Genomic DNA, 134,312 nt, shown 5'->3' with positions numbered 1-134,312 from the left:
CTTGACCAAACCTCTGTGAAGCCAGGATGGGCCTTGCCCTTTCCTGAGTCTCTCCAGAACAAGGTTCTCAGCAGGCGGAGCCACAGCCCTGCAGTGCAGCTCCTGCCCCAAGGTGCTTGTAGTCTAAGAGACGCAATGAGGAAACTGGAAGGAGTTTGTGGTCTTCTTGAGTGTGCTGGAAGGGAAAGGGCTTGGGCAGAACACAGAAGCCTGCTTCAACACTGACTGGAAGCAGCAACCTCAGGGATGTTTCCAGCCCCACCTGGGCCCTTCTGCCTGCAAGATCTAAGCTCTGCCACTGAGCTGCTCCACCTCTTCTGGGCTCAGTCTTGACATCTGCTCAGAAAGGGTTTTGAGGCCAAAAGCCCCGCCAGGGACCCATGGGAAGGACTCTCTGAGGAGACGGTCCTGGGCTGAATGGACAGTGGTCTGGGGTGGTCCGTGGGCTCTTCTGCATCTGGGGGTGATGGGCATGCCAAAGGCCATGGGGGCTTTGATGAGGGGCTTGCTCTGGAGCAGAGGAAGAAAGCAGCATTTTGGGGTCAGTGCCAGGCTGTCCCATCAGCAGCTGGGCATGGCTGTGTTGAGGCCATGGTGGCTCTGCTTTGTCCCTTGCCAGCTGCAGAGGGAGCAGGAGCCTGCTGCCTTTGCATGCAGGTGAATGTGGCTTCTGGCTCTGCCTGCCTGTGCTGCTCCCGCTCTCAGCAGCACAGCCGCCACAAGGAAGAGGAGCCTGCCCCAGGCCTCTCCGTAGCTCCTTCAAGAGTCCCACCACAGCTTGTCCCCAGATGACCCCCAGCAGCATCTGAGCTGAGCCTGGGGAGGGCGGGGGGGTCCAAAGACACCCCCAGTGCTGAGTGGGTTCCAGGCCTTCCATGGGGCAGCACCAGGTGCTGGTAGGGAGCCCCGCTGGCAACCCCAGGGCGCTTCTGCTGTGCTGGCTGGGCAGGCTGCCACGAACCAGCACGCTGCAGAGCGAGCGATGACAATTCGGGGACTGGACGGGCGGGCAGCATCTCTCGGCTGCAGCCTGCCTGCCCCCCCCCCCCTTGCTGGCGAACACAAAGCCGGCAGAAGTGGGTGCCAGCGCTTCCTCCAAGTTCCTGGATCGCGCCAGGGCCCCTCCGAACAGCAGCCCCTGGAGAGCTCCCTGGGTGTGCTGCGCGATGCTGTTTCTCGACTCCAGGAATAGCTGTGCAGCCTGTGCGTTGGGGGTGGGCGGTGGGGGTCTCCGAGGAGGAGAAGCAGCGGCTCAGAACCTGTCATTGTCCTTGCAGGGGGAGTGCCAGGTGGCCGCAGGTTCCCCTCCCCGGGGGAGGCGGGGGTCCCTCGGATTCCCTGGCGGGGGGCCGCTCCCTCCTCCCTTTGGGGGGTACTTTCCTGCCCTGCGATGATTTTGCCGGGCTCTGCCTCTTCCTCCTCCTCCTCCTCCCCACACTCGCTCCAGCCAAAGGTTATTGAATGAAAAGTCTCTTTTCTTGTTGGCTGCGATTCCGCCTCTGCAAACAAGGCGATTTCTGTGCGGGGGGGTGGGGTGGGGGTGGGATCTGGTCCCACCTTGAACAAGGCGTGTGTTTTTTCCCCTTCCCTTCCCATTTTCCAGAGAAAGGCGGAACACCCAGAAGGGAAGCCGTGACGGGGAGCTGCCTTCGCATCGAAAGGTAAGGGGGGCGATGTTCGGGGTTCACAATGGCAGAGCCGGGAAGGCAAGCAGCACCTCTGGAACGCTTCAGGCACAGAGGGCAAGCTGGGGGGGCTCTGCCCATAGTCCCTGAGTGGCACTCTGGGCTCCTCTCTGGCTCCAGGGAGGCACCTGTGGTGGTCCTCCCAGAGCAGCTGCTGCTGGTGCCTTTGGGGGTCCAGCACAGAGGAAGAGACTTTGGACTTGGGGTCCTTTCCCAGCTGACTCTTCAGGGCGGAGAATGCTACTCCATTGTCTTTGAGATTCTGAACCCCAGCAAAAAATGGGGGGAGGGGTGTGTCATGCAGCTCTGACACTCGGAAGGGGACTCTGCTGCTCAGCCCTGACCACAGGACAGCAGCCTTTTGGGGCCCCCAGAGGGCGCCTTGGCGCTGTGCTGCTCCTGGCAGCTCTGTGGGTCTTGGGCTGCCCCCCCCTTCCTCTGAAGGGTGCTTATCTGACTGGATCCTGGAGGGGTGCATACAATTCCACGCTCCAAAGGGTTGACTTTGGCCTTGGAGGGTGGCCTTGGACCATTTGAAGCACAGCCTTGCTAACCAAAGTCACTCCTGCAGTCCTTGCCAGCACCTGGAGGACGGGGAAGGGGACGTTGACGAGAAGCAGCCCTGGGTGCCAGGCTCTTCAACTGACTCACGGTGTGTCTTTGGGCAAACTACTACCTCCGATTCATTTCTTTCTTGTCTGTAAAATGGACACTCCTGCAGCGTGTCCTGGGACACACCTACAGCGAAGCAACATACAACTTATTGTTCAAATTACTACAGTAAGCAATTGGATAACTGGCTCTGGCCTCTGGTCATGGGACACCTGTGGGCCAAGCAGCTGAGTTTCTTCTGGGCGCAGGGGAGGAAGAGTGACCAAACTCTGTGCCTCTATGTCCTGAAAAGCAGCATTGCCTTGTAACTCTTGCAACCGGAAGGCAATCTTGAGATGTTCTTTGAAATCTAGTGGCTTGTAGTTTGGCAGGCTCACTGCAACAGGAGGGAGCAGGAGAAGCTAGGAGCAGCTGGGGGAGGAGGAGGCAGGGAAGGAAGACCTAGTAGGAAAAGTTCAGGCAGTGCCTGGGAACACGCCTGGAGATTTTTTCTGGGCCTCCAAAAATCTCCAACAGTATTTATTGGGGGGGGGGGGAATGTCCAGGGATAGTTTCAATCAGAGTTGGTGACCCTGGGTGCCAAAGATTCCCCAATGCATGCACACATCTTTAAAAGCCTTCTGACTGTGGGTGGTGTTGATAAGAGCTGGTGTAGTGTAGCAGGTGAGCTGTGAATTGGGACCTCTCTGGTTTGAATCCTGCCCCAATGAATTTGCAAAGGAGCCTTAGGCAAGCCTTCCCACTCAGTCTCAGTCTTTCTCATTTGCAGTAAGGCCACAGATAAAGTGTGCTTAGTTACAGGGTTTTTGTTAGAACGTGCAGCACTTTGCACACTCAAAAAGCACTAGACAAATGCCAAATCTAGTACTGGGAAGTGAGGGCAGGAGAAGGCAAGGCAGAGGAGGAGGAGGAGGAAGGGTCAGACATGCACCTATGTTTCAAATGTCAAACCAGCTTCCAGACTCTGTCACTGTATGGTTCCAGTGTAGACATGGCTGTCCTCCTAGCATATGTAGCACTGCAAAGAGACTTCCAGCCTTCCTAAGGCCCTCACAAAATGACAAGCCTCAGGATTCCTTGGAGGAAGGGAGGTTGTGTTTAAGTTGGGGCAAAGCTGTGGAGTCCAAGGTGGTGGTGGTGGGGCAGTCTGCAAAGGAAGGCACAGTTCTGGGTCCTGACCTGAAGAGCAGGAGATCTGCCAGACCTTCCTGAGGCCAGTTCCTTTCCTCCACAGTCACCCCCACTGGAAGCTCTATCAGGAGCCCCCCTTTCCCAGGCATGAGTTCTTTATGTGAAAATGGAAATGAGTGTACCTGAACTTGAAAGCAAGTTGCAGGAGGCATGGAGGTTTTGTTTTCATCTGCCAGCATGGTCACATTCTAGAATCCCCCCCACCCCGGAGCAGTTTGTGGGACAAAAATGGCAGAGGGGCCACACAGCACCACCTCCCATAGGTTCAGGCCCCCTTCTGATGCCTCAGTTGTGGCCCACTGGGTATACACAGGAAATGAGGGGTGTGGATTTGCCTCCTGCACAGGAACATGGAGGCCTCCCACTTTCAATGACCACAAGCAGGCTAATGGGTGGGGTGTGGGGGCTTGGCTAATGGTGCTTCCTTTTGAGGACACGGTGGCTGAGTTTTTGCTCCTGCATAAGGTTTCCGGGATCGATGAATCTGGGGCCAGGAGCCTCTTGTCTCAGCCCAGGTTGTCCTGTGACCCTGGGCTGGGGAGTGAGACACTTTCCCTTGAAGAGTGCGGCTTGGCTTGCTTCTTGAGACAACTGGACACTAGCGAGGTCTGCTTCCTGCCGTGCATGTGCATGTTGATGAAAAATGTGTGTAGTAAGCTGGGGGAACTCATGACAGGTTCTTTCCTTGGAGCAGTTTAATGTTCTTCTGTACATTTCTAGCTGTTATGGTTTTAGGAGGGGGCTAGGGGGGTCCCTTGAGCAAGACCTGTAACCTTGAGCCCACAGGTCACAAGGTTCACTCAAGGCTCCAAATTCCAGCAGCTTGGAAGCTCAGAATCCAGGGGTCACAAGCTTGAATGGATTGTGGGTGGGTGGGTGGGCCAAGTAAGGCAGGTCCAAAGCTTCATTTCCTTGATGATGCTTAACAGGGTCCTTCCCATCTTATGTGGGAAGCCAAGGTGTGCTATTAACACTACTGTTATTGTGATACTTGGCCTCTGGGAACGAATAAATCCCTTCTGGAAATCAGCACATGCAACATCTTCCACATTTCTCAGTGTTCTGACTGACACTTTGGAAATAACCTCTCCCCGACATTCCTTTAGTCCAACTAAGGTGCCCAAAACAAAAACCCTTTTCGGGTCTGGCCAGAACATCAAGGAATTCAAGGATCAGGTCATCCAGGCAGGTGCTGCTGGCCTAGCGTGAGCTGGATCTGAGGATGAAGGCCTGTTCCGCCTGCCTCCATTGCCTGTCTTGGTCAGTCCTCGTGTCAGGCAGCCAAATCACAGATTCCGCCTGCGTGGGCTAGAGCTCTAGGTCTGCTCTTGGGGTGTAAGGTGCTAAATCTTGGTGTTTGCTTCTGAATCTGTGGCAGTCCCTCTTCTCTGCAACTCCCTGGATTGTTGGCTTGCAAGCAGGGCTCTCTCTCTCATCCCTCCCTCTCTCCAGATGTGACCAGTAAGGCCAAGCATGTGACTAGAGTGACCAGCACAATAGGACATCCGAAAAAAACAGGCAGTTCTTGGTGTGAACGGTGTGTATACTGTGAATGTAAAAATAGCAGAGAAGTTATTAGCCTAGGCAAATATTTTATAGACCACCTTCCTACCCGAACCTATGATAGCCACTTGTGGCATGGCAGTGGCCTGGCTCTCTTCTGGCTGACAAAAGTTTCCTTGTCTGGAGGCAACTCCCTGGCCAAATGGAACCAAGGAGGTGGCTTTTATAAGCCTGAGCAAAGCCACACCGATATCAGGTCAGCAAATCATTTGCGCCCCAATATTGTGAAGCAAAGAGGACAAGGTCTGAGAAGCAAAGAATACCCATGTCTGTGCCTGATAAGGAGGTGCTGAAGCCATCTGACTTGGAACCCCCTGGGTGGGGCAATGCGGGAGCAGCCCTGCCATGGCAAAGAGAGCCTTTCTTTATTTTGTGATGGTTGTGCAGCCGAAGTTGGACTGTGCAGAGGAGGAGGGCTGGTATCATAGTGTTTCACAGCATGGGTCCCAAGGGCTGTGGGGGATTTGCATGGTGCATGTAGGTGACAGGCAAGTGAGGACTTGGCTGCTAAGACAGGGGTTTGCGTGCAGCTCCTGTGTCCAGATCTGTGTTCCTGCTTATCTATAACCACAAACCAGTCTGTCTTGTGCAATGGATTCCTCTTTTCTAAAACCCTTTTGTTCTGAACAGAGGGCGAGCCCCTCTCCAGTGGAGGCCTGTTCCAGCAACAGCGACAGTGACTGACTGCCCCCCAAACTTGTCAGCTCCTGTCAGGTGCACCTGCACAACTAGGGAGCCCCAAGAAAAGATCAATCCATCACATGCCTGTAGCTTTCAGAGTGACTGTGTACACCAGTGATTCCCATACTGTGAGCTGCGGCTCCCCATGGAATCCTTGCAAGAAACCTGCCACCCTATAAAATGAATAGGATTGTACCCCTATTGGGGAGCTGTGGCTAGTGGCCCAGTATGTCAAGGGAACCACCAGATGAAAAAGTTTGGGAACCACTGATGTTCACTGTTGTCTCTCACCCCCCCCCCCCCCCCACAAAGAACAAACTGTAGGAATCAACCCCAGCTCAAAAGTTCTCTTTTGGCCTGGGGGAGACACAGCCCAGCAGCATCTCAGCCACAAAGGGAGATGTGGGCCACCTTCAGGTTGTTCTTGGGGCTGGAGGACGCCTCCAAGAAGGGGGCTCCTAGCAGCCTGTGGAGGACAGGCGTGTGCAGCATTCAGGTGTGCAGTCCCGGAGAGCCTGCTGGTTGGCGCAGCGCCTCCTGCGCGCTCCTCTCTCCGCGAGCGCGGCCCTCGCCTGGCTGGCTGCAAGGCTCATCTTTAATTCAGCGGCTGCTGTCCGCATGGAAACTCCGCGACCCGGAGAGTTCCCTCGGCTGCGGGGCCCCGAGCCTCCGCGCGGGCCTCCTTGAACTCCGTCGGTGGCCCTCCTTTGCCCGAGGGAGGGGCGGCGCGCCTTGGATCAGGTTGCCGCTTCCCAAGCGAGCCCGCGGGGGGGTGCCACCTTCTGTCCTGGGGGGCTTCCGCGTTGGCACCCCTCCTACTCTTCCCTTTTCTTTGGCGAAGTTTCTTCTCGGCAGCGTCCAGGCCAGCGGGAGCCCCGTCGAGGTTGGGGGGGGGGCGTAGGTGGCACCTGCCCGGGAGGGGAAGAGGCAGGCCGCTCTCTGCTCCTCCCCCATCGGGCAGAGGGGCGCCTTTCCCCCTCCCGTTTCCTCCCCATCGGGGCTGGGATTGGGTCGACGGCTGCCTCCGTGCGCCGTAAAAGCACCGCGCCGGGCCGAGCGGGCGGGAACCGCAGCACGGTGAGTCTCTCCAGCAGGGCCGGGGTGGGTGCGTGGCTGGCTGGCTGGCTGGCTCGGTAAGGGATTCTTAAGCGAGCCCCTCGCAAGAACTGGTGAGCCTGAGACGCGTCCCCCCCCCCTTCCCGGAGGGGAGGGCATTCTGTACATGCCCCGAGGTGGCCTCGTCTGCACAACGGCGCCGAGCATAGAAGGGGCGGCTGGCGCTCTAAGTGGGGCTGGGGGAGGCTGGCTTGCCCAACTGCTGCCGTCCCCGCATTTCAGATTCGCTCGGGGAGGGAAGGGGGGGCCAGATAGCAGCTCCAGCCCCCCCCCCGTCGGGTTTGCCATGTGTGTGTGGCCGAAGATCAAGGTTCCGGGCGGAGGTCCCCCCTTCATCCCCGCAAGCCCTGAGCCGCCACTGTGTGGTGGCGAGTTCCAGAGTCCATACAGCCCAATCTTCTTGCAAGGAAGGAAGTCCCACTGAGTTCCACAGACTTATTTCCAAGCTGAGGGTGGTGCGATTCCCATCCAGGGTGGTGCGAAGGGCCCAGTTGGGTGTGCCCTTTTTGAGGGGGGCACCACTAGTCCAATTAGTCTATCTGGACCCCCAGCATCTGGGAGGGTGTTCAGCCAGTTTGACAGTGGCGAGAGGTTCCAGTGGAAACCTCTGGAACCAGTGGAAAAGGGTCCTGGCCAGGATCTGACCCCCTTGGCTCCCTGCTGCTTGGAGAGGGGGGGCTTTGCCTATAGGTGACCCCTCCTCTCACCAGAAGACCTCCCTGGACTTGGGCTGCAGTGAGCAGCCTTCAGGAGCACAGCCCCCCTCAAAGAGTTCTGCTTAGCTGGGTGAAGCAGCTCCTTCTGGGACCAGGCCGCTCCCCCCTCGCCCCACAGGAGCCCCAACTCCGACCGGAAAGCATGGTTGCTTGGCACACGCCACACAGGCTTCAGGGGCTCACTGCATGTTCCCAAGTCCGGGTGCCAGCCTCTCGTGCCAGAGGCCGACTGGGCAGGTCTGCACACAGAGTTCCTCCTTGAGGTAATTGTGCAAATGGGCTGCAGAGCAGGCTGTGACAGGCTCTGGCCCCAGGGGGCTCTTGTGTGCCATGAAGGAGAGGAGGATGTGGGGGCGAACCTGCAGCTCTGTGGCAGAGCCCTGGTGCCAGGCGCCACATCCGGCATCATCATGGCCAGATGACAGGCTGCCAGGGAGCTGGGCTGGAACACCCTCGCCCTGCCCGAGGCCTTGGAGAACGGCTACCAGTCAGAGCAGGCAGTGTGGGCTCAGTTGAGCAAGGGTCTGCCCAGCATGTGGCAGCGCCATTGCTCCTCACAGGGCAGAATGATGCAGCTGTCAGCATGGCAGGCTAGAGACTGGGGCAGCCTAGACTCCAGTCCTAACTTGCTCCTAGAGTGACATGGGGCCAGTTGCTCTCTTCCTCCCTCCACTCTAGTCTGCCTCACAGGACAGTTGTGAGCATGACATTGGTGGAGGGGGGCAGAACTACATGGGGTGCCTTGAGCACCTTAGAGCAGCCATTTTCAACCACTGTGCCGTGGTACACTGATGTGCTGCGAATGGTCTACAGGTGTGCCACAGGAGTTGGGGGGGTCATTTATTAGTAGGGCCATTGGGGGATGTGAGTCCTGCACCAACAGCATGGTGTGCCTTGTCAATTGACAAAAAACTGATGGTGTGCCTTGACAATTTTAGTACCTTGTCAGTGTGCCATAAGATGAGAAAGGTTGAAAATCAGGATGGAATGTAAATGCTTACAAAGGTGCCGGCTTGGGGGGCTGTCCCAGCTGGACCTTTTGCATATGTCCTAGAAACCCCCTAACCAAGCCTCTCCCCCCTCCTTCCTGCAGATGCCAGTGAGTCTCTCCACAGCCCTGCGTGTTTGTGGGACCAGCCTCTTTGCGGTGGTGGTGCTGGGGGGCATCCTTGCTGCCTACGTAACAGGCTACCAGTTCATCCACACAGAGAAGCACTACCTCTCCTTCGGCCTCTATGGTGCCATCCTGGGTCTCCACCTCTTCACTCAGAGCCTCTTTGCCTTCATGGAGCACCGGCACATGCGCCTGGAGGGCCGCCCTATGAAGCTGCAGTCTTCTGTGGCCCTCTGCATCGCTGCCTACCAGGAGGACCCCGACTACCTGCGCAAGTGCCTGCGATCTGTCCAGCGCATCTCCTTCCCGGGCCTCAAGGTGGTGATGGTGGTGGATGGAAGCGGGGAGGATGACCGGTACATGTTGGACATCTTCCACGAGGTCATGGGCTCTGACCAGACAGGCTGCTACATCTGGAAGAGCAACTTCCACTCCCGTGGCCAGGGTGAGACGGAGAGCAGCCAGCGTAGGGCTATGCGCCACATCCAGGACCTGGTCCGTCACAACACCTATTCCTGCATCATGCAAAAGTGGGGCGGGAAGCGGGAGGTGATGTACACAGCCTTCCGCGCCCTGGGAGACTCCGTGGATTATGTGCAGGTGGGTACGTGGGGGAGCAGGGCAGGGTCCTTCTCCTCAATGCTTGCACCATCACAAGCTCACCCTCCTTGCCTCTTGACCCCCCCATGCCTTTGCTTCCGAAGCTCTCGCCAACAAGGGTCAAGAAGGAGCACTTCATTGTGGTCTCGGCCCCCTGAGTGAGGGAGGGTAACTCAGTGCATGCCCATGTGGTTCTTGTGGTGGACTTGGGGCGCAGCTTCCCTTTGCTCCTTGCACCAGAAGTACAGGGTTTTCAGCTAGTACGCCTGCTTGTGCCCCAGTCTCCTTTCTGCCCCATGTGATTTGCCACCTACTTTTGACATGGTAATCTAGAGTACAAGCACACAGTAGAGGCATCCCGTTTTCTCCACAAAGAGCTCTTGTGTTCAGGAAGTTATGATAATTGTCTTCTTGGACGCTGTGCTCTCCAGAGAGGAAATGGCACATTTTCTCTATGGCACATAAACTCCACATGAGAAAGTGCGGCATAATGTCCCGTTTCAGGGATATCCATGTAAACAGAAGAGTTCAGGAGCAAGGGCACTCCTACTCCCTTTGCCTCCTCTCCTCCCAAGAACAACTCAGTGTTGACCAAAAGGACTTTCTGGTTTGTGTGACTGCACCCCATGGGAATGCAGAGACCCTGGCTGAGCTGCTCTCTTCCCCTGGCAGGTGTGTGACTCGGACACCGTCCTGGATCCAGCCTGCACGGTGGAGATGCTGCGCATCTTGGAGGAGGACCCTCGTGTTGGTGGAGTGGGAGGAGATGTCCAGGTGCGTCAAGGCCAGAAGTGGGTGGGCAGGGGAAGGGGAGACAGCTCCCTGGGGTGGCCTTTTCCAGGTTTGGCCCCTAGCTTTCCTCCAGCCTGGGGGGGGGGGCCCTGTGCCTGCTGACACCTTCCTGGTGGAACGTGTGTTGGGGGGGAGAGAAGGGGATGGTGGAGGAGATGTGATGTACCCACCAGCCCATTGCTCAAGCAGTCGTGCCTTCTTTCCCTCTAGATCCTGAACAAATACGACTCTTGGATCTCTTTCCTGAGCAGTGTGCGCTACTGGATGGCATTCAATGTGGAGCGGGCCTGCCAGTCCTACTTTGGCTGCGTCCAGTGCATCAGTGGACCGCTGGGTATGTACCGCAACACTCTGCTGCAGCAGTTCCTGGAGGCCTGGTACAACCAGACGTTCCTGGGGAGCAGGTGCAGCTTTGGGGATGACCGACACCTCACTAACCGCATCCTGAGCCTGGGCTACCGGACGAAGTACACGGCGCGCTCCAAGTGCCTGACAGAGACGCCCACCCGGTACCTGCGCTGGCTCAACCAGCAGACACGCTGGAGCAAGTCTTACTTCCGGGAGTGGCTCTACAACGCCCTCTGGTTCCACAAGCACCACCTCTGGATGACCTATGAGTCGGTGGTGACCGGCTTCTTCCCCTTCTTCCTGATCGCCACAGTCATCCAACTCTTCTACCGGGGCCGTGTCTGGAACATCCTCCTCTTCCTGCTGACAGTGCAGCTGGTGGGCATCATCAAGGCCACCTACGCCTGCTTCCTGCGTGGCAATGCTGAGATGATCTTCATGTCACTGTATGCCCTGCTCTACATGTCCAGCCTCCTGCCAGCCAAGATGTTTGCCATTGCCACCATCACCAAGTCAGGCTGGGGCACTTCCGGGCGCAAGACCATTGTGGTCAACTTCATCGGTCTCCTCCCTGTGTCTGTCTGGGTGGCTGTGCTGCTGGGTGGGCTGGCCTACACCGCCTACTGCCAGGACCTCTTCACGGACACGGAGCTGGTCTTCCTCATCTCAGGCGCCATTCTCTATGCCTGCTACTGGGTGGCGCTGCTCACCCTCTACCTAGCCATCGTGGCCCGGCGCTGCAGCAAGCCTCAGGAGCAGTACAGCTTGGCCTTCGGGGAGGTGTGAAGCTGGCTGGGCAGCAGCCAAGGCTGGAGCAGAGGGGCAGTGCAATCAGAGCTGAGGACTGGGAGCCGTTTGGCCCACATGGTTGTTGTGGAGCTTGGGGGAGGGGCTGGCCCCACCCTTTTTCTTGGGATGTGATCATGTTGTGAAGTCTCCATCTAAGAAGTCAGCTGGAGTGCGGGGAGCTCTGGACAACACCAGGGGGAGTGGGCAGGAGACAGAATTCCCATCCCATAACTTTGTGCAATGGACCCACCTACCCCATGTATTTGCTACACCAGAAGACAGTACAGAAACCACCCCACCTCCTGAGAAAGTTGCCCTGGTTGCTGGGAAAGTTGCCAAGCAGCCCCTTCAGTCTATGCAAGCAATGCTGCCTCTTGAAGAATGGCGCCAACACAGCAGGAACAGGCCGTGGCCATCTTCCCAGCACATGACATCAGAGGGGCGTGCCCTGCCTGGAGCAATAACCTATCTCAGGAGACGGACTGAAGAAAGAGCCTGTCTGTGCCTGGCTTAGATGCAACCTCAAGGAACATGCAAGGTTTTCTTCATCCCTCAAGGGACAAGGCAACGGGACTTGAGCTACAGCCATCCAAAGTCCAAGAGGTTGGTTGGAAGGGCAGGTCTTTTAGCTCCACAAGCAGGGTAGAGTGCGTGTGCTTCTGGCCAAGTGCTCTTCCTTGCTTTGGACCACTGCAGCTGGAGGGAGACTTCCTGAGACATGCACGGCATTTAATGGCTGCCAGGTCCAGAGCACAAATGCTCCATTGGCCAAAGGTCACAGACCAGGCTGCCCAGTAAGTCTTGAACATACCAAGCGTGTGGATGTTCTCCAAACCATACCTACAACTGCCCAGTGCAGCCATGTTCAAGGCTGGCTGGTGGCACAGAGTTCGATGAAGAGCTGCAGACCTGGAGTGGTCAAGTACTGCCACTTTGGAGCTCTGAAGAGGGGCCACCTTTTCTTGTCCTCCTCCCACGCCTGTGTTACGTACCACCAAAGAGACCCTGCATTGTGCGGGTCACGCTAGACCTTTGTGTATGTGTATGGGGGTACTGGCCTGCTTTACTGCTGCCAGTCTGCAGGGTTCAAAGGATATTCAGGCCAAGGACAAGGGTTTAATGCTGTGAACTTGGCTGGTGATCTTCCTCTTTCAACCTGTGTCTTGGGCCTGGTAACCCTCTGGTGCTTCTCTTACAGATCCTCTTTCCCCTGGTGCTACATCAACACAGCCACACTACGTCTCCAACTCTGAGGAAGGGGAAAGGTGCAAGGGTCAGTGGTGCTGATTTGGAAGGGCCAAATCTCAAAACCACATCTTTAGCTCTCCAGCTGCATCTTGATCAGGTTCTATGTGCTCAGCCCCAAGTCCCTAAAATGCCTTCTGGTCTTTCCTCTACCAGGGAGTTGGGTGTTTGCTAATGGGGTTTCTGGCTGCAGCTGGCACAATGCTCTGGGTCTGGGGGCAGCCCTACCCTGCTGTGATGGGCCTACTCTCCTGTTCTTTTTTGCTTGCTGCTAAGCTGATTGGGCAATCTGTGGACAGGTTGTTCAGACACTGGAGCAAATCTGTCTGTCCACTCTCTGAGTGCAAGTAGGGGGCCTGCAACTTTGCAGCTCCAGCTGTGCAATATGGGATCTGATGCAGAATTTGGATCCCTGAAAGTCACAGCTTCTGCCATTTTGGGTAGGCAATTGGGGGGGGGGGAGAGAAGCAAGCCTCTAAAATTAATATTTTAGCATGATGCATACATTTTGAAAATGTACAAGTGCAATATTAGCAAACGTTCCAGGGGTGTTTAGGGGGTGGTTTTCTGAGCAGTTAGTTGACTCACTCCTGTCTGCTGGCATTCTACCTTCGGCCTCCATGCTGCTCCTTGCAGGTAAGAGAATACAACATTCCACCCAGACTGAAGTAACAGGCCCTGAATAAGGTGTCCAAACACCATGTGGCACAATCAAGCACATCTGCATGGATTTTTGGTCAACCTGGCTTCGCTAGACTACAGAGTTGAGTGGACACCCCTGACTGAATCACAAAAGTTCACTGGAGTTCCCACACAATACCTGATACCACATAACCCCCCCCCCCCAAACCCTAACACTTCCAGTTGCCTTTGCTTGCATTGCATGTGTGGGGGAGCCTTTGGGGTGTGCGCATACCCCTTAAGTGAAGTCCTATGACAGGAAGCTATCCCAGGGCTTGGCCTCAAGGCTTTCCCTCTTGTCTACAGTGGGGTCTAAATCACCCTCGCTTGAGTCAATGTCTTGGTGGGCAGAGGCTGAAGATTTTCTGTCCAGCCCACTTAGACCAAAGATCATTTTTGTCAGCCTTCCTCTCCAAACCAAAGAGGGTGATATATACATTTGCATCTGTTAGACATGCCCCCTTCCTTATCAAGAAAGGGAGCCAAAATAATCCCGATGAAAGAACCCAAAATTATGCAACCAGAGAATTCCAGTGCTGCACCCAACACTCTTTTTTGCAAAACTGGCTTCATTGCATGTTTTGCTTCAGATATGCAATGTGGGTTTTTGGGGTGGGGGGAGCCATTTTTTCTGAACTGGAATGTTGACTCCAAATGCACAGGAGGCCCAGGTGGCTGCTTTGTGCAAAAGAAAACAAAGCCACTTCTCAGGATTCCGCAAGAGGCACAAACCAGACTTCTGCTCTGCAATGGTATTCTGGGCTGCACCCCCGTTGTCTCCCAGGGTGAGGGAACACCTGTGCCGGGGGGGCGCTCTGGCCCCCTTTCCTTCCACAACCAGCAGCTGAGGTCCACCTTGCCCTGGTGCTCGCAGTTCCTGAGGGTCAGGCTTGCTAATGCCTTTGCTTCCAAGCTATCCCTTCAGGTGACTGTCACTCCTCCTTGTTAACTCAAATCACAACACCCTCTCCCTACCTCATATGAACAATGCCTGCCTTTGTACCTGCAAATCCCTACCTCTCCTGGGGTGGCAGGTACTGGAAAACCAGCCTGTGATGTAGGATCAGAAGGCAATAGGGGTTGGAGAGTCCGCAGGCTGACCCTGCCGAATACTAAGCCCTAGAGCTGCAGTATGCACCCTTCTTGAATGGAAGCAAGCAATAAGGGCTGGTCCCCTCAAGCTCTGGGGTCAGTGTACCCTCCAGGCAAATGATCTAACAGCTGGTTTCCCAGGCTCTTGCTAGGTGGGAGGCAGGCAAGGTTCCAAATGATGCCTTTTGGTAGTCAGGAAGGGCACTCGCTGGCCCTAGAAGGCAAATTGGGCTTGAAGGGATTGCAGCCCAGATGAGAAGCCTGTTTGGCTTCCCTGCTTGGGGGGAGGCAGCAGAAACAGCAGGGCTCACTGGCACCTGCACATCTGCTGGTTGCTCTCCTGACCCACTTGTAAGGCAGGCTCTAGAGACAGGACCAGTCAGAGCCCAGGCACTGCACCTCTTGACAGCCCTTCAAGCCCACCCCCAACACTATGATGGAAGGTGCGGAGCCCCCTCCATCCCCCGCTTCCAGCTGCGCTTCCTCCCATTTGGCGACTATCTGGAAATGCTGCTTTGGCTGGTGTAGCCTGCGCTGGTCCCAGGCCCTGGACCCCACTGCCTCCCCTTTTTCTACATTGATCCCTTTGGGTTTCTCTTATTTAAGATAAGGTTTGTAGAATTTTTTGTACTCTTTTGGTAATGATACTAGTCAACTGCTTAAGGTTATTTGTAAACTTATTTATTTTTTACCTGCTTTTTCATATTTTTTAAGGACTCAAGTTTTTTTTTTTTACTATAAGTTTGTTACAATAAAAAAAACACCTTATGAATAAGGTTGCCAAAGCTGTGTGGTTGGGGACTTCTTAAATGCTGCCTCCCTCTCTTATCCACTCACGTAGGGTACTCACTGGGATGTGTTACCAGGAAAAGGGCCAAGGGACACAGAGAGAAAAATGAAAGACACCCATAGCTAGGCTCCAGGAGTGTCTCCCCCCCGCATGTTCTTTACTGAAGAAGCAGAAAGACAGGTTAAAAAGTCATTGTCCCAGGGGTGAAAAAAGCTCTGCCTGCTTAAGAGGCTAACCTGAGCCTGGGCCTCCTGGTTTCTGCTTGGCAGCTGGCAAGGCAATGGCATGCAATGGGGGGTCCAGGACTGAACACGGAACTCCTTGGAGGATGGCAGCAGGAAGCCATGGGGAGGGCTGAACACCAGCACTGTTCCGAAAACTGCCAGATGAATTATTTCAGTTCTGGTTTTGCTGAAACGGTTAGTGAGAGCAAAGACAGAGTGGGGCTCACCAGCTCCAGAAGCCCTGGGCCCACTTATCCTTTTATTCTCACTGGTCCCTCCTACAGAGACAGGAGTTTGGGCCCTATAGCAACATGTTAATATCCAGTCGAGTCCCTCTCCTGGGCAAAAGGACACACTTCCATTCTTAGTTCTTGGGAAGGATGCTGGGCTCTCTCTGGAAGGCCCTGGTCTTTTGACCCACAAACACAGCCTCCCAGAGAGGGTCCTGACCTCCTTCCCAAAAACACTGACATCTCCACCATGGGTCACATAGCCCAGATTAAGGCTCTGGGTTCTACACAGTCTAGCTGAGGCTGCTGAGTGATGCAACAGGTGCTGCTAGGTGGGGTAGAGTCCTCTCCTGGGCTCCCAGTGGGCCCCAATGCTGGTGAGGGCTGAGGCTGCCTCAAGCTTTCTTGGCCACGTTGGTGATGATGGGCTTTGGGCGGGTCTTGAAGAGCAACTTCTGCTTGATGAGAGCAGTCACCAAGTAGCCAGGGGCAGAACTCGGCTCTGCAGCCACTTGCTTGGTGAGGACAGCAAAGGGCTTCTCCAGCCGGACAACCTTCCCATAGAGGATGTGGTGGCCAACGATGAGCACTGGGACTCCCTGGGGAGAGAAAGCAACAGCTCAGGCTGCCGAGAGGAGATCAGGTCCACCCCCTGACCCCACCAGAGTCAGGTGTGCCTGGCACGCACCTCTTTGGTGTAATGCAGGTCCCCCAGCAGCCTTCCAGCCAGGCCGGTCCCATGGCGTGACTCCAGCTCGCCTTGGAGCTCCATCAGCACCCACTCAGCGAGGCCTCCAGGTCCTTCTCTGTGAGCAGACAGCTGGGGTTAGAGGGGGTGAAGGATGGGGATAGTCCCTGGAGGGCAGATCCCCCAATGGCTATTGGCCTGGACAGCAAAAGGAAGCATCCACGTTGGGGCAGCCAGCCCTGAAGGTCAGTTGTTGGACAGGGGGAGCAACAGCATCTGGTTGGGGGGAGAAATGAATGTGGCAGCACATGGATCCAGCAGAGGCATTCTTGACTCTCCTTACAGGCCAGCCTCGGGAGAGCAGGATATCCTCAACTCTCCTGTGGCTGGCCTGCAAGGAAAGCTGAGAATACCCGTCCTCCTCCAGAGCACAGCTGGAAGCTGAGACTCACCTGGACACCACGACCTGCACCATCCTTCCTTCCTTCCTTCCTCCGCTACAAAGACAAGGAGAGACAAGGTCAATCAGTCAGCTCCAGTGAGGCTCCCTCGCCTCACCCTTGGGTTGGGTGTGGATGCCACCCAAAGGTGATCTTTGGGACTCCTGCAATTTTGGACTGGGTGCACCAGGAGCTTGCCTAGACAGGACACAGGCTGCAATCCTATCCACACTTACTTGGGAGTGAACCCCATTGACTACAATGGGACTTACTTCCGAGTAGACACGCATAGGATTGGGCTCTGAGGCTGCCATCCTCTCCACACTTTCCTGGGAGTAAGCCCCACTGACTACAATGTGGCTTACTTCCGAGTAGACAGGCCTAGGCTTGCGCTCACGGACTGCACTCTTATCCACACTTACCTGGGAGTAAGCCCCATTGACTCTAATGGGGCTTACTTCCGAGCAGACCTGCATAAGCTCGGGCTCGCAGCGGCTCAGGATCCAGAGCCGGGAGAGGGGAGGAGGCTGCAGGAGCCCAGCTGGGGCCAGGCCCCCACGACCCCCTCAGCCCCCTCCACCCCGTGCCCGCGGGTACCCCCGCGCTCGGCCTCGGAACCCACCGCGAGTCCTCCAACAGGCCGCGCCGGCCCTTCTCGTGGCGGTCTGTTCCGCGGGCCCCGCGCCCCGCCCCTTCCCCGCCGCGCAGGGCGGCTCAGCGGAGAGCCTTCCGACGGAGGCCCCGCTCCTTCCGCTTCCGGGCGAGGGGCGCACGTGGGAGCGCGATGGGGGAGTTCGAGGTGCACCGTGCGCGGCTCTTCGCCTACCTGCCCTCGGGGCTCCGCTGCCTAGCCGCCCCGCGCCCGCCCGGCCCGCCGCGCCTGGCCGCCGCCCGCATCGACGGCGCCGTAGAGGTCTACGGGCTGCGCGCCAACAGCTTCCAGGAGAAGGTGGCTGCGGGAGCGGGAGGGGGGCTGTCTCTGAGCGCCAGCCTAAGCACCTCTACTCGGAAGTAAGCCCGTTGTAGTCAATGGAGCTTCCTCCCAGGCAAGTGTGGGTAGGATTGCAGCCTCAGAGCCCAAGCCTATGCGCCTCTACTCAGAAGTAAGCCCCATTATAGTCTATGGGCCTTACTCCCAGGCAAGTATGGATAGGAGTGAAGGCTGTGAGCCCAATCCTATGCTTGTCTACTCAGAACTAAGCCCCATTATAGTCAATGGGGCTTACTCCCAGGAAAGTGTGGGTAGGGTTGTGGCCTGTGTCTGGAGGGAGCTGGCTGTCCTGACAGCATTCCGTGTCCCCCCAGGTCATCCCAGGCCACCAGACCCAGGCCCCGGAGGCTCTCTGCTGGGCAGCAGGCAGCCGGCTCTTCGGTGCGGGCCTGAGCGGCGACATTGTGGAGTATGACTTGGAGAGGCTGTGCGTCAAGTATGCGTTGGACAGCTTTGGGGGCCCCATCTGGAGCATGGTGACGGACCCCAAGGGGACTCAGTTAGCGGTGAGGCCCTCCAGGGTTTTGTGGGTGCTTCTAGTCGGAGTAGAGCAGCTGCATCTACCTTCTCACCTCTGGTGGTTCTAAGTCCTGTAGCAGGCAGGGAATATGGAGTGAGGGATTCTCCCTCCTCCTCACCCCAAGCCTTGCTTCCTGGGCCAAAAGCTGTGCTGCTGGTCATGAGTAGTGAGATGTTCAGTCGCTTCTTCCCTGCCCATGAGTGCCACTTTGCTGTTTGGGTCTTGCTTTGTCGCACAAGACATCGGGGTGTAGGCAGGGAGAGTCCTGACCTTGCAGCACTGATCCCCCCCCCAATTTGTTCAGATTGGCTGTGATGATGGATCCGTTAAGCTCTTCCAGATCCTACCCGACAGAATCCAGTTTGAGAAGAACTTGGACCGGCAGAAAGGTTGGTTTGTGGGGAGGATGGTGATGCTCACCAGTGGGAAGAGCTTTGTGCTTCTGTAGAGGGGGAGGCAGGTGGGGGTGGGTTGCTTGCTGAAGATTCTGCATGTTACAGGGAGAGCCTGTATCTGACAAGCCCAGCTAATAATTGCCAATTCTGAGGGCTCAGTTACCCAGAAGCTAAAGAACACAAGGGTTGGGTGCTAAAGCCAAGTGGCTGGTTGCACCTGGTGTGGGTCTTGGAGCCACTGATGGGCTTCTGGCTGTTTCCTAGTATTGAAATTTATCTGCTTAGAAAACTAGCACTTTTGCGATGCTCCTACATAGAGTCGTGTGGGATGCGAGGAGAGTTGCTCAGGCTGGTCTCGGGTCTGAGATATTCTTGCCTTGTTTTGCAGATCGCATTCTGTGCCTCTCCTGGCACCCGTCTGGGACCAAGATTGCTGCTGGCTCCATCGACCTAATCCGTGTCTTTGACGTCAAATCAGGTGACTTGGAGTCGCTACAGAGGAGCAGTTTCTAGGGATGTGGTGTGGGTAGGTGCCTGTGGCTCCAGATATGCTGTATAGGAGCCACCTTGCCAGGTTCCCACTGGCTTATCTGGGTATCTCTTTTGCAGGCCATGCCGTCCAGAGAATCCTAGTGGACCGGCGTGCACGTGGCTTCCGCAACCGGGAGTGTGTGGTGTGGAGCGTGGGCTTCCTATCAGACGGCACTATCATCAGCGCAGACTCTGCCGGGAAACTGCAGTTTTGGAACTCGGAGACGGGGACTCTGCGGCAGACGCACCCTCTCAGCAGTTCTGCTGTGCTCTCTTTGGCTGTGTCTGAGGTGGGGGACTGTTTGTTGTGAGACCTCTGTGTGGTGAAATGGTTTTGTCTTTGAGCAGGGCAGGCAGGTGGGAACGTGTGTATTCTCAGTATGCCATACAAGAGAGTATCAGTGCAGACTGCTAAGCGGCTCAGTCAGATAACGCCCCAGCAATTTCAGAATATTGCAGAATTCGTTTTGCACCACAGTCCAAGCAAGAGTTGAGAGTTGGAGCCAAGCCAGTGTGGCTTACTTCTTACTCTCTCATTAGTCCCTGCAGAGCAGTGTTTCTCTAACTGTGTGTCGGGACCCATTAGGTGGGTCGTGAGCCAATTTCAGGTGAGTGCCTATTCATTTCACTATTTTATTTTTAATATACTAGACTTGATGCTACATTGGTTTGTGACTACATTTAGGGAAATGTTACAGACCTGTACTTTTAACAAGCTACTATGTATATTATTTTAACAATGATAGTCAATGGGACTTACTCCTGGGTAAGTGTGGGTAGAATTGCAGCCTAGGATTGTCCCCTGCTAATTGGGTAAGAGGCACTTTTTCAAGTGGGTGCTCTCTTTTATTTAGCAGGGGAAGAGTAACTGGCCCACCTCACCCCAGCAGTGTCTATTCGAGTGGCTGTCTGCTGGTGTTCTTTTTGCATCTTTTTAGATTGTGAGCCCTTTTGGGACAGGGAGCCATTAGTTATTTGATTTTTCTCCGTAAACCGCTTTGTGAACTTTTAGTTGAAAAGCGGTATATAAATACTGTTAATAATAATTAATAATAATTGTTAAAAATTGTCCTGCTTGATGATGTCACTTCTGGTGGGTCCTGACAGATTCTCATTCTAAAAAAGTGGGTCCCAGTGCTAAATGTGTGCGAACCACTGCTGTAGAGCATGGCCTTTCTTCCCAGCTAGGCTACAGCATGCACAGAACCCCTAGCGCTGAGCTTTCTAGGATAGTTTTAAAATCTCCCTTAGAAGTTCCATACATTCTGATTCTTCTGTGTAAGTATCCAGAAGGTTGAGCAGATAGGCTTCAGTCTAGGCCTGGCATGGCTAGTCTTGTCCTGCATGGCTTTGACCTGTCATCAATCACACTGTTTTCTCAGTGATCATGTGAGGTTCAGCACAGATTGCAACTTTCCTCTTTGCAGCCATGTGCAGTGTTGGGAGACCTGCTGCTCTTGCTCGGTACGATAACGTGGCCTGTCTTGCTCTCTACTCAGAAAGAAGACAGCATCGTAGTCGGTACAGCAGAGGGGTCAGTGTACCAGTTCCAGCTCCTGCCAGCTAAGCTTGGGAGCTCTGAGCACCAGTGGGTGCAAACCAAACCATTCCACCACCACAGCCATGACGTGAGGGCAGTGGCGCACACCCCGACAGCACTGATCTCAGCAGGTACAGCCCAAAGGGCAGCTCTCTCACTCCAGGTCAAGGGGCCATTGTGGTCTCTTGTGAAGTACGCTAGTTCTACACCCCATCACTTTGCCTTCCTTCTTCAGGGCTGGATGGGCTGCTGGTGATCCGGCCACTCATGGAGAAGGTGGAAGCCAAGACCTATGAAGCCGCCCTAAGAAAAGTCACCTTCCCTCACGTGAGTTGCTGCCTCCCAGTGCCTGTTTCTCCCTTGTGGGCTGGTCTCTGCATAACAGACTCTCCATCCTGGAGCGATTCTGCTCCTTGGAAGAAGGGGGGAAGTGCTGGGCCCCTTCCTCTTGGATTAGCCTGTGATGAGTGGGGCTTCTTTCCTATGTGCAGAGGCGCCTTGTTTCCTGTGCCAGGAAGGCCCGCCTCCTCCTCTTCCAGTACCCTCAGCACCTGGAACTTTGGAGACTTGGAGCCACCAACGCCACAGGTGAGGCTGGGCACTGCTTTCAGAGCCCACCTAGTTGGTGCTGCAAGGTGAGGCAGTGGCTGTTCAGCCTGGGTGGTTTTAAAAGGGAACTAGCCGAAATCACAGGAGAAGAATAGAGGTGTCCCTGTGGTCATTGGCTATGATAGCAAAGTGGAGTCTCCAGGTTGAGAGGCCGTATACCATTAAATAGTTGATGGATGAGAACAATGAGAGGGGCTGCTTTGTTCATATCCTGCCTGTGGGGCATCCTGTTGGCCTCTGTGGGAAGCAGGGGAGACGATATGCCAACCTTGATATGACACCAAGGGGGCATGTGGGGGGGGCGGCACCGCAGTCTTGTGCCTGTTCCTCTGGCCAGCAATTGCTAGACTGCCCTTCATGTTAAGAACAAGAGTCACCTTAGCTCACTGCAGGAGTGCAGTTGTTTCTGTGCTGCTTGCTGGACTTGACTTTCTTTCACTGCTGGCTGTTTTTGCTCTAGGGCATGATGGTGAGGTCCTGCCCGTGTCCCAGCCCCCTGAACACCTGCTTCAGCTCAAGGCTAAGGTGAGGAAACATGGGCTACTGGAGACTCGGGCCGGGTTGCAGCCTGGTGAAGTTGGTGTCTCCTGAGAGGGGCTGGGTGCATTTTCAGCCTATAACATGCAATAAGGTGTTGCCTGTTTTGTAGCTGAAATTCTCCTGCACCTAGCCGGGAAAAGCCAGCCAGGCAAATGGGGTCTTTCAGTGATTTGGGTTTGCTAGGTCTCTGTAGTTATGGGCTGGTCCTGATGTCAGGTGTGGCTGGAGATGCAGCTTTTCTTCATTTACAATGTTGATATTGTGTTAGGAAAGGGGGGGAGCAGATAGCAGTGCAGGCACCCATGTCGAATAGCCCTACTCTGGTCCTCACATCTGTGGTGAGGCTCCAGCTCTGGTCTTGGCTGCTTCACCCTGCTATGTTCCCAGGGCCCTGAGCACATCGGCAGCAGCTGCATCTCCCCCTGTGGTGGCTGGATCGCCTACTCCACTGCGTCGAGGTTCTACCTGCACCAGGTCCAGCTCAGCGGCGAGCAGGTTGCCATCAAGAAGGTGAGTGAGGAGACATCTGCCTGGTGTGGAGTCACTTGCTTGTTGCAGGAGCTTGGGGAGATTTTGTTCTGGTACCAAGTTGAGGTTCCTTGGGAGAGGGGAGGGCTCAAGACAGGTTGCCTGTGGCCATGCACCTTATTTCTTGTCCCTCTCCCATAGGTTCCCAAGGTGCCAAAGCTGGTACATTCTGCCCACCAACTGCTCTACTCTGCAGACTCCACCAGGCTCTTCGTGGCATCGAATCAAGGCTCTGTGCACGTTGTCAAGCTCTTGCACTCAGGGGTATGCAAATACCTGCACACCCTCGGCCCCAACTCTGGTAAGAGCCATTTCTAGGCTGGCCAGGCTGCTGGTCCTCATGGTTAACTCAATGAGGATTTGAACTGCTGTGAGATTTTTTTTTTTAACTGATGCTGTTTACTTGAGAACAGGTTAGTTTTAATGTTTGCTTTTTTAAGACATTGCTATCCCCTCTTCTGCTGCCAGAGCAACTCACAAAATGATTACAAACCATCAACTATAACAACAGGAAAGTCTATTGCCCAAGTGGAAGCCAGTAGGAAGTCCACACACAAAAGGAACCCCAAATCCCATTGCAATCCAAAAAAGCATGTGGTGCTTGAAGCTTGCAGGCACTTCGGGGAAGTAATTGGGAGAGAGTGTTTCAAAATCTGTATCCAGTCTTTTGCTCTGAATAGGTTCTGTTTTCTGTGGCTGTCTAAGCAAAGCAGGCCTAGTGGAAGACTTTCATTCCTGGGTAGTTCTTAAGGTGCTTGAAAACAAACTGGTCCTTGACACAGATCTTCAGACATGAGCGAAGTATAATCACTCCACTTGCATTGGCTGTGCAGTGTATCAGTCAAACTTTCCAGGCGGTTCTCAGATGCAGCAGCATATCTGATACATTGCAGTAACCTGACCTGAGCATTAACAAAGCATGACTGAGCCTGACCAGATCATGTTCATTTGGCAAGGGCTGCAGTTGCTGCTGCTGCTGCTCTTATCGACTAGACGTTTTGATCATATAGCGAAAGTGGCTGGTGCATGTCTTATGTAATCCTGTAGGCAGTCCTAAACAATGTGTCTTTGCCGTATATTTAAAGAAGAATCAATGCAAACTAATTATATATCAGTTGATCAATTGGGCAGATGCGTAACCCACCTTTCAACAACTGCAGAGTGCAACTGAAGAAAAATAGAGCACCCATAAGCATTACAGCAAAAGCAATAGAATGTAATGGGGACTAGCCTGAAATTGAGAGCTAGTAACAAATCACAGGCATTAAAGATTTGTCTGAGGAGAAAGCCCTTGACAGCTTGTTTTAAAAGGCTGATCTTCCCAATGCACTACACTGAACTTGGCAACTGATTTCAGAGTCTGGGGCCACTGCCAGAAAAAAAACCATCTGTTGGTGGCCACCATCCCAGTAGGCTGCCAGGAGCATGCCTGTCCCCAGGAACATCTCTCCTGGTGGCATTTCCTGGTTTTAAAAAAATAAATGTGTAAAGACTACGACTAATTTTCTACTACTGTCTCTGGGCTATCACCAGGAGGGTTGACTATCCAGCACTGGTAACAGTTGGCTAGAGGGCTCTTGGAAGATGCTTCTGGTTAACAGAGCTGGTCTCTCTCCCTTGTCTTCTCCAACCATTTCATTGTGCCTGTTCCCCAGGTGGGGGAGGATTGGAACTATACCTTGCTCTTTTTGACATTTGCGTTCCTTTCTGTAGAGACAACTGAAGCTGCATACCTACTGGCAGTGAGTGCTGATGGCAAGTGGTTGGCTGTAGCTAGTGGAGATTGGGCAATCAACATCTATACTCTGCAGAGTGCCAAGGTGAGCCCAGCAGCACTCCTAGTGTTGGGAAGTTAAACCTCCTTCTCAGCTGATTCTGCTTGGTCTTTAAAGCCAGGGATTCATCAGTCCTTTCTCTCCATCTCCATCTTGTTGGCAGTTGAGAGGCCAGCAGGCTCCCAGGGCTCCTGATTGGCTAAGCTGTGGCCACGGCTCATGGGAGGAAAGGGTGGTGGGGAGCCAACTCCCTGTCTGCTTGCATTGGCAGCTCTCTTGTCTCTGTCCAGCCTCATTGCACAGTTCCAGCATATGATTGCCCAGTGACTGCCCTGGCCATTCATCCTGTGACCAGTAACCTTGTCATCTCCCACGCAGACCAGCAGGTAAAGTCCTCCCTCCTCTTCTCAAACTTTTCATTTTGCAGAGAACAGGCAGACCTCTCTTCTCCTGCAGAGAATTTTTGTTCTTGCTCATGTGGTCAGTTTTCCAAAGGCTGGCCTCTCTCTCCACCTATATCTGGGTGTTAACCCTGTGCAAGTGCTGAAAACACAAGAAGAGCCTGGCTGCTCCACTGGGCCCAAGGGCACCCATCCAGGCCAGTATCTGGATTCCCACAGAGCTGCCAGTCCATCTGGGTAGCCCACAGGCAGGAGCAGTGGGTGAGATGCTTGGGGGTGAGCTAGAACTGACCCACCATGTAAGTGCTGCCCCAAGGCAAGATGTCTATTCAGACTCTGCTCAAAGATCTTCAGCTATGGAGAATCACTTGCTGAGACAGACTGTTTCATTGCCAAATAGTTTGTACTGTGAGAAAGTTCTTCCTAATGTTTAATTTAGGTCTCCTTTGTTGTAATCTAAACCCCTTTGTCCTGGTCCGCCCCCCTCAAAGCACCTGAGAACCAATCCATTCCCTCCTCTGCATGACAGCCCATCAGATAGTTATCCTGGCCCCTCTTAACCCTCTCTTCTCCAAACTAGCTTGCTCAGCTCCTTCAACCTGTTCTTTTAGGACATGGTCTCCAGCTCCATCATTATTCCAGTCACCCTCTTCTGGGCCCATGTCAGTTTCTCAGTATCCCTCTTAAATTGTGGTGCCCAGAACTGGACACCATATTCCAGTTGGGGGTCTCATTGGGGTATTTTTCTCATGATTTGTATACTTTTCAATAGATTGAATATGTGATATGTGCTTTTTAAATTAACCTCATCTTGCCTGCATGACACACTCTATACACACAGTTCTGAAGGAAACTGTGATCTGCTTCTCTCTGTCTTTGATTGTTTTTTCGGTTAAATGCTTGTCTTTAGTGACGTATTTTTGCAAACGCTGTGGTGCAAATGCAACATGCATGTCATATAAGTTGGTGTCAGAGGCCCTGTGAGGGTGATGAGGGAGAGCTGGTGAGTCAGGACTGTCTCCAAAAGTGGGGACAAGTAACTGGATTTTGACAGGCTGCCATACCCAGCAAGGGCAGACTCTTGCATTCTGGGAGATAAAAAGCCTACACTAAGTCCCTTCCCTTGGTACAGGTTACGTTCCAGTCTGTACTTAAGTTGAAACGCCTGATTCTTGCTGGCTCAATGCAGAAGCGCCTGTACAAAAGCACCATTGAAGGGTGTGCTGCACCTGTGTGGAAATGCCAGAGCAGCAGTCTCCTAAAACTTGCTTTTGGGCAAAAGTCCAACTCCTGGATGTCCACTGGCAAGACAGAAGGGTGGTGTCACAAGAACACTTGAGGTCTTAATTTTAGTTGCATTAACCATAATTAAATGGGACTGTTTAGGTTATAAGATTTTCTCTGTCTCAAGAGAGTCAGTGGCAGCCGTGGGGGGGGGCCTTGCTAACATCTCTGCTTTAGCCCTATTCCTCCCCTCTTTCTTGCTTAGTAGTAATAAAAGGTGGCTGGGTTTTGTAGTTCTGTTGTTGGAGTTGCCTCCATCCAGGGCCCATTTTTTTCCTCCTACAGCACTAATGCTCCCTGAGCTCTCCCTGTACCCAATCAGCCTTGTCCCCACTGACCCTCCCTTCCAAGGACACCCCAGATTCTCAGTGTTGTTGAGCTGCTGTGTTTCCCTGTTGCCACAGCAAGGGGGCACTGTTTTCAAAGTTATTGAGCTCCTTGTCTCCAGTGCTGATCACTACACAGCAGTCCCTTCTTCACAGTCGGAAGCAAGCTTGTTCATGTTAGATATTTGTTTGTCTGTAAGGACCTTCTATACTTTCATTTTTAAAGTTTCTAGTCCTTAAACTTGGATTAAGATGATTCTTTAGGAAGTAGTGTTGCTGTGGAATGTAAATAAATAGATAAGTAGTGGGGCAGAGTGGCTTCAACCCTCTTCTACTTCTCTGCCCCCCCCCCCGGCTTGGCTGTCTCCTTCCCAGGTATTTGAGTTCAGCATTGTAGACAAAGAATACACTCCCTGGAGCCGAAAGGTGCAGCAACATGGGCTGCACAAGGACTGGCTGGAGCGAGACACACCCATCACCCACATCGCCTTCAATCCCAAGCAGGCCTCCCACATCCTCCTTCATGACACGTACATGTTCTGCATCCTGGACAAGTCCCTGGTGAGTGTGTGGGAGTGGTTGTGACAGCCTGCACTACAAGCGCACCAATCGCATTCCCTTTGGTTGAGCTCTGGGAGTTGACCTCTGCAGGGGCTGAGACCCAGTCACCTTGCCCATCCTCAACTAGGCCATCCTTGTGCCGGCACACAAGGTGTTTCCATTCCTTTGAGAAGTAACCAGGAGGGCAGAGCCAGTGACACATGCGCGTTTTCCACCTCTTAGCAAAAACGGACTATTGCCTGGAAATGCTGGATGTTTTTCCTGTAAATGTAATAACTGCTCATTCTCTGCCTGTCTCCTATCCAGCCCTTGCCAGATGATGATGCCATTTTGACCAACCAGCAGTCACTCAGGAAAACAGCCCGACACGCCTTCAAGATCTGCAAGAAGTATCAGGTTGGTTGCAAAAGGAATGTTCTGTTTAGCACAGTGCAGTTAACTTATGGAACTCCAGACCACAAGAAGTACTGGTGGCCACTGGCTTGGGTGGCTTTCAAACAGGATTAGACAGATTCACCGGGGAGTGGCCTGTCTGTAGGAATTACTTGTGATGGCTCTCTAGGAGTTCTGTGGGGGAGCAAACCACAGGATGGGCTCCTTTCCTTCCTGCCCTGCTTGTGGGCTGCTCATTGAAGCATCTTGGTGGCACTGTGGAAGGAAGCAGGAGGCTGGACTAGATGAGCTCACTCTAGACCTGAGCCATCAGGGCTCATCCTGAGACTCTATGTGTTCAGAGAGGGCCCAGAACTGCCTCAGTCCCCCAGGTTGAACAGGGAGATATGCTTTGCTTTGGCACTGGCATCTCAAGGAAGGTGAGATTTTGAGTCCCACACTGTATGGGTGGGGAGAGGATTCAGCCCGAGCCTCACCAGCTGCTGACCCCTCCTTGTGACAACCTGGCTCTCTTCCTGCAGCCCTTGATGTTTGTGGACCTCTTGGACGAGAACTCCTTGGTGGTGGTGGAGCGGCCTCTGACAGATATCCAAGCACAGCTGCCCCCGCCTGTCTATCGGAAGAAGTTTGGCACGTAAAGTCACCCTTTCCAGCCACAGCTGCTCCATGTGTGGACTGTTGGAACAACAAAACTGTGTAGCGCAGTGTGCTGTGGACTTGTTGTCTTTGTGGTGCAGGGGGTAGCCCCCCAGTGGGCACAAGAGACCTCCCTTATCCAGCAGGCACAAATGTACCGAAGTGCAGGCCAGCTACTGGTGAGAAACCGACCAGTTCCCACAACCTCCCTTTCCCCTCCTCGCACTTGAGCTTGCTCCTTCCTCTGTCCTTATCGTGCTGCGGAGGTTGGTGTGACCTTGAAAGCCTCTGCTTTTCACAGTCAATGATTAATCTGCTTGGTGCCCTGGGCTGCTGGGTTGCTGTGAGATAGAATGGTGTACAGTGCCATGGAGGAGAGAGCAGGGTGCTTTCATCTGGGCCATTCTGGTCTTTTGATAACGAGCAGGATAAGCCAGGGAACTTTGAACCACTCTCCTCTCTGGCTTCCCCTTTCTGATCACCGGTGCTTCAAGGTTCTGAAATGTCCCTTAAATGGCCTCCACCATCAGGCTTCTCTGCATCTATTGTCACTGCTCTACACTGCAGGCACCAGCCTCCTTAGTCAGCCCAAGATGCCTTCCCTGTACCCGGCCTGCCTCTTACACAGTAGTCCTTTGCTCTCTTTCCCCTGATCCCTGTCTCTCTTTTGCTTTTCCCTGAAATGCACCTGTCCCCCTTGGCTTATCCCAAGTACCCCTTCTCTTCCCCTTCCTCACTAATACAGCTTGCCTTTATCAGTCATTGGAAGCCTGTGAGCAGGGGATGGAGTTCCTCTTTTTGATTTCTGTGCAGCACTTGGACATTTTAGACTGTCAGTATTTCTTCATATTATGCTTGCAACAATCCTGTACACTAAATCAGTAATGTTATCCCCATATCACAGATGGGGAAGACTGAGAAGGCCCTAAAACCACCTGGTGTAGCTTACCACTCCTGATCTACAGCTCAGTCCTTTTACTGCTGTGCAGGTATTCTGCAAGTCTTGCAGCAGGTATGCTGCCTTGGCTAGTTGGTCCTGGAGGTAATTTCAGCACCTGCAAATCCCAACCAGCTATGATCTTCTAAAAGGCCAGTCAAACTGGCTGCAGGCCAGTAGGAGCAATCCATCCAGTGGTGAGGAAGGATGTTTTTGCTGCCCTTGGCCTGCATCCCGTGTTTCTCCCCCACATTGGGGAGGAAGGTCATTACAGTCCCAGGATGCCTCAGGGTGAGAACGAAGCCTGGATGAGGGGCCGAGGAGGAGCTGTTCATGTAAAGCGCCTTGAATGATATGCTGATGTGCCCTTCATTGTAACTGAAATGATCCAAATAAATCTGCTTGCAAAGAGGGGATGAAACTGGAATGTGTTGTCTCCATTCCCTCTGTGAGCTCCTGTTCCTGTAAACCCCCCCCCCCTTTGCCCAATGGACCTTGCAGTTGCAGGGCTTCACTGTTGTGCAGATGCAGCATTAAGTCCTTGGCTGGCTAGAAACCATTTCTGTGGCACTTTGGATGGAGCAAATATCTGTTGAGCATTGATGTGGTTGAGCCCTCAGTTAAAGAACAGGGTGCTCATTTAACACAAGGACCCTTTCTGCAAAGCTGTTCTTTCCATCTGAATGGGGGGGGGGATGAGTATAGATCTACTAACTAATTTTTAGGGAATAGCTCCCAGTGCAACTTGTAATTTGCAATATATTTTACAATCTCTGTTGCACTTGGCCTCCTGATGATCCTGTTTGAGATGGATCATTACTGTTCACATTTCAGGTCAGGACCTGAAGCCCAAAGGCAACCAGACTGTTCTGGAGCAGAGGTGGGGTTGGAGCAATTGATTGCCACTCTTAATGACTCAATTTAACTTCTCACGGAAAATGCTTGGGCTTGGCACCTGCTTAGAAGCCTCAACTCATTATCTCAGCTGAGTGAGAGTGGATGGTGTTGGGAAGGCTGCAACTTCACTGCTGTGAAGGGCTGCTGGCCTCAAGTATTCATTATTGATGTATTTGCAAGACTGACACCCTGCTCTTTCCACTCTTCCAAGAGCTCAAGCCAACTGAAGGGACATTTGGTGACAGAGACCTTGAATTATCTGTAATAACTAGTCCCCCAAAGTATTTCCTGCCTCTGTTCCTGCAGAGTTTGCCCCACAGCTTCCCTCAGTCTCTGAGGGTAGCTATTTTGGCTCATGTGACATGACAGAAGATGGGCTATTCCTGCTCCCACCAGCCCTTCCGGTCCTGGAGCCACAAGGAGTTTATTGTATTTCCCGTTTCTTAAACAAGATGTCCTCAGGAGTCTAGGATCACTGCTGATTACATGTGCTGGTGTTAAATATAGCATCCCCCTGCTCAAGGATCAGCAGCAAAACCCTACCAGCCAGGGGGACTTTGGGTCACTCAAGGCAAGGATGAGGGCATTGCTCCCCCGGTGGTACTCTCCCATCAAATTAGTGTCCAGTGCTCTGGAGTGGAGTTGAACCAAATCTGTCCATCTCAACCTGTGGACATTCTTGGCTCCTGGCTGGGGCTCAGCCAGCCCTTTCCCTTTAAAGTTTTGAGTTTCTAAAATCCTATTCAGGTCAAGGCTGCTGTTTCCTCCAGCACAGAAAAAAAAGAAGTGCATCTGAGAGAAATTCAGTTGGCTGCAAAGCTTGTGCCTGTGTGAAGCTGGGGAGGTTCCCGTGGTGTCTATAAAAAGTACCAAGAAGGAGAAGCTGCAGTCCGGGGCCAAGGTTGGTGCTGAGCCAATTGCTTCCCAGCAGAGCCCCAAAGCTCCAAAAGAGGCAGAATCCTGGCTCTTTACAAAAGCTCTTTGAAGGCTCTTGTAGGCTCCCAGCCTAGACATGCTTCTTTAGATGGAAGCCTCCTTGATGCAGTGGGATGAATAGGGCTCGGGTGGATGACCCTTTCCTTGCTGCCTGCGCTGACAGGCCTTAAGTGTGACTTTTACTTTTGAGAAAAGTCACACAGCCTATACATAGGCAGGAGTGGGCAAGAGGGTTGTGGTGTGGGGGGAAGAAGGTGCAACCCCTATGCGTGTTTTTCAGTGGTTCCCAAACTGTGGGTCATAACCTGATTTTTGGTGGGTCACCAAAGAAAGATTAGATAACTAACTGCTTCTAAGGCTATTGAAAAATCAGATACTGTAGCTGCCAATTATCCTGCAAAGAGCTGAGTTCCTGCAGCTTGCAAGCTTGTGTAAATATAGGGAGACAAATGCTCCAGGGTCTTTTTTCTGGTTATTATTACTTATAAATAAACTTTTTTTTCTAGAGCACCATTTTTAAAAGTCTAGTAAAGTTTTTTTTTTAAGTCATGGGGGGACCTGATAAAGTGTCGTTTTGAAAAGTGGGTCCAGGTGCATAAAAGTTTTGGAATCAGTGGCAAAAGGCTGCAATCCTACCCACACTTTCCAGGGAGTAAGTCCCATTGACTATAACGGGGCTTACTTCTGAGTAGACATGCATAGGATCTGGCACATGCTGCAATCCTATCCTGGGAGTAAGCCCCATTGACCATAACGGCGCTTACTTCTGAGTAGACAAGCAAAGGCTCGGGCTCTAGACCCCTTTCACGGGCTGCGACTGCTGCAGGCAGCCACCGACCGCGCTCTTCTGGGGCAAGTAATCCGCGGTTCGGAAGAGCCCTGCCTCCCCGCCTGACGTCATCGGGGGGTTCCCTCCGGCCCCGCCCTCGGCCAATCCGCGGCGGCCGCGGCGGCGCGCGCCCCGCCCCCTTTTCCCGCGCCCCGCAGCCAATGGCGGCGCCTCCCGGGTCTCCTTCTTAGACGGCTGCGGCCGGGCGCGCGCCCCATTACGCGGCTACCGCGCTGGTGCTCTTGTTAGGCGGCGGCGCTCCGGAGCGGCTCCGCGGCGCCATGGCCGTGTGGACGCGCGCCTGTAAAGCCGGGCTGGTGGAGGTGCTGCTGCGCGAGCGCTGGGTCCGGGCGCTGGCCGAGCTGAGCGGGGAGGCGCTGACCCTCAGCTCCGACCCGGAGCCCCCCTCGACGGGGCAGCCGCTCAACGGGCTCCCCAACGGCACCGAGTGGGGCAGCCCGTCCCGAGCCCCGCGGAGCCCCGCCGGCAGCCCGGGCGGGCGGAGCGCGGCGTCGCTGGCAGGGGCCAGTCCCGAGCCGCCGCCGCCCTCTCCTCCGGCAGGCGCCCTGGCCGGGTCGCGCCCGCGCCCTCCCGCGGCACCGTCGTCCCCCGGCCGGCCCTTCTCGCCCCCGCCGCCGCCCGCCTTCTCCCCCGAGCCGCCGGCTGCTGCCGTTCCGGCGTCGCCCCCGTCGGGGGTGCGGCGGGTGCGGGTGGTGAAGGCGGAGGCGGGCGGGCTCGGCATCAGCATTAAGGGCGGCCGTGAGAACCGCATGCCCGTCCTCATCTCGCGCATCTTCCCGGGGCTGGCGGCCGAGCGCTGCGGAGCCCTCCGGCTGGGAGACGCCATCCTGGCCGTCAACGGCATCGATCTCCGGGATGCCACCCACGACCAAGCGGTGCAGGCGCTGAAGCGGGCCGGCCGGGAGGTGGTCCTCGAAGGTAGGTCGGTCGCGGGGGAAGGGGAAGGCATTCTGCACATTCTCAGGGCCACTCTTGTGCAGCTCCAGGCGGAAACACCTTCTTCAGCCCACGGATGAGTGTGTTGCACGGCCCACTTCCTCTGCTATTGAGGCTACAGTCCCTTCTACACTTTCATGGGAGTAAGTCCCATTGACCATAATGGGACTTACTTCTGAGTAGACTTGCATAGGATTGGGTGAAGGGGGCTCCAGTCCATGAAAGCGGCTCCCTTAGCACTATGGGACGTCAAGGTGGTGCCGGTCCTGCGTTCTGTTACCGAGTTGCTCACCTGGAAGTTGTAGCAAGCTAAAGCTGCGGGGGGGGGGGCACCCAGGGAGGAGTCATGGTTAATGCTTGGGCCTGGGGGGGAGCAGATCCCCCTTTCAGCTGTAACACTGGGGGGGGGCAGCGAAAGGAGTGACAGCCCTGCACGTGCTCAGGGTAGTTCCTACCTTGCAGGGAGGTTGTTTTAAGGATAGTATGATTGTAGCCCCTGCAGGTGTTCCTTGGAGAAAGGACTGGGTGCAAAAAACACAGTTTTAAAAATCTACCGGGACTGGATTTGGCCTTGAACACGAAGCCCCTTTGCCGTTGGACCCTTCCCCCTCTGAGTGCACTCCAGGGAGTGGAGGCATGAAAGGGGAGGGGATGTCTGCCCTGCCTTGCCCCCCTCTTTCCAAAGGTGCTACAGTTTAGCCTCAGGAGAGCCAAGCCTTCTGTGCTCCTGCAGTGAAGGGAGCAAGTGCTCCCAGTTGGGTTTCCACGTGGTTGTGGGGTGCTCTGCAGAGAAGCCTCTTTCCACATATCTTTGACATGTGTGGAGCTGATCTGAGAGTCTCTTGTGCTCTTGTCTGCAAAGAAGATATACTCCATTCCCAATGCAGGAAAAGTGTTTGCAGATCTGGTTCTTCGGGAGAGGGAACCTGCAGGGTGGAGCTGCTTTGCAGGTACAGGAGAGGACTTGGTGTGTGGTCCTTGGCTGTTGTTCCCTGCCTTTTATATCAGGGAGCACAAGGCTGGTGCCTTTGTCCTCTGTTAAGGTTCTTCCCCGCGCCCCCCCCCTCCAGTATTAACAAGAGTGGTGTGGGAAAGGTTGGATTAGTGTGGCAGGCGGGGTCATAATTGGAGGTGGGGCTGGCTGCCAGCGTCCTGGGAGCTAGCAGGGCCAAATGAAGCATAAGATCTGGCTTGCGAAGCACACTGGACTGGGCATTTGGCTGGTCAGATGTGTATTTAAAACCATGAACCTTTTTCAAGCAGTGGCAAAAAGTTACTATAGTCATCAACAGGTTTGGTACTTAGGTTAATTGCAGAAACAAATTAGTCAACCCTTGTTGTGAAACAATAAGATTAGCTTACTGAAAAGTGAAGCAAGTTTTTGCAGCTTTGTGCAAAGTTGGGGAAGGTTCCAGGACTTATGAATGGTCTGCTGAACTGTTCCTTCTCTTTGGCTTTGATCCTGGAAGGCCAGGGCTTGCCTACATCGCACTGAACTTTAAATAGGAATTAAAGGCAAAACGAAACAGAGTAGCAGCAATGACTCAAAAGCAAATGTGAGTTTGTAGAGGCCGGGGTGTTGAGGAGACAGCCGGCTGGCTCTCCGAGCATCAGGGTGCAGCATTGGACTGTGGTAAAGAAACAGGCCTCCAAGAGTGGCAGACAGCTGGAGTTCTTAAAGTGTGAAGAGGAGAGGCTGAGCTCAGACCTGCTGGGTGGTACTGCAGCCCAGACAGTGCAGGAAACCCGCTTGAAGAGCTGTGGTGGTCGGAAGGGCCTCTTTGTAATGGTCTTGCCTGCCTGGCATGTCTGCCCAGATTGACAAGCTGCCATTCAAGTGTGCCTTTAATGCGATGGCTGTTACCCTTTGGGTGTAAAGCACCCTCAGGGGCGACTCTTCCTCCCTGGGAAAGTTGGTGGGCACAGCTCAAAACCTCAAAGTTGTGCACAAAGCATCTGTAATCATTATCTAGCTCCTGTGGTTAAGAGGGGGTGACAGGGCCAACTCCCTGCTGGTGTGGGGTGTGAGTGTGTCGTTTTGGAATGTGTTCTGGAAATGCAGAGCAGAGGGCTGGATTGCTGGTGACCATGTGCCAAGCAAAGTGTGTCAGCAGGGGCAGGATGTGAGAGATGCTGGTGCCACCTCATGTGCAAGCATAAACAGTCGTGCTTAAGCACTGGGCTGCTCTGCTCATTGGTGGTCCTTCCAAGCAGGCGAGAGAAGCCCTTTCCCATGGACCTAGAACTCCTTGCAAGAAACTTGTTTCTTGTGCAACAATCCACTGTCAAGACAGTGCCTGGGGTGCCACATCTTCTCGCAGTGGGTGTGTAGGATGTGTCAACAACTACAGTAGTTTGCGTTGCTTGGGGTTGGTGTAGCAAAGAATGCATCTGACTTGGGCTGGAGACAACCCACTTCTGAGAATCCCCACTTAACCATGACACTCATTCAAGGGACCTTGAGCTAGCTTACCTCGCAAGCAGGGCAGCCTCTCTAATTTTCACTGCCATTGTGCAGAATAACTGTGTGGCAGCACATCTGGAGTCCTTGTGATGATGTCAGCCTGATCACTGACTTCTGGGAAGCCAAGCTCCACGGCCACACAGTTTAGTACGAACTATGATCACAGGTCATAGTTATGGGGCTTGTGAGGCAGCATGTGCCTGTCTGAGCTGCTTGAAAGAGGAGTGGCCTACCTAAAGCTGGTAATGGTATAGTTTCTGGGTTTCAGCTTCTAACCAAGAAGAATGTATGGCACTGCCTTGCTGAGTCAGACTTTTGCTTCATAGAGTTCAGCATTGTCTGTGCAGGCTGGCAGCAACTCTTTAGGCTCTTGGGCAGAGAGGTGCTTTTTCTGTCGCTTCAGGGATTGAAGCTGGGCATGGAAAGCAGGTGCTCCCACTGAGCATGCCCCTCCCTATAGGCATGAGCAATTGTCTGTAGGGCTGAACAGAATGTGCAGTTGGAAGAACCTGACTGGCCAGGGCAGTCTCCTTGTGCTACTGTTGGCTGACCCTTGGGTGACTCTCCTTCTCTGCAGCAGACAGACCTGGGGAAGTGCCAGGTAGGGTTGGTGGCAAACATGCTCTTCTGATGCTGCTCATCATACGTTGAGTCCATGCTAAAGAGCTGTAGCAGGTGTGTTACACACTTTTTGTTGGCACAGTTCAGTTGTAGATTGACATGCTGGTATTTTGTTTTAAATTGTTGGGTTGTTGTGCAAATTGTTATGACAGTTGTAAAGTATAAGTATTAATTGTGTTGTGTTGATATGCCAATAAAGGTTTCAGAAAGAAAGAAAGAGAGAGAGAAAGAAAGAAAGAGATTGACATGCTGTATGTATGGATCACTGTGCCTCTCCTTGGCCCTTCCTATTGGCTTGGCACTAAAGAGCCCTTCCTGAAGTGTACTTTGGGGGAGGGGCGTGGAGAGTGTTTGCTTGCATAAGAGACTTTCAGTGCACCGTTATTTTTGAGCAGTAGGCTACAAAGGCAGTCAGTTGCTCAGAAGGCCTTGAGCCAGACTCCATACAGGAAACCCCACTACTGGCTCAAAGCGCATTCCACTCTGTGTTGGTGGCTGTTGCGCTTAAGTTTACAATGTCCTTGTGGCCAATGTATTCCATGGAGCTTGGAGCAAAAGCAGATCCTTGCCTATCTCTGGCTTTAGTGCTGGGAGAGGTTCCAACCAGCCGGGTGTTGTGCACAGGATGCACAGCTTTGGCCTGGTTGTTAGTCAGTGCAACTGGGACTGAGTAAGGATTGATTGATGGACAGTGACAGCTTTGACTTCCCAACTCAAGATTTTTGGCACCCCCCTCCCCTCCCCTCCCCTGCATTATCCTCCTCAAGAAATGCCCTCCCCTTAATTAGGGGCCCTTAAATAGATCCCTGAGCCAGTCTCCACCTCCTTACTGTGTTTTTTTGAAGGCAGGGATCTTATAACTCAGTGCTGGCTTGATTTGACCCTTTAATCCATTTCTGCCCAGTCCACAGGTGTACACATTTTATCCCTGTTGCATATACACAATGTTGGGCAGAAATGGCTTAAGGTGCTTGCTTCAGATTGTAAGCCTCTCGGGGCAGGGAGCTGACTTTTTTGTACTTTGTGAAGTGTCATTCACATTGCATGGCATTGTCTGAACGCACTGCAGTCAACGTGACTTTGAAAGAGTCTAAGCTGAGATTTTGGATTTGGGTTGCAGTTTGAGGCAATGCTGGTCCTTGCCAACACCCAGGCATAACATTGTCCCCCTAAACTGTGGCTGCTTCTGTTGGCTTGCTCTCCTAAGGCTTGCTTAGTTCCAGGGAACAATGCTGTGCCTTTCCCTGCCATTTCCATGTGCACAGTTTAAGGGTGTATAGGCTTGGAGCAGGCTATGCTTCTGCCAGAAATCCACCACGCTGTTCTTATTCTGGGGGAAAGGAAATGCACGAGGAAAGTCTGGTGAGAAATTTGCAGGAGGCTTCTCCAGTTTGTTTTTAACTGCAGCCTCACTAGAATTAACAGCACACAGGCTAAAATTAAACTGGCAAAAGGGGGAAGCTGTGAAAACCTTTCCCAAAATCGTGACAAAACAAAAGCTGGGATCCATGTGGTCCAGGAAGGAGACTTTTTAAGAATGAGGGACCTGGAGAAAAGGGAGCTGAAGGGGACCGACAGGAGGCTCAGCTCTCTCCAGAGTACATGTAGCACACTTAAGATCACAGCTGCAGAAGCCCAACCAAACTGTGTCCCACGAAGCAGGCCAGGCATTGCGAGGTTTAGGCAGAGGACAAAACAGCTCACAAGTGGTATTCAAGAAGCCGTCATGAGCAATGAGGCCTCCTTTGGAGAACCTGGAAGTCCTGTCCAAATGAGGAGAACAAGAGGAACATACCCATGCTGGACAAAGAAATGCCAGTAGACAGGCAAAGAGGGAGGTGGAACAGGGAAGAATTTGAGGAGTGCAGGGCAACAGACACCCAAGGAGACAACAAAGCTGCTTCCAGGGCATCCAAAGCAGGAAACTTGCCAGTTAGGTGACTGGACCATTGGATAGTGAGGTACCAAAAGGGATCTGTAGGTTGCACAGCAGCCACAAGTGTTCATTGGCATCCCTCTTCACCACAGACGATGGAGGGCAGGTATGATGGAGGGCAGGCCATCTTAAGCAGGTTCTGCCTGGGCTCCTAAAGATGGTAGCGAGACTTTGGGGTGAAAGCAGGATCTTACTCGTATCCCCAACTCCCCATTGGGCCTTGCTGGTGCTAGATGAGGAGCAGCTGCTCTGATGTCTGCTGAGTCAAGCACAACTGTGCAGTCCTTCCTGTTGAGTGAATGTCTTTAAAAAGGGAAAGAGGGGGGACCCGGGAAACTATAGGCCAGTCAGCCTAACATCCATACCGGGTAAGATGGTGGAATGCCTCATCAAAGATAGGATCTCAAAACACATAGACAAACAGGCCTTGCTGAGGGAGAATCGGCATGGCTTCTGTAAGGGTAGGTCTTGCCTCACGAACCTTATAGAATTCTTTGAAAAGGTCAACAGGCATGTGGATGTGGGAGAACCTGTGGACATTATATATCTGGACTTTCAGAAGGCATTCGACATGGTCCCTCACCAAAGGCTGCTGAAAAAACTCCACAGTTAGGGAATTAGAGGACAGGTCCTCTCATGGATTGAGAACTGGTTGGAGGCCAGGAAGCAGAGAGTGGGTGTCAATGGGCAATTTTCACAATGGAGAGAGGTGAAAAGCAGTGTGCCCCGAGGATCTGTCCTGGGACCGGTGCTTTTCAACCTCTTCATAAATGACCTGGAGACAGGGTTGAGCAGTGAGGTGGCTAAGTTTGCAGACGACACCAAACTTTTCTGAGTGGTGAAGACCAGAAGTGATTGTGAGGAGCTCCAGAAGGATCTCTCCAGACTGGCAGAATGGGCAGCAAAATGGCAGATGCGCTTCAATGTCAGTAAGTGTAAAGTCATGCACATTGGGGCAAAAAATCAAAACTTCACATATAGGCTGATGGGTTCTGAGCTGTCTGTGACAGATCAGGAGAGAGATCTTGGGGTGGTGGTGGACAAGTCGATGAAAGTGTCGACCCAATGTGCGGCGGCAGTGAAGAAGGCCAATTCTATGCTTGGGATCATTAGGAAGGGTATTGAGAACAAAACGGCTAATATTATAATGCCGTTGTACAAATCAATGGTAAGGCCACACCTGGAGTATTGTGTCCAGTTCTGGTCGCCGCATCTCAAAAAAGACATAGTGGAAATGGAAAAGGTGCAAAAGAGAGTGACTAAGATGATTGCTGGGCTGGGGCACCTTCCTTATGAGGAAAGGCTACGGTGTTTGGGCCTCTTCAGCCTAGAAAAGAGACGCCTGAGGGGGGACACAATTGAGACATACGAAATTATGCAGGGGATAGGGAGATGGTCTTTACACTCTCACATAATACCAGAACCAGGGGACATCCACTAAAATTGAGTGTTGGGCGGGTTAGGACAGACAAAAGGAAATATTTCTTTACTCAGCATGTGGTTGGTCTGTGGAACTCCTTGCCACAGGATGTGGTGATGGCGTCTAGCCTAGACGCCTTTAAAAGGGGATTGGACAAGTTTCTGGAGGAAAAATCCATTACAGGGTACAAGCCATGATGTGTATGCGCAACCTCCTGATTTTAGAAATGGGTTATGTCAGAATGCCAGATGCAAGGGAGGGCACCGGGATGAGGTCTCTTGTTATCAGGTGTGCTCCCTGGGGCATTTGGTGGGCCGCTGTGAGATACAGGAAGCTGGACTAGATGGGCCTATGGCCTGATCCAGTGGGGCTGTTCTTATGTTCTTAATGTGAGTTGAACCAAATGCTTCACTGGGATCAAAGGGTTAATGTCTGTCTCAGCTCCTGGCCTGATGCAGAAGGCAGGAAGGCTGCTGTGGAGAATGCATGAGCACTCTGCAAAGGGAGGACCAGGACTCAGCAACACATCTGTTTGTGTCCTGGGACTGGACTGAGGAGAGCCTTCCCGCCAGAAGCAGGGATTTCTGAGATCCGTCCCAAAGCAGAAATCAGTCTCGAAGGTTGAGGGTTCAGCTGGATGGAGTTATATTCAGTTGCATTGTGCAAGAAGAGGGGGCTTGCCAAGCGCTAGCCAGGACCCCTTCAGGACCTGCCTGGGGACCTCGCTTTAGGGTCAGCTTGCATCTGACCTATGTGGTGTGCAATGGGGCCGATAGGCTGAACTGGACAGGCATTGCGCTGGGTGGGACTCTGGCATTGGTAACTGGCCCAAGTGACTGTGTCCTGAACCTGCTTGTTCCATGATGAGAACTTGTGCCAGGCCTCTTCCCCTTCCCTCCTCCTCCTCCAGTCCTTGTGACTTTGCACCTGGGCTTGTTAGATTTTGTTAGATTGACTGTGTTCCCCTGGATTTGGAGGTGTCATGTGTCCCCATTGTCATCCCCTGGATGTTTTTATGTTTGATCTGTTGCTCTTCAAAGCCATGATCCCCTTTTGTATCCTGAATTTGTCTACTCCACATGCAGGTTCCTTGAAGCTTCTACGTATTAATCCTTCACAATATTCACATTCTCCTTAAGGAAAGAAACTTGAGGAACAGAATAACCAGGATGTACTTTTCAGTTCAAGGTGATGGGGGGGCAGCGACTCCTAGTCTGACAAATGCAGCAGACTTAGCTGCCTCTGGGCATCTATGGGGGCGCTTGCCTGATAGGCTTGCTGTTTCTGCCTGTCCTGCATCAACTGTGTGCCTGCCCCATCTTTGCTTTGGGGGGGGTGAAGAAGGGAGTGTTTAACTTTGTGACCTTGTCAAAGAGCATTTTTGGACCCATGTGTGGGTGGGTCCACATCTGGCAGCCAGCTGTGGTGCTCCTCCAGTTTGCTGAAGCAGCACTGCAGGGAGGCTGCTCTCCACCCCAGCTTGTGCTGTGCATGGAAGAAATGGCCTTGCCTTCCCAAGATTCCCTTGCGTGGCCCCAGCCTGCCGCCTGGCCCCAGCAAGGAGAGGAGCCGATTAAAGATGCAAGGAGATGAGCATAATCCCGGGATCAGCACCCCTCCTGCCTCCAGGAGGCTAATATTAAATGCTGAGGCTGATGCTTCCCTGCTGGGCCACTCTAGCATCTAGCTGGTAGCTGAACCCTTCAGCCAAGGGGAACTGGGTGGCTTGGTCAGGCTCAGGCTGAGCAGATCAAGGGCCTGCCTTTTGATATCCTGACTCCTCCAGTCCATGTGCAGGTCTTACAAGAGCCCAGCTGAGATTTTGCTGCCTGCCAAAGTGGATCGGCCTGGGAAGCTGGGCAGACCTACCTGCAGTTGCTGCAGGAGGAATCCTCTCCTGTGCAGCTGTGGCAGGCACTGCCTGACCTTGCAGGGCAGCCAAGCACCACGCATGGTACAGTGTCCTCCCTGGCTTCAGGCAGGATGTTTGGGATCATTTTTTGAGGGGGGGGGGAGTTTTATTAACCTGTTGCAGCAAATCCAAAACCAGCTTCCTGTGACACTTTGGAGACAACATTCAATGTGTCAGCCTTTCAGATGCCACAAGGCTCTTGTTTTCACATTCCCTAATTGTATCACTCATTTTGTAGCCTTTGGGTTGGGGGCTGGGCCTGGAGAAGAGGTGGCTGCAGCTCTGAATTCGAACTAGAGCAGACCTGGGGGACAAAAAGCTGTCAGCTGCATTAGTTCACCATCTCTTTCTCTGAGGGTTCCTTGGAACCTGGGGCTGTTGTCTCATGCAGTCAGCATGGCTCTTGGGTTGGCGTACACAAAACCAAACATGAAAGACCCAGAAATGCAGTGGGTTAGATCCAGAAGGATGAGCTGTGTTCCACACATGCAGTGGGGCTTCCCTACTCTTGACCCTCCACTGCAGCTCCTTGGGACTCCCTGAAAACCTGCTTTGGAGGACTGGTGGGCCCTCTGGAGTGCCAAGGGATGAAGCATGAAGGGCCTGCAATGGGAAGGCTCGAAATACCTTCTTATTCCTGTGAGGTGTCTTGGGATCCAGCCCAATGAAATCAGCAGTGATGACACAGCTGACATTCCAGCCCTTTCCCAAAGAGTGAGAGTGGAGCAGTGTGACAGACAGAAGGCCATGACAGATGCCATGTGGGAGGCTTGTGCTGGTCAGGGTGGGTGCCTGGGGGTCTGTGCCTTTTTTTCCTGAACTCTGACCTTTCTAGATGCCAAGCTTTCCACTCGACAGCACGTGGTCCTAATGAGGAGGTGAGATGGAGGTACCTGCTTGAGTGAGGCAAGTGCTGCTTGGGAGGGGAATGAAGTTCTGCTTGGGAGAAGAATGAACTGCCCCCCTCTCCCAGTGCAGTTGGAGTCCCTAGTAGCTGCAGGAGGAGGCTGCATTTTTTTGAAGTCACATCATGATTTTTTAAAATCGTGACTTCCCTGCATCGTGTCTCTTTTGGACCCAGAAGGAGGAAATTTTTTTTGTATGGACTCATCCTCTGTCTCATGGAGGCTGCCATTCTTGTTCATAAACATCACACCTGGGTTTGGGCTGCTGAAAAAGACCAGCAGCAGGAGAAGTGGACCTGGTGCCTTGAAAGCACCTGTGGGTTCTGCCCTGAATGAGGGGCTGTCCTTTCGGATTGTTGAGGCAAACTTGTTTCTGCTGTCTGAGCCTTCAGGGTCAGGGACTGCAGGTTCTGTGGAGTGAATTGGCCACAGGCAGAGCTCCTGGGTGAGGCCAGGCCATTGGGCAAACTCTCCGCCTCCTCATGGCAGGGACAGTGGGAAAGTCTGTGCTGCTGCCAGAACCCTCCACCTCAAAACAAAGCTGATGCTTCTGCCTCAGAGGCTCCCAATGTGGCCGCGTCCTGTTTTTCCGTTAGCTGCGCTCATTGTCTATTGTGCCTGGATAGAGATGGAAGAAGCGGGGCGTATTGTGCTGCTCTTCAGTGGGCCTCTTTTGAACTGTGTTGTGAAACAGTCTGAAGCACACGGGGCACTGGTGGGGGCTCTTGGGGATCACTGGTGTGCAAGAAGCAGTTCTTGTTGCTGCTGGTTTTTCAGAGAGACTGAGCCAGGCATGGGGGAGAGGGGTGTGGGGGCCACAGAATCCATTTGTGCAGCCAGCCAACACCTGATTTTGGAGGTGAAATGGCCAAGGAGAGCAGGGTGGTGGGGTTCCCCATCCTAGAAAAGAATTCTGTGGCTGCTGAAAAACATGTGATGAGCTCAGATGCTGCCAGCAAATTGAGAAGAGATCGGTTTTCATTTGAAGTTGAGGAGAGGGTCGCAGCAGTGTGTGCCGCATGTCTGAGAAGCAGACAGTCCTTGCACAGAGTCGGCTTGTTCTGGGCTTTGAGGCCCTGTTGCTTGGTCCACTTGCAAAGCGGGCTGCGATGCAAAGCTGCACTAAACAGGGCCACTTTCTCTTACTTTAGGCACATTGGCAATTGTGAAGTCTGGGCTTCTCCAGCCTCTGATTCAGGGAGTCTTTCAGCTTCCCATATGACTCAGGGCTTTGATACACTTGGGGCAGAGCTCGGGATGGCCCAATGGCTGTGGCTAATGGGGTGGAGCCTCTTTCTTCTCCCCTTGTGGCTTGAGCCATGAGCCTCATCCACCTGCCAGCATTATCTGCTTATTCCAAGCCTGTTCTTGTTATTTGATAGGGGATTGGCTTATGCTTGCAGGGGAAACAGAGATGGCATTTCCTGTCACCATACTTGTCACTGAAGGTGGACGGAGAAGATGTGTAATGGGCAGGGACAGGATGTGGCTTTGCAGAGCCAGCTCTGTGGGCCAGTGCTGGCCTCTTGCAGTTGCAGACGCAGAACGACCTTGGCCCAGTGATTGCCATGAGCAGCTACAGGCTCTCAGAGCCTCCTACATCTCCCCTGTTGCCCCCTCCAACTTTTATTGCTGCTGTGGCAATATCAGCTAGAATACAGATCAGGGCATGCATCCAAGCTCGCATTCGCGCACTGTCAGAAGAAGTTTGAGGGACTGCGCTGGGGTGCTGAGTGGGTCAGAAACAGGCTGGAATGTCCTGCAGTCAAACTGTCTTCAGAAAGCAGAAGTGACCACCAGTGTGGTTATAACATGTGCATCCCCCAGACCTGTGTGCAGTCAGTCTATCCCCTCAGGGTGGCTTCCGCCACCCAACCACTGGCTGTGGAGAGAAGCAGTGGTCCACCCTCCCACGCTGTGTTGGGGAGAGCTCTGAGCAGAGTGCCCGCCCAGCTGAGAGAGCTTTGCTGAGGCCATCGCAGGGTCTGCAGAGAACCTGAATGCCTGTTTGCAGCAGGGGTGAAAGAAACAGGCTCCATCTGCAGTGGACTGCGAGAGGAGTGTAGTGATGTGGGATGAACGGGCCAATTAGGATGAGAGAGTGACACTGTTGTACATCAAGGGAGGCTGGAAATACGGGGACAGACCCCCCTCCTCTGGGCGGAATTTGGCCTGTCTTTCCAGGAATGATTCAAGGTGCTGGTTATGACTTTAAAATCTTGTGTGGCTCAGTGCTGATGTGTCTCATGGACCACCTTCTTCCCTGGGAATCTGCTCATCCTGTAAAATCTTTGATAGAGACCCTTGTGGATTCTGCTGCCTTCTGAGGTGCAGTTGATGGTGGTCTGTGGAACTTCCTGCTCCAGGAGTTGCAGGGCCCTTCACAGCTGCTCTTGGAGAGGCGGAGAAGACCTGCCTTTTCCAGAAGGCTTTTTTAACAGTCTCTGATGCTGCCTGCAGCTGTTGCCTGGTGTTTGCTTGCTACTGCTATGTGAGTGTGTCTTTCCCTGCTCTCTCTCTCTCTGTGTGTGTGTGTGTGTGTGTGTGTGTGTGTGTGATTGGACTTTGGCTTCCTTGCTGCTGGTAGTTCTTGTGTTGGGTTTTGTTATTTTTTAAGGCCCTCCTGATTTTAACTTGCAAACCTCCCTGAAATCATAAGAGATGGGCAGTATGGGAAATTTTAAAAACAATTTATCAACTGCTCCTTAGTGCCAGAGTGGCATACAATAAAATAATAATTGAAATAGGTATCAACAAAATGCCTCAACAATAGAGCAGAGCAATAGGAATGAAACATGGTAAAATGGCAAGTAAAAGATTTCCACCAGGCACCAAGAGGAATACAGGGGTCGTGCCAGACAAACCTCCTTGGGGAGGGGATTCCAAGGACAGTGTAGCAGGATAGTTGTGCGGGCTCAGTCTTTCTTTCTTGCCCCAGGTGACAGTGAGGGACAGACACACATGTACACCTTCTTTCCCAGGGTGGGTGTTTTGCTAGCACTGTTGTAGAGCAGGACCGCACCAGAGATCTGCTATACCATTTGAATGCTCCTATTCTCCCACTGCCTGTTTGAACTGGGATGTGGAGATACCAGGCAACTTCCCCTGGGGGATGCATCCAACATGGCTGCAGAGGGTGGACTCTGGGACTGAGACAGTGGAGGACAGGAGTCCTTCAGGGAGGATTTTGTGTGCCAGCTGTGGTGCCGATTGGGGTGTCTTCGTTGAGCCACAGGTTCCCAGCTGTTCAGGCAAGCTGGGTAGGATCTGGCTGTGTCCTTGCAGGGTCTGATGGGTGCATCCAAGCCAAATGTGTGGAAATAATAATGTGAGTGAACTGCAGTTGAGAATTAGTGGTTTCTGGAAAACCAGCTTCTGCAGGCCTTGTGGCTGGGAAAAAGTGGTCAGTTCCTGTCTTGGAGAGGATAATCAGAATGTGCTTGACCCCAGTGGAGGCATAACTTGGACAACAGCAAAGAATAGCTTTGAAGAGTTGCACTTTCATCAAGACAAGCCTGGGGGAAAATGTGCTGGAAGAGGGTGTGGGGCAGGCAGGCCAGGTGTTTCCTGCTGCTCTTGTCCACCAGTTTGATAAAGACCCCTCAGTGGGAGAATGTAATAAAGCTTCATGTAGGTGGGGAGAATTCAGGGTCGCTCCATGAAATTGGGAATAGCTTCTCGAGGAGCCTGATTCTTCACATCACATGTCATTAACTTATGGGACTCAACTGCCACAAGCTGCCATGGTGGCCGCTGGCTCAGATGGCGTTAAAAGGGGATTAGACATATTCACAGAGGAGAGAAAGTGTAGCCCTGTCCATGGCTGTTAGCCTTGATGGTGAGATGGAACTTCTCAGTTCGGGAGCAGTCTGCCTCTGCATGCCAGTTTCTGGGAGGGGGGGAAGCTTCAAGGAGAGCTCTCTCCCCTTTGTCCCCTGGGGGTGAACTTCCCAGCAGGGCACCCGCATGACCACTGTAAGAAGCAGATGCTGTGAACCAAGGGTCCACCTTGGTCTAATCCAGCAGGGTTGCTCTTGAGGACTTGGGCCCTGAAATACTCCTCTCTTCTAAGATCTGGGGCCACAGGTGCATGTGGCTTTATGTCTCCGAGCTGCCTCCATTTCCCAGGGTGCTTCTGCTGCAACAGGCTGTTGAATAGGCAGTGCTTGTGACATGCATTGCTTCAGGACACGTGCAGCAGTTCCTGATCCTCAAGAGCAGCCGCACCCAGCAGGTCCTGCAAAATGAGGGAGGAGCTGGCGCTGCTTCTAGAGTAGGTGGAGATTCTCCCAAGAGGAGCACAAGGAAGGCTGTAGGCCCAGAGAGCCTGCTTTCCCTGTCAAGTTCCTTCTGCGTTGTCCTCTCTTGCAGAGAGTGGCCACAAGTGCCATCGCTCCACTATTCTCTTTCCCTTTCTGCAGATGATTCATGACCTGTGCTGAACTTTGCGCTTCTGGTGTGGAAGCAGGGGCCTTTTCTGCAGAAAATGGTTGCTTCCGCATATTTGTGTTAACTAAATCTCGCTTGACAGGATCATGCACAGCCGAGGGGGGGTGACTGATTATGGAAAGACCACCCAGGAGCACCTGTTTGTCTCTGAGCAAGGGTTGATGGCATGGGGTCTTTGCTCCCATGCTCGGTCCAGTCGCCCTTGCTGTCTCTGCCACAGCCAGGGATGATGTCTGGTCTGACTTCAGTTCCTCCACAAGGCCAGCAGTGTTTGGAGCTGCTTGCATTTCTCTGCCTTGATCTTGAGGAAAGGACATATCCTTGCAAGCAGGGGTTAGAGACTTGGAGCCCATTTGCTGCAATCTCCTTGAAAGCCAAAGGCAGGGCTTCTGCTCACCCCACTCCACCCCCCATGTGGTGTTGCCTGCTGTGGGTGTAGGCACTGCATGTGCCCTTCCTTGAGGAGCAGAAACCTTCCCAGTGCTGGGAGACTGCTTGGGCACAGGCTGACACGCACCTTTCATCTCCAGTACCATGTACCAGTTGCTGGTACATGTCTCTTTTTGTGAGGGTGGGGCTGTCTCCCCTCCTCCCCATTTCTAAGGATGCTCAGAAATGTTTGAGAGCTCCAGGGGCTGTTCTGGGAATCCTGGATTGGGCTTGAAACCAAATGGATCCTGGAAGGCGAGCCTGTGTTTGGAGGTGTTTGTTGCTGGAATGCCAGAGCAATTCAAGCCTTGCCTGGGTCTAGCCAGTGCCTTCTTGGTGTTCAAAAGTTAAATGTGGAGCCATTAAACTTGGCAGGTCTCCAGTGGGGGTGGGGGAGTGGTGCCTTGCAGGGTTCCCAATTGCCTTTTGCATTAACGTATGGAGCAGGGAGCACCTGCCCAGACTCTGGGTTGTGGGAACTTCACCATCCCTCAGCCTGTGCACCTGCCTTGGCTTGTAGTCCTAGCCTGAGGCTTGCCATTTCCAAGTTGTGTGGGTGTCGTAGATCCATGAGAATCCAGAGGAGAGGAATTCTACCTGAATTTTCACTTTCAGTCAATTTTCAGTCACTTTCCTGGCATTCCCAAACACAAATGCCTGCCCTGCTGGGCCCTGGAGGGCTGGAGTAGGAAGGACTGGAGGATTTGGGTGTGACCAGGCCAAAGATGAGCCAGGCCTTTCCCATCCGCTTTGTGTTACTGGTTGGGAGAGAAGTTTTGTTTTTTCCTGTGACACATCCAGCTCCTCTGTGCGCCTTTTTCCTGTGGAATAACTGTGTCTGCCACTTTCCTTTGGGCAGTGGTGGAGCTGGTGGAGAAGCAGTCAAAGGAAATGAACTTCTCCAAATGGGTGACCAACTGTGCCAGCTGAGCAGCCCCATCTGGTGATGAAACAGGAGTGCATCCCTGCTCCGCCCCTAGGCCACACAAGGCTGTAACAAGGAGGGCAGCTCAAACGGTAGATCACCCTTTTGAGGATCTTTGTGCAAGCTCACTTGCCGGTATCTGTGTATCGCTTGTGTATCCTGGTCTTGTGACCACAGAGAGTGCTTCTGCCGGAAACTGGATGGGTAGATGTGTGTGGGCGTGAGAGAGTGCAAGTCAGCCATGTGCCACTGTATTTATGACGACATGCTTGCTCAGGAGCCACAAGGCCCAGAGTTCATTGGTGCCTGCTGGCATTTCCTGTGCACAGACAGGGGCAGTTGGTGGGTCTAATAGCAGGACGGGATAGGCAAGTAGCAAAAATAGTCTCAGAGGAGGCAGGAGGGAGTCAACTCTCCTGGTGGAATTTGCCTGTCCCAAAACACATGGGAGTGAGTTCGGCTGGTTTCTGGTTTCCAGGGTGCACAGGACTGCTGCCTCTTGCAGTCAGAGCACACAGTGTAAAGTCATGTTTGTTTACCTGTGCACAGTTAGTGCGCATGTGTCCCTCCCTGTCATGTCTGGCTGTGAACACAGGTCAGGCAGCCAGAAAAGTGCTTAAGCAAAGGGCATAAAGAGGCTGAAGGGCTGCAATCAAGTCTGCAGTTTTTTAGATAGGACCTTTGGTGGGTGGAAAGGGTCATGCTTCTGGTTTGTGCCGGACTCAGAGAAACTGGCCACTGCTGGGGCATTTTTGCTGAAGGAAGTACATGCAGATCCCTTCTTACCATTTGAGCTCAGTGGATTAAGCACACTCTGTGAATGCCCCCTTCCTTCAAGGGGAGAACTAACCCTGGTAGTGCTACTGTAGGTGGTGTGTGTCCCATCGCCTTTCCAGGCTAACAGCTCTCCTCTCCGGTCTTGTTCTTAGTGAAATACATGCGGGAAGTGACCCCTTACATCAAGAAGCCATCACTTGTCTCAGATTTGCCTTGGGATGGGGCAGCCCCACAGTCGCCCAGTCTCAGTGGCAGTGAGGATTCTGGCTCTCCAAAACACCATAGCCCTGCCAAGGACCGCAAGGTGATTCCCTTGAAAATGTGCTATGCAGCAAGGAACCTGAGCATGCCGGATTTGGAGAACAGGTGAGCCAAGACTGAAGGGAAGGGAAAGTGTATAAAAGTGTGGGTGACTAGCTTCGTGGGACAGCTGGAGTCACAGAATCAGATTTGAAAGAGACCAAAAGGTCATCTGCTTTCACAGTGCTGCTACAAGACCAATTAATCTACCTATGAGTTCCCTGCAGGGTCCACCTTTCCAATCTACACAGGTCTAGCAAGTGATGTTCCGTCTCTCTTTGCATCCCATGATACTCAGTGCAGCAGGCAAACTCTGACCATGTGTGAGCTTTTTCCCCCTGTCGCTTTTCTGCCAAGAAGACCCAAAATGCGAAAGTGCCTGGAATGGATGGTGCAGACTTGCAGAAGGGCAGGGTGTTGTGGTGCAAATTTTACAAGGAAAGGAGGAGTGGATGTGAATTGTGGGGGATGGTTGTGGTTCTGCAAACTGGGTCGCCAGCATCCATATGGGCAGAGCTCCTGTGTGACTTCAGTAGTTGTCTGGAAAGGAGAATTTGGGTTGGTGCAGCTTCTCCCCTGTGTCATGGTGGTGGGAACAGGTGCTCCTCTAGTGCATATTTTAGTTGGCATGAATGGCTGTGAACCAGGAGTGTGCAGTGGCGGAGTTAAAACAGGAAAGTTTTATAACTTTCTTTGTGCTTTCCTCAGATTTGGGAAAGTAAAGTATACATGTTCAAAAATTGGGAGCCCGTCCCTCCCTCACCGCAAGTCACAGCTAAGAAGCTCACTAAGAAGCTCACCATGCCTCACTTAGAGCCATGGGGGACAGAGAGGCTCTGTCCAGGCCCTGCATGTGGCAGATGCCTGCGGTGGCTTCACTGGGTGGTCGGCTCTGTCAGTGGTTCCTGGTCCGAAATGGAGCCTCGTTGTTCCAGGTGCAATTTGCCTCAGATTGCCAGATGCTGGGAAGCCTGCTGCCTGCCTCGTTCTGCCTATGGGTCTCCCAGGGCAGCTGGCTGCGGCCCTGAATGGGGTGGAGTATGAGTCTGATTCGGCACAGCCCCCGGTCTCAGGAGGTAGCGAGTTGTCCTGGCCTGTTCCTTTTGGCATGTCAGCCTGTGCTTGCTTTGGGCGTCCACAGGATGTAAGCCTAATCCACAGGCTGGCTTCCTTCCAGGAAGGGGAGATGAATTTTGGGCCCTGGCCACAGAGGAAGTGTCAGCTCATCCCCTCCGTCCCTTTGCTGAGTGTTGAGTTTCAGCTGGCTGCCGCTCATGGAGCAAGTGAGCAGAGTGGGGAAGGGGGTTTGCAGCTTGACCTCAGGCTCTGCAAATGCCCTTTGTAGGAAACTCTGGTAGACCTTTCCCCCCTTCCCCCCCCTCCTTGCCATTGCCCTGTGCTTGGACTTGCATCCATCCCCTTCCACTCTCTCCTGCCTGGCTGCCTGCTGAGTTGTCTGTGGAGGTTTGCTGGCCCTTGCAGTGAAGGGGAAGCCTGTCCAGACAGCAAGTGCCAGGCGGGAAGTGGCTATGCACTTGCAAGTCACTTCCTGTCCGGCCTCAGGCTCCAGTCCGTATGCAGGCAAGCTTTCAAGCTCGTGCCAAAGGGCCCTGACATCCAGTCAGGGGAGCACAAATTCCCAAAAGAGGCTTTTGTGCCAAGCAGCTGGGCATTCTGCAAACTGTGGCCAGACCAGATGCTCCCTAGGGTGGCACAAAAGACCGGTCAAATATTCCTGAGTCTACAGCCATGGAGCAGCACTCGCCTTTCTCCTTCACGGCCTGACTTGCCCAGCCCTGCCTGGCAGCCTGCAGTCCTGTAGTGGGCTTTTCTGCTCCACAGCTGTGGGTGTCTAAGGATCACCTTCCAGACGTCAGCCATGTAGCACAGCTGCAGGCAGAGGGAGGAAATGGCTCTTCAGTGAAGTTGCTCGGGGCTGCTCCTCTTGAGGTGCCTCTTTTGGTGCCCCATGGCGGCAGCAGTCCTGAGCTGGCTGCACTCAAATGTTCTGCTGCTGGTTTTTGAAGGCTGACAGGTGGAGCATGCTCAATAGGCAGTTGCATGCCTTGTCAGATCACCTGTGCTGGGAATATGTCGAGTTGGTTGCACAGCCCAGCAGCAGTTGCTCCAGTGGAAGTCAGTAGCCCAACCAAAGGCCTCTGTTGGTCCTGGTATCTGGGTAGCTAAGACAAAGTATATGTTCTGGGCTCTCCCGCCACCCCCCTGCATAATGGAAGCTTAACCCTGACAGTTCATGCAGTCAGGGATGGTTGGAACCTCCACAGCTTAGAGTAGGGGCTGTGTCCTTCTTGCTAGTGGCTCGCTCTGACTACATTGCGTTCAGCAGTCCTTGGTTGGGATCTCTTTGCAGGCAGCTCTGATGGAGGCAGGAAGAGGCTGGCAGCCACTGGAGAGAAGCCCTGGCTTGGCATGCCCTACCTGCCTGCCTCTTCACTTAACGCACCACTTTGCCCTTCCTCTCTTCCTTGCGACACAGGTTGATAGAACTGCACTCGCCCGACGGCAGGAACACCCTGATCCTCCGCTGCAAGGACTCCGCCACTGCACACTCCTGGTTCACAGCCATTCATGCCAACATCATGGCTCTCCTCCCGCAGGTCCTGGCCGAGCTGAACGCCATGCTGGCTGCCAACAACACCCCGGGGAGCAGCAAGGAAGTCAGGCACATTGCATGGCTGGCAGAGCAGGTATGCAGGTGGAGGGTGTGGCTGGGGAGGTCATGCAGGCTGCTTGCCTTTGAGCTGGGTGGCTTGAGTTTGAGTGCAGCGGAGACACAGAACACGCTTCTGTAGGGGCAGCAGCAGCCTGGTTCAGCTAAAAAAGTTTGTGTGGTTTTGCTTCTGAGTTCTGTTCACTTTCCTGGTCAGAGAGGGATTCCAGGTGAAGCTAGCTGTTCTGACCACTGCAAAACACCCTTCTCTCTGTCTGCCCCAGAGGCAGATTTCTCCTGCTCGCCCAATTGGACCGTGTTCCCTGTTTCCAAAGCATTGTTGTCCTGATCTAATAAGTTTAGCTTTGGAGCTGCAGCCTTGGGCTGCTGTGGAACAGAAGCACCCCTCCCCCCTCCAGCACCTGACCTGTTTGCAGCTGGGGTAGGAGATCCAGTCTTGGGACAGCAGCATGGCCTGAAGTAACCCACTGGGGTCCTTCCAGCTGGCCAGCTTTGCCGCAAGCATACTCTCCGTGCTGACTCTGCTCATGCCCTGAAAGATCCATGCATGGGAGCAGGATGAGAAGGGAGCTTCCTTTGTAGTACTCTGTGGGGAGCCAAGTAGTCCTGGGAGGAGGCATCCTGCTTGGTCATGGGGGGAGGGTTTCTGCTCGGGTTAGCAATGAAGGAGTGACAGTTTGTCCTCCTGAGGAGGAGGAAAGCTCAGCACCCTAGAACTAGTTACCCTCCAGGCAGCAGCTTTTGCCCTCTGGCTCCTGCTGCCATCTCAAGCGCACTTTGAGCGCCTTGGGCAGGACGCCAGGATGGAGGTGCGGGTGGCCGACACAGTGAGCTCCACAAAATCCTGTGCCAGAGGGAGGGCAGGGATGCAATGGAGCCTCTGCCGCCACTGCCCTCTCCAGGTCTGGTTTTCTCTGTGTATCCAGCCACAGAGGATGGTGAGGAGAGCTCCAGAGCAGCAGGATGTGCCCTCTCCTTCCCATGAATCCTTGCAGAGCCCCATGAAGGCAGAAGGGGAAGAGGAGAGGGTTCTTCCCCACTTTAGAGTTCCATATGTCAACCTGGGAACTCCAGGTTTTCCAAGGTTCAGCAGGGCGTAGAGGCTGGGAGCCAGGAGAACCAGTCAGGGGCTGATGCCAGCTTTGCCAACCCTGCAGCCAGTCTGTTGCTCCCAGTTCCCCAGCAGGGGTCATTCTTCCCCCCCCCCATTACTGCTGATCTGATCTTCCCTTCCGGGAGTAAGGCGGATTATAAATCTAATAATAATCATAAATCTGCTGCACTTCCTGGCAGCTCCTGTCCCGCCCTGGGGTGTTCCTTGCTTCTGAAGGCAGCCTGCACATGCCCCCTCTTTCTCTCGTCCCCTCATAGGCCAGGCTGGATGGAGGGAGGCAGCAGTGGCGGCCTGTCCTCTTGGCAGTGACGGAAAAGGACCTTCTGGTGTATGACTGCATGCCATGGACCAGAGATGCCTGGGCAGCCCCATGCCACAGCTACCCCCTGGTTGCCACCAGGTAAGGCTTGCTCTTAACTGCAGCTTGGGAGGGAGGAGCCCCTGGTTTGCATGCAGAAGGTTCTGCCCTGGCAGCACTTCTAGACTCTGGAGAGCCATTGCCAACCAGCCAACGCAAAGTCTGCAAAGGGTGCCCCGGTGAGCAGGCTGATCCTGGCTAGCTCGGCTGATGGCACTTCCTGTGACCAGGCGCTGCAAGTCTCCTTGGGGCTTTTGCTTTCACAATAGAAACATACCTTGTTCCAGAATGTGGTCCTGCTCCTGCTGTGTCTGTGGCCTGAGCAGACCAGTGTGGATGGCACAGTCCCTGGAGACCTGCAGCTGCCAAGAGTGCCCTTCTCTGTCGCCCTGGCTGTTTCCAGGTTGGCAGGTCGTGGTCACATCTCCAAAAGCCAAGGCTCCAGCTGTGTGTGCTCAGGGTGGCAGAGGGGGGTGTCTAGCCAAGGTTGCTAGCACTGGAGTGAGGGCCTGCTTGCTTGTGAGCTCTGCCTGCCTGGGCAGGCTCACACAGCTTTTCCTGCCCTGGCAGCTGCGGAGCTGGCTGGGTGTCCACATTGCCGGGTGGGAGCCTCTCCTCTGAGCCTCCAGTGGGTGTGGCTGCTGGCTGAGGCTCCAGGGCCCCTGCAGCTGGATTCAATTAGGCTCCCACCCAACCCATCCCTCTAGCCAAAATCCAGGGGAAAAGAGACTCCAGCCTGAGCTGAGCCTGTTTCTAGTGCCTGTTCTGTCCCATCCAGCAGCCTCTGGTCTCCTGTACTGGCTCTGGGCTTGTAGCTGCCTCTCCTGTCCGTCAGTGACGTGGGCATCTGGATTGTGTTTGTCAACCTTTAGTTTACTGCTTCTTGCATGAAGGATGTTGAGGAGCAGGGGGGGAGGCTAGGCTGTGGGGCCAGTCTGGAGGGTTTCTGTGTCATTCCAAACAAGGATTTGTAACAAGAACTCCCTCCAAACAGAATTTCCAAGTGTTGGGAGGTCTGATTTTTCTTAACAAGCTGCACGTCTGTAGCCCCTCCTTCACGCAGAGCAGCCCTCCACCTCCCTTGCAGTCTTGTGTGCATCCCTGTTACTGACAAAGGCCCTTCTTAATCCCCACCTGCAGGTTGGTGCATTCGGGCTCAGGGCGCAGATCTCCCTGTGCAGGATCGGACCTCACATTTGCCACCAGGACTGGCTCTCGCCAGGGCATTGAGATGCACGTCTTCCGTGTGGAGACCCACCGGGACCTGTCCTCCTGGACCCGCATCCTCGTGCAAGGCTGCCATGCTGCCGCAGAGCTAATCAAGGAGGTATCTTTAGGTATGCCACCAGCTGCCCTGCTTGTGGGAGGGGGGACGCTTGGGGTGGTTTCACGCTTCTGAGACTGACTGGTTGCTGAGCAAAGAAGTGGATTCCAGAGAGGCTGCTTGTTGGAGACAACGGCCTCCCTCCAGCTGTTCTTGTGGCTCAGGCTCCCTCTGGAGTCCACTGGAGAATTGCAGGCTGTGCAGGCAGCATTCTGGCCATCACTGGCCCAGCTAAGAAGACCCACCTTGTTGGAATGTGAGTGCTGTGGTGGTAGGGAATTGTCTGGGGTGTGCTCTCCACTTAGGAGACAGCTGAGCATGCAGATGAGCATACAGCAAGTGCCACTCTGCAGGTCTCTGCTCGCAGACACCAGTAGGTCAGCTGCAACCTATGGCCAGCCTGCCATAGTTGCTCTGCCACTCTTGGCCTTACTGCCCTGCTGGTTGTTGAATGGCTCTCTGCATTTTTCTGTGCCTCTTCCAGGCCTTGATTTTTGCACAAGTGAGTTTGCATGACTGGTAGCGAGGTCTGTGCTGCCCGTAACTATTGGTTCCAAGCAAGCCACTCTCCTTGATGTTGTTTCATGGGAATGCTTTGGAAGAGTGAAAGGAGGGAGCCCTTTGGCTCCTCTGAGTCCCCTTTCCTCATGCAAGCAAAGGTGTCTTGCTCCTTATGCCTGGAACCGCCTTCCCAAATGTTTGCCTTCCTTCTAGTTTGTCCACTTTTCTGTGAAGCCTGGCTCAATCCCATATCCCAGTGAAAACAGGCCCAAGTATGTGACTGTGCAAGAAATGCATATGTTGTTGCCTCTGTGCCCCTCCCCTTCCTCTGTTGTCTCCTGGGTGCAGGATTTTAGATTGCAGACTTCTTGGGGCAATGTCCTGTTCTTATCCTTGGCAAATTACCACCCATGTTGACAAGACTGTACAAGTGAATAAGGACCAGTTTTGAGCTCTGTGACCAAGTTGGGGGCTTTGTTCCTGGGTGGCCTGTACCCAGATTAGTCAAGCCATTTCCTGCCACCTTTGGGCATGGGTGATTTTGAACGGTTCTTGTCTAGGTGCATCATGTAAGTCTCTTTGTGCAGGTCCCCTGGCAACCAAGGTGTTTTGTGGCTTCCTGATCACCCTGCTGGTAGCCCTGTGCAAGATCCCTGGCCCTTCCTGTTTTCAGGGATGTGCTGTCCTAAGGACACAGAGCCCCTCCAGCTAAAGCTGAAACATCCTGCCCTGTTGCATTCCCAGGGGGTTGACTCATCTGTGCTCCCAGGGCAGAGCAATCCTTTTCTTCCTGAGGCCAGATAATGTTTCATATGGCTGTCAGAGCTTCCTGGCAGGAGAAGAGAGATTCCCATCCCGGCAACCACAACCTGACAGAGCAGCTGCACGTGACCCAAAACTTCAGGGAGAAGTGGTCTTCGTATTGTTCCCACAGATGCTCCCACAGTACAAGCTTTGCCTTTTAGTTGAAGCCGAGGGCCAGAAGCTGCCAAGTTCAGGCTGCTGCCATGGTGGGCCAGTATCTGCCAAGTGCAGGCTGCTGCCATGGTGGCAGGCTGGGTCACCTAAGCAGCCGTGGCTGCTGGTTCTCCAGGGCACTTAAATTGCTGCTGACAAACCGGTTCTACCCTACATTCAGCCACCCTTGACTGGCCGGCATCACGATATGTGCTCTTGCTCCATTTTGGCTGGTGGTTGCCATCCTTTCTCATTGAGGCTGTCTTTGCAAAACATTTGGAGACTTGAACTGGTGAGGTTAACAAGAGCCAGTGTTCTGGAGTGTGTTGCTTTGCCGACTGCCAGTCCATTTCCAGACAATTCGACTATGATTTTGAAAGCCCTAGATGACCGGAAATCGGGACTCCCCAAGAACAGTGCTTCCTGCATGGGCCCACCTACCCTCTTGCAGGCTCCACCCAGTTGCGTGCCTACCATAGACCTGCCTGGGGCAAATGGGGGGGGGCGGATTTCTGCCCGGGGGGGTGGCGATAGCCCACGGGAGGGGCGCCATCGCGGAGCTTTGCTGTGGGCGTGGGACTGTAGAGGTCCGCAGCTGGCTCCACTACTAGTTGAGGGTGCAGCAGGACAAGGGAAAGGGCCTTCACCAAGAGCAGAGTACATAATGTGGAACTCCCTGCTCTGGGAGTGGTCTGCCGCCATCGTGTTAATGGGGCTCTGCCTTGGCTCTGTGTTCACTGTTCGGGACCACTTGTTTGTTTGTTCTTACCTTATATTGGTCTTGAATACAGTAAGCTAGCTTCAGTGTCCTTGTAATGGAGATATTCTCTGATAAATAAATACATGCTGTTAGCAAATTGCTGTTGATGAAGTCTCCAGGGAGGAGTTGAAGGAAACTTTTTAAAAATGTATATTTGCTAATAAGCATACTGGGCAGAGTATAAGACATCAGAATGGAAAATGAAGTGCCTCTTGGCTGCAGGGAGTGTGGAGGCTCTCCTGCCTCTGGCTAGCTGCTGTTGAGGTGAAGGTTTTAGTTGGTGCAAGAGGGGAGAGCGTGCGTGTGTCAGCCTCTGAACATGTACAGCTGCATGCTCTCCTTCATCTCTTCTTGTGCTTGTGTCTTCCCACTTTCTGTCTAAATGTATGTTGTGAGCTCTTTGGAGCAGGGACAGACTTTGCTCTCCATATTCTGTAAATGGCGCGTATCCTACAGAAGTGCATCCATCCCAAAAAATTTTGAAAGCTCCTTTGCTGCCAGGGGTGAGGAGAGGCTTTGATTGCCAGGACTGAGATGGGTCTCATGGCACCTGCCACATATATCTTGGGGAGGGGGATTGGCAGGCGGAAGGCGGGGTCACCTCCTCTCAGCCACTGTATTTTGTTCTTGTGCTGTAGGCTGCGTCTTGAACAACCAGGAGGTCTGCCTCACGGTCCACTACGAAAACGGATTCACCATTTCCAGGGAGGAGGCGGGCTCTGCCAGCCTTCTTTTCCGATACCCTTTTGAGAAGCTAAAAATGTCTGCAGACGATGGCATAAGGAACCTCTACTTGGACTTTGGGGGTCCAGAGGGGGAGCTGGTGAGTAGGATGTCTGCAGCTGGCCTGGAGGGCGGGGTGGCGGCTGCACAAGGGGGGGGCTCCTTCTCTGTCAGTCGAAGTTGCTGAACTGATTCAGTGCATCTGATGCTTTACTTATGGTTCAGAGCAGTGATTTTCAACCTTTTTCAGCTCATGACACACTGGCAAGGCACTAAAATGGTCAAGGCCACACCATCAGCTTTTTGACAATTGACAAAGCACACTGTGCTGTCAGTGGGGACTCGCATCCCTTAATGGTCCTATTGATAAATGACCCTCTCCCAAATTCCTGCGGCACAGTTGGGGACCATCTGCGGCACACCAGTGTGCCACAGCACAGTGGTTGAAAATGGCTGGTTTAGAGCCTGCCCTATCCCAAGGGATCAAGATGAGTCAAAAATGGGTCAAAGAGGCTTCCATATAGTATTTCATATATAATTTAGTGCCCTTCTGTGAAGGGCTTAAGGAAATGAGGAGTGCCAGCAACATTTATACTGCCCCCATCCAGAGAGACCAGGCTAGTATGAGTTTGCTTTTTAAACTGGAGCCAGGTGCAAAATAGTGACTTGGATGGGTGGGGGACAACGACATCTGTTTGGGATGAAGTGGACACGCCCAGAGCAGGGATTTGGTTTCACTTCCAGAACAGAATTCTCAGTCCTTCCCTTTCAAAAACCCACTCCTGTTTTTCCACCAAGCTTCCCTCGCTTCAGCACCCTACTTAGAAAAAAAGAAGGGGGACATGCTTTTTTGCTGGCATTGTTAAATAAATGCCTCTGATGATGATGATCTTTATCTTGCATGTTGGCCCAGCTTGCTTGATTCAGAGTGCTGTTGGAGAAGTGTCACTTCAATGGGGAGGTTCATCCTGGTGCCATGTAGTGACCCAGACTCTTACCTCTGGTGTTCTTCCTCCTCAGACGCTGGAACTGCACTCCTGCCCCAAGCCTGTTGTCTTTGTGTTGCACACGTTTTTGTCAGCCAAAGTGACCCGCATGGGGCTACTGGCATAAAGGCCAGGGCAGGGCTGCTGGGAGTGTGTCGCCCTTGGAAGCAGCGGCAGCGAAGAAGCACCACCTCTGCGCACTTGTTCTTGTCAATCTCCAGCATCAGTGCCTTGACCAGGACTCGTGATTGGCAGCTGCATTCCAGATGCTCCCCTGACTGAATGCGGCAGCCACCTTCCCAGGAGGAGGAAGAGGAGGAGACGGTCTTGCTTGCAGGCAGTCTGACAGCAGACTTCCACTTGCTCCGAAAGCCCCACAGTCCTCTCAGCAGCGCTCAGGGTGTTTTGTGCCACAGGAGGATAGATGGGAGGTGGCCATGGCAGGCCACAGAGCAGCTCTTGAAGCCATTTCTTCTGTTGCTCACCAAATGTGCCTTTGGGTAGAGGAGGGAGGGTGTCAGTGCTGGCGGCAGCAGGGCCAAAGGGACAACTCGATATATGTAGGGTACACCTGGCAGTGCCTGAAGTGTTGCAGGCCAGTGCCCAGCATGGTGGGGCCATGTCTCTTGGGGGAAGGCTGCAAACAGCAGCTGTCCTGGTCCTTTTGTCTCTTGGAACTGAGAACCCTGAGAATGGAGCTGGAGTGTGCGCACTGCACTCCCAGCAGAACGCAGAGCCTGATTCAGCTGCAGAGGAGAGCTTGGTGGAGCACTGTGGTACTGCCTGAGACCAGCCACAGCCCTTGTGCGATGGATCAAGAGTGTGGCACTCCTCCAAGGGACTCCTGTGAGATGCCACCTCCCACAGTGCAGAGGCTAGCCATGCAGAGGGTGGCGTGCTGTGCTGCCTGGACAGCTTCCCCAGTCTGGAGGTGGGGTAGGAAGGTCCTCAAAGGATACCGGGAGCTGCCCAGGGGATGAAGCCAAACACTCAGATATGGCTGGCAGTGAGGGAGCACCCCCCTTCCACTTGGCTTCTGGGGAGTCTCATTCATGTTGCTCCGTTCAGTTCCTGAGCCAATCAGTGCCAGATGTACTCCTTTCTCTGTTTACTGAAGAATTGTGAGGTGCTAAGAATTGTGAGCAGCTCAGTGGGCTCCTTGCCAGTGCATGGGTTAACATCCATGAGATGCTCCAACCTGCTTGGCCCTCTGATTGCTGGCATTACCTTGCACTTGTGTCCTTCCTTGTGAGTAACCATTGGAAGGTGTCTGTTCTTTGGAGCAAAGCAGCTGGTTTCAGTTGTCTCCTGGGGCTCTGCAAGTGTTTTTCCCACCTTTCTGGACTGCCTGTCCCAACCAGGGGACAAGCCTGTTCTACTAACCTGGCCCCCTCACTGGCCAAACTACTGCCACCATCTGCTCCGTGCTGCACAGAGTTCCCCTTAACCAAGCCTTAAACTGATTGACTCCTCCATCCCTTCTTCCTTCTCTCAGGGAAGGTGCCTTTTTCATAAAAGAGTGTTGTTTTTGTGCGGGGGGGGGGAGTTAAACTTAAGCTGGTTATCTGAACAGACCTCTTACTTCAACCTCATTTCTGGGTTATGAAGTTCTACAAGGCAGCCAGAGCTCACACACTTCTTGTTTTTAAATGAAAGCTGAGACACTTGGCACCAGTACAGTGGAAAAGCAAAACATGCTGCCCTGCCTTGTTGCCTGTAAGAGAGCAGGATGATGATGAACTTCTCCTGCCAGCCAAGCACGGAATGTTCCCATGTCACAGTCCCGTTTGTGGACCGGGGGCTAAAGATAGTGTGAGGGACCCTAAGTGCAGACTTTGCTGTGACAGCCTTGCTCCAAGTTCCCGGGGCCCTCAACATGGCTGATGCCGAGCCTCACTGCAGTGGGGGGGATAAGAGGGAATGGCAGGCTTGCCAGTCTGTGCTGTAGACTCCTGGGGATGCTAAGGCTTCCAGAGGCAAGTCTCCATAACTGCCAATTGCAGAATTGGAGGTTTTTCCAAAGAGAACGCAGCTAGTGATGGGGGGAGAGAGGTTCCGAAGTGTGAGAAGTTCATCATCATCCTGCTCTCTTACAGGCAACAAGGCAGGGCAGCATGTTTTGCTTTTCCACTGTACTGCACAAAGAGCTACCAAGTCACAGCAGGGTAGATCCTGGGCCAGCCAAAGCTCTGCAGTTGGGCTAAAACATGCACAATGGACATTTATTTACAACTTTGACTCTTGAAGCAGGGAGTAGAATTCTGGAAAACATGCTGTGGACTGGTGGTTGAAGAAGGCAAGTGGGGTCAAGTGTGGTGGACTGGGCTGGGAGCCACTGGGAGCAGCTAAACCCTGGATTCCTGCCAGATCCTTTGCATCCAAAGGTCTGAGCCAAACGTCCCTGACCAAGGAAACTGGGAACTCCGCAGTTAGATTGTCACATCTTGATGTTTCTAACTCAGTCAAACCAACACACCAGATTCATACTGTATTCAAATTTTAGCTTTAAGTGCAAAGAGTATTTCATTGTTCTAAGAGGGATCATTTTGATCCTAATGGAGACCATCTAATGCATCAAAATCCAGCTTGCACTTCCTGTGGCCATGCTTTCTCATGCTGCAAATATATCCCTTTTAGTTCTCTGTGTGCTTTTGTGATGAGACAAGCCCCAGTCTGTTCCTCAGGTTCCTGAATACCTGTGAACTGAAATGACGGCTTGTCTCCTGTGACTCCTATTCAGTGCTGCTGTGATGTGGCTGCCAACAATGTCAGCAGTGCCTGGATTGTGATGTACAGGTGGCCATCGCCTGCAGCTGCTGCATGTTTGGGAGCTCTCCATAAGAACAGCCCCCCTGGATCAGGCCATAGGCCCATCTAGTCCAGCTTCCTGGATCTCACAGCGGCCCACCAAATGCCCCAGGGAGCACACCAGATAACAAGAGACCTGCATCCTGGTGCCCTCCCTTGCATCTGGCATTCCGACATAGCCCATTTCTCCAGTTAAGGCAGAGAAACATTGCAAGCAGAGAGGCACTGGTTGGTGTTAACAGAACTGCGTAAATGGTGCTCTGACATCCCAGGGAGGGGCGACCTGATGCAAAGCAAGGGGGCTTCCAAAAGTCCAGAGGAAGCTAGGAGTTGAAATGTCAAAGGGGTAACCTTTTTACAAATGGGACATTGTTTCCCTTCCTTGTTACAATCAGTTCTTCCCTCCACTGCAAGGGTGTGCTGCCCTGTACAGCACAGGCAGTCTGTGTCTTAACAACAAGCAATAAAAAGACAACTGATGCCCCAGATCACACCCTGCTGACCCTCATGTCTTTGTCATGTGGCCTGACCCTGCTCTCCTTCCCCCCCCCCCCACCTTCTGCACTGGAGGATGGAAAGTGCTGTGAGATTTTGTAAAGTTACACTCTTTCATCCTGGTTAGGAGGGGGGAGGAATTTCTGGAGTTTGTGTTGCAAAACTTAAGATTTCAATAGCAATTTTATTCCTCATGCACTGCTTGGTTTCCTTTGTTCCATGACTGAGACTAACCAGTTCAGGGTTTCTTATCTGCTACTTAGACGTCAATCAGGAGTTTACAGTTGGGGCAAATGCAACTTTACAGGCCCAAAGTGCCAAAGATGAGACTTCCTTGGAAGAGCTCTCAGATAAATTTGCACAGAATCCACTACAATTAAATGTGTCTGTCTTATCCTGTACAAGGGGTGGGGTGGGGTGGGGTGGGGTGGGGGGAGGAGGCTGTTTGATATACCTAGTACTGAGTGTAAGGCACAGGTGGTCATACTGCTGCAATCAGTCTGAAATGTGCAACTGACTTTATTTTTGTATTCTTTGTAAATGCTATTTATACAAGACCAAGTCTCTTGTCCTGGGTTTTCTGTCTCAGATGTTGGGAGTCTCCAGGTTACCAAATCTAGATAAACCAAGTGGTGATGTTTGGGCAGTTTATGGTCTTCACAAGCAAAGGAAACCTTTGTGTGCTCTAGAACTATATGGACAACCTTCAGCCCTCGAGTTACATGTTAACTGTATAGTATTGTACATTACAATGGAACAGTGACAAAAGGCCCATGTCGCCTTGTTGTGTATAATAAAGGTGTTACTGCTTTTAGTCTTGAGTCTTGGGCTTGCCTTTGGGGGCCAGGTTCTACCAGTCACTATTGATGAGACTGGTGGTGGTGCAGACCAGTGGTTTGACTTCATGAAAGACAACTTCAGTGTCCATGTGACATTCAGATGTCCAGAGGGAAGTCAAACGGCACAATGCCTGTGAAAGAGCACGTCTGAGTGGGAGCCTGGATCAACAAGAGGGGAAAAGGGCTACTGGAGAAAAGCAACCAGGGGCAGGAGGCCCATCCTCCTCCTTCACCACCTGCCCCTGGTTCCTTACCATCATTTAGATGGCAATGTTTGATGTCTAGTTATATTTTATACCCTAGTGTCGCATACTTACAGGAGTTTGGGGTGCTCAGAGTTCTTGGGTCTTGAACCCTAAAGCCCTCAAGGCCCCCTGTTCAGTAATACTGCCACCACCCTGTATGTGCCAGTGTCTCAGTCCAGGGACACTGAGACCCTCTAGGCTTAAATCTACCCTTGTAGGTACTGATCGCTTCTTCCACTTAAAGCTTCATTCCTCAAGTTATTAGACCTCAATGAACACTTGGTAGCTTGCTGAACGGCAAGGCAGGATTATGAACCTTTGTCCCCAACAGATAATGAAACAACTTGGTAAAAGAGATTTTAGTTTATTAAGTATATAAGGTTACATAAAGTTACATAAGGCAGCAAATGCTAGAGGCATAAAACATCTAAGAAACATATCAGAATTAAAATAACAAAGCTAGCTGGCTATCTTTATTATTCCCTAACTCTCACCTGGGTCAGCTTCTCTTGTAGATTTGTTTTTTTTAGCTCCAGGCTACCTGTGAGGACAGATGCCCATGGTGGACAAAACTCTCAACTTGCAGGATGTTGCACCCAAAACCTCTGTCCCAGCAGGCCCCCCATAACACCCCCTTGGGTCTCCTTTTTTATACTTCTTATGCTAATAGTACTGAGGTGACTGTGGGCTGTCCAGTCAGGGACTTTTGGGGACATAACTTTCCCAAAGTGGGTCTGGTTGCTAGCCCTCCTAGTTCTTACCCCTCCTACTAGGGATCCATAGCTGCCCTTTGTCAGCTTGATAGGTTCAGCTCTGTCTGCAAAGGTGTTACATTCTTACCTTCCATTGAGTTGTAAATCTGGTTGGCTGTTGTTTACTCACATCCTTGCAGCTAAGAACTGCAAGCCACTTTTCTGTTACTGGCTTAGTTTGGTTCAGGCTCCACATGCTACTGGGCCTAAACTGTACATATTCACGACACCTAGTTATTACACAACAGAATCACTCCCTTTAATACATGCAGAGTTTGCACCTTTAAAATCACAAGTGATCCCTGCCTCCCTCCAGAACAGTGTTTCTCAGACTGTGGGTTGGGACCCACTAGTTGGGTTGTGAGTCAATTTTAGGTGGGTCCCCATTCATTTCAATATTTTATTTTTACTATATTAGACTTGACACTACCATGGTATGTGACTGCATTTGGGGAAATGTTACAGATCAGTACATTTAACAGGCTACTATGTATATGCTTTTAACAATGATAGTAAATGGGACTTACTCCTGGGTAAGTGTGAGTAGGATTGCAGCCTAGGATTGTTAATAATTTTCCTACTTCATGATGTCACTTCTGGTGGGCCCTGACGGATTCTCACTCTAAAAAGTGAGTCCCAGTGCTAAAATATTGAGAGCCACTGCTCCAGAACATCACACGTCTTGCTCGACCACCTGTGCAGGCCCAAGTGGTGGCAGGGAAGCAGCACAGGGTAGTTCTTGATTTGTAGTATTGAGCCCCCCCCCCCCCCCCCGCCCTGTTGGCTTCAGATTCAGACATTGGAAATGGTTGAAAGAGATAATAGGACAATGCCCTGACTGGCTGGCTAGCTGTGCAGTAGCAGCCACTGTGCTGCATGTCTGGTTCAGGTATACTGAACCAGGCCAAAGGGCCATTTTGACTCCTGCCAGGTGTTTGCCTCAACTGGAAAAGTAACAGGGCTTTTGTCAGGTGCCAGGCATGGACAGCTTGGACACCCCAGCAGGAAGGTCAGCCCAGAGTACACTGATGCCCTTTGGCTGAGTCCCACACCACTGGAGGACCTTTGAAGAAAGCAAAGACCCATGTCATGGCAAGCTCCAAGGTATGTTTCTGTGGCGCCAGAGGCAGCAGTGATTCAACTGTGAGCCTTCCAGGAAGCCTGCAGTTCTCAAGGACCTTCTCTTCCCCATAATTATTTTGAAACATGCATCCTTCTCCTGCTTCAACCCAGAGTTGGAGCCCAATCCTATGCATGTCTACTCAAAAGTAAATCCCATTATTGTCGATGAAGCTCACTCCCAGCAATATTTGGATAGGATTATAGCCTTAGGGCCCAATCCTATCCAACTTTCCAGCACCGGTGCAGCTGCAATGCAGCCCTGAGGTAAAGGAACAAATGTTCCCATACCTTGAGAAGGCCTCTGTGACTGCCTCTCCACCACAGGATGCAGTGCTCACCACATTGGCTCAGCTGCACCAGCACTGGAAAATTGAATAGGATTGGGCCATTAGCAGAGCTAGTTTGAGCAGCCAGCATACCGCCTCCCATGTGGTGGGAGTGAAGGCCAAGGTAGGGGGTGGCAGAATTAACTCTCTAAGAGCCCCCTGAATATTCATTTGGAAATGAGAAATTATTTGGGGGGTGGGGGTAAGGTAGCATAGTGTGAGCAGGTGCTGTGAAGGGCACTGAACTTGCTGTGTGTCTTGGAGGGCATCTGCAGGTTGCAGAGAAGCCAGAATAGCCACCGCCCCCAGTTCCAAGCCCACAATCCCTGTGAAGGATTAGAGTCCAGCTCTGCTACTTCTTAGGGTGGGGGAATCCCTTCCCTTCCCCACCCTGCTCTCAATGCACTCCTAGCATGAACCCTGGCTGCAGCTGCCTGGCGCTGGGGGACCTTGTGGAAGATGCACCCTTTTGTAGAGCCTGGAATGTGTCCTGCACAGGGTGACCAGATGTCCTCTTTTTCCAGGACATGTCCTTTTTTTTTAGTCTTGTGTCTTGGAAAAAGAACTTAAATGTTCTTCTCCCTGTGAGCTGGCAGCACAGGGTCTTCTTCACGTTAATAAGTTACGGTAGTTTTAAGTTTAATATATGTAAGTTATGGTGATATATATAAAGTATATAAATAAATAATAAATATATATATATACAGCTGTGTGCTGCTTAACCTTCAGCTTAGTGATGGGCCACATATAAGACAGTGGTCAAAGCACAACAGAGAGGCTCTTAATGAGGCAGTCTGCCACAGACTGCAGCAGAATGTATGTAAACACAACCAAGAGGCTCTTAAGCCATTTCTGCCCAGTGTTGCATATACACAACAGGGACCAAATGTGTTCACCTGTGGACCAGGCAAAACTGGGTTTAATACAAAGAAGAGACCATCTGTCTCCAGAAGCCTGAGCAGCCAGCTAGTGTCTGGCAGGGAGTGCCTGTTTTCACAACAACAGAGAAGCGGTTGGCCCTCTGGATGGTGAGGGAGGGAAAGGAGAGATAAAAGGAGACTTAGAGATGGCAGAGAAATTAAATGAGTTCTTTGCATCTGTCTTCACGGCAGAAGACCTTGGGCAGATACCGCTGCCCGAACGGCCCCCCCTAACCGAGGAGTTAAGTCAGATAGAGGTTAAAAGAGAAGATGTTTCAGACCTCATTGATAAATTAAAGATCAATAAGTCACCGGGCCCTGATGGCATCCACCCAAGAGTTATTAAAGAATTGAAGAATGACATTGCAGATCTCTTGACTAAGGTATGCAACTTGTCTCTCAAAATGGCCACGGTGCCAGAAGATTGGAGGATAGCAAATGTCACGCCTATCTTTAAAAAGGGAAAGAGGGGGGACCCAGGAAACTATAGGCCGGTCAGCCTAACATCCATACTGGGTAAGATGGTGGAATGCCTCATCAAAGATAGGATCTCAAAACACATAGACAAACAGGCCTTGCTGAGGGAGAATCAGCATGGCTTCTGTAAGGGTAAGTCTTGCCTCACGAACCTTATAGAATTCTTTGAAAAGGTCAACAGGCATGTGGATGTGGGAGAACCCGTGGACATTATATATCTGGACTTTCAGAAGGCATTTGACATGGTCCCTCACCAAAGGCTACTGAAAAAACTCCACAGTCAGGGAATTAGAGGACAGGTCCTCTCATGGATTGAGAACTGGTTGGAGGCCAGGAAGCAGAGAGTGGGTGTCAATGGGCAATTTTCACAATGGAGAGAGGTGAAAAGCGGTGTGCCCCAAGGAACTGTCCTGGGTCCGGTGCTTTTCAACCTCTTCATAAATGACCTGGAGACAGGGTTGAGCAGTGAGGTGGCTAAGTTTGCAGACGACACCAAACTTTTCTGAGTGGTGAAGACCAGAAGTGATTGTGAGGAGCTCCAGAAGGATCTCTCCAGACTGGCAGAATGGGCAGCAAAATGGCAGATGCGCTTCAATGTCAGTAAGTGTAAAGTCATGCACATTGGGGCAAAAAATCAAAACTTTAGATATAGGCTGATGGGTTCTGAGCTGTCTATGACAGATCAGGAGAGAGATCTTGGGGTGCTGGTGGACAGGTCGATGAAAGTGTCGACCCAATGTGCAGCGGCAGTGAAGAAGGCCAATTCTATGCTTGGGATCATTAGGAAGGGTATTGAGAACAAAACGGCTAATATTATAATGCCGTTGTACAAATCGATGGTAAGGCCACACCTGGAGTATTGTGTCCAGTTCTGGTCGCCGCATCTCAAAAAAGACATAGTGGAAATGGAAAAGGTGCAAAAGAGAGTGACTAAGATGATTACGGGGCTGGGGCACCTTCCTTATGAGGAAAGGCTACGGTGTTTGGGCCTCTTCAGCCTAGAAAAGAGACGCCTGAGGGGGGACATGATTGAGACATACAAAATTATGCAGGGGATGGACAGAGTGGATAGGGAGATGCTCTTTACACTCTCACATAATACCAGAACCAGGGGACATCCACTAAAATTGAGTGTTGGGTGGGTTAGGACAGACAAAAGAAAATATTTCTTTACTCAGTGTGTGGTCGGTCTGTGGAACTCTTTGCCACAGGATGTGGTGCTGGCGTCTAGCCTAGACGCCTTTAAAAGGGGATTGGACAAGTTTCTGGAGGAAAAATCCATTATGGGGTACAAGCCATGATGCGTATGCGCAATCTCCTGATTTTAGAAATGGGTTATGTCAGAATGCCAGATGCAAGGGAGGGCACCAGGATGAGGTCTCTTGTTATCTGGTGTGCTCCCTGGGGCATTTGGTGGGCCGCTGTGAGATACAGGAAGCTGGACTAGATGGGCCTATGGCCTGATCCAGTGGGGCTGTTCTTATGTTCTTACTGGGCTGAATGTTTGCTTGAAAACCTAATCGCATAACAATGGGAAGGGAGAACATATCTAAGTATCTGAGGGCGCAATCCTAGCCCCTTATGTCAGTGCTTTCCAGCACTAACATAAAGGCAATGAAGCTCAGAGATAAGGGAACAAACTTTTCCTTACTTTGAGGAGGCCTCAAAGTAAGTGACACCCAACTGCTGGATGCAACACCTCCCACTGGAAAGCACTGACATAAGGGGTTAGGATTGCGCCCTAAGTGATGCGCACCTGTGTATATAAATTATAGTGATAGAATTTAATACAGTAATATAAAATAATAAAAATAGTATTTATATACCATTTTTCGACAAAAAGTTCAGGAAACGGTTTACAGAGAAAGACAAATAACTTATGGCTCATTAGTGAGTCATTAATTAATCATTAATAATGGCTAATTAACCATATGAAAACGAGTGTTTTCAGCTTTTATTTTGTCACGTCCTGCACTTTACTTGGCTGTCCAACATTCAGGGGTGCTGGTCCTCCTCTGTGGTGATGCCATCTGCGCCGGACCTGCCACCTCAGTGCACGTGTCTGGGAGGAACGTGTGACCCTTTTGCCATGTGCTGCAGCCCACAAGCCCAATTCTATGCAGGTCTACTCAGAAGAAAGTCCCATTAGAGCAGATGGCCTTACTCCCCGGAAAGCGTGGATAGGACTGCAGCCTGTGCCGGGCCGTTCTCCGTCCAGCGCTCGAAGCTCGCGGCCGCCCCTGGCGCCGCCTCCCGCGGGCTCGCTCTCCCTCCTCCTCCCCTCCCGCGCTTCCTCGCGCGGCCTGCAGGCGGCGGCCCCGAGCCGGCAGCAGAGCCGCGGCGCGGGCGGAGGAGATGCGATGACCACGTCCGCCCTGCAGGTACTGCCGCCGCCGCGCCCCGCCGGCCCCGCGCCCCACTCCAGGCCCCGGCTTCGCGGCCTAGCCGCCCGCCGCCACCCCCGCCCGCCTGCGCCGCCGACACGTGTGTGGCGCCGCCCCCCAAGGGCGCTCCTCGGCCGCCCGCCTGGGAGGCCTGGAAGCGGGGCCCAGGTGGGGACGCTGCGCGGAGGGCCGGCTCGGGGCCCCTCGGACGCAGCACCGCCAGCCCGGCGGCAGCGGCTCTGCCCGCTTCCCCCGGGACCCTCCTTGGCGCAGCCTCCCCACCCGGCGCTGCCTTGGGTGGCAGTCCTGCCCACACTTACCTGGGAGGAAGCCCCATTGACAATAATGGGACTTCTGAGTAGGCATGCATAGGAGTGGGTTCTCAGGCTGCAGTCCTACTCACACTTTCCTGGGAGTAAGCCCCATTGACTGTAATGGGACTTACTTCTGAGTAGACATGCATAGGCTTGGGCTTTGAGGCTGCAATCCTACCCACACTTACCTGGGAGTAAGCCCCATTGACCATAATGGGAGTGACTTCTGAGTAGGGATGCAAAGGGTTGTGCTGTCTTGGGTGACTGACTTTGATTGCAATCCTATCCACACTTACCAGGGAGTAAGCCCCATTGGATATAAAGCAACTTATTTCTGAGCAGAAATGCTTAGGATTGGGCTCTCTGCCTGCTGTTGTCCACATCTCCCCACCACTGGGAATTACCGGCTGTGCCCTTTTTTGTGGAAGGATGGAAATGCCCAAAGAGAGTCCAAGAGGAAGGGGAATGGGATAGCAGGACTGGCTCCTCCTGGCCAGCTGAAGCAGTTGCCTCAGGCAGCAGACTAGTGCAGGTGCCCACCTCTTATTAGCTCCCATCTCTTGGCACCACTGCTCCCCTGTCCCCCTCCTTGGGTTAGAAAAGGAAGAGGGAGAGGAACAGGAACTGTGGAGGGGAGCAGAGTGCTAGGTGAGAGCACCTAGAGTGGGAGGAAGGAAGGCTGGCACATCATTGAACAGAAGGCAGCATTTGGCCTACCTCATCAGGTAGCCGGCCCTCGTAGTTGGACTATGTGTATTGGAAGGGTGAAGGAAAGAACCCCTTTTCCAGTCCCTTTGGGGACACCTGTCCCAGAGCCTGACCCTTTAAATTCAGATGAATTAGTCTAGAATAAACAGCTCACTGTCTCTGGAACATCTGAAATTTGGCAGTTGTGTCTTTGTGTGAGTTTGTGGTTTTATACACAGGCAGAGCTATTGGGATTGTGTCAATACTGTACACAAAGTCACCCCAGGCTCACTAAAAGCGAACTCATTAATTCCCTTTCCAGGGTTCTCCCTGATTGTGACTACAAAGGAAAGTTGTTTTTTTCCTGACCTGTATGTGTTTATGAATTGAATGGGAGTTTCTAACTCATGCAAATGGTTGTGGGTTTGGACCCAGCAGTTGTTCCAGATTAATTCTTCTTGGAGTGAGGGAAAGTGAGAGACTTGTAGCATATGTGGTTTGACATACAATCCAAAAGCACACATTGGAAGAATAGAGATCTGATGATGGTCGTTCCTTGCAGTAGCTGGCTGCTTCTGAAAAGGGGTAGCCGATCTTGACTATCTGCTATTGGACCTGGGCCTGGTTATGAATAGTGCGCAGGATGAAGGCATCTGCTTTGCTGCGCCAGCATCACATCTGCGCCATAACACATCAGTGTTATGATGTGCAGAATGCGCAAAAATGCTTTCTAGTCTGTAGATTACTGGTCCAGCAACAGGCTTGGGAGTGGGCCCCATAAAGCTGCCTTTGTACAGAAGAGTGCTGAGAGCCAGGGACTCACCTGAGGAAGGGCCCAGCTGAGCTGGGCTGTGGGCATGAGCTGGCTCTGCTAGTGCAGGCTCCAAGGCTGAGTTTTGTGAACGTCCCTGGTGTTCACTGGGTCCTGCAAAAGTTGTACTTCCCAGGGCTGACGCAGCTCCCTGGGTCCTGTGAAATGGCCTCATCCTGCTCAGCCAGAGACCAGCATCACTGAGCTGAACTGAAACCTCTGCGGGGTTTGGAGTCTAGACCAGGGGTGTCAAACATAAGACCTGTGGGTCAGATGTGGCCCCCATGATAATTGGGCTTTCTCAGCGCCATCACATGGGCAACCCCTTCAGCAGCACCACTTCTGCTGTGGCATCACTTCACAGAGCACCCTACAGCTGCTGCAAAATGACACTGCTGCAGAAGCAGCACTCCTAAAAGATCAGCACATGTGATATTTGGGCCTCCCATATCTTGAAAACATTATAAAGATTTGCACATTTTCTCTTCTGTCATTTGAAGCTGATGAGTTTCTGCATGAAAATAAAGTGCTTATTTCTGGCCACCATCTACTTAATGACATCACTTCCTGCTTGATGATGTCACTTCCAGTCCTCAGCAGGCACCATGAAAGCTATTTGGTCCACTATATGAAATTAGTCTGACACCCCTGGTCTAGATTGTTGCAAGCTTTTCCCAAGGCGAATGGAACACATTTCTCCTGTTTGGTGAGGAAGGGGCTGCTGTGGAGGGCCTTCACAAAGGATCCAGGAGTACCAGCTGCTGGGAGAGCTGTTCAGACATGTGACTTGTGCCAGCTGTTGTCTGTGGGAGGTGATGCTGGACTGGGCTGGGCTCTGCACTGTCTTTGGTAGGCCAGTCTTTCTCTGTCTTGCCACATTTGTTGCATGGCTCTGAAGGCCCCAGGGGCAGGATGGCGTTGGAGGGGAAGAACAGTCAGTCAGAAGCAGTGCAGGCTGCAGGAGGGTTGCTGCTCCCAGGTCTCTCTGGCTTGGCCACTGGAGGGCACCCCTGTCTGGCACACACCGTTCCCTCTCATACCCTGGTCAGACCTTTATTACAAGACAGATTTGGGTCCTCGAGGTACAGCTGTCCAGGCACTGTGACCTGGAGTCCCATTGTGAGCCCTGAACCAGGCCCTTTCTCCCCAGAAAGCTATTGATTTGGTCACGAAAGCCACAGAGGAGGACAAGGCGAAGAACTACGAGGAAGCTCTGAGGCTTTACCAGCATGCAGTGGAATACTTCTTGCACGCCATCAAGTGTGAGTCTGCTTGGGGGGGGGCTTCATTGGCATTGGGCTTGAGCTGTCCTGGAGGAGGGTACACAGGATCCCTGCCCAGACTGGCAATCTCTTGTGATGTGGGATGGCCTGAGTCCAGTTTCTTCCAGGCACGCAGCATCCTTGTGCCTGCCTGTTTGGTGGGTTGTGCTTGTGGCCTTACTGTGGGTGGTGGCGATCGGGCCAGCGTGCCGCTGCCATTGCCCTCAGAGGGGCTCCTGTAGGGAGTCTTAGTGAGTCTGGAGTGAGTGGTGCAGGTTCAGTCCTGGGGCCTGGCTCCTCACTTTCCCTCCCTCCCATTGCCCTTGCAGACGATGCCCACAGTGACAAGGCCAAGGAGAGCATCCGGGCCAAGTGCGCACAGTATCTGGATCGGGCCGAGAAGCTGAAGGAGTACTTGCGGAACAAGGACAAGCAGAGCAAGAAGCCAGTCAAGGAGGCCCAGAATGACAGCAAGGGGTATGGGGAAGGAAGGCTACACCAGCAGGGGGTCCTCTGACAGTTGAAGGGGGCTGGCCTGGCTTGCCTTCCCTCTTTGCCAGTCAGCACAGCAGGGCTGTGTGTCTGTGCAAGTGCCTAAGAGCTATGAACTACTTGGCTGAGAAGTGGGTTTGAATGAGAGTTCTGTGGGTCACATATAGGGCTACCTTTGGCAGGTAGACAGACCTATATCTGAGTGGAGAGAGAGCCTGCCAACAGTCTGGCTAAAAGACAAAGTGACAATAGCCAGTTGAAACCAGGTCTGTGAAAATTGGGGGGCTGGGGGAGACATGGGCTGGTTGCACCTTCCCTTCTGATTGTCACCAAGTTGCAGAGAAGGTTTCATGTTGCAGGTGAGCTTGTCAGTCAGAGTAGTTGTGATGCCTCCCCCCAGCTCTCACAGTTCATTCCTCGCCTTTCTGATGGGGCTGCTTCCAACTCCCTGAGCACTGTGCATCCTGTGTGATTGGTTGCCTTCCTCTGCAGGAGTGACAGTGACAGTGAGGGGGACAATCCGGAGAAGAAGAAACTGCAAGAGCAGCTGATGGGTGAGTCCTGTGATGAGGAGCCAGCCCCATGCTCTGGCTCCCTACAGCCAGGGGCAATTTCTGGGGGGGGTGAATCTGTTGTGGTCACTTGTAGCTGCTCCTGGGAGGCTCCAGGGGTTCTTCTCTTTGCAGGGTAGGGGGAGGTAGGTGGGAGTTCTGTGGTCCCTGTTGGGCAAACTCTTCCCCCCCACAGGCGCCATTGTGATGGAGAAGCCCAATGTGCGATGGAATGATGTGGCTGGGCTGGAGGGAGCCAAGGAGGCTCTTAAAGAAGCTGTCATCCTGCCCATCAAGTTCCCTCACCTGTTCACAGGTGAGCCCCTGCCTTCCCTGTGGCCCTCCCCGGGGCACTGGGGACATTTGGAGAGACAAGTAAGGTCATCTCCTCTTTCCGTACTCCAGGCAAACGTACCCCCTGGCGAGGAATTCTCCTCTTCGGCCCTCCAGGCACGGGGAAATCATACCTGGCCAAGGCCGTGGCCACAGAGGCCGGCAACTCCACCTTTTTCTCTGTCTCCTCATCCGACCTGATGTCTAAGTGGCTGGGAGAAAGTGAAAAGTGAGTGGGGGTGGGTAGGTGAGGTGCGGGCTTAGAGCAGAAGGGAAGAGTGCATGTGTGATGCTATTCTGGTGATTTGCACATGCACAGAGTGGGCTGCCCGTGAGGACCACAGCTCTGTACCAGTTTGCTGCCACCATCACTTGGGCACTAGCTGGTTGTGCAGCTGCCCCTCTGCTTGTCATGGCTGTCCCTGAGCCTGCTGCCCCGCTCAATGTCTCTCCCTTAGGCTAGTGAAGAACCTCTTTGAGCTGGCCAGGCAGCACAAGCCTTCCATCATTTTCATTGATGAGGTGGACTCCTTGTGTGGCTCCCGTAACGAGAATGAGAGTGAGGCTGCCCGGAGGATCAAGACAGAATTCCTGGTGCAGATGCAGGGTAGGTGGCGGGGCCATTTTCCCATTTCCCAGCACATGGAGGATGCCCTATAGACTGCTTCTCCTCATTGGGCAGTCAGGAAGTGGGGTGGGGTGTGATTGGATCTGTGTGGATGCACATGTGATGATTGGTGCTCTTCCTTGGCAGGCGTTGGAAATAACAACGATGGCACGTTGGTCTTGGGTGCCACAAACATCCCCTGGGTGCTGGATGCTGCCATTCGGCGAAGGTGGGTGCTGAAGGAGAGTTTGCCATTTCTGGTACAGCATCCACTGTGCGGACAGGTGGTTTGCCAGCCTCCAAACTGTGCAAAGTCTTTCTGCTGAAGGGACATTCGCTTCTTTAAAATGTGCTTACCTCACCTGAAATGTCATTTCCAGTGTAGCTCACAGCCTCAATACTGATTTATTTTGCTATAGAAATTGTTTTGTTAGCCACTTTTTGTTGACAAGCAGTATATAAATACTCATAGTAATAATAATCATAACATATAAAGTCAGCAAAATAAACACAAATCCAAGTGGAATCTAAACAACCCACTTACAACAAGAAGCAGATGAAAGGACCCCCAAAGGCCAGAACAGGCCTGAACATTAACGGGGCTTTCAGCTGGTGCCTGAGAGTAGGCAGAGAGGATAACCAAGAAAGGGCAGGGGGTGCTACAACTGAGGTCTCACCCCATGTGGCATCCTGCCTTCCCACAGAAGGGGGGCACTCTGAACAAGGCAGTGGAAAAAGGAGGTCCACAACTGAGTGGCAGAGCCACCCCTGCTTTGCCTGCAGATGAGTGCAGCAGGTCCAGTCTGGGAGGGAGATGTCAGAAAGTGCTTTTAGGCTGGGGGGGAGTGGCAGCTTGTTCTCAGGTGGATTCCCGAGATTGGAAAAGCATGGGGGGGGGAGGACAATGAGCGACAGCCTTCCTCAGCTCCTTCAGGTTGTCTTTCCCCATGTTTGACTGCAGGTTTGAGAAACGCATCTACATCCCGCTACCCGAAGAGCCAGCCCGGGCCCAGATGTTCAAGCTGCACCTAGGCAACACCCCGCACAGCCTCACGGAAGCCAACATCCATGAACTGGCCCGGAAGACAGACGGCTACTCCGGGGCCGACATCAGCATCATTGTGCGTGATGCTCTCATGCAGCCCGTACGCAAGGTGCAGTCAGCCACGCACTTCAAGAAGGTGAGGATGGCGGCTGCTGTCAAGGCCGCACAGTCAGTGGGGGGGGGAATCCCCTGTGCCAGGTCATCTTGTCATTGCTTCAGGACTTCTGCTGGAGGGAAGGAGCCACATGGAAGACCCTTCTCTGTGGTCATGAAGGCTCTGCCTCTCTCCTGTGCCCTCCTCATCAGCACAATTCCTGTTGCAGGTCCGTGGACCATCCCGCACCACTCCTGGACAGGTGGTGGATGACCTACTGACTCCGTGCTCCCCAGGTGATCCGGGCGCCATTGAAATGACATGGATGGAAGTTCCCGGCGACAAGCTCCTGGAGCCCATAGTCTGCATGGTGAGCCTTGCTGCTGACTACCATTTGGGCCAAGGCCTCTTCCTGCCCTCCCTCCCTGCTGTCCATGCAAGCTGCCTTCCCATTTGGCTTGAACTGTGGTGTGCCTGGCTCATAACATCCAAGAAGTGCACAGCTTGGAAACTGGTGCAGCCTGGACCTTAATCAAGGGCATCCTTGCAGAGGAGTTGAGCACTCCTGTTCTCAAGTGCAACGCTGTGTCTTTATCATTGTCCCAAGACTTGTCTGGCGTTGTATTTGTGTGAAGCCACTCATGGCCCTCCTGCCCCTTTTGCCAACAAGCCCGGTTGCCCTTTGTGCTGGTTTGCTGCACTTTCCGTCACATGCCCAGATTTGTAGCAGAAATGGCTCTGGCAGAAATCTGCCATGGTGCAGACTGGCAGGTGCAGCAATGCATGTGGGTGACAGAGAGACAGAAGCAAAGGCTGACAACAGCAGCATGCAAGGCGGCTGCTTGGCACTTTTGGGAGGGATCTGTTCATTGTTTTTTTTAGATGCAGTTGTGTCTGTCTTTGTCAGCTGTGCTGGAGAGGTTTTGCCTGGAAGGGAGGGGTGTGAAACAAAGTGAAGCCCGCTGCCCTCCTGGTCCTGGAGACTGGCCTGGACACACAGTGCACTTACTCCTCCTCTTGTGTCTTTGCAGTCGGACATGCTGCGGTCGCTGGCCACCACCCGCCCTACTGTTAACTCAGACGACCTTCTGAAGGTGAAGAAGTTCACGGAAGACTTTGGCCAAGAGGGTTAAGAATGCTCCACCCACGGAGAGCAATGGCGCTGGGGGCAATGGGCGCTGGGGGCGCTTGGGGGGGCAGGGTGACACTCAGCCACAGCTGCACATGGGCAAACCCCCTTTGTGCCGACAGGGGACTGTGCCAAGCAGGGGTTAGGAGCCAGCTTAGTACTCCATCTGTCTTCACTTGGGGCCCTCATTTGGCTGGGCTGTAAAGAGGAGGCAGAAAGGGTGGCACTACTGTCACGGCTGCCCTGGGAGATGGACACAAAGGAAATGAGGCCCACCCTGGCCTGCTTTCCCCCTGGGGATGCACCCTGCCTTCTCTGTTGCTCTTTACCTTTTAATTAATGCTGCTTTGTTTGTGTGTATAAAAATAAACAATCTGAACCCCCCACGGCCCCCCAGCACTTTTCGTGAAGCTTCGTCCAGCTCATGTGGAAACACCGGCTGCTCTTTGCCTGAAAAGAGGGGGCTGCAGCCCAGTGAACTTGGCTTTGTTCCCCTCTTGGAAAGCAGGCACTGCACCCTCCAGGCTTTTGGACTTGCTCCATCAATTCTGCTGCCCCAGCCAGCCCTTGGCTCCATGTCCTTCTGCTACTGCGGCCCTCAGTTGGGCCTGGATGCACATGTTCTGCCACGAAATCAAGCACTGCCCCAGGGCGTCCTGCTTCAGCAGTTGGCATCGTTCAGCCCTGCTGGTGTTGTGTTCTTGGAGCTGAAGGGCCAGACCAGCAGGTGATTGAAAATGGGCCCATAATCCTGTGCTCTTTTTGTTGTGGAGGCATGACACGTGCTGTGTAGTAGACACCTCCAACGCTGCAGCATGTGGGAAGTTGTGCCAGTCTCCCTGAGGAAGACAAGGACTCTACCCATCATTTCAAAACTCAAACCTGGGCGAGGAAAAGGAGCAGCCCTTTCCTGCTGCAGAATGTTTTTGCTTCCCTGGAGGTGAACCAAGCTGTGGCCATGGCCTCTGTAGCACCTGCCTGCTGCTCTCCTCGTCTGAGTTCTACTGAGGGAGACCCAAGTTGAGGCCGCTGGTGCTGCCTGGCTAGCATTTGCAGAGGGTGTTGATGACCACACACCCCATACTTCATCTGGTGTACATAATCATAGCTGACCTCGAGTGTGGGAGGAGCAGATTATGGAGGAAAGAAAATAAAGGGTTCCAAATGAGGGCTTAAACAATGTGTGTCTTCATATATTCAGTCTGGCTTCCTCATCAAAAACATAAAAAAAGCAGGAATGTTTGGGTTGTGTTTATTTCACAAAAGCAGCATGTGCTGTGGGAAATTCTTGACCAAAAAGACACAAAATGCCTGCTTCTTGGGAGTGGATGTGCTCAGTTTCATCTGCCAGTCTTCCTCTCCCCTCCTGCACTAGAGAAGGGGCCCCGGATGAAAACAAACCCCTCAACAGGTAGAGTGCAGGCTGGGCAAAAGGCACTGCAGCAATTCCTTTCTGATCTGGGGGCCATTGGCCACTGTGAAGTCTAACCCATCCTGCTCATGCAGATCAGGCCTGATGGGCAAGGATCAATGGATGCCTTTTCTGGATAATGTCTACTGTAATAAAGCTTTGTATAGTATCTCTTAAGGTCTGTTGGTGCTTTCAAAGTCAACCTTCCCTTGCCTACTACAGTACCAGGGCCCTGTCAAGTTGGCTCTTCCTGTGCCTCAAGCCTCCCCCCCCCCAAGCTGTGAGAGCAGGGAGAGAGCCACCACACAGGTTGCCCTGTGAGGCAGTGTCTGCTGCGAAGTGACAGCAGTACCAAGGACTGGAGTAGACCCCTGTGCTGCCTTCACTGGCTGCAGCATGCCAGGTTCCCTGTCCATGGCTCAATGGATGCCTAGAGGCAGTGCCTGCCACTGTTGCAGCGCCAAGTATGCATGTGGTTTGTTTGTGCAGCCAGAGCAGCTCTACCACTGCAACCCACAGTGTATACAACATGGCAGCAGGAAGTCTGCAGGAGTGCAACTAGCCCCAATGCAAGTGTCTCCACCCACTCCACCGACATAAGCAGTACAGGTACAGTATTTGCGTCTCAGTCCTTCTGCAGCTTCAGAGAGTCCAACAAGCAACTGGTAAAGGCATTCCTTGTATGCCCCCCCTCCCCAGCCACACGTAGCTCAGTCATTGATCTCTGCCCATCGCAAATTCACAAATGTCCTGCTCTCCATCTTGTCAAGATACAGCACTCCTTGGAGATGATCCATCTCATGCTGGATGATGCGGGCTGCCCAGCCACTGGCCTGCCAGGTGGTCACTTCCCCAGTTTCATTGAGGCCTGGGGAGGAGAAAGAGGAGCTGCGGTGAAAAAGACTGCTGGGTTCAGTGTCTCTGGTCAGCAGAGAGGAGGCAAATGTGTGACCAAACCTGCCCCTCTGCAGGTAGTGAGGGGGCATTGCCTTTGTCATGGTCAAATTCCTGCTTTGTGTCAGGACAACACCCACCCCTCTGCTGCCAACTCTTCTTCCCCTTCATCATTTTCTCTGGGACCGCACAAGAAGTAGCTTTTGCCTCTTGGTTTGATGGTCAACAGTCCTCTCACTTTTCCACTGCACCCCTCTGTTCTCCTGTCAGGCACAGTTAAGAACACACATTGGACATGTCTAAGTGGGTACCTCATGGCCACAAAAATGCTAGCATCAATGAATGAATAACACCTGACAAGATGAGAAAATAACACAATTTTGTGGTGTGTGCACTTAATATGCATAGTGTACAGAGAGAAGTTTTTCTCACACACAATACTAGAGCCAGGAATCATCCAATGAAACTAAGCAAGAGGAGGTGCTCCTTTTGGGTGGCTGCAAAGAGGGCCTGGACCAACTCATGGAGGACCATAGGCTGATCAACAGCTGCTGGTCAGCACAGTGATGCACTACCTGCAATTTCAGCAGCAGTGTGCCTCGGAAGTACCAGCTGCAAGGGAGCAGTGATTTGAGAGGGGTCTCCTTTGCTCTCCTGTTTGTGCCTTCCCCACTGAGATTTCTGGCTGACTGGCCACTGCGGGAACAAGATGATGCTGGACTAGATGCGGCCTTCTTGAGCCTGACCTGGCACCTGAGTCTTCTGATGTTCTCATACTTTCCCAGCTGACCCACTCAACTGGGATGAACATAAAAGAGGACCTGCAACCACTTTAGATTGAAGGGCCAAGAAGAATGCTAAAAGTGCACAGTCCAGATTCCACAGAGACCCACAGCATGCCCCAAGTTTCACAGTTTTCACCCCACCCCTCAGGCATGAGCCTCTGCTTCAAAGAGCAAAGGGCAGAAGTACCAGCCTACCTGAGAGGTGCACAGCCTGGTACCTGGGGACACAGGCAGAGAAGCCGCTGATGCTGCTGCAGCCCTCAGGGAAGGAGACCAGTCGGGAGTCAAGCACCCGCATAGTGGGGTTCACAAAGACGCGCAGTGGGAAAGGGGTCATCTGCTTGGCCTCTCGGACATTGGGCACATTCTTCTGCCACATCCTCTCTGGGAACTCTGCAACAAAGACCTGGAGGGGTACTCCCACTTGGGGGGCACTGAGACCCACGCACTCTTCCCTGCGCATCACTCGTACCAGTGTCTGGATGAGAACCTGCACCTCATGGCTGGTAACCTGTGAAGGTTCCACAGGGGCAGCAGTGCAGCGCAGAACTGGGTCTCCCACTTGGCACACGTGGCTGTAAGGCGGAGTGGGCGGCTTCAGGACTTTGCGCCGCAGGTACTGCCAATAGGTGCGCTGCTTCTCTGACTGAGAGGAGGCTGCCCGGATGCAGCTGTGGTACACCAGAGGGTGGGCCGGCAGAACCAGGAGAGTCCTGCTCCAGTGGCAGCTGCTCAGCAAGACGCAGGCCAGGCCAGGCCTCATCCTACATGCCACCATGGCAGCTTCAGGCAAACAGTCAGGAAATCTGCCCAAGAACAAGCCAGAGATCAGTAAAATGACATATGCAGGCATTCCTGAGAGTTGTGGCCTCCAAAAGCAGCCAGAGCAATTTGGAGAGGGAGCCACCTACTGTCTGCAGCTAAAATAAAGGACTGGAGTTTGCAAGGATTTCTTACTGCAAAGGAGGGGAGCAAGTGTGCCATTATTTGGAAGGAAACCCCCCAAAATAAAACAAACAGGTGAAAAAAATGTTTGAAGGGGTCAGTTGGCTTATTATCAGAAACACAGAAATTCTAAAACAGCAACAAATGGAAGGGTTGAAACCAGCTGCGACATCTAATAATTCTTAACATTTCTATATCACTTTCTGAATGTCCAAAGTTCACCAAGATCATAATGATGAAATAAATTCTGGCAGTCCTGCAAGCTGGTACAGAAGTATCCCTGTACTGCTGCTGGAGAAAACCAAAACCCTCGGCCAAGGCATGAGTGGATCCAGGGGGACCATGGGTACCTGGTCCCCCAAACTGTTGCACCAGCAGGGAGCAAAGTCAGGAGCCAGGGGAAGGGCATTGGTGGCTGACGGAGCTAAGTTGGAATGGGAACCCAGATCTTCCTGGCAGGTAGATCTGGGCTCCACGCCCTGGGAGCCCAGGTCTACCTAGCAGGTAGATCTGGGCAAGTCCTGACTGGAGCCCAGGTCTACCCACTTGGTTAACCTGGGCTCTGGAGTTTAGGGAATCCTTACCCCCACCAACACAAAAACCGGAGCAGCCCCTGGGCCAAGGCCATCGTGCATGTTGCAAGGCCACTGTGCAAAGCCACAGCGGGGGCTGAGCCAGAGAGGTTCCGAGTCACAGCTCTCAGCACCTATGCAACACAAGCTTTCTGGGGCCAACTTCTGCAGCAGTGTACATGCAACAGACAACTCTGTGCTTAAGTCTTGGCTAATCTACGATCTGTCTCCTTTCCTTCACCTCCGATGAACTGGACTGTAGCCCCCAAACCCCAGTGAGTTAATCTTGAAGGGACCACAGCCTGCTGCCCCCCGTGGCAGCGCTTCCTCCTGCTCTGCATATCCTGGTCTGCTTCCAAGACTTCCCCTCCTCAGTTATGACCCTCACCCCAAGTGGCAAAACTGCCTGGGCCGGGAGCGGGGAGAGCGAAAGCCCCACTCCCTGGAAGCCGCCAGAGGAGTCGAGATGCTCCGCGCTTTTCTCGGCATGCATGTCTACTCACAAGTAAGCCCTGTGGCGTTCAATAGGACTTACTCCCATGAAAGGGTGTGCAGCACTGCCGCCTGAATCGGAGCCGCCCTTCGCCTCCGCGCGCCCCGAGCCCTACCAGCTCCTGCTTCTCCAAGTATCCGCGCGCTCCCGGAGCAGGAAGCCCGGGTGTATTTCTGGATGCTGGGAAACGTAGTTCTCCGGGACGAAGCCCCGGACTTCCGCCTGACGTCTTTCAAGCCCAGCGGAGGGCTGGGAGGAACCCGTGGTGGGAGGCGGAGGGTCTCATTTGCGCTCCTGCAAGCGCCCCGGGCTGAAGCAGCCTGCTTGTCTCTGGTGGGTCAGCCCCCTCCCTCCACGTGGCACCTTTGGAAAACGTACTGAGAATGCAGCAGGGAATGCAGCTCCCTGCTGCAAGGAGCTGGACTGGAGGGAGACCTCAATTCCAGCAGCTCAACAGCCACTGCCATGGCTGCTGCTGTCTTTCCCAGCACCAGGCAAAGTGCTGGATGGGGCCTTTCAAAGCTTGGGGCTGGGTCCCTCAAGGATCACCACAGGCAGCCTGCATGTGCCCAACTGCCCAGATCCTCTTTAAAGGCCTTTTCCAAGACCTGGTACATACCCACAGAAGTTGCTATAGGGGTCTTTCTCTATGGAATGTTCTCCCCAGGGAACTGCCTAACCCCAAATCAAACCAGAAGGCATTCATGTAGACAAGCCATTTAATTGCACCTTTTTTTCTGCTGCACAAGTGTTTTAACAGTATGTTGTCACACTATTTATTTTTGCTTTTAGATGACAAGACAGCCTGGAAGAGGTCCAGCTGAACGGGGAATGCTAAATATTCTACTCAGAAGAATAAAATATAGGTCATAGCCTAGACAAGCAGCTCCTTTAGCTTCTACAGAAGGGGCTCCATGCCTTTTTTTCACTATCTTCCCCCCCCCCCCCAGCAGGAGTTCACACAGCCTGAGACTGAGGCTCTTTGATTCACAATAAAGCTACTCCCATTCTGCAAATGGAATTACCAGGCAATTTAGATGGAAAGGGGTGCACCTCTGTTGAGGGGGATGACAACACAGAATCATCTGGGACCAAAAATGTATGGAAATGAAGCAACAATCCAAGGCAGGGAAGATACAGGGCCCCAACCCTGTCCTTGTATTGCAAAGTATAAGGCACTATTAAGGGACAAAACAACAGTTACCAAGTTTATTCAGGCCCTGATTCACCTTAGTCAGCATCACATTTACCAGAGGCAATCAGTTTTACCCACACAGGTCAGTGTCCACCTGTGGACCCTTGGGGCTGGGCTCTGTTTCCTGCTTTGGGTCAGGGTCAACTTCCTTCCCATCTGGAATGCCCAATGGGAGCAGAAGTAGAAGCGCTGCCCCAGGCACTGCTGGCAATGCACACACAACGGCTCCTCTCTGAAGTCCGGCATGTCAAATCTCTGACACCCAGCAAACAGTCTCAATCCAGAGAAAACTCTTCAGCCACTGGAGGAGCACTGAGCTGCAATGCTTCCCCAGAAGCTGTGCTGCTCTCTTCCATGTCTGAAATGGGACCCTCGGGGCTGGGCTCTGTTTCCTGCTTTGGGTCAGGGAGCTCCAACTGCAACAGAGAACCTTGACTTTCCAGGGTGAGTCCTTTCTCCTCAGCCAGAGGAAAGACTGCCTCTTTCTCCGGCAGGACAGAAGCCAGGAGCTCCTGGATCGCCTGCACATTCACACCACCAAGGCTCCCATATTTCTGCAGCTGAGTTGGGGGAACACCTAGGAGGAAAAGGAAGAAACCAAAATCTTACATCCGCCTTATGCTATCAAATCAAATCACAAAGAAAGCACCTCAAAATGCACAGCCTCCCAAGTCTTCCTGCCTCTCTCCCAGGAGGGCCTGGACAGCAGAGCAGGCAGTTCCAGTTGTCTAGCTTACAAGAACCCCTCTCCCCCCTCCACCAGCAGATCACCCACAGAAAGCAAAAGTAGGAAGGACAGAGAGGCACAATAACAAGGAGGCTCTTCCTCTATCTACCAGAACAAAAACAGCCATACCCAGAGTCTGTGCAATTTGGGAGGGGGGAAAGAGGAGCTGGAGGCAGCGATTGAGGTAGGGCACCAAGTCTTCCAGGAACGCCATGCAGAACTGGACAAAAAGTTCTTGTTCTCGGCTGCTGAATGCCACAGCCTCAGCCCGGTGGAAAGCCAGGATTATTTTGGCCACCTGCAACAAGAGGGGAGAGGCTGGAATCTGATGCCTTTCATCGTCCGCAGAAAACAAGGACCGTGGTTCCACTGAGGCACAATCCCACTGAACCAGGTAAAATTCACCTGTGGACTCAAAAAGCACAGCTAACCTCTAAGGGATACATAAAACAGTGAAATGGCAGGCACTATGTATTTTGCCCTTGCAAGAGACTGCAGCATCAGCAGGCTGATGTGGCCCACCACGTTGCAGAAGAGGCAGAACCATTTCAAAGGACCCGCTTCCAGATGTGGCACAGGCACCTCAGCTCCTGCAGTTGACCAGAAAACAGTCTATTCTCTCTAGACCCAATTCCAATGACCTGAGACACAAGAGAAAACAGAGCCTCACCTGGCCAAGGGCATTCTCCAGGGAAGCAGCGACATCTTGAGCAATGGCCACAGGGCAGCACAGACGCAGGTCGTTGAAGGCTACTAGGATGTTGTTGAGGAAACAGGCAAGGGGTGGGAAGTCCAACAGTACCATGGGCGGCTGCAGGGTGCCTGGCTGAGCAGATGGCACCGCCAGGGGAATTGTGCTGCCCAGGACAGCAGGGGCAGAGATCAGCGTGTAGGAGTTCATCTCCTCCTGGAACTTGTTCATAGTTTCCTCCACGGCTTTCTGGAAGGTGAGCAGTGCCACACGCTGGAAGATGGGGGCCAGCTGGCCCCGGAAGTCAGCTCCTACACGGCTGAAGGACAGCCCAAAGTACATGCACTGGCCCAACAAAGAGTCCAGGCGGCCACCCACGCCATGCTGCAAGTCGTGCTCAAGCAGCTGTAAGAACTGCGAGACCTTCTGCAGGACCCACCCGTGGAAGATGGCGCTTTCGTTGAGGATGTCCTGTCCAGGAGGTGGCACCAGTGGCTCCTCATCTGCAAAAATGGCACGATACTGTGTGATTATGTCGAAGAGGTGCACGCGGCATGCCTCAACCGTCTTGGTAATGTGCACATAAGGGTCATCGTCAGGAATGGCAGCAAGGATGGAGCGTAGCCAGGTGTCCCGAGCGTGCAGGAAGGTAATGCGCAATTCAGCCTCTGTGAAGACATCCATGCAACGTAGGTAGCCAATGACCCGCAAGCAGGCTGGCAGCTGGATGTTGGTGCGGAGTTGCTGAATCAGCTGGGTTAACATGAGCTGCGTAGATTGGCGTACCTCAACCACGATACTCTGCAGAGGGAAAGGTAGGCAAATGAACTCCTGCAGGGCATGGCACCCAGCCCACTCCCCACGGCCCAGCACCTTGCCAACAGGCTTTTGGGGCACCTTTCTTGGAATCAGGCATAACCTTTAGAGTAGGCATGGCTAGGATGACTTTGATCTTGCATGGCTCAATGCTTTACCCTGCTGCATGTGGTGAAGCATACATGTTGTGCTCTCTAGCTCTTAAGACGAATTCACCTGTGCTGAGTGATTCTGAGTCAACACTCTTGGCTCTAGAACATAGGAAGCACCTTGCTCGATCAAACCAGAGTCCTCCCAACCAACCATTCTCTGCAAGAATTCCAGTAAGTGCCACAAACTGGCCACTTGTCCCCTGGAACAAGTCCCCTATCATATACCTATCCTTGTTTTTTAAAGGCTGAAAAGTAAAGTGCAACACTTAAGAGGACCGAGGATGTATTCCGTGTCTGCAGAAAGAGAAATCACCTCGCCTTCCAGCACAGACAGGCCCTGTCTACAAATAGGAGAAGCTGTTTTGCACTCATAAAAAACCTCAGAAGCAGAAATATTGTGGCTCATGAAAATGCACATGGCACCGTGTGCCAGAATCATGGCTAGAACTCGGAGTGTGGCGATCATTGGACAGTCCAAGAAACAAGATCACACCTAGGACGACAAGCAGACCCGGCACTTCCTGTATAAAGTAGAGTGGCAGGTACAAGCATAGGGGCTGCAGGAGTCAATCTTTTGGTCAGCTCTTCAGGTAGCAAATTCCAAGGCTTTGGGAGAGAACTAGAAACTCTTCCTCCCATCACTTTGGGGAGCTCCAGAGACAGGCTGCCTGGGAAGCGGAGGAGACTCAGCCGCACCTGGATGACTGGGATGGCACTGTGCTTCTTTTCCAAGCGGCGGACATGGGCAACCAGCTCCAAGGCCTCCTCATAGTAGCTGTTGCGCACACAGGTGTCCATGAGCTGGGGGATCTCCAGAATTTCAAGGATCTCCGTGTGGCGGTTCAGGGTCAGATTGTTCATGTGGCGGCTCTGGGCGATCTGCTCAGCCTCTCGCATGAAATTCCTGGGGGTAGAAGGAAAGGGCAGCAGGTTAGCCCATGAAAGGGAAAGGGGGAGGAAAAGATGGAGGCAGAGCAAGTCAGAGTGTTCTTGTGAGGGGAGATCCACAACTGGGCACAGGTCATTCTCAGGGGCAGAACTGAGATCCAGCAGCCACTTCTCTAAGCCCTGCTGCCTCTCAGCCAAGCTCCTGGCACTCCTGCTCCCCAGCATGAAGCCCTGTGCCCTTCACCCACCAGAACACACAGCAGCCTCCTTGTACTCAGAGCTGCTCCTCTTCCTCCTGGTCCCCCCACCCCTCCTTCCACCTCTTTGCTTCTGGGCTCCCCGCGCTTTAGAGCCGAATCCTATACAAGTCTACTCAGAAGTAAGATCCATTACAGTCCCAGGAAAGTGTGCCTAGGATGGCACCACGGCTTCCCTCCACGCCCCTGGCCGCGCGGGGCCCTTGCCAGCAGGCGCTTCAGGCCCTGGGGAGCCGGACGGCCCCTGAGGCTCTTGGCGGGCCTCCCAGCCTCACCGGCAGGCCCCAGCAAAGGGCGGCAGGCGGCCCAGCAGGCGGTCGAGGCCGCACTCGATGCCCCCGAAGCCGCGGCGCGTCTCGGCGGTGCACTCGGCGGAGCGGATGAAGGCCTTGTAGTGGGCGAAGGCGAGGGCCCGCGTCTGCGCCCCGAGCTGCGCCCGCTCCTCCGCCAGGCGCCCGGGCTCCCTCCGCAGCGCCTCCAGGCCCAGGCCCGACAGCGTCGCCAGGTAGCCCGACAGCTCCGCGTCCCCCGCCGCGGCCGCCGGCAGGGGCGCCGCCCGGAAGAGCCAGGCCAGCAGGCTCGCCTCCTCCAGGTCCGCCGAGCCCGCCGCCGCCATCGCCCGCTGCGCCGACGTGGACCGGGAAGTGATCGCCATGGCAACGGGGTGGCCTCGCGGCACCTCCGGGTGCCGCTCTGGCCTCCGCGGCCCGGCTCTGTGCTCGGAATAGGGAGGCCAAGTGGGGGCGCTCTACCCCGGACCCCGTGCGCACTCTATTGTGACCATAGGCACCTCCTCCCTAGGGCTCTTCCGTCCGTTAGGAGGAGCTTCCGCTTCCGGTCTTGCGTCCTCCTTCACCTTTCCCCTGTGCCCGGCGTCTGAGCACGTGCCCGCTCACGGTCTGTCGGGCGACGCGATGCGGCCGCTGACGGAGGAGGAAACCCGCGTCCTCTTCGAGAAGCTCGCCAGATAGTAAGCGGCGGTTGGCTGTGGAACTCCTTGCCACTGGAGGGTGGGAAGAAACCTGTGGAACTCCCTGCCACGGGTGCGGGTGGGAAGAAGCCTGTGGAACCTCCTGCCACAGGTGGGGGTGGAAAGAAGCCTGTGGAACCTCCTAACACAGGTGGGGGGAGAAAGTTGTGGAACTCCCTGCCACGGATGGGGGTGGGAAGAAGTTAGGCAGATTTGTGGAGGTTTCGCCTTGAGAGCTGCTCTGTTCCAAGGCTGTGCCTTGGCCCACCCAGGTCTATAGTACCTACACTGACTGACTGGCTGGAAGTGGATCACCAAGCTTTGGGTCTTCCCCAACCCTACTGGGAGACACCATCTCAGGCTGAAGAGCAGGTGGACTCTGCCTCTGAGCTGCAGCCCCCTTCCTGTTGGTGGCTGTCAGTCATGGAGGTTGTGTGTTCAGGGAGAAGGTCTACTTCAGTGTCCTGTTTGCTGGAGGATGGGCTGTTGTCTTCATGTCTACCAGCCCAGCAGGGAGCAGGATGCCAGCCAGGCGAACTCTCTAGCAGTGGTTCTCAAACTTTTAGCGCTGGTACCAACCGGAAGTAACATCATTGAGCAAGAAATTTTTTAACAATCCTAGTTTGCAATCCTACCCACACTTACCCAGGAGTAAGTCCCATTGACTAGCATTTCTAAAGGCATATACACAACAGCCCGTTAAAAGTATAGATCTGAAAGATCTCTCCAAATGCAATCACATCCCATGGTGGCATCAAGTCTACTATATTAAAAATGAAATATTGAAATGAATGGGGACCCATTTGAAATTGACCTGCAACCCACCTAGTGGGTCCCGACCTACAGTTTGAGAAATACTGCTCTAAGGCTTGTGTTCTCTGCTTGCGTTCTCTGGGCCCTCTGACTGATGGTGCATCTCTTTGTCCATCTCTCCCTCCCACAGCATCGGTGAGAACATCCAGCTGCTCATCGACCGACCCGATGGCGCCTACTGCTTCCGCCTGCACAAGGACCGTGTTTATTATTTAAGGTAAGGAGGGGACGGGAGCCTGGGGCAAGGTGGACTGCCCTTGGGAGAGAGCCTTTCAAGCTGCTGGCATCAGCTGTCTCTGAGCTAAGCCCTATCCCTGTCACATGCAGTACAAATTAGGGAGCTGATGCTAACTGCCATTTGCTACTGCACACCACCATCTTTGGGGTGGGAAGAGGGGAGGCTTCTACCAAGAGGGAGCCCAGACACCACGGAGAGCTGCCCATTTTTGCTCCTATAGTGTGTGTTCACAGCAAAGGACTTTTAAGCAGTTAGGAAGCGAAAGTGTTCCCATCAAGCTTCTACAGCAGTTCCCAAACTTACCATGCTCATGGCACCCTTCTTTCATGGCGACCTCTTCTTCCTGGCTCTTCCAGTCACTGCCATCTTGGATCGTGCAAGATTTCATGCAATCCATCTCATGCAAGAATCTCATACTGCAATGGCAACACCTGGGAGAGCCAGAAAGAGGCCACTGGGGACATCCTTCAGTACTGTGAGTTTGCCACGGCACGCAGTCTGGAAACCCCTGGCTTAAGTTTTAAGAGAAAGACAATGCTCCTTCCCCTGTTGAAGACAGCAGGATAGGTAGAACAGGATTAAGAGACACTGCTGTACTTGTGGGCAGTCTTGTGTATGTGACTATTAGGACTGGAAGGAATCTGTTTTATAGGTCAGAGTGGTGCGGTTAGCTTTGTGGGAGTTTGTCCATTACTGTCACAAACCCTTCATTCTATTTGGGAGCCAGGGTGTCAGAGGCCTTGCTTGTTTGGGGATGAGAACATCTCCCAGTTCCTTCCATTGAACTGCATCTCCTTCCCCCTTTCTTGTATGTGTCTGTCTCTAGGCAGGTTGAACTCAGGGTTGTCACCTCAGTAGTCTAGGCTTGGTTTTGACATCTTACGGTCACCTCGCCTTATATTCATGCATTGCCCACATGCACAATTTATGTGTGTGAGAAAAGGCAGAGCAGGTCCTGCTCAGCCAGTGTGTATCTTTTGCTTCCCAGGAGGGGCCCCCCCCTCAAATCAGGCCACAGTGTGGGTCAAAGCTGCTGCTGGTAAATTGAGACTGGGGGGGACTGAGTCACAGTGTGCTGTCTGGTTTGTTTCTTAGTGAGAAAATTCTGAAACTTGCCACAAGCATCTCTCGGGAGAATCTGGTTTCTGTGGGCACGTGCTTTGGCAAGTTTACAAAGACCCAGAAGTTCAGGCTGCACATCACTGCCCTGGATTATCTTGCCCCTTATGCTAAGGTAAGGAGAGCATAGACTGCTGTTGATTTATGGGATATTGGCTTCTGGATCTTCTGCTTTGTTTGCCAGAGGGCGGAAAGGATTTCTTACAGCTTTCATTGGAGGTGATGAGCCATTCAACTCTTGAGGCTTGTGACTAAAAGATAAGAATACACAAAACATGTCAACTCTCTCTTGTTTTCCTTGGGGGCTTACTGGGAAGGTGAGATTTGCCTGTCTGTGCCTATGTAAGGGCTTGAGCTCAACTGGTGGCACACAATGTTTGATCTGAAAGATTGGAAGCATGGAGGGTGGGTGGACAGGCAGCTGGCCTGGGTGAGCAGACTTTTCCATTATTGCAGCCAGTGGGTTGTCTGGTTTCTGTCTCTCCTGCAGTACAAAGTGTGGGTGAAGCCTGGTTCAGAACAATCCTTTCTTTATGGAAACCACATCCTAAAGTCTGGCCTGGGGCGCATCACAGAGAGCACCACCCAGTATCAGGGAGTGGTGGTGTACTCCATGGCAGACGTCCCTCTGGTGAGTGATAGGTCATGGTTGGGTACGGCATTGAACAGGTAAATAAAGTAATACAAGAGCCTGAATACTGTCTGACTCTCTTGCAGGGCTTTGGAGTGGCAGCCAAATCCACGCAGGAGTGCCGAAAAGTGGACCCCATGTCGATTGTGGTGTTTCATCAGGCAGATGTTGGAGAGTACATACGGCATGAGGAGACACTAACTTAAATGAGAGAAAAGGATGACCCAAAGACTTCATCCCTGGTGGAAACCACAGAAGCTGCCTTGGACTGTCAGCCAGTCTCCTACCCCCTTTGTATGCAACCCCTGGCAGACCTGACCATGCAAGTTGCTGATAGTGCGGCAGAACAGGCATCCCACTACTTCTGTCTGTATCATCTCATGTATGAGGACTGTAGTTGCTGTGGACAAGCTGGTAAACATTACGACAAAGCTGCCTGCCTGTCGATTTACAGGGTAGAGTTAGGACTCTTTACATAGTAAAGGTATTTGATTTTATCTCTTTGCTCATCATGTTCATGGTTTGTAGGCAGAAAGCTGATGAGGGGGCAGCCTCTCCCATTGCTCTCTTGAGGTTGGGACAGGGACGAATGCAAACAGATAAAGCTCCATCCATTTAGTTCTGCACTGGCTGGCCACGATTTGGCAGCATTTCAGGCAGGGCCATTTCACAGCTCCACTTGCAGATGCCAGAACTTGAACCTGAGATATTCTGGAAGCTAAGCAGCAGCTGCCAAATCAGAGTGGCATTTCCCTTAGCTGTAGAAAGGGGCAGCCAGAACAGCAGTTTTCTCCCACTCTCCTGACTGCAACTGCCTGTGAAGGAAAAGAGACTGCCTCTCTAGGGGAGGAGGAAGCTGTGCCTGCACTAGATATCAACTGTTCTCCACCTTGTGACTACTTGGGCAACTTATGCTGCAGTTGTAGCAAGGAGGACTTTGCGTTCCAAGTTATGTTTATTCAACCAAGGTCAGATTCACCCCCGTGACTGGCAGGTGGTGCCCTGCCCCTCCTCTTCAGTGATACCCATGTTTCTCAGGAAGGCCTCTGAAGGGAGGTGAATGAAGCAGGGCCAGCCCGGGGAAGCACTGGGAGTCTCACTCAGTGGAGTTTTGTGCTGCTTGCAGATGTGAGGTGGAGCTGATGGTCCTTGGTGAACCCCTAGCACCGTGGCTTGTTGGTGGCTGTGGTGGGCTGCATGTGGAACAGGCGCTTGAGAAAGTAGAGCTGCAGGATGCCGGAGAGGATGATGGCGAGGCTCTGGGCCGCTGACCACCAGTTCACGTAGTTGTAATTGGACTGGAGCAGGAAGAAGTCAGCCATGTTTCTCATCCTAGCCGTGTTGTAGAAGCGCCACATATGGAAGGCCTGGACCATCAGCCGCCGGGTGCTCTCCTGGAACAGATAAAAGGCCAGGTGGAAGACCCTGAGGCTGAAAAGTCTGATCATCCCCTTTTGTATTTCAGGAGATGTGGAACTCCTGAGACAAGGCTGTCCTTTAGGGAACAGGTTGGAGAAGCAGAGCTGCCCCTCCCACCAGTTGGTGCCACAAGGGGTACCTTCTTCTTAGCCTGTTAGGTTGGGTGAGCTACAAAGCCCTTCTGAGGTGTATCAAGTATGACCTGGAGGTTTTGTCCTAATTTTTCTGGTTCCATTTGTGGATTTTTATATAGCTCCTGGTGTAATTACTTCTCCCAGGGCAAAGGCTTAGTTATTAAATTGTTACCTCCAGTGCCTCCAGTGTGTCGTTGAATCTCTTCCTCTCGAGCTCAGGTGTGCCTTGCAGGTCAAAGCCCTCATACAAGACCCCAAAATTGAGATAAACCTGCACTGAGCCAAAGTGGTTGTAGCGGTTGCTGAGGCACAGCTGGTAGAAGCCTGCAAGGAAGAGTCAGACTCCAGGTTACTGAACCCCTCGGCACATATGTGGATTGAGGCCTGCAACCAAACCCAGGTAATGCCTCCCTTTCTCACTTGAGAAGAGACTAAGATTAACACACAGTTGACATGATGAAGATTAACATCACAGTGGGCAATCACAGAAGCAAGAACTCTTTCTGCGGTGCCTTATACTTTTTCTTGTTGACCTTCCCCCATTGGACAAGCACTAAAAAATAGAAATAGAGTGAGAGCAAGCTTAACCCATTTCTGCCCAGCCCATTTGATCCCTGTTGCTTTTATGCAATGTAGGGCAGAAATAGCTTAATGGGGGGGGGGGGGAAGACTGTGAAGGTATTTCAGATGAGCTTAGTCTTGAGTTGTTTCAAAGTGCCTGGGGTGGGGGTATAAAAAACTGTTGCGTAGTGCAGAGACAGTGACCTCATGTGCCCTGGAACATTCCTCATCACTACAGAAGCTGCTCTTTTTACAGTTTGGGGAGGGGGTGTGATAGATCAGGCTCAGAGCTTCTCCATCCTTGGGGCAGGAGTTTTTCATGGCATTGTCCCCACCACCACCTGTAGGGGAAATGGTGGCTTTTGGGTCAAAAGAACCAACATGTTCTGCCTCATAGATCTTGGCCACAGCTGGGTGAGCTCAAAAGTCCTGTGGCTGTGCTGGGAGAGGGGTGGAGCTGAGTCAAAGGGGCTGTCAGGCACCTGTCTCCTTGGTTGGGAAGTTGATCTGGCCTCTTGCGTCATGTGCGGTACCAAGGTGGAGGTCATTGGGGTCATTTGCCGTGGCCAGGATGTGCTTGTCATGGCCAAGCCCTGAGGTCCACTGCACCTGCAAGCAAGCGACACAGAAGAGTGATTGGCTTCTCAGGCATGGCTTCCAAGGCTGACCTGAGGTTTCCTGTGCCAGCAGCCAAACCCCACAAGCCTGGGGCTATAGAAGGAAGCTGCCATGTGCCAAGCAGGTCAGGTGGCCGCTCTTGGTGCTGCTGCTGGCTTGTTGCCTTGCGTTGGGGTAGCAAAGAGGAAGGGGGGACTGGGCCTAAGCAGCAGTTCTAACAGAAGGAAGAGCTGCTTTCTGGGGGGGGGGGGCAGATCCATGTAGCAACCCCTGACTTCTAGCTCTCAGTGCAAGGCTTTTTGACAGAAGGTCTCTTCTTGCTCATGGACCCTGGAAAGAGTCCACCAAAGCTAAGTGTGGCTTACAAGCTAGCTGGTCTCTGATTCAGGTTTAAGCTACAGCAGCTACTTGCCCAAGATGCAGCTGGCTCCCCAGCATGTTTTGTGTGCCATTGGAGGAATGTGGTGCAACAGATAGATGGTTAGTATGAATGTGTCCTGACTGCCAAGGCCTACCCCAGCAGCAGATTTCAAAGGACAGGAAAGTAGAAGTTGGGTGTTTCAGAAGCAAGTCAGAATGCTCCAGTGGTACCTGCACCTGTTGCAGAGAACACATCCAGGGGCAAACTAGCAAACTCTCAAGGTTACTACTATAGCTATAGTGGTGGTGTTTAGTCCTCACAGACAGGGTAAAAACCAAAATGCTTGCAGGCTCAGACTCCAACCCATGAGGATCACCTTTTTGCTCCTGCTGTAACTCATACCAAGTTTGATTTAGCAGCATGCTTTTTCAGTCTTCATTGTCACTCATCACCACTGTGAGGTTACAATTCATCCTATATTCCAGATGGAAACAAACTGAAGTGTACGTTAATGAGGTCATGGTTGCTCAGAGCCCAGGGCAAAGCTCTAACACGAACCTGAACCCTCTAAGGCTCCACTGAAGTTCCCTTAATTTATCTCCCTGTACCAGATTTCACCAGGGCCAGCTGAATGAAGAATAAGCTCCAGCCTGCAGGGCCCCTCCCCACTGAAGAACTAGGATGAAACAGGATTCCTGCGGCATGTCATAGAAGCAGAGAAGACCACAGTCAGGCCAGAAATCCCCAGAAGAGCAGAGGGCTGCAGCTCCTCTGCTTAGGGACTCAGCACGGCTGTTATGCCCTCCTCCAGAACCCACCTCATAGCTGAAGTAGAAGTAGCCACTCTGATGGGCAAACTGCCAGAAGCACTCCGTGCCACCTGCAGGGACGACAATGGCAAAGTCGTAGTGATCTGCTCCACGAAAGAGTGGCTGGTCACCAGAGCCGCTCAGCGGTTCCGTTTTGCGAGCCCCCATGAGTTGCAGCCCTCCCAGAAAGCCCAAGACAGCCACCAAAGGCAGAGGTGCAAACATGCTGCCTGCAGGAAGCTCGTGGGCAGCAGGGCTGGTGTGGAGCAGTCCAGGAACCCAGCACTCTGGGAGGCTGGAGATAATCATTAACTTTCCTGTCCAGTGTTTGTTCTGCTGAATCAAGTTTTGTTCCTCAAGGAAAGTCTGCTGCCTTAAGGACGTTCTCCAGGCCAGAAAGGGGCACATGAACCATGCCCTTCATGAGCCCAGTATGGCCCTTTCACTACTGCCCCCCTCAGTATTCCTTGGGTACAGCAGTTACCTAGATGCTGTACAGACTGCAAGCAGGACACACTTGAAGGGGCTGGAGTGACAACAGAGAAAAGCCAGGCTTTGAAACGGGAGACACCAGAGCAAGGGAGGATCCCCCCACAGCAGAGAGGAACGGAAGGGCAGGAAGCCCACCCCCCTCCATCACTGGACATCACCCTGATTCTATGTTAAGTTTGATTTCAGTTGCTTAGATTTTTTTCCTTCTGAAGGGTTTTTCCAGATTTGGCTTTTTTTTTTTGCTGCCAAACACCCCACTCTGTCAACCCCATTTCACCTTTCTCCCTACAATCATGAGACTAGCAAAACTAAGTTAAATGGACATTGCTTTCCAGAATTATTTCCAGACTTCTGCAGGAGCTGCAGCATTCCACATTTCTACTGCTCTTTTCCACCTTCGCAGCTTGGTTCTTCCTTGTTCTTAAAGAAAGAACTGCCACAAACTCTGCCTGCTGGCAGCAAGCAGCTGGTGCTGAAGGACACACCATGTACTCCAGGAGGGAGATTTTCCACTAGCTCTGATAAGGGGGCCCTGCATGCAGTTGGATCTGTTTGTGCACAAGGACTCACCCATATGCACACAGAGAAACAACCCACCAGGTACTTGTAGACTAGTTCATACAATGTGCACCCTGGGAAGCTTCAGGCAGTATGGTCAGAAGGCTACACAACTCCCTCCCACACACACCTTCCAGCCCTCCAAGCAGCCAGCCAGCAGTCCTACTGACCTGTTTTTAGTTCAACCGTGTGCTATGTCACGCATGGATCACAGTCAGAACACAGCTCAGAACCCCTAGGTGGGAACACAGTAAACACTACAAGGGAAGGTTATTGACTAAAGGAGACTGTATTGCAATCGCTGAAGATCTGGCAAGGAGATAGAATGGTGTCAGCAGTGGTCCCTTTAAGGGTTAAGGCCTGGGCTTTTCAGCAGAGGGTGTGCTGCACAGCTGCTGCCACTAGAGGCAATGAGGTCGCTAGTGATATAAGGAGCGCATGATACAGGAAGGGTTTGTGGGTTGTAGTGGTGAAAGTGGTGGAGGGAGAGGAGACTTGCTGACTGACTATGTGGCTAACGGACATACTGGACTGCTGACTTACAGCTCTGCCTTGTGGACTGACCTTCTGACTAACTGACCGACTGGCTATTGACTCACGGACTGACCCACAACTGCTGACAAACCAACGGACTGGCTACTGACTTACGGGACTTTCGGACCGATTATCTGGCTTGCTGACTAACGAACTATATAACAGACCACTCAAACAGGCTGTAGAGAGCTGGAGAGCTTAGGTGTGCTGCTGTATCTGGAAGGACTGCTGCATTAGGAGCTGGGAGGAGGGGCCTTGCTGGCTGAACAGGCAAGCTACCCTCATGGTGGAGTCTAGCAGTACTGTAGTAGAGAACTGGGGCCGTTGTTGGGGAACGAAAAGGGAGCTAATAAGCTTAGAGTGGGCATAAGTTATCTAAGTGAGGCTTGGATTGGGAATCTGGCAGAACAGAGACAGAAACTCATCCCCCTTGGAATCTTCTCAGGTAGTCCAGTACCCCAGACAGTGATGCAGGTCACCCCCTCCCCCACACACCAACAACATACCTTCCCCAGATTCTGCAGTAAGCCCTGCAGGTGGAACCACCAACAATGGCTTGTTGCCATGCTTGTGTCTGAGAAAATCCCCAGCTGGTCTGGCCACCTCCTACAGATAGAGGATACTTGAGGCAAATGGGTGGCAGTCCCACTCACGGGGAACATTTATCACAAACCTTTCTAGGGGTTAAAAACAGTGCATCCAGCATCCTACTATCCCTGGGTGGCCATGCAGCTAGCCCTATAACTTATCAGGAGGGTGGCTCAAACAGTGAGAGACAGCGGCATGTCTACCCTGGTCCTTTTGCGACACACAAGTCAGGGCCTTGATCTCTCTTTGGCCACAAAGGGCCAGATGGAAGCCCACCAGTGGGCCTTTACCACCACATGCACCACTAGGTCAAATATCAAACAGCACCACAAGACATCTTTGCTTATTGTAGTTTTATCAAAAAAAGAGGAACAGTGGAACAAACATGGTCTCTCTGAAAGTACTTCCCTTTATGCCAGCACCAGCTTTGGCCACTAGCTGAAGCTCACACAAAAGTGACACAACACACAACTACAACAGAAACAGTCCACCAACAGAACAAACAGCAACTCCTCCCTGATCACATTGGGTGCTGTTCCTACACCGGACTGCGGCTACAAGCAGGCCAGACCTGCAGCGTGCATCAGGCCCTTGTACTCCACAGGGGAAGCCACTCTGGTCCGTGCCTTGCTCACTTGACCCGGGGGATATGCGCTCTCCCCCAGAGTTCACTGGAGCCCCAGCTTCTTCATGGTCCGCCAGCGGTCCTTGATCATCACCGGAGTGCGACCCTTGAATGGAAAGGCTTTGAAGATGGCCTTCCAGTTCCCTTCCCCAAACTTCTGAACACCCGACTTGATCCACGTGGATTCCTCCAAGGTCCAGATCTGCAGGAAAAAGGACAGAGGATCTCATGAGCATTGTGGGTGCCCCCAGGGCCCACCTGCAACCCATGCCTCAAACAGCACCTCATTCTACTGTGAGAGCTTTCATTTCCAGGGCTATTCTGTGTTTGGAATCTCTTTCCCCAGGAGACGTCAGACCTGGCATGAAATCAGTGCCAGGCAAAAACCGTGTGCTCAGGTAGTCCAGATCACCCAATTGGATTCAACAAATGTGGACAATTTGGACTGCACTGAGTCTACTGGATTTTAAACACAGTAGGAGCTGTTTATTATTTTTTTCTGTTTTATCCTTTGTATTGTATGCATTTGTTTTACAATTATATACAGCACCCAGAAAGCTGTTTTTAAATTGAATTAAATCAGCAAACTCCCACTTTGTCTGAAGAGAGTGCTGCTATGGAGAAGCAGATGGGTCACAGCAATTTGGAGTGTGGAAACAGCTGGTCGAAATGTCAGGATGCCCACCCCCAGAGCAGACTTAGGCAAAGACTCTTGTGTCCATCTTAGTGCCTCTCCTGTAAACTGGACCTGGTTTTACAGGGCAGTGGAAAGAGTTAATGATTGTGGAGCTGTCTGATGGGGTAGGTCAGGGATGCTCACACTTTTTTGGCTCGAGAGCTACTTTGAAACCCAGCAAGGCCCAGAGATCTACCAGGGGGGAAGGAAGCATCTGACAGACACCCCCTTTAATGTATGAAGCCCCTGCTGGAGTCTAGTCAGTTTCATCAGTTTTGTTGCTGCATGCCTGAAGAGCAACTAAAGTGTCAGTTTCAGTGTCAGTTTAGTGTCAGCTAAATATGTCAGTTTTGTCTAGTCACTAGACGGCGGTTTATAAATACCTGTTGTTGTTGTTGTTGTTGTTAACAGTTTGGAGAGACAGGGCTCCGCGATCTACTCATTTTGCCTTGCGATCTACCGGTAGATCGCGATCAACCTATTGAGCACCCCTGGGGTAGGTGTTTTACTTTTTCCTCTGTGTTTGTTGTGACTGATAACAAGGGCAGTGGAAATGAGCACTGCAGCGCATGTGCTGGCACCATGCAGCCCCAGTGAGCCAGAAAAAAAGTGGCAGCATCAGTCTGGCTTTTCTGGGGCAGAGTTTGTGGCCAGCTGGCTCACCTTTTAGCCAGGGAGGGGTTTGCCAAGAAAGACTTTTGGTCACCACCTGCCCCTTCAGATCCTCTGCTGTCGGCTTTGGGAGAGTGCTACATTACCTTCTTTCTGCTGCCAGCAATGGATGAACTGGAGCTGTGCCTACCCTTGGATCCTAAAAGACAAACCCAGTGATTTGTTCCTAGAATGTACAGGCCATGCACTTCAGCACTGCTGTTTCCAGGGTGGCTGATAACAATATCACTCAACAGTCACAACCAAAACAAATAACCACAGCCTGAAAATCAGCACAGTAAGATACAGTCGGAAAGCTTGCCCAAAGCCTGCTACTCTCTGAAGCATGAGCACCCCAACAGACAAGGTCAGCCAACCCTGCAACCCTGGCTCCAGTTACTCCCTCTTCCACAGAGGTGGCACGGTGAGCAACCATCCTGCAATGTTTGAACCAACCCTGGAAAATTCAGACAGTCATACAGAGAAGCATCAGAACTTTTTGCAATTGTGCTGCTGTAGTCTGTCCAAGGAGGAGAGGCAGAGTACTACTAGAACAGCACTGCTCATCTGTGTAGGCATGAAACTACCCCAGCATGCAAACTCCCCAAGGCCAGAGTGAGGCCAGGCTGCAGACCTGGGGCCTGAGCGGAAGCTGCATTCAGTCAAGCACACTTACTCTGGTCCACAAGGAAGAGCTCGTCTTCATCACTCCATTCATCCTTCTCTTCATGCCCCATTGAAGAATTCAACCTCTCCTTGGCTAACCTGAATGCAGCAGACAAACAGGAACTGCAGTTAAGCCAGGCAGCTCTCTGGGTAAGCAGGTAGGGCAGTATCAAACTGGGAAAGGGTGCTTTGAAGCTACAGACACATCAGAGGAAGGAAGCCAACCTTGCAGCCCAGCTGTGGACTGCATCTAGCAGTGGCACAGAACCATGGAAAAGTGCTGCTACAGACTATGTAATTCTGATTTAGCACAGACTATGGAGTCTGGGTATGGGAAGAGCTGAATGAGACCACCAAGGAAAAGGAATCACATACTGTTAGAGTAGTAAGGGACCATAGAGATCATCCAGTTCAACCCTATGCTCAATGCCATGCAAGCTCAAGAAGCTGCTTCAGCCGTCCTGGCAAGCATCCCATTATCCCTGAAGCCCAGGGCTACCCAATGGCCCCTTAGCTAAGGCAAGATTTGAACACTGGGAATCTCCAGCTCAGGATTCAGGCTTGTGACACAGAGGCTACTTCTGGGGGTGTCGCCTCTACCACCAGACAGCTCCCAAGTCTGCCTGCAGGGAGCAGCCCAGAATCCTGGCTTACTGTCACCAACTGCCAGGGCCAAAAGTTCTGCAGAGTGCAGAAGGACCATCTCTGGGCCCGCATCTTCAGGCCAGGCCCCAAGTCCAACTGCTGCTAGGCTTCCACAAACACATCCAGCTAAAAACTGCAAGGCCCCAGGGAGCCTATTTGAGCTGAGAAGCCCCCGGGACATAAAATGCAATAAAATTCCCCAGCAAAAGGGCACAGAGTCACCCCATACCTGGGAAATCGGGGGGAGGCAGGTCGGGTGGGTGGCTTCTGCCTGGTTGGCTTAACTGTTATAGCCACCACTGGCTCCTTAGGTGAGACTGGGTTGGCATGTGGGTCACAGCGACAGGCCTTCTCGGGCCCCATAACCAGCCGGCTGATGGTAACCAAGCATTTTGTCTTCCGGAACAAGGGGGAAGCCAGGGAGGTTGCCCGTTCCTTCGCTTTCTCCTCCTCCCTCTTGCGCTTAACTCCATGGGACACTGAGGCAGAGCTCCCCTTGGGGCACATCCAGTCTGTCTCATCTAGCTCAGAAAAAGCTGCATCAGGGTCTGGAGCATCAGAAAGGCTCTTGAAAGCCTCCCGAAGAGCAGAGATCCCATGACAGGTTGGCCGCCTGGGCAGACACCTGCAAGACAAAGGAGCCAACACTAATCATTTCATAGGCCATATTGTTTTCTGTTCCACTAAAAACTTAGGCTGGTCTCCTGCTAAATTTCCCTTGCAGGAAACTATCCCAACACAGACCTCTCTTCCTTTCTCAGAATGCCATAAAAGAATCCCTGAAGAACTGAACTAAAACAGCAAAAGGCCTCCTCTTCTTGTGGAAAGAGAAAGGAAACTCTTGAGTTGCACAGAACCTTTCCTTAGGCAGAATAGAAAGAGGAGCCAGTGACCTGCAAGTCTGAGCAAGCAGTCAAACAGGAAAAGAACCATGCCGACGACACTCTGGTAATGCGCCAGCAGTACTGAGAACTCCCCGTGTCACATGACAATAGCATCAGGGCTCCCTCTTGCCCCTGCCATGACCACCACCATTTGAATGCTGCCTGAGTCCATTGCAACAGCTGCAGAGAATGACCACCTCTTGTAGGGAGAGGCGTTAGCTGCCTAAGTACAGCACCCAACACAGGGAGACAAGGCCCCAACATGCCACAGGCCACTCACCCATCTGTGTCCTTGGAAGTCCCAGGCACTGGAGCAGGGGGCTGCTCCCCACTCTCTGAAAGCCCAGCAGGCGCCACTACCCTGCCAGCTCTTTCACTTGAAGCCATGGCACTCCTGCAGGCTGCTTCTTTGAGTTCTGAAATGGCTGCCGTATCGCCAGCTCCTGCTGCAGATGTAGGATTTGCTGCTTCCTCTATGGCCCCCTCCAAGGACTGTGTCTTTTCTTCCATCCTGTCACTGGGACCCTCCTCAGGCACCTGCTCCATCAATGTCTCTGGGGGTGCTGCCAGGGATTCAGCGACTTCTTGCCCAGACTCTGAAACCATCGTCTCCTCACTGACTGCTCCCAGGGGACTGAGCCTGGTCTCCACCTGATCAGCCAAATCCCTTCTTGCCATCTTGAACAGAGGGCACGAACCGTCACAGAAAACATCTATCCGCTTTTTCACCGATTTGCCAAATTTGTGCACAGGCCATGTGACCTTTGAACAAGGGGGCTGCTCTGCACCAAGGCACTTTCCTCCCCCCCAAAAACACCATTCAAAAAAGCCACCCAAAGGACAGGCGAGATCAACGCTCACCTCCAGAAGAAAGGGCTCCGCATTATCCAGGTAGTCTTCAAAAAACAGAAGCATCCTCTGCTGGAAGGCCTTGTAGGAGAAGTTCCAGATGGCTGGATGAGAGAAGTTCTTTTCTCGGATGACATTTTGCAGCTCCGACCTAAATTTCTAGGCACGGAAAAGAAGTTCCAAACATTCATGAGTGATGCTTAGGGCAGCATGAGAAATTACAAAAGCATTACCAGAACATGAACACACACCCCACAACCCTAGCTGAATGGCACAGACATCAGGACGTAATGGCTGGAACCACAAGTGCTGCTTGCAGATAGCATCCTGCTTAGGACTGTGGGATTTGAGGCTGCTGGATGGACAAACTGTTGCTCCAACTGTGACTGCACCAGCAGCACAACTGCCCTATGACAGCCCAGCTCCCCACCACAATGTCACATGTGTTCAGATCTCACCTGAGTGCTGGGGTCCTTTGACATGTGTCTCCTCAAGATCTTGCTGGCCTGTTCAAATTCTTTGTTCTTGACACAGGCAATCACAGCCTGGAAAGAGAAGAGAAAGACCCCAAGTTCAACTGCTGGCATCTCTCAGGCTCTCACTGAACAGGGCTGGAAACAACCTGCCTTGGGGATCCAACAGCCACTGCCTGTAAGCAGGAACTCTTACTATCTGCATGCAGCTGCCCTAAGCCATTCCTTCACAATGTATATGTAACAGGGACCAAATGTATACACCTGTGGGCTGGGCAAAAATGGGTTAAAAACTTCATCTTCTGTTGCAGGGAACCTCACTACCCCACGGGTACATAACTGCAAATTGGTGGTTCTGTAGTCTTGCTAGTCTAAAACTTTGCCACCTGCACATTGCTAAACAAGTTATCCAAAGCACAGCCAGGTACCATTTACTATGCAGGTCATCCCTCGTTATCCACTGGAGTTTTGTTCTGTGGATAAATCAATCAGTGGATAAAAAAGCAATGGAAAAATAGATTTAAAGACCCACTTCCAAGTTTCTAGTCCCTCCATTGCTCCTAATGGAATAAGGTCGTGTCTTGACATCAGCAGGGGTTTGATTCTGGGACTCCCTGTTGATACCATAAAATGTGTTAAATAAAAGTAGTTTCAAAAAATTAAAAAGTGTGCCCCTTTACAATTATGGTTTAAAAACAGCTATTCTTACAGTTGTAGAGAGGGAATTAGCAAATAGAAATGCAAAGGACCCCTGCCTTTGCCTGGCTCAGGTGAAAAATGGAATGATCGCTTGCATGACTGTCTCTCTACAACAGTAAGAAAAGCATTTTTCTAAAACTGTTATTTTAAAGGTTTGCATTTTTCCCCTTCTCCAGGGATCAGCACATTCCTTCTCATTTTCAGTGGCCATTGGTGTGGAATCAAATCCGTGTATAACAAAGTTGGACCTGTATTCTTCTAGTCACAGAAAGTATTCACCTAACTCACACACACTGAGATGAAATGAACTCTGGAAGGAAAAATGTTAAACCGTACTGCCTCCTTGATGCTTTTCCTCATTTCCTCTATGACACCCACATCTATGTCCAGTTCTTTCTTCATCTTCTCCACAAGAGCAAGGGCACATTCAAGAGGTGTTAGTTCAGTCTCTGTATCAATGGTCCAGTCTATAGGAAGGAGGAGGAATTCCTGTTATTAAAACATCTCTGCAACATAGTATCTCTATACACACACACAGATTATCAAAGCTTGCATACAAAGACCTATGCTTAAACCCTGGAAGATGTTAGGTTTCACGGACAAGGAAACAAATGGGATGGGCTGGAAAGTTATGTTCTATGTGGAATCCTTTCACCAACTCCTTCAGGAACAAACCTTCACATTTTATCCTCACACTGGCTGGATGACCCTGCCTCTCCACCTTCTTTCCCTTCCTGTCACATTTATTCCTATTCTCCTTTTCTCACAGTTAGGGAGGGGAAGACTTTGGCCTGTTCTCTGAGTTCTCCTTCAGAGGAAAGATGGGCAGTGTCCAGGGACAGGGACTTCTCCATGGTGTTGCTTGTTGCAGAGTGCTTGCCCCATGGACACTCAGGCCTGGTCCCAACTTTTATTACCTTTCTGGTGCCAGGTGAGGACAATATTTAGTCTCCCCTGCTTTAAATCAATTCTGCTTTTGTTTCTCTGGGGTTTTTAGTACTGATTTGATTGGGAGCCTTAATGTTTTGATCTTAACATTTTATGAATACTTTATTGTGTTAATAATGCATGGTTGTGTTTTAAACATTCATTTTGTTAGCTGCCTTGAAAATCTTGTTGAAAAGTGAGATAACTATTTTTTTTTAAAGATACAACAACAAACTGTGGGCCCAGTTTCTGCCATCCAATTTATTGTTCCTCCTGCTCAAATGACAAAATAGACACAGTACTGTACTCAAAAACAAGCAAACAGTCAAGCAAAAGCAAAACTGCAAGATTATTTCAAATAAACAAATGTACTATCAAATTTAATCTCAATAAAACTTTTCTTAATACACTAAATCACTCCATAGTTCCCATTTCTTTCTGAGATGCTGTTGCTCAGCAACACGTGTGCACGCACAGAGTACCTCAAGGCTCAGGACATAGCGTTATTGCTTCTTCCAGAAGCTTCTGCAGACATTCAACAGAACAGCATCCAGTAACCTTCTCCAAGACAAAAGCAGATGAGGAACACGACCAGACCAGTTACTCACCTTCTTCCAGCCTGGACAGCAGCTGGATAATCCTCAGTTGAAGGTGAATACTCTTCTCTATTGCCAGGGGCCGTGCAAGCACAGCTGGAGAAACACAAAGGCACAGTTAGGCATCTGGAGGACCCAAACAAAGCCTGAGCCTGCAGCCCCCCTCAGGTGCAACACACCTCACCCTTCCATTTGGCCCCAGAACTGCAATTCTCTTATAAGGTCTTCACCACAGGATGAAGTCCTAGATGCCTTTAAAAGGGGATTGGACAAATTTCTGGAGGAAAAGTTCATCACAGGTTACAAGCCATGATGGGCACATGCAACCTCCTAATTCTAGAAGTAGGCTACCTCAGAATGCCAGATGCAAGGGAGGGCACCTGGATGCAGGTCTCTTGTTTTGTGTGCTCCCTGAGGCATCTGGCGGGCCATTGCCAGATGCTGGACTAGATGAGACTTGGGCCTGATCCAGCAGACTATTCGTATGTTCTTAAGGACTGCAGCCACACCACTGATAAAGGGGTGTTTTCCTAGCAAGCTCCTGCATGTGTGTTCATGTCTGTGCCTATGGGGGGCTCCTGCGCATGCTCTGCAATGTGCCAGGGAGGTGCTGCTCTCCAGGGACATGTGGTGGTTGGAGGTGAGGCAGAGCCTCCCCACTGGAGTCCACTGGAAAGCGCCGTCACCATGTCAGGCACTGAAGCACCCACAACCCATGCATGGAACCTCCCCCACCACATGGCCTTAATCCTATGCCTGTCTACTCAGAAGTAAGTCTCATTATAGTGAATGGGGTTTACTCCCAAGTAAGAGTGGATAGGATTGGAGCCTCAGAGCCCAATCCTATCTATGCCTGTCTACTCAGGAGTCTCATTATAGTGAATGGGGCTTACTCCCAGGTAAGTGTAGAGAGGACTGCAGGTCCACCCAAAGAACTTGCACCTGCCCTTCTGCAGAGCCCCACCATGAGAGCCCTGCTTGACCTCCCGCTGCCCCCAGCTCGGCCCCTCCAGCCATGGGGGGTTCCCCTTCTGAAGTGCTGACAATGAGGCCCCCTCTTCCCCCCCACACCATTGATGACGTCACGCAGCTGGCGGAAGTCCCGGCTCCGCCCGGCCCGGAAGGCCTGCAAGGCTCTGTGGAAGTAGAACAGCAAGGCCCAGCGGTTCACCGCCTCCTCCAGGGCCTTCTCGCGCGCCTCCGCGGCCGCTTCTCCTGGCGAGGCCGCCATGACAGGAGGCGCTCTGCGGCCCTTCCTGCCGCTGCTTCTGGACGCCAACTTCCCCCGCGCGCCCGCCATCGCGACCGGAAGAGGTGTGGCCCTGGAGGAAGTGACGCCATGCCGCGAAACAGCTCTCCCCTGAGGACGAACTACAGTTCCCAGGATGCACGACTTCCCGAAAGAAGCTGCGGGGAGGTGCTGATTCGCTGGGCGGGAACGCGCTGGGCGGGCACACTCGCAGACGCCCCTCCCCCGAGGCGCCTTGTGCCGAGCTCTGCAGGAGTCCTCGGGCGCCGCAGCCTCCTCGGCAAGGGGGCTGCGTTGTGACGAGCCCGCAGCCTGCCTCACAGTCCAGTCTAGGCTTGTCTACTCAGAAGTAAGTCCCATTAGAGTCAGTGCGGCTTACTCCCAGGAAAGGGTGGATAGGATTGGGCTGTGAGGCTGCGATCCCATCCACACTTTCCCGCGAGTAAGCCCACTGACTTTAATGGGACTTACTTCTGAGTAGACAGGCATAGGATGGGGCTATCGGGCTGCAGTCCTACCCGCTCCCCTGGGAGTAAGTCCCATTGAAGCTTACTTCCAAGTAGATAGGCATAGGAATGGGCTCTGAGGCTGCAATCCCATCCGCACTTACCCGGGAGGAAGCCCCATTGACCATAATGGACTTACTTCTGAGTAGACCTGCACAGGCTTGGGCTCTAAATCTGGTCAGGGCGCTGCCTTCGGGGGCGAGGCGAGGATCTCTGCCGCGAGGGGGCCCCGCAGGACCGCTGCTCCCAGGGCGGCTGGAGAGACTGAGACGGCAGAGCTCCTGCCCCCTGCCTGCCTCTCGGCTGCTGCCTGGGGAAGCGCTCCTTCCGTTTGCACGCTTGTCTGACCGGGAGAGGGGACCAAGAGCAGGGCCTCCAAGGCGAATTCTGTCAGGGGCACGAAGTTTCTCCTGGGCCCTTCCCAAAGGGTGGGCGGGGGAGGGGAAGGTGTCTTTGGAGACCAGGTCTACCTGCCTACACAGTGTTGGCTGCTGGATACAGAAATATGGAACACAAACACACTGCAGAGTCTCTCTTATAGAAAACCTTTGCAGAAAATGAGCATAACTGTGGAGCCCAACCCTATGCCTGTCTACTCAGAAGTAAGGCCCAGCATAGTCAAGAAGGTTTACTTGCAGGAAAGTGTGGCTAAGATTGCAGCCTTAGGCCCAAACCAGATCCAACTTTTCACCACCAGTGCGGCCCCAATGCAGCCCCCAGGTAAGGGAACAAGTGTCCCCTCAGCTTGAGGATGCCTCTGTAACTGCTCCCCTACTGCAGGATGCAGCTCACACCCTGCTGCCATGGCTGCACCAGCACTGGAAAGTTGGATAGGATTGGGCCCTTAGGCTCCCACTAGAATGGAAAGTGTCCTGTGTGCACCAAAACTGACTTCTGCAGCAGCTGTAGCCCCGCTGCTGTGTCCCTGAGCTCCTATACACTCCTCCATGGTTAGCAGATCCACAAGCCAAAGAGCTCTGGTTTCCTCCCAAATTTGACAAGGAGTGTCATGGATGCATTCCTTGGCCCAGCAGATGTGGCTTGTGGTCTCAGCTGTCACTGCCCATGCAGCCAGTGAGTTCAGGTGAGATTGGAAAATGTAAGATCCCAGGAAATCTGGGTCTCCTCCTCTGGTGCCTGGGCCCCCTTTTTGACCCTGCACCTTGGTACAAATTATCCTCTTTAACCCCCTCTCATGGACCCTGCCCAAGGGTAGGCATGGTGATGACTGCCTGCCTTGCTTGGGGCAGAAAATTTGGCACTGGCTGATCCTGCCCATGGAAAGGTGGCAGACTCCCTGATTTCCATTTGTGCTGGCTTTGGCCCACCAAAGGGCACCAGATGCCAGCTTTCCTGTTCTCATTACATAAGAACAGCCCCACTAGATCAGGCCATAGGCCCATCTAGTCCAGCTTCCTGTATCTCACAGCAGCCCACCAAATGCCCCAGCACACCAGATAACAAGAGACCTGCAAGCTGGTGTCCTCCCTTGCATTGGCATTCTGACATAGCCCATTTCTAAAATCAGGAGGTTGCACATACACATCATGGCTTGTAACCCGTAATGGATTTTTCCTCCAGAAACTTGTCCAATCCCCTTTTAAAGGCACCCAGGCAAGATGCCGTCACCACTTCCTGCAGCAAGGAGTTCCACAGACCGACCACACACTGAGTAAAAAAGTATTTTCTTTTGTCTGTCCTAACCCTCCCAACACTCAATTTTAGTGGATGTCCCCTGGTTCTGGTGTTATGTGAGAGTGTAAAGAGCATCTCTCTATCCACTTTATCCTTCCCATGCATAATTTTGTATGTCTCAATCATGTCCCCCCTCAGGCGTCTCTTTTCTAGGCTGAAGAGGCCCAAACGCCTTAGCCTTTCCTCATAAGGAAGGTGCCCCAGCCCAGTAATCATCTTAGTCACTCTCTTTTGCACCTTTTCCATTTCTACTATGTCCTTTTTGAGATGTGGCGACCAGAAATGGACACAATACTCCAGATGTGGCCTTACCATTGATTTGTACAACGGCATTATAATATTAGCCATTTTGTTCTCAATACCTTTTCTAATGATCCCAGGCATGGAATTGGCCTTCTTTACTGCCTCCACACATTGGGAACTTTCCACACTTTAATCGAACTGTCCCCCACCATCCCAAGATCTCTCTCCTGATCTGTCACAGACAGCTCAGAACCCATTAGCCTCTATGTGAAGTTTTGATTTTTTGCCCCAATGTGCATGATCTTACACTTACTTACATTGAAATGCATCTGTCATTTTGCTGCCCATTCTGCCAGTTTGGAGAGATCCTTCTGGAGCTCCTCACAATCACGTCTGGTCTTCACCACTCCGAAAAGTTTGGTGTCATCTGCAAACGTAGCCACCTCACTGCTCACCCCTGTCTCCAGGTCATTTATGAAGAGGTTGAAGAGCACGGGTCCCAGGACAGATCCTTGGGGCACACCGCTTTTCACTTCTCTCCATTGTGAAAATTGCCCATTGACACCCACTCTCTGTTTCCTGGTCTTCAACCAGGTCTCAATCCAGGAGAGGACCTGCCCTCTAATTCCCTGACTGTGGAGTTTTCTCAGTAGCCTTTGGTGAGGGACCATGTCGAACGCCTTCTGAAAGTCCAGATATATAATGTCCACAGGTTCTCCCACATCCACATGCCTGTTGACCTTTTCAAAGAATTCTAAAAGGTTTGTGAGGCAAGACTTACCCTTACAGAAGCCATGCTGATTCTCCCTCAGCAAGGCCTGTTTGTCTATGTGTTTTGAGATTCTATCTTTGATGAGGCATTCCACCATCTAACCCGGTATGGATGTTAGGCTGACCGGCCTATAGTTTCCTGGGTCCCCCCTCTTTCCCTTTTTAAAGATAGGCGTGACATTTGCTATCCTCCAATCTTCTGGCACCATGGCCATTTTGAGGGACAAGTTGCATATTTTAGTCAAGAGATCAGCAACTTCATTCTTTAATTTCTTAATAACTTTTGGGTGGATGCCATCCGGCTCCGGTGACTTATTGATCTTTAATGTATCAATGAGGTCTGAAACATCTTCTCTTTCAACCTCTATCTGACTTAATTCCTTGGTCAGGAGGGGCTGTTCAGGCAGCGGTATTTGCCCAAGCTCTTCTGCTGTGAAGACAGATGCAAAGAACTCATTTAATTTTTCTGCCATCTCTAAGTCATTGGGTCACTTCTGTCCATTAACTGCCTCCTTGTTGTGGCAGTTCTAGAAACAAAAAAGCTTGTTCTGCTTTGCAGCCTGGCAATAATGGGAGAAGCAGCTCCTGTCCAACATCTCCTCATCCTCCTGCTACTAATTAATTATATAATGCCATCAGTGTTCATAGAGCTTTACAAAATAACAAAAAAGCATGTCCCTGGTTCAAGGAACGTATGATTTAAACTTTGTCCGGGGGGGGGGATAGTGGAAGGGGGTAAACTTTGCTGAATCTAGCTGGGCTTCCTTCCAAGTAGCATGTTAACAGTTGAGGTTTAATGACCACTCATTTTTCACAGACTTGGTCACAACTTATGACCTTATGGCCTTGGGATGGCTGACTAACTTGAAGGTGAACCTTGTTTATGCTGGTTGAAGCTCTTAGAATCCCATTTTATGCTCCTTCATTGGTGGCACTGAAGGAGACAACTTCAGTTTTCACCTGGTGGACTAACAATAATGATCAAGAATGAAAAACTCTTCTTGAAGCAGCTGCTACAACTGGGATTTCGCATAACAGATCTTTACAAATGTCTTAAGGGAAACAGGTGGCTATTTAATTCTTTCCGAAGGTTGAAACAAGAGTGGAACAGGCATTTAAAAATGGCGCAATATCTCAGTTAATATAACTCTTTCACCTTGGGCACAGAACAGGTTTGTAAAACTGGTTTTATTGCACAAATAAGAAAGCTGGTTCTTGGCCAGAGAGAATACCCTTAGGTAACAGCGCACATGGATGTGTCATCAATAATGACACGTTCCACCTTGAAAATAAACAACTTGCTATCACCCAGTTAAAGGGTTTCTAATTGGGATTTTAAAGCATGAACCAAACATCAGCAGAAAGCCCAACGTGGAAATTTACATTCCCTTCTCTCTGTTGTGGTGTGCCCTAAATCATTTACTTGTGCAATCGTCATATTGGGTTCTACTGAAAGTGTGCTAATGCTTATACCTGCAATAATAAATCAGGAAAGCTGAAAACAATAATTGTTTTTGAGAGAAAGGTGTCTTATGGCCACAGGTTCTGTTTGCAGAAGATGAAGGAGTCAGAGATACCAGTGCAGGGCTTTCTTCTCTGGAAGAAAATGTGTGATGTGGAAAATAGGCTTGCTGCTATTTGAAAATATGATAGTTTTGCCCCTTCTCGCCCATCTTTTTGCAGGGAGTGCCTCTGCCTCATTTCTGGATAGTGACTGTGTGGGCTGAGACTCCATACCGGGCATGAAGTAAGAGCAAGCCCAGGCCAGAGATCACTTTCCTCTTGTGAGTCTCACTATCTGGGGCTTCCATTGCTTAATTGCTGTTGACTCACTGCCTTAACAATGCATTTTGAATACCTTACAAAACACAAATCACCTTCTGGTGGCAACCAGGTAAATAACAGCACACCACCCTTATGCTAGATTCACCTGATGCAGGAGGTGAGGTGGGTAGTGGGTTAAAGTGAGGTGTGTGTACTGCAGCCACTTAAAATGTACCAGCTGCTGGTTCCAAAAGGACTTTCATGCTGCATGCAGTGGACTTGTAGGTGTCATTGCTACAGGGTATGGTGGTAGTCATGGGCTTCGATGACTTTCTAAGAATGTTCTACAGATTCAGGGGAGAGAAGAAGGGGTAGCCTAAGCCATGGCTGTTAGCCAAGAATGGGAGCTCTGGATCAAAAAGCAGGATGCCCCCAGACACTGGTAACTGGGGAGGGCAGCAGACAGCAGGAGGAGGGGGCTGCTGTTTTCATGCCTTGCTTGTGGACTTCCTGGATGCACCTGGGTGGTCATTGCTGAGAGCAGGGTGCTGGACTCAACATGCTCTTCCTTGCTCTCATGCACCAGGTTGTCAGGCTCAGAGGGTATCCGTTTGCTAAGTAAGCCGCTTTGTGAACCTTTCTGTTAAAAAGTTGCCGCCTTGGGTACGCTTTGGGGAGAAAGGCAGATTACAAATCAAATAAATAATGAAATTGTCAGACTAATGTCAGTACTGGCCCTTCAAGACATGTGCTGGATAATCCCACCCGATTCTTCGCCATGATTAAAAAGTTAAAAGAAGTGTTTTATAAGAACAACTCTGTCTTCAGGAGACCTCCATTTCCCTCCATATGTAGACGGGAGTCCTGGGAAATAAAGTCTGACCTACAGTAACTGTTGCTAATTCTGGATTGCCCTGATAGGATCCAAAATGGAGCCCCCTCCACTCCTCTGCCCACCACCGCTTGTTCTCAGCAGCAGCCACAAAAGCACATGAAGTGGGAGTTAATTCCTCATGTCTCTTGGCCTGCAGAGAATTCCCCATTCCATGGCTCGCTGGAGCAGAAGGAAAAATACCATAAAAATCAGAGCACGCCAAATGGAAAATGATAAAACTGTGAGGAGAGAAATGTTACTGACAGACAAATTAATGTCATTTGGAATAAGTAATAAAAAAAGAAGGGAAGTTGTTTTTTCACCTTTCACTTGCAGGGAGGGCAGGATGCCCCATAATTATGGCAGGCAACAATTAACATCAGACCAGAACGATTTCCAGTGCATGACTCCAGTTCTGCTGCTGCCCGCCTCTGTTACAGGACAAGTGAAATATTAATCAAAAGTGTCCAGCTAAATCAGGTTACTTTGTTTTTGTAAACAGAGCTGATTTAAAAAAAAAAAAAAAGATGTGTAATTTTATTTTGTATCACTAATTAATAGGATTACAGAATGGCTTCCAATCACTTTCAGGGGAAACAAAATGATCTGTGAAGGCAGATTCTAATAAGGAGCAACAGTGTCTCATGTTGGCCTGCCAAGTCCCAATTCTAAAAGCAGATTTCAGCAAGTTGCTGATTAGTCTCACCAAACTTCAGTGCTGAGGGAAGCCATTTAAACTAGTTGGGAGGTTCCATGTAGATGAGTCTGTAGGGAACCTGGAGGTGTTCAGAATGGTCCTCAATGAAGGCAGCTCAGTCTCGATAGGGCTATGGATGGAGCTCTGAAGTCTCTTGCTGCTGGCCAGAGGGCCAACTGGAGTGTGCTACCTCCTTCTTTCTGCACTGCATTCTTCACTGAAAGAGGAGACCTGTCCCTAATCAGAGTCAATCCAATGTTTGCTCACAGAAGGACTGTTCTCAGTTGCTCTGGAGGGAATGGCCTGGACAAACGTGTTTAAATTACAAAAAAGGATGTTTCAATTAAATGTTAGAAAGAGACCATCTTGAATCGTGTGGCCTGCAGTTCAGGAAATCCAGGACACCTGGGTGATGTAAAGCAGGAATAGATAGGCTTGTGAGATCTAGAACTCTGTCAGATGGAGCCAGGAGCAGGTGCAAACAGTGGGTTGGGGTTAAGCCAGGGGTAAACTGATTATTCAGGTTGCAGAGCCAATCACTTCATACAGTCTATGAGGAGAACATTGGGAAGACTAGTGTGTACAAAGGCACAGCTACATCTGAGTGGCTACAGATCAGGGATACAAAACTAAAGCTGTCCAGCAGAGCCACACAAACAGCTGGCCAAGGGCAACCAATTAAAACTCTTTTTGTACAGGTGAGGAATACTGAGGCTGGGAAAAGCAATTAGCAGCAGGCCAGCCAGGGCAGAGAGCATTACTTTCTGAGCTGGCAATTTTACTTGCTGCTCTAAAACGACTGGGGGCCCAATCCTATCCAACTTTCCAGCTCTGATGTAGCCATGCCAATGGGGCATACATGGCATCCTGCAGTGGGAGGGACAGTCATGGAGGCCTCGTCAAGGTAAGTGAAAATTTGTTCCTTTACCTCAGCTCTACACTGTGGCTGCATCCGCATTGGAAAGTTGGATAGGATTGGGAGACAGAACCACTTGCTGATCTCCTATAAATAATTCAGAGATCAACTAGCAGCTCCTGTTCTGCCTTCCGTTGATGTAAACCAGGGGTGGGCAAACATTTTAGCAGGAGGGCCACACCATTTCTCTGATACTGTGTAGGGGGCTGGTAAAAAAAGAATTAATTTACATTTCAAATTTGAATAAATTTACATAAATGAATACATTAGAAATGAAACTTTTATGAATGAATGAATTTTACAGAGCTTATTTATAATACAAGAGAACTATAATACATAGTTCTCATGTGGTTCTACATGTCTGAACTGTTTGCCACACACCTCTTGCACAGTGAAAACATACAGACTGAGCCAGAAACACATAGAGACATGTTTTTCAGGGACAGTTGGGGGGGTTGGGTTAAAATAATGCCCAGGGAAAAGCAGAAAACACATGGAGACTATAAAAGGCCTTGCTCTAACTCACTAGAAGTTGCGGGCCAACAGTCTCTAATGGGCCAGAGGGTCATTGGAGACTTGGGGCTCCCTATGGGCCAGACTGGGGGTGCCCAGGGGCCACAAATGGCCTGCAGGCTGGGGTTTGCCCACCCCTGAAGCATAATAATGTTTGCATCCTTAAGATTTGTTTTCCTGTTGTACTTTTTAGTTCCGAAGGGGAGAGGATTCAGAGCTGTACACTTTGTTTGAAAACTTTGTTTCCAACATCAACACCTTTGCTCCCCATCTGAACCACTGCACGATGCCTACAGCATTCCCGCCAAGAAGTGAGCAACATTGCACGGATGCACACTGGTTGCTCAGATCATGTTCCTCCTCATTTAGCACAACCATCAGCAGTCAGATGACAGCAGCATGGATTCTTTGGCACCTCTTGAAAGGAAGCAGAGCAGCAGGGGGAGAGTCACCAGGTTGCCATTGGCTCACCACATTCTCTGGCGGTGTCATCATCACGCCCAGCCAGGAAAGCCGCTGCTTTCACTGTGCCAAGCACAACAATGGTCAGGAAGAAACAAATTATGGCCCCATCTTTGGCTTCTTGTCCTGACTGCACAAATTTATGAGCCAGGGTGCAGTGATTGGAGATGAAAGGAAACATTCCAGGAGCAAGACCTGCACATTAGCGAGGTCTCATGTCTGGCCTTCTGCATTTGTTACTGTAAAAGGGAGGTGGAAAGGAACACATGCGTGCACACACACACATGGAGAGCCAAAGGAAAATCTAAAAGGGGCACCCTGTTCATTGCATGCACCTTTCCCCCCTGGTATTGACTCAATGCCAGCTGCCTGCCCACTGCTGTGTGAAAACAACATCCCTGCCCAGAGATCATTTTGAGCACTTGCTAGGCCCTATTCAACAGCAATGAAGGTGACACAGGGAAATGAGCAATACAGCACCTCTGTGTGTCTTTTAAGACTGCTTCTGCAGGCAAAGATGGGGGGGGGGGGGAAGAGAAGTGTGTGGAGAAGCAGATCAGAGACCAATTCAGAGTGCTGGTCAGCATCTCTAAAGCTCCAAAGGGCTTGGGACCCAGCCAGTTAATGAGCTGTCTTGTCCTGCACAAGCCTGCTTACTCTTGGAGACCCTTCTCTGTCTCCCACAGCCATCAGGTCCTCGTAATACAGGGCAGGGCTGATGCTGCTGTAGTGCCAGACTTCAGAGTGCCCTTCCATGGGAGGCCTGTTTGGTCTTTCCTTGCTGACCACTTATTGCTGGGTGGGAAGCCTCTTATTTGGGTCAAACTAGGTGACACCTTATGCCCACCTTTAACAGACAGGTTGAGAGTTGGAAATAGACCAGAAGTGGCTCTTAGAAGCTCCCAAATAGCCATAGGGTGGGACATATTTAGTGTCACAGCACAGTACACCAAGCAACAAGGTTTAATGCTTCCCTCTCACTACTGTTTGCACAGCAAAAATCAGGGACACACACCCCTCCAGCAGCATTTTGCCCCTAAAGTAGGCAAATGAGACACACCTTCATTAGCAGCTAATTGTTTTCCTCCAATCTGCTCCATATTTTTTAAAGTCATTTGGTATTTCTGCTGTTTCTGTTCCTGCCTCTCTACTGCTCAAGTATTTTTACAATTAATGTGACTTTTTAAAATTTAGCAGAGTTCTTTTTCAGCCACTTTTAAGTCTTTTTTTTTTAATGTGGAAAAGCAACTTCTACAAATCTTGAACAAAAATGAATGCATCCACATTACTGAATACTTGCCACAAGAAAAAATAAGCTTATGCACAACCATCATCAGGAAGTTGCAAAAGGTGATGCACGTTTGGGCTGTCAGCTGTAGCAGTACAATTAAATGTGTATGCTCAGAGGTAAGTCCAAGTTGTTCAGTGAAGCTTAATCCTAGGTATGCATGCATAAAGATTGTGCTGTGGCTTGCTTCCCTCTACACAGAACTAGTCAGTTGGGTTCTTAAAATTGGTTAAACCTCTTTTACAGCGGCAGCTATTGTCTGCTTCATACATATTACTGGTTTTGAGATTCCATGGGCCAAATAAGCAACCTCCATGCCTCCTGCCACCAATTTGTTGTGCATGCCAGTGAGATAATGATGAGGATCTTATGGGATTGTTATTCTAACAGTTTGGGCTTTCCGTTCCTGCTGGTAGCTATGCAAATACACTACAAGTCAAATTATGTTAAAGCAGGAGAACTTGAACTAGATGGCCATAAATTTCCTTCTGTGTGTGTCTGCAAAAGGAATACTGGAAGCAAGAGAAACAGTGCAGCATCTCAACTTCTTGGTCATTGAATCACATAGCTCAACACCATTTTCAAGGATGTCTGCTGTACTGCCCCCCCCCCCAGCAGGAACACCACTGCAGGTTGTGTACATGCAGTTTACAGTAAAGTAGTAAAGAAGGCCAATTCTATGCTTGGGATCATTAGAAAAGGTATTGAGAACAAAATGGCTAATATTATAATGCTGTTGTACGAATTGATGGTAATGATTTGTACAATCATTGTACAATCATGATGGGAATGATGGTAAAAACACCTGGAGTATTGTGTCTAGTTCTGGTCGCCACATCTCAAAAAAGACATAGTGGAAATGGAAAAGGTGCAAAAAAGAGTGACTAAGATGATTACTGGGCTGGGGCACCTTCCTTATGAGGAAAGGCTAAGGCGTTTGGGCCTCTTCAGCCTAGGAAAGAGACGCCTGAGGGGGGACATGATTGAGACATACAAAATTATGAATGGGAAGGATAAAATTGATAGAGAGATGCTCTTTACACTCTCACATAACACCAGAACCAGGGGACATCCACTAAAATTGAGTGTTGGGAGGGTTAGGACAGACAAAAGAAAATATCTATTTACTCAGCGTGTGGTTGGTTTGTGGAACTCCTTGCCACAGGATGTGGTGATGGCATCTTGCCTGGGTGCCTTTAAAAGGGGTTTGGACAAGTTTCTGGAGGAAAAATCCATTATGGGTTACAAGCCATGATGTGCATGTGCAACCTCCTGATTTTAGAAATGGGCTATGTCAGAATGCCAATGCAAGGGAGGGCACCAGAATGAGGACTCTTGTTATCTGGTGTGCTCCCTGGGGCATTTGGTGGGCTGCTGTGAGATACAGGAAGCTGGACTAGATGGGCCTATGGCCTGATCCAGTGGGGCTGTTCTTATGTTCTTATAGTAAAGGGCTAGCAAGATTCAGCAAAGGTCCAACCACACTTTCTTAGATACAACTGAATCAAAGGGACTTGTGCTTTGAGATGCAGTCCTCATGTACATAAGAAGAACCCTGCTGGATCAGGCCAAAGGCCCATCTAGTCTAGTCACCATATTTCACAGTGCTGTTACCCTGCACATGCCTGATCTCGTCTGATCTCGGAAACTAATCAGGGTCAGGCCTGGTTAGTACTTGGATGGGAGACCGCCTGGGAATACCGGGTGCTGTAGGCTTATACCATAGTCTTTCGAAACTGAAGGTTGCCAACCACAAGATGCCTCAGGGAGCACAGAACACAACAACAGTCCTGCATCCTGGTGCCCTCCCTTGCAGCTGGCATTCTGAGGCAGCCTACTTCTAGAATCAGGAGGTTGCATATTCACATCGTGGCTTGTAACCCGTGATGGACGTTTCCTCCAGAAATTTGTGCAGTTCCCTTTTAAAGGCATCCAGACCAGATGCCATCACCACATCCTGTGGCAAGGAGTTCCACAGACACTATGGAACAGATACACTGTATTAATGCACAGTCCCCAGTGATTGTTTATAACAATAGCATTTTGGTATATAGAGCCATGAAGTGGACTAGATATACAGTAATTCCAGAGACCTCATTCCTTGGGGTCTGAACAAACAGGAGCGGGAACTGCATCACGCTGATCCCACAAATGGCATCCCCAAATTGAAGGCTTTCCAGAAGCCACAGCTCACACGTGTGTCATCTTTCAGCAAATAACTGAACTGCTGCAATGAAGAGAATAGGACTACCTTGCCCACATTTTTGTTTTTATTACCACAGATAAGCTGGAGCCACCGGCAGATACAGAGGCCGGTGTCTTTATGTCTCTGGGCTGTCCTTATCTCCACCCACCCCCAACCCTCTGCAGCTTTATGGTAAATAAAAAAGGCTGCTGGGCGGCCTCCAGCTCATGTGGTTGGACTGGCTGGACTGGAAAATAGAGAAGTGTACATTTCCTGTGAAAATGATGATGGCCTTTCCCCTCCCCAGCCTGAGAATGCTTCCCGTGGCTGAATCAACAGAGGGCAGGAAGGCAGGAATGTCCTTGGGGGATAATCAGGGGGAAAGCTATGCACACCCCACACATTGCACATCAGGGCAGGGGGGGGGCCTGCCTGCTTCCCAGTGGCCCCCCCCCCCATGGAGGGTACCCTGTGGAAAGCACGGCAGGGAGAAAACGCCTCCTGGACACCCACTCTGTGTTCAGCTAATATTGTAATGCCGTTGTACAAATCGATGGTAAGGCCACACCTGGAGTATTGCGTCCAGTTCTGGTCACCACATCTCAAAAAGGACATAGTGGAAATGGAAAAGGTGCAAAAGAGAGTGACTAAGATGATTACTGGACTGGGGCACCTTCCTTATGAGGAAAGGCTAAGGCGTTTGGGCCTCCAGCCTAGAAAAGAGGCGCCTAAGGGGGGACATGATTGAGACATACAAAATCATGCAGGGGATAGACAGAGTGGATAGAAAGACGCTCCTTTCCCTCTAGCATAACACCAGAACTAGGGGACATCCACAAAAGCAGAGTGTTGGGAGAGTTAGGACAGAGAGAAGAAAATATTTCTTTATCCAGCATGTAATTTGTCTGTGGAACTCCTAGCCACAGGAAGTAGTGATGGCATCTTGCCTGGATGCCTTTAAGAGGGGATTGGACCAATTTCTGGAGAAGTTCCTTAGGGGTTGTGTCATAGTAGGCATGTGCAAGCTCCTGGTTTTCAAGGCAGGAGCCTCTGATTGCCAGATGCAGGGGAGGGCCCTGGATGCAGGTTGTGCCTGTTGTCTTGTGTGCTCCCTGCAGCATCTAGGGGGCCACTGCAAGATGCAGGAAGCTGGACTAGATGGGCCCTTGGCCTGATCCAGCAGGGCTCTTCTTATGCTTTCCAAGCTGCCTTGTGAAGGGGTTGAGCCCTAGCCTATGCATGTCTACTCAGAAGTAAGTCCCATTACAGTCAGTGGGGCTTACTCCCAGGAAAGTGGCACCTCAGAGCCCCATCCTATGCGTGTCTACTCAGAAGTAAGAGCCATTACAGTCAATGGAGCTTCCTCCCAGGTAAGTGTGGACAGGATTGGAGCCTAAACCTATGCCTGCCTACTCCAAAGTAACTCAATCAATCAATCAATCAACAGTATTTATATACCGCTTTTCAACTAAAAGTTCACAAAGCGGTTTACAGAGAAAAATCAAATAACTCTCATTATAGTCAATGGCACTTACTCCCAGGTAAGTGTGGACAGGATGGCAGCTTGATTCACGTGTTGGCTTCTCTCGTACACGTATCCAAGTCTGCCTGTGTAACGTGTGAATGGGAACTCAGGTGCCACTCTCAGTGGGGTTCAGGCTGCCCCTGCCAGCAGGAAGGACGTGGCCCTGTTGCCCTGCCGGCCCTTCTGCAGGCAACGCGGCTGGCTGGACTCTACTCCACCGATGGAAAGCCAGCCGGCCGATCCCTGAGGGAAGGACCCGTATGGAGAACGCTCTAGGCCCCTCTCCGCACCATTGAGTTGCTCTTCAAAACCCAGCACGAGCCACCCGCACCTTCGCACCTTCTGATGGGTCACGTCGGAAAGTCGCCGTTTCATTGGCTGAGATAGGACCCTCCACCCGCTCCGATTGGCTGCTGTCCAACCCGCCCTCCTCTCCTCGCCACCCATTGGCGGCTGAGGCAGGAACGCCCCGCCCCTCTGTGCCGGATGAGTGGGCGCGGCCTAGGTACGGCGGCCTGACTGGGCCAAGAGCCCCCCTTTGGCGAGGTGGGCTGCTGCAGCTGCTTGAATGGGGCCGGTGGAGCGCAAGGAAGTCCCGGCCGGGCCCGGCTTGGAGGCCCCCGAAGGCGGGCGCTTCATCAGCCTGGAAGAGGTGGCGATGCGCAACACCCCGAGCGAGCTCTGGATCGTCATCCACGGGCGCGTCTATGACATCTCTGGCTTCCTCCATGAGGTGGGCGGGAGGGAGGTGGCTGCGTTGGTCGTGCTGATGAGGGCGCCCGCCTGCCTCCAGAGGGAGGGAGAGAGGGGCCCCGGGCACTCTAGGCTGCCGCTCTCCTCCCCTCCCCCACACTTCCTGTTCCGCAGAGGCTGGTGCGTTGCCAGGGAAACAGCCATCCACCTGGCCTGCTGCCTCTGGGGCCAGGAGGCCCCATGAAGTTCCGTGGAAGGCCAGAGCAGGGCCTGGACTCTGCTGGAGGGACTGAGAGCCCACTCCCATGCAGGTCTACTCAGAAGTAAGTCCTGTTATAGTCAATGGGGCTTACTGCCAAGTAAGTGTGCATAGGATTGTAGCCTGTGAGCCCAGTCCTATGCAGGTCTACTCAGAAATAAGTCCCATTATAGTCAATAGGGCCTACTCCCAAGTAAGTGTGCATAGGATTGTAGCCTGTGAGCCCAGTCCTATGCAGGTCTACTCAGAAATAAGTCCCACTGTAGTCAATAGGGCCTACTCCCAAGTAAGTGTGCATAGGATGGCAGCCTGTGAGCCCAATCCTATACAGGTCTACTCAGAAGTAAGTTCCATTAGTCACAGCAGGAAAGTGTGGCTACACTATACACACCTGGGGTAGATCCCATTGAACATAATGGGAATTACTTCTGAGTAGACCCGCATAGGGTTGGGCTGTGAGTGTGTCTAACATGGGGCAAGGCAGCTGCCCTGGTATACATGAGCCTGCAGCACTGGCATCTTCCTAGGAACTTATCAGAGGGCCCAATCCAATGCCCTGCCCTCTAATGCCCTGCATGCTATGGGAGGGGTAGTGGTAGGTGCTTGAATGGCCAGCCAGAAGTAAGCAAGGAACTTTTTTATTTATCTCCCAGTAAGCTGCCCAATCACCTCTGAGCCTCCTTGGACCCATGCCAGCTGTTTTGCTGGCATAAGTCTGAGGAGAGGAAGGACAGACAAAAGAAAATATTTCTTTACCCAGCGTGCAATTAATCTGTGGAACTCCTTGCCACTGGATTTGGTGACGGCATCTGGCCTGGATGCCTTTAAAAGGAAATTGGACAAATTTCTGGAGGAAAAGGCCATTATGGGTTACAAGCCCTGATGGGTATGTAAACCTGATTTTAGAGGTAGGTTACCTCAGAATGCCAAATGTGAGGGAAGGCACTAGGATGCCAGTCTCTTGGGTGCTCCCTGAGGCATTTAATGGGCCACTGTGAGATATAGGAGGCTGGACTAGATGGGACTTTGGCCTGATCCTGCAGGGCTATTTTTATGTTATGTAAGGGGCAGGGCAGCTTGGAAAACTGGGGTTAGGCTCCAGTTGCCGAGATCTCCCCGCCTTCTCCACCATCTTGCCTGGGCTGGCAGAGCATCCGTGCAAGCCTGGTGCCTGCACAGAGCTGCTGGTTCCATCACATGCAGTGGTGGTGCGATGCTTGTGCTGTCACAGGGACATTTATGACAGTGAATTGATAGCTCCACTGTTATAAATGGCCTGGACGAATCGGCCAACTAAATGAGAAAAGGATTCAGATCTTTTTATGTATCTTTAATTCAACCTAAATGATGGTTTGTGTGAAAGTATCCCATGTTGCAGCCCCCATTATGCCATCTGTGAAATGGGGACATTAAGCCATTTCTGCCCAATGTTGCATATACGCAACAGGGATCAAAAGTGTACACCTGGGGGCTGGGCAGAAATGGGTTAAAGGCCACAAGGTCATTGTGAAAATTAATGAAAGAAGATGTTCATACTATCAAAGCTGGAAACTAATTGTAGGTGGTGCAACAGGTGAAGAGTCCATAGAAACCAAATTCTTTTCTCTCTCTCAATCTCCAACCTAGCAACCACCTCTTGTTTTATAACAAGACCAAACACAAGAAAGGCCTGTACTTCTGGAGTTTGTACAAATGTGTGTACACACATCAACATGCGCTGGATTAGATCTAGATCACAATGCTGTCTGCAGAGAAAAAGGATCCTGGTTCGTGGACTGTGAGAGCTCTGAATTTCCAGCCCACCTTTGTCTGCTTGCCCAAGGCAGCTAATAAGCATTGCATTTAAAATAACAGAAGACAACAAGGGGGAATTAAAATAGTTTGTCAGCAATAAGAAACCACACATTCATAAAAGGTTTCTGCAAGTTTGGCTGTAGAAGGTATTTTTGTTTGCAGTTTTCTCTCTGTGTAGACTTTCTTCACTAATATATTCCAGTGAGCTGGAGCTACCACTGAGAAGTCTCTGTTGTGCCTCTGCATTGAACCAACCTAACAAATGATAGGTGACAGCAAAATCTCAAAGCTTTAGATTGTTTCTGGGTAACTTGTTGAGACTCTGAAGTGCCTAGTTAACTGTTCATTCTGCCAGGGTAGCAGTTAACTTCGAATAATTGCCTAACAGATAACTCTTCCTGCAGGCTGTAGCTGTTCTAGCAAGAGTGCCACTTCTCCCCACACACAACTCCCTGTTCCTTCTGGGCCACCTCCTTGCTGCCTGATAGTGGGAGGGGATGTCTGCTCTGACAGGGTCCTTGCGCAAGGCAGAGGCAGGTTCTTTGCTAAGAGATAATTGAATTCTGCTCCTGGGGCTCCTCTGGGCAGTTGTTTGATGAGCCAGACACAAGTTTAGCCAGATTGCTGGAAGCCTGCCAACAACAGGGATTTACTTTAAACCAATTGTATTTATAATGTTGCATCAGAGTTTGCCTAAGACAGGCTCAGGGCTCTCTCATGTGGCCGAACCTCTTTGGAATGAGGGAGACAAGGCAGCTCCTGAGAAATGATGAGTGGTTTCTGAGCAGTTAAGAACCTTCCTGGAATGTGAGGCTTGCCACCAGACTGTGTCTCTGAAGAGGGGAACTCAACTCTGGCATCCCAAGTGAACCAAGTTTTGGGCCTCCCTGATGCTTTTCTGTCTCTTGTTCCATATGTGAACTGCTCTGAGACTCCAGGACTGTCATTCCAGGAGCTCTGAAACCAAAGTCTGGACAGCATAAGCTAGGAGCAGAGTGTCAAGGGCTTCCACTGCTGCCCACTGCTTTGGGGTGGCGTGCTGCATTCTGCTCTGTGCTTGGAGAAAAAAACATTACTTCGCACAAGAATGGTCTCTTGGTCATGAGCTGAGGTTCTGCACTTGTTATTCCTGACACAGGATGATGGGCTACATGCTGTCTTTTTCTGTGCCTGTTCTTGACTTTGGAGTCCTCCAAGAAAGGAAAGAAGCCAGTTCCTGTGGCTGTAATCCAGACCAGGTTGCGTGTTGCTCCTCTCTGTCCACTGTCATACTGGGGAGAATGTGAAATCTGCCAAAGGGGGAAGCTGGTGATGTCAATGGGAGCTGACTCTCTTCACCTCTGTCCCCTGCGGGGGGGGGGGGGATGCTGCCTTCTGCCCCAGGTTTCCTTCCTGCTCAGTCAAGGTCTGCTTGGGTATGTTTTGCCCATTGTGTGCTCTCTGACCTCCAAAATGTTGTCTGCTGCAACTGTTCTGTTGAAAGGTAATGGGTGGTGGAGCCTAGTGGCAGATAGAGTGGTGGTGGGGCCAACACAGGTTTGGTCATGGACTTGTTGGCCAGCTTTTTGGCAGGTCTCTGCTTCTGGCACTCAGGGTGGAAATGCCCCTACCAAGAGCCTGGCAGCCTCCTTGCAAAGCTTCTGCATCCTCCTCTTTGGGGATCCCCAAGTGAGCAGAGCAAGTAGGTGCTTGTAGGGGAAGAAGGGCTGCAAAGATCACAGTCCCATTGAGAAAACACTGCAGACTCCTCAGTGTCAGAAGCACGTTTAAGGACCCAACCTCAAACATGGAGGCATTAATTAGCCCACTTGGCCTAATTTTTCACTGTTGGGCCCGGGCTTCCATCTGCCTGGGTGACTAGCACTCAGGACCTTTCCAGCATGATGGGACATTTGGACCCTAACTGGGAGAAACCTTGGGGATTTGCCCTGGGACACCATCTGTTGGAATGCTCCAAATAAGGAGGAAGACACTTGTCTTCTTTCTGAGCTGTTGTTGCTTCTCTTTTTTATGGTTCTTGCACTGACAGAATATTCTTTTCAGCATCCAGGTGGGGAGGAAGTTTTGCTTGAACAAGGCGGCAGAGATGCCACAGAGTGCTTTGAGGACGTTGGTCACTCGATGGATGCCCGGGAGATGCTCAACCAGTACCTCATAGGAGAGGTTCACCCGGTGAGGCTCTGCTGCACGACCACACCTGGAATGCATGGGAGTTCTGTGTTGTTATAAGATGTTCCCTTCTGGGAGGGCTGGTCTAGGAAAGTCAGAGAGAGGGTGAGAAATGCCACAGTCTTGGTTACCTTCATCAAAGGAGTGCCAGTTGGGACAGGCTGTCTGTGCCCTGCTGCCACTGACTTGGCCTGTGGTGCAGTCTTAGCCAAGGCCCTGGATGGGAGGTTGCCTCTGAGAACTCAGATGAAGGTGTTCTTTGCAGTCCAAAGGCCCCATGGTCACTTCCAGGCTGCACATTGGCAATATTTTGCCAAAATATTACAGCTTTTTGGCTTCCAGGCTGCACTTTGGAGAAGGCCTGGGAAAGCTGCTCCTGGGCCTGATGCCCTGGAGAGTCGCTGCCAGTTAGTATAGGTGGTGCTGAGCTTGAGAGGGCCACCTCTGATGTGGGAGAAGGCCACTCCTGATGCTCCTATAGCTCCTCTTTCTTGAACAGCAGAGAGGCTTCTGTCCCAATAACCACCTTTGCCTCTTTTTTTCCTTTCTCTCAACAGTGTGACCATCAGTCGGAGGCTTCCAAGGTAACACACAATCTGTCTTCCTTCTAATTTTGGAATGTGAAAGTTCTTGGGCATATATTTGAGACTCTGTAGCACACATTCTCTCAATGGCTATTTATAGTGATGGCTGAATGGAGCCTCCATGTTCAGGGGCAGTGTATCTTGGAAAGCCAGGTGTGGTGAGGGCTCTTTCCTTCATGCCTTGCTTGGAGCATCTAGGTGGGAAGGAAGCAGGATCCTGGGCTAGACAGACCTCTGACTCATCTTGGAGGAACCCCCTCCACTCTCCAGTTAGCGGGCTGTGTTTATTGATGCAGTTGTAGGGGCAGTCAGAACTGTGTTGCTGGGCAGAAGCCATCTCCTGCTGTGAAAACATAGCCATGGGCTGCCCTAGCCGCAGTGAGCGATGTCCAGCCATTCAATCATTTACAGGGAAGGGATTGAAGCTCTTCTGGAAACACGGTTAGTGTTGTCCCCTCCCTCACTTGTGTCAACAAAGTCTTGGAATGAGCATGATGTCCCAGCCGGCAGCAGTGCACTCGACTTGTCCTGAGAAATCAGCTTTTGATTCTGTACTTTGGGCCCGAGATCCTGCCCTTTTGCCACTGGGGAACGGCTGGCAGGGAACAAGGGGAAGACCTGAACAGATTCCCTGCTGTCTTGTGCTTGGGCCGGAGTTGGAAATGGCCTTGGGTGAGGGACATGTTCCCTCCTCCTCCTACCGCCCCATGTGCAATATTACTGTCTTGGGAGGCTGTAAAGTCAATACCTGGTTGTGATTTATGACACCCCAGTGAGTAAAAGAGCCTTGACAATGTTATTCCTGCAAACATAAAAACACACTGCTGTAGTTTCGTTTATAAAACGACCCAGAGGTAAAGATTCAGGGTAATGGATGAGCTAGTAAATATGCATGTTTTGTATGTATGTGTTTAGCCTGCTGGCTAGATAAGCATGACTGGTTTTTGTAATTGAAGTTTGATGCAAAGCACCCTTGATGTCACTGGGACTGCAGGGTTGCTCGCTGCAGTGACTGTGTACCTTGTCCCTATTTAACACAACAGTCAACATGCTGCATGCATGCATGCACGCACCCAAATGTGTAGATTTAGTGGCATGTGCATGTTGCCAAGAAAGCATAGGTGTGGGTCCTGCATATGCTTTTCCTGGTGTTATGTGTGCTGTTATGTGAGGTGGAGATTTTGGCCCAAGAGTAGCATAGAGGCATTGTGGGTAGCCAGAGCGTCAGCCCAGGAATTAGGAGGGCTGAATGGAGCTGCCCAACACAGCTGGGAAAAAGCTCTTGGGCAGATCCTGACACTGGGGCTGCCACAGGGAAGCTTGGCCTGTACTGGTGCCTGATGGCTCTGTAGAATCAGCCATGCTGAAAGGAGGTTTGGACACTGGGAGAGATGCTTGCATGTTTTCTGTGTCTTGAAAAAGAGTCCCATTTTCCCCTCTTGGCATCCCTGCTGTTTGGCATTAGAACTTTCTGGACAAAGCGCTACAGGAACCCATGGCTCTTTTCTTTCAGGGAAGCAATCAAGTTGGCCAAAGAAATACAATTTGGAGGTCTCCATGAGAGCCGGCTCTCACCAGCATTGACGCTATTCTGTCTCTCATGTTGTGTGGCTTGCTTGCCAGTTGCTCCCACTTTGCAGAACTTGAGGAAACCCCTCCCAGGCTTGTCTCTGTATCTTTTTCCCTCTCCCAGAACTAACCAAAGGGCTACCTTTGCAGGCATGCCTTCTCCCTAGCTGCTTGTTCAATGCTGGCTTTCTCTTTACACTCAGCGAAAGCAACTCCTGCGTATGTCTCAAGAACTGATAACATCCTCCTGAAGGGCAGATTGATGCACGGTCAGTGGAGCTTCTCCTGCTTGGAGTACTGGTAGAGCAAGAAGGTCACATAGGAAAATACCCTAGCCAGGCATGGACTCGCTGCATGGTGAGGAGATGTTCACGTGCTGCTTGTTCAAAGGTCTCTTTTAGTGACCCAATGTGCTCAGGTAGTTGAGGACACAGTTGTGAGTCTGGGCACGAGTCTTTCATGGAAGAATCTTGCAAAAGTGATACTGTGACTGGAAAAAGAGACATACAAACCTTTGGGGGTCCAAGACATTGCAGAAGCAAGTCCAGTGGTGGTTGGAGGGGCTCTGTGTGTACTGGTCCTGCATGCTCTTTTGGTTTTAAAAAGTGGTTCTCCATAATTGGGCAGCAGATTTAAGATGTCTCTTAATACAAGCGCTGATCCAAACTGTAGGTGACAAGCACCTTCTTAGAAGCATTCCCCTATCTGCTCTCACACAGAGGGAATGCCTCTTCTGCAACATATGTTTTATATACATGTGGGCATCTTCTCAAAGGAGGAGGGTGGGCTTCTTGCTCCAGAGCTATCATTTTTAATTCATGCAGATCAGATTGATTAATTAACTGAAGCTTGTAAGATTCATTGACTATGGGCCCAATTTTATCCAACTTTCCAGCACTGATGCAGCTGCAATGCAGCCCCAAGGTCAGGGAACAGACATACTCTGATCTTGGGGAGGCCTCTGTGGTCCCGTCCCACTGCAGGATGCAGTGCACATCCTTGTAGGCACAACTGCATCAGTACTAGAAAGTTAGGCTTGGGCCCTAAGACTTCTTTAACTGGAAGGCAGCCCTGGCAGTCTTAACAGAGCAACAAAACACAGCCCCCAGCCAGCAGAAAACCACCATTGTACCCCCAAAGGCCTGAGCCAAAAGGGTGACCTTCGGTGGCAACTGATGAACAGCAGAAGGGTGCCCAGCTAGTTGAGCCCTCTGCAGGAGTAAGGAGTGAGATAGGTTTGTCTGAAGCTCTTGCAATCTACCCTTGTTGACCAGGATGGGAGAGGAGGGGGAAAGAAGGCGTAGGACAGACTGGATGAAGAGGACAAACCTTGTGGACTGGAGGGGATGTTGGTCAAGACAGGGTTGGAGTGATTCAGAGGAGCTGGTCTTGCCAAAGAACTGGCTTGACAAAGAGAGCAGGAAGCAGCTACAGTCATAGAAGGTGGCATGATGGGAGGCAAAGGGGTGTGGGTGGGGTGAGAAGGAAAGAAGGTCCATGACTGGTGAGCTTGTGGCCAATGGAAAGACCAGGAAACTGAGTGTTGATTGGGAGCTGGTGGGACAGAGAGGTGAAACGCCTTGGAAATTAGAACGTAGATCCAATGGGGAAAACCTTCCACTTCAGGGCTGTTTTATCTGCTCTTTCTTCACAAAAAGGTGTGGTAGGATTGACAATACAGACCTGGACCCCGTTTTAATATCCTTGTGCACAAACACTCCCAGGCCCCTCTCCACTGATGTCCATTGTCCACGCTGAACTGCAGCTCTTGCTTCCTTACCCTTCTCAGTGTGGCATTCCTGGGTTTCTCTGGTTTCTGATTTCTCTGGTGTCTGTTTGCTAAAGGCTGTGTGCATAGTCACTTGCTCCTGCATTCTCTGCCAATCTGTGGGTTGAGTACTATGGAATCATCTTTGGGGTCCATCTTTCCGGAGTTCCTGTTGTATGGTTTTATATACAAAAATTATGGCACATCAACCTCCTGGCCAAAGCATGTCGGTCCCTGAGGTAGTAGCCATGGCTCCTGTTTTGCACGATCCCTTTTGCTAACAAAAATAACAGGTACTTCCCAGAGGTGAAAAAGAATCCTTGCTTTTGGGCTGAGGGACTTCCTTCACAAGTGGTTGTTCTGATATTCCCCCAAGTTCATTTTTTAGAAAGTCTTTTATTTAGGGCCCAATCCTGTCCAACTTTCCAGCACCAATGCAGCCAGTCACTGCAGGCACTAGGATTTGAGTCACCCAGTGCGGGAGGCCTGCACGTCACCCCATGTAGTGGGCGGGGCAACGCCCCAGGTGGGCGTGGTGATGTACCATTGCCCCGTCCCCACCGGTTTTTTGGCTGTACCTTTTGTTATAACACAGATATTTTAATGTGGTTTGTTTCATTGCATTCTGCATGAAATTACGCATTGATTGATATATAACATGATGGTCTTATTCCTCCAAATTCTGATTTTAGTGATTTTGAAAACTTGTAGAGTCTCTCTCTCTCTCTCTCTCTCTCACACACACACACACACACACACACACACACCTGTGTCAACTTAGTGACACCTTATTGCAGCAGTTCTCAAACTTTTAGCACTGGGACCCACGTTTTAGAATGACAATCTGTCCAGGACCCATTGGAAGTGATGTCATGGCCAGAAGTGACATCATCAAGCAAATTAAAATAATTAAATTAAAATAATTACATAAGGACATAATTACAGCTCCATGGACTGGGACCATTCCAGTGCCCTCACATTCCCCTTTGCCTGGCCTGACCACCAGCCAAGGCACGTCTGCCTACTTGCGAGTAAACACAACATAAGGCTGCTTCAATTTCCATAGGGCTCCATAGACTCGCAGCTGGGAGGGGGGAACTCCTTCTCCGTGTTTTTGGGGGCTGCATCCATTGGATCAGGATCATTCCGACATCCTTGGAGCCTCTCAGCCTGCCTCTCAACCTGCTTTGACTAAGGCAAGTCCGCCTACTTGCAAGTAAATGCGACCACGTGGCTTTGTTTCGGGCTCAGACTCGCAGCTGAGGGGGGAGCGTCTCGGGTGTTTTTGAGGGGCTGCTTTCATTGGCTCGGGATCATTCTGGTGTTGTTGGATTCCTCTCAGCCTGCCCTTTCCGATGGACTATGGCAAGTATGCCTACTCGCAAGTAAGTGCATGCTATGGCTCATTTTCACTTTCCATAGGGCTCCATGCATTTTTCTTTCTGGTTTTTAGGCCATAACTTTTGAACGAAAGGAGCTATTTCAATTCTGTTTTTTGCATTGCACTCCGCTGGCGATTCCACATCCAACGGTGTGTGGCATGATGCAGTGGCCCCTAACGCCGTGAAGTTAGTGCGTCCTCCCCCCAGGGCGTGTCACCGCCCCGGTGCGTCACCCGGTGTGTCCTGTACCCCCCGCACTGCCCTAACGACGCCAGTGAATGCAGCCATGGTGCAGCCCCAAGGTTAGGGAACAAATATTATCTTACCTTGAGGAGGCCTCTGTGACCCTGCGGGATGCAGCACACACTCCGTTGGCACAGCTGCTTCAGTGTTGGAATGTTGGATAGGATTGGGCCCTCAGTGTGATATGGATGTGCCCCAGCACATTTTTTTCTTCTTTCTTGCTGCAAACAGATATCTAATTACCTGATCTACAACACAGCACAAATACCTGCAGGCAAATTTCTTCAGCATCTTTGTTCCAAAACTGCAACTTGGCTAAGTGGGGGTGGGGAGACTTTCTTAAATCTGAACACTTTAAAATAATATTGGCAAGTTGCAGATTCTTGTGTCTTGGCTCATGCCCGCTCTCTGTGAAGTCTTTGTCTTCCCTGTTCCTTCTTTCCTGCCATAGACTAACCTGGCCTCTCTCCTGGAGACTAACATAGACTAGGCACATGCGGGAGTGCCAGCCTGTGTGTCAGTGACTTGCTGTGCTCTTCTAGCTGGGCTGCCTGGACTGGAGGCCCACAGAAGCTCCCTGGACTCCATGAAGGAATGGACATGAATTGGCCTTGATCTGTGCTCCTTGGAACATGGGTGACAGGCTGCCAGAGGAAGGACTAAAGCTGGGGGGTAGGAAGGGGCCTTAAATGGAGTCTTATAATGGAGCTACAGGTATGTTTAGCAGTTGGCTCCTCACTTGGCTGCGAGGTTTGGCCTGCAGTCAGCACTGCCACTTTTGACAGCCCTTTCCACAAAGATGCTGGGAGAGGGTGACTTGAGGCTCATTTGCTTGAAATGGCCTGTTCTGTGATCATAGGCAAGGGCGGTCTGAACCACCTTTGGGAATGAGGACTGCAGCTTGGTGGCACAGCTCAGGTTTTGTGTGCAGAAGGGCCCAGCAGGCTTAGTCCCTGGTAGCCTTTCTGGGTAAGGCAGAGAAAAGATCTTTCTCTGCCTGAAACCTTGGAGAGCAGCTGCCAGTTGGTGGGCAACAGCACTGGGCTCAACAGACCAAGGGGTGACCTGGCAGAGGCTGTATGTACAGGGAGGAGCTCTGTTTGAACTTCAAGACTGCAAAGACACATGGAGCACATGTCAAATGCTGCCAGGGTGTGGGTTCCCTTTGACAGTCCTGTGGGTGTAGACCTCATTGAACCTGAGGGCCTGAAGAGGAGCTAAATGTGGATCCAGTGGTGGTTGATTGGGGGAAAGGAGGATGCAGTGGGGGGTCTGGGAGAAGAAAAGTGAGCAGAGGAGTACATGAGGAAACTGGAATTGAGGAGACATTGTTGGCAAAGGAAGGTACTTCCCTGGAGTAACAGAGGAGACATGAGACATTCCTTTAATCCAAAAGCACCTGGAGAAATATAAAGGTCCTGGTGAAACATAAAAGTGATGCTTTGATAGAAGATGTACACCTAACAATGCATTTAAAACAGCCAATGCTAAAATATTGGTCATGTTGGAAATAAAATCAAGTGGCATTGAAGCAAGTTTCCTAAAGATGCTATAAACAAACAAATCACAGTTGAATATAAAAATAATGGATGAAAACCTCACATTTCACTCTGACCTTTTATATCTGGTTCTGCTGGGATGGGAGAGGGTGGGAGGATTGTTTTGTATGTCGCTGGCTCATTTTTGGCTAACAGTTCTGATTTGCATCTGTTACTAAAACATAAATGGCTTTTTTTAAATCTTCTCAGGTTCCAAACAAATCTCCATCAAATGAGTCAAGGTACAGTAAACAAATACACACGTGTTTGGTGTTTTTTTTTCAGTCAGCTGGTTTTGAAAAAAGGCCTTTGTCCTTTCACTAGCTTTTGTCAACTGGCTTCCATCCCATCATACTGATCTGTGCAGTGTGTGTGTGTGTGTGTGTGTGACATTTACGAAATCTTGTATCAGTAGTGCAATCCTAGTCATGACTACCCAGAAGCAAGCTCCAGAGTTTAATGGAAGTTACTCCTGGGTAAGTATATAGGATTGCAGTCTGAGGGCACAGTTCTAACCATCTTTCCAGCACTGACCTAGTCACAATGCAGCCCCATGGTAAGGTAACAAACATGCTCTTACCTTGAGGAGGCCTCCTTGACTGTCTCCCCACTGCAGGATGCAGTGCATGCTGCATGGGTACAGCTATGTCAGTGCTGGAAAGTTGGTTAGGATTGTGCCCTAAGAGGGATCACCCAAATCTTGTACTTAAGACAGACCAAAGAAGGGACAAATACAGTGGTTCTCAAACTTTTTTGACTAGTGACTCAACCTACAGGCCATTGTGGCTGCCCATTTTGGCTACAATCCTATACATTGTATAGGACAGTGGGTTTTTTTTCACAAAGTTTCCCCCGGCTCCCCTGGCTGGTTAACGCAGGTCTCCAGGGAGCCAAAGCTCATAGTTTGGGAACCACTGGACTAATGGATAATGTAACTTATGGTACTCCCTGTCACAAAATGATATCATGGCCACTAATTAGGGGGCTTTAAAGGGGAATTTGACAGGCTTGTGGAAGACAAGTGGTTTTTGGTCATGAAAAAGTGAGATGGAACTTCCGCTTTCAAAAGCAGTCTGTCTCTGAAGTCTCCCTGCTGAGTGGGGAGTAACTGCAGTGGAAGGATGCCACCTTCAGCTCCTGCTTGTGGGCATCCCATTGGGGCACCTGGTTGATCCCTGTGGGCTGGAGGATGCTGCACCAGGTGGGCCCACTTTGGTCTGATCTGGCAGTCATGGTACTAGGTCCTCCTTCATGCAGTGGCCTCTGAAATACCTTCATATTGGGAATGGGGACATGTAGCTTCAAATTGCATCGTCTAATTTAGATGAAATCCTGGAAATATTTTACAAATCTCTTGGCAATTGCTGAGCATGTTTCTTGCTCACCTTTTGCAGGAGGTGGATCAGATGATTGTGGGATCATAGTTGGGATTCCATGCCACTGCAGTGGCATTTTCAGCTGGCAGCCATGTGGCAGCATCCATGCCAGAGCGGCAAACATGAGCTAGGCCCAAGGGCATGTCTGCACTTAAGCAACAAATGTGACAGTCACGGCCTTTTCTCTAGGGATCACACAGCCTGCAGTGATGCAAAGGGTGGTGTTCACAGATCCTTTCCCTTGTAGAACTGCTGTTCATATATGTTTGATTGTGAAAGTTAAACATGCCTTTGGTGGATGAGTCCCTGCCTCTGTTGCCAGTATCCTAGCTGGCATGAATGGTTAAACCATGCCTAAAGAGAAGGTCCTCTTCTGAGGATCTTCAGCAGCAGCAGTGTGGTCACCTTTCTCTTTTTCTCATCTCTTAGTTTTTGGGCAGTCTGGCTGATCCCTGTTCTCGGCGCTCTGGTCCTCGGCCTCATGTATCGCTATTACGTGATGGATGGGAAGTCCTCCTGATCTGACCTCACCGACTGGGAAGCTGAGCTGCTCAACATTGGATCTAGCTCCAGTGACCTTCTGGGTTTCTGTCCTTCACTTGTGTCAGTCAGTCTAGCAATCCTAGGGTCTGCCAAGTTGCACTGGCTCTTGGGGGCTACCAGAGCAGTTGTCACTGCAGGAATTGCCACTGCCTGCCATTCCATGTGAAATGTCCTGTGTCCATCGTCTGCATCTGTGAGTGCCAGTCTCATTTGACAGTGTCTGGCTCATGGTGGTGGGTGCCCTGAACTGTGCTGGTTTGTCCCGTTTGGAAGAAGGAAGGAAGAAGCCCTGCAGTCAACATTCCTCTCTACAATGAGATTCTGCCCCCCCAACAGCTCGCTCACTCTGGGATATTTTTCTGCTGCCCCTTTTTGTATGTGGTTTTTGAAACGGTTAAACAAATATACACTGCAAAAAGTCTTCTGGTTTACATAGTTCTATTTGACAGTTCACCTTCTAATCTGCCTGTTCTGTAATAAAGGACTACCCAGTTACTCTGAACCAGCAGCCTTTGGTTTTTCTGACAACACTGAGACCAACCACTGTTTGTCTGTCTTTGCGTGCGTGATGCTGATATCTATCTGCTTGAGTTTGGGATTCTCCAGAAGCTTGTCTGGTTCAGAGTTGGCCATTCCCCTTTGAAGGGAGCAGCAGCAGGAGAGTCCCTCAGGCTTTGAAATGGTGGACAGTGCTATAGGTGGTGCTGGAAAGCCCCTTTCCTCCCATGCTAGCTGTGGAAGGAAGCTGGCCCCAGACCCTGCAGGATGAGTCCTGTGCTGGGCCATCAGGAGCACTTGTTCATGTACCCATACAATTCTGCCCTGTTCTTCAGTGCATCCATTATTACAAAATCCATATCCACACAACGAAAAGTAATGTAATAAAACATGACACAAGCTGAAATTAAAGGACCTCTGCCTGGTGCCCAGGAATTGCAAGAGGCAGAGCCAGGTGAACCTCCCTCCTGGGATGTTCTATAACTGGGGCCCTACAAATGTGAAAACCCTCTTTCATCATCCCCTGCGGTATCTGGAGGAAGGTGTCCATGAGTGGCCTGCATTGCACAGGCTGGTTGCGGTGACATTCCCTCAGGGTCTGGGTAGGCCCCAGAGCTCTTGTGTGCAGAACTGACTACAGGTGTGTCCACCAGCTGCTCCCAGTTTGTAGTTGCATTGTCAAGAAACTGCATATCCTGTGTGGTCTTAAAATGATGTCTCAGTTTCCTCTCTTTTCTTGCTCTCCCCTGCCTTTGCTTGTAGCTCTTCAGATTCAAACTTGGCATTAACTGAGAGGCAGCCATTAAGCTTGAGTGGGCTCCCAAAGCTGTTTTGATGATGCTTCTGTTCATAAGTCAGCTTATGGCTCTGACCATCTGCAAGAACTAAAGCAAGTCTTGACTTAATCTTCTGCTCTGGACCAGTCATGCATGAAGGAAACCCTTCTAGATGTGCCTCTTGCATATTGCCAGGCTGCCCATAGTCCCTCCTATGAGTGCAGCATTTCACTGAAGCTAAGGCTGCTGTGTCCCGTCCCCCCCCCAATCTGGAGTGTTTTGGAAAGATCCTAGGAAACTGATATGTACAATCTAGCTTCTTTAAAAACTGTCTTTCTGGCAATGTTTCGTCAGCAGCTGCCTGTCTTGTGTATGTATAGAGGAGTCTAAAAGCCTTGACAACATCTGTGCAAAAATGCAACTAGCAGTTAATAGGCGACGTGGGTGACTCTCCGAAGGCAGGCTTGAGTCTGCTTGCATGTTTGTTGAATTTAGCTGATAAGGGAACAAGGTACATGTATGTCTGTATCTTTCACTCTCTCTCTCTCTCTTTGTAAATTCAAGGTTCAAATCTCGTCATCTTAGAAACTGATCCATCTGGAATAGCAGTTCTGACGGGAAACACTTAAGAGCTGTCTAGTCTTTGAACAAGAGTTGGCTTGTGTAAATGCTCCAACAGAGAGCATCTTGAGTGAAACTAGCTCATAGCTTCTTTTGAAAAACAAAATCCTGAGCCTTGTGTCTTTCATCAGCCATGTTGCTAAGACACGCTGCTGTCATGTCTTCATGAAATACTTAGTTTTCGTTTCCTGCAAGAGATGCTAAAGACAATGGTAAATTTTGCCCTTGTTCCTGCAGGCTGACCTGCCAGGACAGAATACACCACCTGTACTAAAAGAACTGAATAAAGATGGCGGGGGCAAGGTTGGACGAGTCTCATGTAGCTCCTCTGTGGTTCAAACCATCTTGTGAGCTTCCCAGCTGAGTGATCAGTTAAGAAATGGGATGCTGACCTAAATGGACCTTTATTGAGCTCTGGTAGATCAGACCTCTTGGCCTGGTTATATCCTTGCTAAGAGAAGTAAAGTGTGACTTGGAGAGAGTGTGAAAGGGGGGGGGGTGATAATGCCTACGAGGTGCCAGGCATGGAGGGAACATGGCCAAAAGTTTGCTGTCTTTCAGATCTTGGAAAAAACACAAACCATCACACCAGAATGAAGACCAAAAAACCTTGAATTTCAGCCAAAGGATCGTCTTGAAGGGTGGTGTGTGGGGGGTCTCTTTCCACTTTTGTTTCTGGCCAAGAGGGCAGGGGCCAGGTGTGAACAGAAGTTTTAACAAGTCAGTGTGGTGCTTGATATTCTGGGAGCAGTAGGGGAGGTGCCATGTGAGAGGCTGAGGAAGAACTGAGGGGCCTTGATGATTCTCTTCTGCTTATATAAAATAATGCAAGAGACTGGCTGGCTGCAACCCTGTGCATGTTTCTGCAGAGGAAAAGCCTGTTGTATGAGAAGGGGGCTTAGTCCCAAGCAAGAGAGCTCAGGATTGCAGCTGGGGGGGCGGGTAAAACTGCTTACCTGCCCTGAGCTTATACAGAGAGTGTGGAGTGTAAACAGAAACCACTCAACTGAACAGGATCCA

At 51.6% G+C, this 134,312-nt stretch overlaps 11 protein-coding genes and 1 pseudogene across 15 annotated transcripts; 7 read left to right on the top strand and 5 right to left on the bottom strand.

The window, feature by feature from the left end:
* The first annotated feature begins 1,607 nt into the window (after window positions 1-1,607).
* On the top strand, window positions 1,608-11,204 carry HAS3 (hyaluronan synthase 3). The gene is made up of 4 exons (XM_066637501.1): window positions 1,608-1,661; window positions 8,658-9,278; window positions 9,951-10,052; window positions 10,281-11,204. Exons 2-4 carry the CDS (start codon window positions 8,658-8,660, stop codon window positions 11,202-11,204), a joined length of 1,647 nt encoding a protein of 548 aa, XP_066493598.1. The 5' UTR covers window positions 1,608-1,661.
* Window positions 11,205-14,890: 3,686 nt separating this feature from the next.
* CHTF8 (chromosome transmission fidelity factor 8) lies at window positions 14,891-17,327 on the bottom strand. Of its 2 annotated transcripts, none has more exons than XM_066637425.1 (4): window positions 17,220-17,327; window positions 16,610-16,654; window positions 16,158-16,275; window positions 14,891-16,068 (listed from the first exon to the last, which is right to left on the bottom strand). In XM_066637425.1, the coding sequence occupies exons 2-4, from the start codon at window positions 16,630-16,632 to the stop codon at window positions 15,865-15,867; spliced, it is 345 nt and encodes a 114-aa protein (XP_066493522.1). In that variant the 5' UTR covers window positions 16,633-16,654; window positions 17,220-17,327; the 3' UTR covers window positions 14,891-15,864. The 2 variants fall into 2 exon arrangements, with proteins under 2 accessions (XP_066493522.1, XP_066493521.1); XM_066637424.1 differs by lacking the exon at window positions 17,220-17,327 and adding an exon at window positions 17,020-17,133.
* Window positions 17,328-17,368: 41 nt separating this feature from the next.
* UTP4 (UTP4 small subunit processome component) lies at window positions 17,369-28,973 on the top strand. 2 transcript variants are annotated; one of them, XM_066637013.1, is made up of 16 exons: window positions 17,369-17,546; window positions 17,903-18,094; window positions 18,413-18,497; window positions 18,892-18,981; window positions 19,113-19,324; window positions 20,534-20,705; window positions 20,810-20,901; window positions 21,066-21,162; window positions 21,644-21,708; window positions 22,111-22,233; window positions 22,393-22,552; window positions 23,965-24,071; window positions 24,317-24,412; window positions 26,413-26,598; window positions 26,905-26,994; window positions 27,513-28,973. In XM_066637013.1, the coding sequence occupies exons 1-16, from the start codon at window positions 17,382-17,384 to the stop codon at window positions 27,627-27,629; spliced, it is 2,049 nt and encodes a 682-aa protein (XP_066493110.1). In that variant the 5' UTR covers window positions 17,369-17,381; the 3' UTR covers window positions 27,630-28,973. The 2 variants fall into 2 exon arrangements, with proteins under 2 accessions (XP_066493110.1, XP_066493111.1); XM_066637014.1 differs by lacking the exon at window positions 24,317-24,412.
* Window positions 28,974-31,467: 2,494 nt separating this feature from the next.
* Window positions 31,468-59,791, top strand: SNTB2 (syntrophin beta 2). The gene is made up of 8 exons (XM_066637139.1): window positions 31,468-31,688; window positions 31,821-32,165; window positions 48,174-48,387; window positions 50,819-51,029; window positions 52,385-52,527; window positions 53,626-53,822; window positions 56,666-56,850; window positions 57,771-59,791. The coding sequence occupies exons 1-8, from the start codon at window positions 31,508-31,510 to the stop codon at window positions 57,861-57,863; spliced, it is 1,569 nt and encodes a 522-aa protein (XP_066493236.1). The 5' UTR covers window positions 31,468-31,507; the 3' UTR covers window positions 57,864-59,791.
* An 8,227-nt stretch (window positions 59,792-68,018) lies between these two features.
* VPS4A (vacuolar protein sorting 4 homolog A) lies at window positions 68,019-75,813 on the top strand. The gene is made up of 11 exons (XM_066636922.1): window positions 68,019-68,101; window positions 71,067-71,178; window positions 71,508-71,655; window positions 72,163-72,224; window positions 72,418-72,537; window positions 72,627-72,783; window positions 73,013-73,161; window positions 73,309-73,390; window positions 74,123-74,342; window positions 74,530-74,670; window positions 75,332-75,813. Exons 1-11 carry the CDS (start codon window positions 68,081-68,083, stop codon window positions 75,431-75,433), a joined length of 1,314 nt encoding a protein of 437 aa, XP_066493019.1. The 5' UTR covers window positions 68,019-68,080; the 3' UTR covers window positions 75,434-75,813.
* An 854-nt stretch (window positions 75,814-76,667) lies between these two features.
* On the bottom strand, window positions 76,668-85,965 carry COG8 (component of oligomeric golgi complex 8). Of its 2 annotated transcripts, XM_066636921.1 has the most exons (6): window positions 85,531-85,965; window positions 84,807-85,014; window positions 83,122-83,943; window positions 82,581-82,749; window positions 82,104-82,301; window positions 76,668-77,708 (listed from the first exon to the last, which is right to left on the bottom strand). In XM_066636921.1, the coding sequence occupies exons 1-6, from the start codon at window positions 85,908-85,910 to the stop codon at window positions 77,551-77,553; spliced, it is 1,935 nt and encodes a 644-aa protein (XP_066493018.1). In that variant the 5' UTR covers window positions 85,911-85,965; the 3' UTR covers window positions 76,668-77,550. The 2 variants fall into 2 exon arrangements, with proteins under 2 accessions (XP_066493018.1, XP_066493017.1); XM_066636920.1 differs by lacking the exon at window positions 76,668-77,708 and having other exon boundaries at window positions 81,251-82,301.
* Window positions 77,925-80,707, bottom strand: PDF (peptide deformylase, mitochondrial). The gene is made up of 3 exons (XM_066636924.1): window positions 80,540-80,707; window positions 78,715-79,325; window positions 77,925-77,997 (listed from the first exon to the last, which is right to left on the bottom strand). Exons 1-3 carry the CDS (start codon window positions 80,575-80,577, stop codon window positions 77,969-77,971), a joined length of 678 nt encoding a protein of 225 aa, XP_066493021.1. The 5' UTR covers window positions 80,578-80,707; the 3' UTR covers window positions 77,925-77,968.
* A 139-nt stretch (window positions 85,966-86,104) lies between the features above and the next one.
* On the top strand, window positions 86,105-89,523 carry NIP7 (nucleolar pre-rRNA processing protein NIP7). The gene is made up of 5 exons (XM_066636803.1): window positions 86,105-86,225; window positions 87,169-87,255; window positions 88,372-88,510; window positions 88,886-89,026; window positions 89,113-89,523. The coding sequence occupies exons 1-5, from the start codon at window positions 86,170-86,172 to the stop codon at window positions 89,230-89,232; spliced, it is 543 nt and encodes a 180-aa protein (XP_066492900.1). The 5' UTR covers window positions 86,105-86,169; the 3' UTR covers window positions 89,233-89,523.
* Window positions 89,524-90,114: 591 nt separating this feature from the next.
* TMED6 (transmembrane p24 trafficking protein 6) lies at window positions 90,115-93,223 on the bottom strand. The gene is made up of 4 exons (XM_066636805.1): window positions 92,938-93,223; window positions 91,623-91,749; window positions 90,752-90,903; window positions 90,115-90,420 (listed from the first exon to the last, which is right to left on the bottom strand). The coding sequence occupies exons 1-4, from the start codon at window positions 93,151-93,153 to the stop codon at window positions 90,187-90,189; spliced, it is 729 nt and encodes a 242-aa protein (XP_066492902.1). The 5' UTR covers window positions 93,154-93,223; the 3' UTR covers window positions 90,115-90,186.
* A 2,215-nt stretch (window positions 93,224-95,438) lies between these two features.
* Window positions 95,439-104,100, bottom strand: TERF2 (telomeric repeat binding factor 2). Of its 2 annotated transcripts, XM_066636802.1 has the most exons (10): window positions 103,863-104,100; window positions 102,804-102,887; window positions 101,605-101,735; window positions 100,555-100,641; window positions 100,109-100,255; window positions 99,528-99,925; window positions 98,593-98,988; window positions 97,729-97,817; window positions 97,160-97,212; window positions 95,686-95,927 (listed from the first exon to the last, which is right to left on the bottom strand). In XM_066636802.1, the coding sequence occupies exons 1-10, from the start codon at window positions 104,089-104,091 to the stop codon at window positions 95,769-95,771; spliced, it is 1,773 nt and encodes a 590-aa protein (XP_066492899.1). In that variant the 5' UTR covers window positions 104,092-104,100; the 3' UTR covers window positions 95,686-95,768. The 2 variants fall into 2 exon arrangements, with proteins under 2 accessions (XP_066492898.1, XP_066492899.1); XM_066636801.1 differs by lacking the exon at window positions 97,160-97,212 and having other exon boundaries at window positions 95,439-95,927.
* Window positions 104,101-115,366: 11,266 nt separating this feature from the next.
* On the top strand, window positions 115,367-115,485 carry LOC136660956 (5S ribosomal RNA; annotated as a pseudogene).
* Window positions 115,486-117,983: 2,498 nt separating this feature from the next.
* On the top strand, window positions 117,984-131,899 carry CYB5B (cytochrome b5 type B). Its single transcript, XM_066637184.1, has 5 exons — window positions 117,984-118,212; window positions 122,269-122,397; window positions 122,952-122,978; window positions 129,689-129,720; window positions 131,284-131,899. The coding sequence occupies exons 1-5, from the start codon at window positions 118,048-118,050 to the stop codon at window positions 131,372-131,374; spliced, it is 444 nt and encodes a 147-aa protein (XP_066493281.1). The 5' UTR covers window positions 117,984-118,047; the 3' UTR covers window positions 131,375-131,899.
* Window positions 131,900-134,312: the final 2,413 nt, after the last annotated feature.

Source organism: Tiliqua scincoides, chromosome 9, assembly GCF_035046505.1.
Source record: "Tiliqua scincoides isolate rTilSci1 chromosome 9, rTilSci1.hap2, whole genome shotgun sequence".
In the NCBI taxonomy this organism is placed as follows: domain Eukaryota; kingdom Metazoa; phylum Chordata; class Lepidosauria; order Squamata; family Scincidae; genus Tiliqua; species Tiliqua scincoides.
The sequence above is the reverse complement of the archived record's forward strand: the minus strand, read 5'-3'. Positions and strand labels throughout refer to the sequence as shown.

Excerpts from the sequence above, each read along its gene's own strand:
- HAS3 (XM_066637501.1), top strand. The coding sequence starts at position 8,658 with ATGCCAGTGAGTCTCTCCACAGCCCTGCGTGTTTGTGGGACCAGCCTC. Across the intron at positions 9,279-9,950 it reads ACTCCGTGGATTATGTGCAG|GTGTGTGACTCGGACACCGT; the intron begins GTGGGTACGTGG and ends TTCCCCTGGCAG. Across the intron at positions 10,053-10,280 it reads GAGTGGGAGGAGATGTCCAG|ATCCTGAACAAATACGACTC; the intron begins GTGCGTCAAGGC and ends CTTTCCCTCTAG.
- CHTF8 (XM_066637424.1), bottom strand. Across the intron at positions 16,276-16,609 it reads GTGCAGGTCGTGGTGTCCAG|AGAAGGACCTGGAGGCCTCG; the intron begins GTGAGTCTCAGC and ends GTCTGCTCACAG. Across the intron at positions 16,069-16,157 it reads ACCTGCATTACACCAAAGAG|GGAGTCCCAGTGCTCATCGT; the intron begins GTGCGTGCCAGG and ends TTCTCTCCCCAG.
- UTP4 (XM_066637013.1), top strand. The coding sequence starts at position 17,382 with ATGGGGGAGTTCGAGGTGCACCGTGCGCGGCTCTTCGCCTACCTGCCC. Across the intron at positions 21,163-21,643 it reads TGGAGCCACCAACGCCACAG|GGCATGATGGTGAGGTCCTG; the intron begins GTGAGGCTGGGC and ends TTTTTGCTCTAG. Across the intron at positions 24,413-26,412 it reads TCTCCCACGCAGACCAGCAG|GTATTTGAGTTCAGCATTGT; the intron begins GTAAAGTCCTCC and ends TCTCCTTCCCAG.
- SNTB2 (XM_066637139.1), top strand. The coding sequence starts at position 31,508 with ATGGCCGTGTGGACGCGCGCCTGTAAAGCCGGGCTGGTGGAGGTGCTG. Across the intron at positions 51,030-52,384 it reads TTGCATGGCTGGCAGAGCAG|GCCAGGCTGGATGGAGGGAG; the intron begins GTATGCAGGTGG and ends GTCCCCTCATAG. Across the intron at positions 53,823-56,665 it reads AATCAAGGAGGTATCTTTAG|GCTGCGTCTTGAACAACCAG; the intron begins GTATGCCACCAG and ends CTTGTGCTGTAG.
- VPS4A (XM_066636922.1), top strand. The coding sequence starts at position 68,081 with ATGACCACGTCCGCCCTGCAG. Across the intron at positions 71,179-71,507 it reads CTTCTTGCACGCCATCAAGT|ACGATGCCCACAGTGACAAG; the intron begins GTGAGTCTGCTT and ends TTGCCCTTGCAG. Across the intron at positions 72,538-72,626 it reads GTTCCCTCACCTGTTCACAG|GCAAACGTACCCCCTGGCGA; the intron begins GTGAGCCCCTGC and ends TCCGTACTCCAG.
- PDF (XM_066636924.1), bottom strand. The coding sequence starts at position 80,577 with ATGGGAGTAAGTCCTATTGAACGCCACAGGGCTTACTT. Across the intron at positions 79,326-80,539 it reads GAACGCCACAGGGCTTACTT|ATTTCCTGACTGTTTGCCTG; the intron begins GTGAGTAGACAT and ends GTTCTTGGGCAG. Across the intron at positions 77,998-78,714 it reads CCAGGCTGTGCACCTCTCAG|GAGAACAGAGGGGTGCAGTG; the intron begins GTAGGCTGGTAC and ends TGTGCCTGACAG.
- COG8 (XM_066636921.1), bottom strand. The coding sequence starts at position 85,910 with ATGGCGATCACTTCCCGGTCCACGTCGGCGCAGCGGGCGATGGCGGCG. Across the intron at positions 82,302-82,580 it reads CCAAATTGCACAGACTCTGG|GTGTTCCCCCAACTCAGCTG; the intron begins GTATGGCTGTTT and ends TTTTCCTCCTAG. Across the intron at positions 77,709-82,103 it reads AAAGCAGGAAACAGAGCCCA|GCCTCAATGAAACTGGGGAA; the intron begins GCCCCGAGGGTC and ends TCTCCTCCCCAG.
- NIP7 (XM_066636803.1), top strand. The coding sequence starts at position 86,170 with ATGCGGCCGCTGACGGAGGAGGAAACCCGCGTCCTCTTCGAGAAGCTC. Across the intron at positions 86,226-87,168 it reads TTCGAGAAGCTCGCCAGATA|CATCGGTGAGAACATCCAGC; the intron begins GTAAGCGGCGGT and ends TCCCTCCCACAG. Across the intron at positions 87,256-88,371 it reads GACCGTGTTTATTATTTAAG|TGAGAAAATTCTGAAACTTG; the intron begins GTAAGGAGGGGA and ends TTTGTTTCTTAG.
- TMED6 (XM_066636805.1), bottom strand. The coding sequence starts at position 93,153 with ATGTTTGCACCTCTGCCTTTGGTGGCTGTCTTGGGCTTTCTGGGAGGG. Across the intron at positions 91,750-92,937 it reads ACTTCTACTTCAGCTATGAG|GTGCAGTGGACCTCAGGGCT; the intron begins GTGGGTTCTGGA and ends GCTTGCTTGCAG. Across the intron at positions 90,904-91,622 it reads CTTCCCAACCAAGGAGACAG|GCTTCTACCAGCTGTGCCTC; the intron begins GTGCCTGACAGC and ends TCTTCCTTGCAG.
- TERF2 (XM_066636801.1), bottom strand. The coding sequence starts at position 104,091 with ATGGCGGGCGCGCGGGGGAAGTTGGCGTCCAGAAGCAGCGGCAGGAAG. Across the intron at positions 101,736-102,803 it reads GCTGTCCAGGCTGGAAGAAG|ACTGGACCATTGATACAGAG; the intron begins GTGAGTAACTGG and ends TCCTTCCTATAG. Across the intron at positions 100,642-101,604 it reads GGAAAAGCATCAAGGAGGCA|GCTGTGATTGCCTGTGTCAA; the intron begins GTACGGTTTAAC and ends TTCTCTTTCCAG.
- CYB5B (XM_066637184.1), top strand. The coding sequence starts at position 118,048 with ATGGGGCCGGTGGAGCGCAAGGAAGTCCCGGCCGGGCCCGGCTTGGAG. Across the intron at positions 122,398-122,951 it reads TCATAGGAGAGGTTCACCCG|TGTGACCATCAGTCGGAGGC; the intron begins GTGAGGCTCTGC and ends TTCTCTCAACAG. Across the intron at positions 122,979-129,688 it reads ATCAGTCGGAGGCTTCCAAG|GTTCCAAACAAATCTCCATC; the intron begins GTAACACACAAT and ends AAATCTTCTCAG.